The sequence below is a fragment of the Oncorhynchus mykiss genome, chromosome 30, assembly GCF_057628025.1.
Source record: "Oncorhynchus mykiss isolate SJ-2025 chromosome 30, ASM5762802v1, whole genome shotgun sequence".
Taxonomy (NCBI): Eukaryota; Metazoa; Chordata; class Actinopteri; order Salmoniformes; family Salmonidae; genus Oncorhynchus; species Oncorhynchus mykiss.
Genome location: NC_143051.1, coordinates 40,073,171 through 40,217,349, shown reverse-complemented (window position 1 = coordinate 40,217,349; position 144,179 = coordinate 40,073,171). Strand labels below are relative to the sequence as shown.

Genomic DNA, 144,179 nt, shown 5'->3' with positions numbered 1-144,179 from the left:
CTTTGTAGCGCCACCTTTTGCTGCGATTACAGCTGTAAGTCGCTTGGGGTATGTCTCTATCAGTTTTGCATATCGAGAGACTGACATTTTTTCCCATTCCTCCTTGCAAAACAGCTCGAGCTCAGTGAGGTTGGATGGAGAGCATTTGTGAACAGCAGTTTTCAGTTCTTTCCACAGATTCTCGATTGGATTCAGGTCTGGACTTTGACTTGGCCATTCTAACACCTGGATATGTTTATTTTTTGAACCATTCCATTGTAGATTTTGCTTTATGTTTTGGATCATTGTCTTGTTGGAAGACAAATCTCCGTCCCAGTCTCAGGTCTTTTGCAGACTCCATCAGGTTTTCTTCCAGAATGGTCCTGTATTTGGCTCCATCCATCTTCCCATCAATTTTAACCATCTTCCCTGTCCCTGCTGAAGAAAAGCAGGCCCAAACCATGATGCTGCCACCACCATGTTTGACAGTGGGGATGGTGTGTTCAGGGTGATGAGCTGTGTTGCTTTTACGCCAAACATAACGTTTTGCATTGTTGCCAAAAAGTTCAATTTTGGTTTCATCTGTCCAAGCACCTTCTTCCACATGTTTGGTGTGTCTCCCAGGTGGCTTGTGGCAAACTTTAAACAACACTTTTTATGGATATCTTTAAGAAATGGCTTTCTTGCCACTCTTCCATAAAGGCCAGATTTGTGCAATATACGACTGATTGTTGTCCTATGGACAGAGTCTCCCACCTCAGCTGTAGATCTCTGCAGTTCATCCAGAGTGATCATGGGCCTCTTGGCTGCATCTCTGATCAGTCTTCTCCTTGTATGAGCTGAAAGTTTAGAGGGACGGCCAGGTCTTGGTAGATTTGCAGTGGTCTGATACTCCTTCCATTTCAATATTATCGCTTGCACAGTGCTCCTTGGGATGTTTAAAGCTTGGGAAATATTTTTGTATCCAAATCCGGCTTTAAACTTGTGGTGTGTTCCTTGTTCTTCATGATGCTCTCTGCGCTTTTAACGGACCTCTGAGACTATCACAGTGCAGGTGCATTTATACGGAGACTTGATTAGACACAGGTGGATTGTATTTATCATCATTAGTCATTTAGGTCAACATTGGATCATTCAGAGATCCTCACTGAACTTCTGGAGAGAGTTTGCGCCACTGAAAGTAAAGGGGCTGAATAATTTTGCACGTCCAATTTTTCAGTTTTTGATTTGTTAAAAAAGTTTGAAATATCCAATAAATGTCGTTCCACTTCATGATTGTGTCCCACTTGTTGTTGATTCTTCACAAAAAAATACAGTTTTATATCTTTATGTTTGAAGCCTGAAATGTGGCAAAAGGTCGCAAAGTTCAAGGGGGCCGAATACTTTCGCAAGGCACTGTAAATACACAGGGGAAGATGGGCGACACCTGGAGGGGGGTGGAGACAATCACAAGGACAGGTGAAACAGATCAGGGCGTGACAACTGCTGTCTCATCGGCAAACACAGCTTGGCTGTGCAGTCATGAGTAAACAAGGGAGTACAGGAGGGGACTGAGCACGCACCCCTGAGGGGCCCCCGTGTTAAGGATCAGCGTGGCGGATGTGTTGTTACCTACCCTTTCCACCTGGGGATGGCCCGTCAGGATGTCCAGGATCCATTTGCAGAGGGAGGTGTTTAGTCCTTGGGTCCTTAGCTTCAGTTAGTGCTGAACACGGCTTCTAAAATATTGACAAGAACCCCATAATTTGATCATATTTCTCCAGTGCTAGGCTCTCTACACTGGCTTCCTGTTAAGGCTAGGGCTGATTTCAAGGTTTTACTGCTAACCCACAAAGCATTACATGGGCTTGCTCCTAACTATCTTTCCGATTTGGCCATGCCATACATACAGTTGAAGTCGGAAGTTTACATACACTTAAGTTGGAGTCATTAAAACTTGTTTTTCAACCACTCCACAAATTTCTTGTTAACAAGCTATTGTTTTGGCAAGTTGGTTATGACATCTAAGTAAACAAGTATTTTTTCCAACAATTGTATGCATACAGATTATTTCACTTAACTCACTGTATCACAATTCCAGTGGGTCAGTTTACATACAGTGAGTTGACTGTGCCTTTAAACAGCTTGGAATATTACAGAAAATTATGTCATGGCTTTAGAAGCTTCTGATAGGCTAATTTACATAATTTGAGTCAATTAAAGGTTTACATCAAATCAAAATGTATTTGTCACATACACATTAGCAGATGTTAATGCGAGTGTAGCGAAATGCTTGTGCTTCTCGTTCCGACACACAAGTGTAAAGGGATAAAGAATATGTACATACAGATATATGAATGAGTGATGGTATAGAACGGCATAGGCAAGATGCAGTAGATGGTATAGAGTACAGTATATACATATGAGATGAGTAATGTAGGGTATATAAACAAAGTGGCATAGTTTAAAGTGGCTAGTGATACATGTATTACATAAAGATGGCAAGATGCAGCAAGATGCAGCAGTTTAAATGCATACAGTATATACATATGAGATGAGTAATGTAGGGTATGTAAACATTATATTAAGTGGCATTGTTTAAAGTGGCTAGTGATACATTTTTACATCAATTTCCATCAATTCCCTTGTTAAAGTGACTGGAGTTGAGTCAGTATGTTGGCAGCAGCCACTCAATTTTAGTGGTGGCTGTTTAACAGTCTGATGGCCTTGAGATAGAAGCTGTTTTTCATTCTCTCGGTCCCTGCTTTGATGCACCTGTACTAACCTCGCCTTCTGGATGATAGCGGGGTGAACAGGTAGTGGCTCTGGTGGTTGTTGTCCTTAATGATCTTTATGGGGGCGGCAGGGTAGCCTAGTGGTTAGAGCGTTGGACTAGTAACCGGAAGGTTGCAAGTTCAAACCCCCGAGCTGACAAGGTACAAATCTGTCGTTCTGCCCCTGAACTGGCACTGTTCCTAGGCCGTCATTGAAAATAAGAATTTGTTCTTAACTGACTTGCCTGGTTAAATAAATAAAAAATAAAAATATGGCCTTCCTGTGACATCGGGTAGTGTAGGTGTCCTGGAGTGCCGGTAGTTTGCCCCCGGTGATTTGATTTTGATGTATTTCAAGGCCTACCTTCAAACTCAGTGCCTCTTTGATTGACATCATGAGAAAATCAAAAGAAATCAGCCATGACCTCAGAAAATAAATTGTCCGGTTCATCCTTGGGATTAATCTCCAAACGACTGAAGGTACAATGTCCATCTGTACAAACAATAGTGCGCAAGTATATGGGACCCATGGGACCACACAGCCGTCATACCGCTCAGGAAGGAGACGCATTCTGTCTCCTAGAGATGAACGTACTTTGGTGCGAAAAGTGCAAATCAATCCCAGAACATCAGCAAAGGACCTTGTGAAGATGCTGGAGGAAACAGGTACAAAAGTATCTATATCCACAGTAAAACAAGTTCTATATCAAAATAACCTGAAAGGCCACTCAGCAAGGAAGAAGCCACTGCTCCAAAACCGCCATTAAAAAAAGTAAGTTGGTGGTTGAAGATATCCCTCTAGTGGTGTGGGGGCTGTGCTTTGGTAAAGTGGGTGGGGTTATATCCTGCCTGTTGGGCCCTGTCCAGGGGTATCGTCGGACGGGGCCACAGTCTCGACCCCTACTATCTCAGCCTCCAGGATTTATGCTGCAGTAGTTTGTGTCGGGGGGCTATGGTCAGTCTGTTACATCTGGAGTTTTTCTCTTATCCAGTGTCCTGTGTGAATTTAAGCTCTCTCTCTCTCAGGACCTGAGCCAGAGGGCCATGCCTCAGGACTACCTGGCCTGATGACTCCTTACTGTCCTCAGTCCACTTGGTTGTGCTGCTGCTCCAGTTTCTGCCTGCGGTTATGGAACCCTGACCTGTTCACCGGACGTGGTACCTTGTCCCAGACCTACTGTTTTCAACTCTCTAGAGACAGAAGGTATGGTAGAGATACTCTGAATAATTGGCTATGAAAAGCCAACTGACATTTACTCCTGAGGTGCTGACCTGTTGCACCCTATACAACCCCTGTGATTATTATTATCTGACCCTGCTGGTCATCTATGAACTAGGTTTTGGCCTTTCTAGGGAGTTTTTCCTAGCCACCGTGCTTCTACACCTGCATACTTGCTGTTTGGGGTTTTAGGCTGGGTTTCTGTACAGCACTTTGTGACATCAGCTGACGTAAGAAGGGCTTTAAAACATACATTTGATTAATTGATTGATAGTGATGAGCTTTGAAAGCAGCAGCTCTACCCTTTAGCTCAGTGCGCATGTTGCCTGTAATCCATGACTTCTGGTTGGGGTGTGTACGTATAGTCACTGTGGGGACAATGTCATCGATGCACTTATTGATGAAGCTAGTGACTGATGTTTAAAAAAAAAAAATATATATATATATATATATATATATATATATATATATATATATATATATATATATATATATATATATATATATATATATATATATATATATATATATATATATATATATATATATATATATATCACCTTTTTTAACCAGGTAGGCTAGTTGAGAACAAGTTCTCATTTGCAACTGCGACCTGGCCAAGATAAAGCATAGCAATTTGACACATACAAGAACACAGAGTTACACATGGAATAAACAAAACAGTCAATAATAATAGTAGAAAAAAGAAAACAAGATCTCTATACAGTGAGTGCAAATGTGGTAAGATAAGGGAGTTATGGCAATAAATAGGCCATGGTGGCGAAGTAATTACAATTAAACACTGGAATGGTAGATGTGCAGAAGATGAATGTGCAAGTAGAGATACTGGGGTGCAAAGGAGCAAAATAAATAAATACAGTATGGGGATGAGGTAGTTGGATGGGCTGTTTACAGATGGGCTATGTACAGGTGCAGTGATCTGTGAGCTGCTCTTACAGCTGGTGCTTAAAGCTAGTCAGGGAGATATGAGTCTCCAGCTTCAGTGATTTTTGCAGTTCGTTCCAGTCATTGGCAGCCGAGAACTGGAAGGAAAGGCGACCAAAGGAGGTGGTGTACTCGGAAGAATCGGAAGAATCCTGGAACATATTCCAGTCTGTGCTTGCAAAACAGTCCTGTAGTTTAGCATCTGCCTCATCTGACCACTTTTTTTATTGATCTAGTCACGGGTGCATGTAAGCAGGAATCCGGAGGATAGAATTATGGTCAGATTTGCCAAATGGAGGGCGAGGGAGAGCTTTGTATGCATCTCTGTTACAAAGTAAAGGTTGTCCAGAGTTTATTTTCCTCTGGTTGTACATTTAACATGTTGATAGAGAGAGAGAGAGAGAATACATTCCTGATCAGGTCACTTGGTTAGGAAAAGCCCCTGACCCGATACACTGGGTCCCGACACACTGGGCTCCAACCCTCTGGATCCAATCTCCATCTCTTCATTACTTGTTTATGAAACCCCCCTGGCCCCAACCCCCTGGCCCCAACCCCCTGGTCCCAACCCCCTGGCCAAACCTCCATCTCTTCATTACTTAAAAGGAAATCATTCTCCACCACACTAGAGCTCTGTCTTTTCGTGGAGTTGTAATTGAACAGTGACTACACAGTTGAATGCGGGAGGTGTGTGTATAAATTCCACCCCAAGGTCCAGGAGTTACTTAACCACGCTGATCATGCCACTGGAGGCTGCAGAGTGTAGAGGGGTGTAGGCCTTCTTGTCTTTACAGGACACCTCTGATCCATGAGAGGCCAGCAGTTTCACCACCTCAATGGCGGGGAAGAGAGAGACAGAGAGAGAAACAGAGATGGGGAGAGAGAGAGAGAGACAGAGATGGGGAGAGAGAGAGAGAGAGAGAGAGAGAGAGAGAGAGAGAGAGAGAGATGGAGAGAGATGCAGAGTTATTGAGGGAAAGAGAGGTTAGTTTACAGTGGTACACAGCACCATAAGCAATACCTACATCAAGTTAGTACAATTGAAAACCTACATCTTGTCAATATACTTAGTCCATTATTCTGACACTAGATGTCACGTTCGTCATACGAATGAGACCAAGGTGTAGCGTGGTATGCGTACATTCTTCTTTATTTAAAGAATGAAACTCTGAACAAACTAACAAAACAACAAAAACGAACCGTGATATGAATAGTGTAGACAGGCAACTAAACATAGAACAAGATCCCACAAACACCAAAGGGAAATGGCTACCTAAATATGATCCCCAATCAGAGACAACGATAAACAGCTGTCTCTGATTGGGAACCATATCATGCCACCATAAACATACAAATACCTAGACCTACAAATACCTAGACCTACAAATACCTAGACCTACAAATACCTAGACCTACAAATACCTAGACCTACAAAACCCTAGACCTACAAAACCCTAGACATACAAAACCCCTAGACAATATAAAACCCCTAGACAATACAAAAACTAGCGTATCCACCCTAGTCACACCCTGACCTAACCAAAATATAAAGAAAACAGAGATATCTCAGGTCAGGGCGTGACACTAGAGGTGGACCATACAGCTGAGCTGTGAGGCTAACACACAGCCAATTCATTCACTCACTGGGATAAGGACATTAGTCAGAATGTAAATGATGTGGTCAACTCATTACCCATGTAAGCAGCCCAGTGGATTGCTCGGCGGTCCTTCTTGTCAAAAGCATTAATGTTGGCTCCTCTGGAGAGAAGCAGCCTCACCATCTAACAGGAAAAGGAGAGAGAAACCAAACACAGGCTGAGGAAAAGTAAAGCAAAATCTGATCAAATCTGGTGTCAAAGCCTCTCTTGAACAAACTCAACTCATACAGCTAGGGCTGTGACGGTTATGGGACTTCCGGTGTCAGTGATTGGTGTGCCATATGTACACAGTTATCGACATAACTGACAGCCGACGGACGGACGGGGGAAACATTAGCAAAGGAAACATTTAGAGTGTTTAGGCCTAACTGTCTTGGTCATAGGTGCGCGAGTCTCAAGTTAAGGGGAAGCTAATTTTCACCATAAAAATATATATAAAGGATTTCGTGCATCATCACATTTACAGACTTATGTAAGATAGCTGACTATTGCTAATGTGATTAGTAAATTGGATAGTCATCATTTAGGCTAATAATATAACTCAATCACTGTTCGCAAAAAAACGTCTGTTCAATGCAGCGCCTGGTGGAGTAAGCCTAGGCGAGGCTATATCAGATATATTTCTCTTCACAGGAAAAAAAATTGGCCTGTTTAAAATATTTTTTATCATGCAATTCTACTACACTTTATATGACTATAGAGATTAGCAGAATCTTTTTCAATACGACTTTCAAGTGGCACTGACCCAGGGATATAGCCGATGCCAAAAATACTGTACGCTCAATTAAGTTGAGAATTTTGATTAAAAAAAGACAGATTAGTCTTTTCATTGTCTTCTCTTTGAAGCAATAGCCAATTGCTTTCCAAACTATGTTCAGTCTTTCGTGAGATGCACTGTCAGGCTCATGTAAGAAGTCATATTTACACATGGTCAGTGCTAAAAAAACGGCAGTCCTTTAGCTCTGTCCGAACCTCCCCCTTCACCTTGAAAGAGGCATCTGTTCTTAAATTGCTAGAGCACAGAAAGGATGTGTCCAAAACACATTCTACCTATCCCAATGATGAGTCAAGGCCGTTTGGCCTACCTTTCCCAATGATGAGTAAACTTGAGTATATGCATTATAGATATGGGCTTCATAGAAAGTGTTACGAAGTATTCTCTGTTCATCTTATCCATCCAGGTTTGGCCGGGGTAGGCCGTCATTGTAAATAATAATTTGTTAAATGAAGGTAAAATATATATATATATATACAGTGCCTTGCGAAAGTATTCGGCCCCCTTGAACTTTGCGACCTTTTGCCACATTTCAGGCTTCAAACATAAAGATATAAAACTGTATTTTTTTGTGAAGAATCAACAACAAGTGGGACACAATCATGAAGTGGAACGATATTTATTGGATATTTCAAACTTTTTTAACAAATCAAAAACTGAAAAATTGGGCGTGCAAAATTATTCAGCCCCTTTACTTTCAGTGCAGCAAACTCTCTCCAGAAGTTCAGTGAGGATCTCTGAATGATCCAATGTTGACCTAAATGACTAATGATGATAAATACAATCCACCTGTGTCTAATCAAGTCTCCGTATAAATGCACCTGCACTGTGATAGTCTCAGTGGTCCGTTAAAAGCGCAGAGAGCATCATGAAGAACAAGGAACACACCAGGCAGGTCCGAGATACTGTTGTGAAGAAGTTTAAAGCCGGATTTGGATACAAAAATATTTCCCAAGCTTTAAACATCCCAAGGAGCACTGTGCAAGCGATAATATTGAAATGGAAGGAGTATCAGACCACTGCAAATCTACCAAGACCTGGCCGTCCCTCTAAACTTTCAGCTCATACAAGGAGAAGACTGATCAGAGATGCAGCCAAGAGGCCCATGATCACTCTGGATGAACTGCAGAGATCTACAGCTGAGGTGGGAGACTCTGTTCATAGGACAACAATCAGTCAGTCGTATATTGCACAAATCTGGCCTTTATGGAAGAGTGGCAAGAAGAAAGCCATTTCTTAAAGATATCCATGAAAAGTGTTGTTTAAAGTTTGCCACAAGTCACCTGGGAGACACACCAAACATGTGGAAGAAGGTGCTCTGGTCAGATGAAACCAAAATTGAACTTTTTGGCAACAATGCAAAACGTTATGTTTGGCGTAAAAGCAACACAGCTCATCACCCTGAACACACCACCCCCACTGTCAAACATGGTGGTGGCAGCATCATGGTTTGGGCCTGATTTTCTTCAGCAGGGACAGGGAAGATGGTTAAAATTGATGGGAAGATGGATGGAGCCAAATACAGGACCATTCTGGAAGAAAACCTGATGGAGTCTGCAAAAGACCTGAGACTGGGACAGAGATTTGTCTTTCAACAAGACAATGATCCAAAACATAAAGCAAAATCTACAATGGAAGGGTTCAAAAATAAACATATCCAGGTGTTAGAATGGCCAAGTCAAAGTCCAGACCTGAATCCAATCGAGAATCTGTGGAAAGAACTGAAAACTGCTGTTCACAAATGCTCTCCATCCAACCTCACTGAGCTCGAGCTGTTTTGCAAGGAGGAATGGGAAAAAATTTCAGTCTCTCGATGTGCAAAACTGATAGAGACATACCCCAAGCGACTTACAGCTGTAATCGCAGCAAAAGGTGGCGCTACAGAGTATTAACTTAAGGGGGCTGAATAATTTTGCACGCCCAATTTTTCAGTTTTTGATTTGTTAAAAAAGTTTGAAATATCCAATAAATGTCGTTCCACTTCAGGATTGTGTCCCACTTGTTGTTGATTCTTCACAAAAAAATACTGTTATGCACGTGAGTGAGGACCCAAAAGCGGTTTAACAAAAACAGAGTCCTTTAATGTCAAAACACAGGGAAGACATAGATCCTCTTCGGATGTATATAATGGCAAAATAGACAACCCGCAGAGAGGGCGACAAATAAATCATGAAGTCCTTCTGATATTTACAGAAGAGTCCCCCTTCTTAGCAGCAGAGGAGAATAGCTGGGTTAGCGGCGACAGACTGCTGGTCTCTGTGGGTAGGCGCGGGTCGTAGAGGACAGAGGTACCTGATCACACGTAGCATCAGATGAACAGGCAGATTCCGACAGGACAGGACAAGGGTGAAGCAAACAAGACGATAGTTTGGTTCTGGCATGAGAAACTCAAACGAGAATCTGACAAAGACAGAAGCAGGAACAGAGAGAGAAATAGAGACCTAATCAGAGGGAAAAAAGGAACAGGTGGGAAAAGGGTGAACGAGGTAGTTAGAGAAGATAAGGAACAGCTGGGGGAAGGAGAGGAAGAGAAGGTAACCTAATACGACCAGCAGAGGGAGACGGAGTGAAGAGAAAGAACAGGAACAAGACATAATATGACAATACATGACAAATACAGTTTTATATCTTTATGTTTGAAGCCTGAAATGTGGCAAAATGTCGCAAAGTTCAAGGGGGCCGAATACTTTCGCAAGGCACTGTATATACACTGCTCAAAAAATAAAGGGAACACTTAAACAACACAATGTAAGTCCAAGTCAATCACACTTCTGTGAAATCAAACTGTCCACTTAGGAAGCAACACTGATTGACAAAAAAATTCACATGCTGTTGTGCAAATGGAATAGACAACAGGTGGAAATTATAGGCAATTAGCAAGACACCCCAATAAAGGAGTGGTTCTGCAGGTGGTGACCACAGACCACTTCTCAGTTCCTATGCTTCCTGGCTGATGTTTTGGTCACTTTTGAATGCTGGCGGTGCTTTCACTCTAGTGGTAGCATGAGACGGAGTCTACAACCCACACAAGTGGCTCAGGTAGTGCAGCTCATCCAGGATGGCACATCAATGCGAGCTGTGGCAAGAAGCTTTGCTGTGTCTGTCAGCGTTAATGTCCAGAGCATGGAGGCGCTACCAGGAGACAGGCAAGTACATCAGGAGACGTGGAAGAGGTCGTAGGAGGGCAACAACCCAGCAGCAGGACCGCTACCTCCGCCTTTGTGCAAGAAGAAGCAGGAGGAGCACTGCCAGAGCCCTGCAAAATGACCTCCAGCAGGCCACAAATGTGCATGTGTCTGCTCAAACGGTCAGAAACAGACTCCATGAGGGTGGTATGAGGGCCCAATGTCCACAGGTGGGGGTTGTGCTTACAGCCCAACACCGTGCAGGACGTTTGGCATTTGCCAGAGAACACCAAAATTGGCAAATTCGCCACTGGCGGCCTGTGCTCATCACAGATGAAAGCAGGTTCACACTGAGCACTTGACAGACGTGACAGAGTCTGGAAACGCCGTGGAGAACGTTCTGCTGCCTGCAACATCCCCCAGCATGACCGGCAATTTGCAATTTGGGGCACAGACATTGACTCTCTCCCATGTGTATTAGGATTGTATTACAGCAGCCTCACTCAACCTCCTAAAGACAATGACAACAGCATTGTTCCAATGCTGAGAGAAAATAGGGATTTTAGATCATCTCAAAACACAGAGCCCCCACAGAGCTACCTTCATCTTGATCTTTGGAATCTTGCCAATTTTGGGTAGGAAGCACCACTTCCTGTTCTTCTTAGTCTCTTCCCCTCTGGCAGAGGGAAGGCGGGCCATGCTGTCAGCCTTTACATCAGCAGGGCTTAAGGCCCCTGGCAGGGAATTCCTCAGTAGCATTAAGGTCAGCCACAGCACCATGAGTGATGTCACTTGCGGCATTGCTGGTGTCTAAGTAAGAAGAGCAAGCTGGTGTGACCGACCTGCGTACAATAACTGGGAGAAGAGGGCGCAACAATGGAAATCAGTCACTGTGTCCCAAAAGGCATTCTCTTCCCTTTATAGTGCACAACTTTTGAACAGGGCCCATAGGGTCTGGCTCTGGTCAAGTAGTGCACTAAATATGGAAGAAGGTGCCATTTTGGACGCAACCAGCAAAGTTCACATCATAAAACGCAATGTAGTGAGCATCATGTTACAATGAAGTCCTATGCAGATGAAGAGGTACTTTCACTTACCATCCTCCATTGCAGACTTGACAGATCAGTCAGGCTGTTTAAGGTTTAAGATCAGAAAAGCAGAAAAACAATATTCATGCCTTTTTTTTGTCTGTCATCAACTTGATGACCTGATCCAAAACCCTGTCAGTGGTGGGTGGCATAGGCCTACCCAAACACTGCCCCAGGAGTCTGCTAACAGAAGTCTGGGCAAAGCTGTAAACGAGCTCTTACGCATCGTCCTTTGACAGTTTCCTCAGTGCTGGTTTTGGCAGTGCTGGTTGAGAGAGGCTTCTGTGGCCTGTCATGGATTGAAGCTGGTGGCTTATGGTTATCTCCTGAATGAGACCAGGTTGCCAGGCTGACTGCCACTGTTCCATCTTGTAAAGCCACAAGAGGTTCACAACTTTCACTAAATCCACTACCATGGAGAGGCTCTCTTCAAACTGGTGTTTCTCACAACTGACATACTCCTGGTGGGCAGAGTGACATCCTCACTGCATGTGTCAATTACATGGTGGACTGTGGAAGAGCCACTCGAAGACACAAGGGCTTTAGACCTTTTAGTCAAACTGACTTCTGAAAATCGCTTCTCATTTCTCACAGACGGAGGGTGGCTCCTGTCCTTAACAAGAGCAGTGTCAGGAGACTTCGAGCATCTGAGTGTCTCCACAGGGGAGGAGTCCAGCACATCTTTGGCTGTGGTGACTGACACGGGTGGAAAATACAAAAATGCGTTCTATTCTTTACTCTGTGGTACATGGTTTGAGCAGCATCGAATAAGGTGTCAAAGACAACTCTGGGTTTGAGCTGGGACTGCAGCTTTTTCTCTCCTAGTGGGAAGGCGTCTGCGTCCTCCACTTTGTACGGGGATACACATTCAATGTCTTGCATGATCATATTCACTATATCTTCAGTTGTAGAAACCACATGGTGTGAGAAGGTGATGCTAGGCATGCTCTATGGCAAAGAACAGTTGGCTTCGAAGGCAGCTCTGATAATGGCCTCACGCACAATCTGTTTGGCTGTAGCTCGGAACTCAGCACTGTGAAAGCTCTGGATGGAAATGTTAGAGGTTCTGCTGGCTGCACTACGAGATTGCGTGAGCGTGGCAATCTCGGCTGATGTCACGTCACTCGAAATGGTGAGGTCCTCCAATTTCGAAATTATCGAAGTCCAACTTCTGGATGAAGTCAAAGGACGGATTTGACGTGCTCTCCCAACAGAAGCGAAGCAGTCTTCCTTTAAAGTCTCCTCCCTCAGCACCGAGATCACCTGTTTGATGACCCCTTTAGTGTAGGTGTTGAGGGTGAGCTGGTGGGCTGAGGCTGAGGACATTGAAGAGGTATTACTGTCTGTCTTCTGTACAGGAGATACCTCCACAGTGGTCTCAGTTACAAGTAGTCCAGTGTCATAGAGCTCGATTTGCACAAGAGTATTTTTTTCCCTCAGTGAGAAGGTGAGAGGTGAAAAGCATCCTTAGTTTGTCCAAGGTTTTGGTATAAATCTTCTGGGAAACTTAACTTACTTCCACCCAGAACATTTTGCGACCTGATTTTGTGAGCATGGGGGCCTTATTGACCTCAGATACCTCATGCAGGTCGGAAATAATTCCACCAAATAGATCAGAGGATGCCTCCTCAATATTCTCTGCGGAAAAACAGACAGACAGAATTTCCGACAGTTTCCCACAGTTTTATCCAGCACGCCAGTATATGTCACATATGCATCCTGAATGACCTGAGTGATGCATTGCTTAGCTTTGACGATATACTCCACTGGTTGACCATGGAGGATGTGAACTTTAACAGCAGGGAGCACCTTCTGAATACTCACATTCTCCTCTGATGGGCATGGGCTGTTGAAGATAATGCTCTCAGTGACCATGTTAGAGGAGACGAGAGATGAGTCGAGAAGCAGAGACCTGTATATTGTCGAGGTGGACATCTCTGGGTGCTTAATAATAGCAACCTCTTCCAAAATGGCCGACGGGCCCAGGAGGATGTCAGAGAGATCCATGTCCTCAATGTTCTCTACCAGAGACGATAGTAGGTCTCTGGCTGACAGGTTGGTAGGACTCTGGCTCTCGAGCTCTGTTTTAATTGCTTGACAGACAGTTGCTGCGGCAACAGCAGAGCTACAACACAACTGCTTCAAGGTGGAGTCAGAAATAGATGATGACTGATCTGTCATGGACATGGTGGAGAGTTGACTCTCAGAGACAAAAGGTCTGAGTCCCTTTGTCCCCAGCAAGAGCTCTCATATCTATTGCTCCACTAGATGAGTTGTAGGAGCAGGCACTCTGTTGCCTTGACGGGCTCCTGCTATCCAAAAATCCTGTTCTCAAAAACCTCAAGTACAAGATCCACAACATTGGATGACACTTCTGTCATTCTGTTGTCAGACAGAAATTTACTTGGATGAATGGTGCCTGCATTCAGAGTCCAGTCGCAAACAGAGTTGTTGGACTGACTTTGGACTAGTGGAACTAGACAGGTTTCACTTGAACCTTGGCCAAAGAGTTCTGCCATTTTGAGTAGAATTTATCTTAAGACCTTTGACTTGGAAATGTTCAGCAGTGGGTCGTTGTTGGACAGTCTGGTGGACGGTCTGCTAGCCAATCTCTGAGCAACTAGGCTTTGTATTTCTGCCGAAATGGCAGTGAGAAAATAGGTCAAGGGGCTGGTCGCTCGCCCCTTGTTTCCTTCGTTGGCTTTAGCCTTGAAGATGCTATCTATGATGATGACTATAACCTGTCCAGCCAGAGGACCCAATATGGCCTCAAGCTCCCTCTCTAACTCAAGGGGAGACTTGTGGCCGTGCGCAATATGCTCTATGGCATGGGAATACATCTTAGCAGACACCATGCTTAGCATCTCTTGGGCAAACTGCTGACTTGCTGAGATACTACCAGACAGCGGAACTAGAGTTCCCTGACTGAAACTTCGCATTAGCTCAGCCAATCTGGAGTTGAGAAGGTTCGTAACCAACTCTACAATACCCATCATAAACCTGGTGTCCGTTGGTATTTTGACAGGTCTGTAATTCTCCCGTCTACTCCGACTGGACGGCAGTACGATGTCACTCTGCGACTGGCCGCTCTGGACCATGTTGAAGACAGAGTCCTCAGAAATTCCAAACACAGATCTCAGTGGTGCTGAGTGGTGTGTCTCATCTCTCTATTGCCACTCTCAGGTGAGGAGACATATCGCTCTTCGTACTCACCCAGCAAAGAGGTCATGGACCTGCAGAATGCACAACAGAAATTAATAGCACATGGTAACAAAATACAAAATACGATCCAAGAATTTGGGAGTATCTAAGTAGTATTTTTTACTAAGTGGATCTGGAATGGATATTTGTACTTATAACAAGGGACATGGGAATAATGTATTTAGAAAGACCTACAAGAAGAGGAGGGGAAATTGGTAGGTACCTATGAGAGGAGGGGATAGGGGTAAGTACCTGTAAAGAGGAGGGGAAATTGGTAGGTACCTGTGAGAAAAGGGGATAAGGGTAAGTACCTGTAAAGAGGAGGGGATAGGTACCTGTGAGAAAAGGGGATAGGGGTAGGTACCTGTGAGAAAAGGGGATAGGGGTAGGTACCTGTGAGAAAAGGAGATAGGGGTAGGTACCTATGAGAAAAGGGGATAGGGGTACCTGTGAGAGGAGGGGATAGGGGTAGGTACCTGTGAGAAAAGGAGATAGGGGTAGGTACCTGTGAGAGGAGGGGATAGGGGTAGGTACCTGTGAGAGGAGGGGATAGGGGTAGGTACCTGTGAGAGGAGGGGATAGGGGTAGGTACCTGTGAGAAAAGGAGATAGGGGTAGGTACCTGTGAGAGGAGAGGATAGGGGTAGGTACCTGTGAGAGGAGAGGATAGGGGTAGGTACCTGTGAGAGGAGGGGATAGGGGTAGGTATCTGTGAGAGGAGGGGATAGGGGTAGGCACCTGTGAGAGGAGGGGAAAGACGTGGGAGTTTGTGTGGTGCATGCAGTTCTAGCGCTGGTGCGCCTACTGGGTCCTCCACTAAAGCTGAATCGGACTCTGCGGCCAAGAGAGGTCATTTCTCTTGCCTCATTACTTCCTGATCCAGAAGAGCTTGACGAATCAGAGAGCTCTATCTGCATGGTGAGGTCAAGGGCGGGAACGACCACAGTGGATGTAAACTCCATCACCCAATTTGTAATATCCATGCACCTGGCACTAAACTCATGTCTGCTCATCTGAAATGTTAAAAGACCATATAGAGTTAGTTTGTTAACGGAGCTGCACTGCTGCACCATGTGTTTACTCAAGCTAGTCAATTAAAGCAGTGGTTCAGGATGTTCCCCAATGCTGGAAGGGGGGCCTGAGTGAAAAAGTTTGGGAACCTCTGAATTAAAGATCCTGCACAATTTACACAAATAAGAGTTTGGAATGTTTGGTCCATCTTACCAACATTAACTACTATAACCCGGCACGCATATTCTCACTCAGCATATTCCAATGGCTGAAAAGTCAATAAATAAAGGTACAATTAAACTACATGACATTACCTCTATTCTCTTAGATTACGTTATGGATGGACCTCTAAGGAACTAGGCCACATCTAAACACATTATTTGGACAGTTGAGTCCTTGTATTTGCCCGAGACTCCTCACCTACTTCTCAAAACCCATTGGGCGAGAAGGTCAAAAGGGAGGGCTTTCTCATCCAATGGGTTTTGAGATGGAGGTGAGAAGAGAGAACGCGAGGAGTATGCAATTGAGATTGTCCCTATGGGTGCGTCCCAAATGGCCCCTATTCCTTAAATACTGAACTATTGTTGACAAAGACTCTAATAGGGAACATATCTAGGGGATGTATGGGGAAGCCAAAGAGCAACTTACCAATCCTTCATGTCCTGCACAAAGGTTTGTAGGTCTGGGTATCTTCTCTTTCCCCTGCTGAGGGTGAGGCTGGTCTGGGAGGCTGCAGCCTTGGGGGTCACAATAGCTGCCTGACGACAGAAAGCAGAGTTAGGCTGGAATTCAATCAAATTCGCCATAGGACTGTTAACGCAATGTCTGTTTACGAACTACTGTCTGCATGCACAAACAGACACAGACATGTACACACACACACACACACACACACACACACACACACTGTTATCTGGAAGCATTTACCTTTGCCACTCGTTCAGTCTCCTGGGATTGAGATGGCCACGGATGTTTCTAGATCATCATTCTCCTGCATCACACTCTCTCCTTCGACCTCCAGTGTCAGAGTTGATGTGGCTGTCTTCAGATCAACCTGATTCAACTCACTCTCTCCTTTGGCCTCCTAGATTAGAAGACCTTTACTAGCTCAAGCTTGGAAAATTCATTTGGAATTTTAATCTTCACTGAATCATTAAAACACAAAACACAATACATCATACCTTTTGTGACTGAGATGGATGACAACGGCCTCGTCCAACTCACTCTCTCCTTCAACCTTCTTTGACTGAGATGGGATGACAACAGCCTTGTCCAATTCACTCTCTCCGTCAACCTTCTTTGACTGAGATGGGATGGCAAAAGCCTCATCCAACTCACTCTCTCCTTCAACCTCATGTGACAGATGTTTCTCAGCCTCTCTGATCTTTATTGGATCTAAATACAGAAAATAAATCTCTCCAAGGTCACTATAATGTGGTATAATGTGAGTGTGAGGATGTGTTCCAATTAAAGAATTATAATCATAGAAGTAGAATGAATCTTTCTAGAATTAGAATAGAATCAGTCTAATTCTATGGTTCCAATACTCTGAGATGACTCAGCCTATCCAGAGTCATTTATTTAGAGAATTTGGCCAGCTTTTAGAAAGGACTCCATGTTAGCGCCTTTGAGCCTTTCAATGATCCTTTCACTACAAGTCAGTTATAAAATAGATGTTCTGTTACATAGCATTGTTTAAAATGTCAATATTGCCCATGGGGAGCCAGCTGTCATATGGATATCTTTGATTATACTGTGCCATGTAATGCATACATATTGATGTAAATGCAACATAATGCAGATGTTCCATCTCTCTAAATACATGGCTCTGGACCTACCCCACCATAGGCGGTGACCTTTGACCTACGACAGTATCTGTATCTGTAGATCTATGTGATCTTGTAACCAGTTACAAATGTGTCCTTAGTGTAAATCACTTACCTGACTTCCTTCATAACATCAGCATCATTGATGGGGTCATCCAGGTCTATGAGGGTGAGGTCATTCCTACTGGCCTCTGACTCCTGAAAGACAGCACAAAGTCATGTTAAGATGTCACCTGCTGTGTCGTGTTTGGCAGTGTTCAAAACAACTGGGAACTGGGAAATCTCTGACTTCCGACTTCAGTGCGTTCAAAACAACCGGGGGGGGGGGGGGGGGGGGAATATGGAAAAATAGTTTGGATAAGATATGGAAAAATAGTTTTGAACAGTCATCCAACTCGGATTTCGAAGTCAGAAGCAGCGCGGCTTGGTGCGTCCGGTTGCAGACTCCTGACTCGACCTTTACCTCTCCCGAGCCCATTGGGAAGTTGCAGGGATGAGACTAGATCGTAACAAGATCGTAACTACCAATTTGATATCACAAAAAATGACAAAAAATGTAATTAAATAAATAAAGTCGGAAACTCTGCCATCTTTCTAGAGCTCCAACATTACGACCTGAAGATCACGGAAGTAATTTGACTGAGTTCAGTTGCCTTGAAAGCACCATTAACCCAACTCTCATTGTCACATCATATGCATAGAAATAGAATGTCAGGTGTACAGTTCAGTTTGCCAGACAAATTGTCATGGTCAGAGGCTCTATCCTTTCTAGTGATTGTATTTCTATGGTCACTTCATAATGCATCATATCTATGCTTGTGTCTGAAATAGCACCCTATTTCCAATATAGTGCACTTCTTTTGGCCAGAGCCCTATAGAGTGCCACAGTAATGAGTCATAATCCCCATAAACCCAGTAGTCAAACAGGGAAATGGTTCCAATCGTTTTTCCCCATAGTGGATTTTAGAAACACTTAAAATAAGGGCTGTGTTTCAGGTAGGCTTACCCTGGTGTGACATTTTGATAACTGTGTAAATCTCTCTAGGACAAGGTGACTTTTATCAATATATTTGCCTGTATTTTCCCCCCCAAAAAATGAAATGCTAATTAGCTGCTAATGTGGCTATCATAAAGAACTACAAATGTCACGACGATCATGCCGATCGAGGCAAAGGTAAGAATCTTTTGATTAACTATCTAATGTTAGCTAAATGTAGTAATTAATAAATTGGCTGCATTTCTTTAAAATTGACAATTCTGTGAACTGTTTAGTGCAAGTTTTAAATTGACTCAATACCTGTTCGCAAAGGTGTCAACTAGAAATGACGTGTAGGAGCTTGCAGGGATTTGTAGTTTTGCATGTCTACTTTGATGCTAATTAGCATTTTCGAATCTGAGAGTAAATAGAGCCGGATATATTGCTAAAAGTCACCTTGTCTGTGAGAGATTTACATGGTTATAAAAATTTCACACCAGGGTTAGCATACAGTGCCTTGCGAAAGTATTCGGCCCCCTTGAACTTTGCGACCTTTTGCCAGATAATATTGAAATGGAAGGAGTATCAGACCACTGCAAATCTACCAAGACCTGGGCGTCCCTCTAAACTTCCAGCTCATACAAGGAGAAGACTGATCAGAGAAGCAGCCAAGAGGCCCATGATCACTCTGGATGAACTGCAGAGATCTACAGCTGAGGTGGGAGACTCTGTCCATAGGACAACAATCAGTTGTATATTGCACAAATCTGGCCTTTATGGAAGAGTGGCAAGAAGAAAGCCATTTCTTAAAGATATCCATAAAAAGTGTCATTTAAAGTTTGCCACAAGCCACCTGGGAGACACACCAAACATGTGGAAGAAGGTGCTCTGGTCAGATGAAACCAAAATTGAACTTTTTGGCAACAATGCAAAACGTTATGTTTGGCGTAAAAGCAACACAGCTCATCACCCTGAACACACCATCCCCACTGTCAAACATGGTGGTGGCAGCATCATGGTTTGGGCCTGCTTTTCTTCAGCAGGGACAGGGAAGATGGTTAAAATTGATGGGAAGATGGATGGAGCCAAATACAGGACCATTCTGGAAGAAAACCTGATGGAGTCTGCAAAAGACCTGAGACTGGGATGGAGATTTGTCTTCCAACAAGACAATGATCCAAAACATAAAGCAAAATCTACAATGGAATGGTTCAAAAATAAACATATCCAGGTGTTAGAATGGCCAAGTCAAAGTCCAGACCTGAATCCAATATATATTATATATATATTATATTATAATATAGATATTACAGAATGAATAGCACATTATTTACTTTGTTAAACAATATTCAATCCACAGTAATTAATATAATTGAGGATTTAAAAATAATTATAAATTGGGTGGTTTGAGAACTGAATGCTGATTGGCTGAAAGCTGTGGTATATCAGACCATATACCATGGGTATGACAACATTTATTATTTAGTGCTCTAATTATGTTGGTAACCAGTTTATAATAGCAATAAAGCACCTCGGAGATTTTTGATATATGGCCAATATACCATGGCGAAGGGCTGTGTCCTAGCACTCCATGTTGCGTCGTGCGTAAGAACATCCCTTAGCCGTGGCATATTGACCATATACCACAACCCTTTGGGCCTTATTGCTTAAATAACATGCCTACCTCAAACTCTTTCTTCTCCATGTCCTTGCAAAATCAGCACATTTCCTTGCCAAAATGAATGCTCCTCCAGCACTAGCGAGAATCAGACTGAACTACTCCCGTGGTTTCTGATCAGTTTCAACATTTATCAGTGATGACGTAACAATGCTGTACAGATTTGACGCACTTCCAATCTCGTGCTGATGCAACGGTTGAAAGCTCAAGCATGGAAATCCTGCAAGTTGTAAACAAAGGTAGGCTATTATTGCCCTTAAAAATGTAATGTTGAGAAATTGTTATCTGTCTGTTGGCCGGACACTTTCTACCATTTTGGACCTTTGTGGGTAAAGATAAAGGTGGGGTATAGCAGCAGCAATTCCTCTGAAGCCCGGTATCTGTTGGAAAGACACCTGGTGGTACAAGAGGATGAGTGTGGGCCAGCCAGCCTGTTGTGCCCCCTCTCTCTCCCTCCTTTTTTTCTCTCTCAGTCTGCAGGACTCTTAAGGCTCCTGTGCGGACTGTCTCAGCTCGTGCCCTCCCGAAGCTGGCTGTGGTGATTTAAGACATGCTATGCTTATGTGTGTATTTGTTTGTGGCCTCTGGCTCACTTTGCTGTCCCTTCTCCCTGGCTCCCCTCCTGGGCAGCGACCACCACCACCCTCATAATCTCTGAGTTTGAGTTGTTGAGTTCCTCATCCTTGTAGAAGCCTTCGTCGTGGCCGCAGTGGCCAATGTTGTTGAAGCTGCAGTGTATGGGCTGTGCTCGCTGCGCAGCACGGGCAGGCTGTCGAAGGTAACACTCTTGGAGGGGCTAGTTGTGTAGTGGTTAATGGCATTGAAAGACAGGCTGGGTGCCGAGGTGCAGGGGGACACGGGCATAATCAGCGCCAGGCAATTTGTTGGGGGCGCAGGCCAAGGCAGGTGTGTAACCTGAGGGGTACAAACAGAACAGCAGAGGATAACTTCAGGAACATCACCGTTTACGCTTTTGGTGAAAAACATGAAATAACAGCAGGCTAGGAGAGGTTAAGAATAGTTCGTTTCTACAATCCCTCATCCAACCCCAGGTAATTTTCACGTTGTCATTGATCACAGCACAGTGAAGGGGGCTGAAGGAGTTGCCCTCGGTCTTGTGGAAAACCTCCTGTTCCATCAGCACCTCTACACACGTGTCATGGCCTAGTGGAAGATTGATTAATTTAATATAATTAAAAGTAATACGTTGCTCCAGCGGGAAACATTACATACAGGAAACAGATGACGTCACTGCAGACCACAACAATACCCTCAGAGAAAGCCAAGGATCTGACAATGGTGAAGTCACAAAAAATGCTTTAGCTACAACATATGCTATGTCAATCCCTGACAAACTCCTGTTTCAGTGTAAGCTCCTCCACTGAGAGTCATAACCCTACTTCTCCCACAGTGTTGTAGTCTTGTTCATTCTCCCACATTGCTCCATCCAGACCAATCTAATGCTTTTTAATCCACAAGAGGGAGTGAATGAGTGCATACTTCATGGAGGAGAAAAAGAGCTCCAGTCCAGTTAGTCCAGTACGTACCATTGTAAGACCTGCCTAATTCAGGGACATGTTTACAGTGTGGGAGAGTGAATCAGAAAAGATCTTCAGTCCAGTCAGTCCTGTACGTACCGTTGTAACAGGCCCAGTGTAGTGGCGTGTAGCCCTGGTTGTCTGTGATGACAGGGAGGGTCCACACTGACTGGGTGGCGTGTAGGAGCCACCCCAGCACCCCGATGTGACCGGATGCCGCCGCCAGGGGAACAGGGATCCGCCCCTTACTTTCCCGAACCAGGAAGCTGGCGCTGTGTTGCAGCAGGTCCTCCACACACTCCTCCTGACCCGTCACCGCCTGGTTAGGAAGGGAGGGGAGACAAGAATGGATTTGAATAATTCATAATCAATTAAATAATAAGGAAACATAATAGGCATATTTGGGCATAATTTATATTCAATGCTAGATCCCTCACCAAAGCCATCCCTAGTAGTTCAATTACCCCATCCCTAGATCAGAATAAGCCTCCCTCTCTCTCTCTGTGTGTGAGCGCGTACAGCCAGCTCTACTCACTACCCTTCTGTGTAGAGCAGTTCTGTGCCACTTGTCTTTGGCTTCTACACTGGCTCCCTTGTTGAGCAGTGATTACACACAGTCTGTGTGTCCCCAAAGCACCGACTGCATCAGACGGGTTCTGATACACAAGACAACAGGTCATATTACAAATTGGTAATAACCAACCTGAGTCCCAAATGGCAACCTATTCCCTATATCGTACACTACTTTTGACATGAGCCCATAGGGCTTTGGTTTAAAGTAATGCACCAAGTAGGGTATGGGTTGCCATTTGGGATGCATACCTAGTGTCAAAATCTCTTTATTTCAGGAATTGTATCCAAAACCCAATTCACTTACTGTCAATTCCCGTCTTGAACGTGTACTGCACTATCGAGGTCAGCATTCCAATCAGCAAATGCAAACACTCTGAATGACCGTTGGTAGCTAGAGGTAGATAAACAGAGAGGATATAAGAATGTGAGATGATTGACCTTCAATAGCTAGAGGAGGTTAAACGGAGAAGATATAAGAATGTGATATGATTGACCGTCGGTAGCTAGAGGAAGATAAACAGAGAGGATATAAGAATGTGAGATGATCGACATTCAGTAGCTAGAGGAGGAAAAACGGAGAAGATAAAAGAACGTCAGATTATTGACCATTGGTAGCTAGAGGAGGATAAACAGAGAGGATATAACAATGTCAGATGATTGACCGTTGGTTTAAAGTAGTGCACCAAGTAGGGTATAGGTTGCCATTTGGGATGCATACCTAGTGTCAAAATCTCTTTATTTCAGGAATTGTATCCAAAACCCAATTCACTTACTGTCCATTTCCGTCTTGAACGTGCACTGCACTATCGAGGTCATCATTTCCAATCAGCAAACGCAAACAATCCGAATGACCGTTGATAGCTAGAGGAAGATTCTAGTTTGTTGGTGATGTGGACACCAAGGAACTTGAAGCTCTCAACCTGCTCCACTATAGCCCCGTCGATGAGAATGGGGGTGTGCTCGGTCCTCCTTTTCCTGTAGTCCACAATCATCTCGTTCCAGTGTTGGATCAGAAGTGTTGCTACCTACCCTCACCACCTGGGGGCGGCCTGTCAGGAAGCCCAGGATCCAGTTGCAGATGGAGGTGTTTAGTCCCAGGATCCTTAGCTTAATGATGAGCTTTGAGGGTACTATGGTGTTGAACGCTGAGCTGTAGTCAATGAATAGCATTCTCACATATGTGTTCCTTTTGTCCAGGTGGGAAAGGGCAGTGTGGAGTGCAATAGAGATTGCATCATCTGTGGATCTGTTTGGGCAGTATGCAAATTGGAGTGGGTCTAGGGTTTCTGTGATAATGGTGTTGATGTGAGCCATTACCAGCCTTTCAAAGCACTTCATGGCTACAGACGTGAGTGCTACGGGTCTGTAGTCATTTAGGCAGGTTGCCTTCTATTTGGGTGGAATGCAAAATGGAGTGGGTCTAGGATTTCTGGGATAATGGTGTTGATGTGAGCCCTTACCAGCCTTTCAAAACACTTCATGGCTACGGATGTGAGTGCTAGTGGTCTGTAGTCAGTTAGGCAGGTTGACTTTGTGTTCTTGGGAACAGGGACTATGGTGGTCTGCTTGAAACATGTTAGTATTACAGACTCAATCAGGGACAAGTTGAAAATGTCAGTGAAGACACCTGTAAGTTGGTCAGCACATGTCCGGGGCACACGTCCTGATAATCCGTCGGGCTCCGCAGCCTTGTGAATGTTGACCTGTTTAAAGGTCTTACTCATGTCACCTCCATGCCCTTCCCACATACCTAAATTCATGCCGATCGTAAACACAGATCAGATACTGCGGCCGCACCCAAACGGCCCACAAATCTGTAGGCTCAGATTTTTGAACGAGTCACACAGGACAAGTTTGGATCAGGATAGAAAAAAACTACCATCAATCAATGGACCATTCTCTAAGTAAAAGAAAACAGCATACTATGTCTAATTAAACAGCATAGCATGTCTAATTAACTAATTTCCTCCACACTGTTCAAACAATGAACCCCAAATAAAATTGTAGCCTTATAGAGTCTCCCCAAAATGTATTTGTTTCGAAGTGATAATGTTAATCTAAGCTAAAACATACAGCCATGTCCTTTATTATACAATTGTATTTTTAACTGATATGGGAGCTAATATGGTGAAGCAGAATATCAAATTAGGATAATGTTGAAGTTTACACTGGCAAGTATAAGAATATTTGCCAGGGCATATAATTTAATTCAAAATCTGATGATTTCACATGAAGATGTGGCCCAAAGGCTAGCTATGAAGCCTAGCTAGCTTGCAGTGTTTAGGCAAATTGCAAGAGAAGACAAGAGACTCTTCTTTTGTTTTCACCACACATGTGAAGACAACAAGAAAATCTAAGAATCCACCCAAAAATCTATTGTTTAGAAGTAATAACTACTGATTACAGGTTATTGTTAAATGGTAGAACCTGCTTTAGCCAACTAGCTAGCCCTGTGGCATTTCCCAAAGTGAAAATGTACCATTTGTGGGGACATTTAAGGAGGCATTGCCCTGTGTGTTGATGGCATGGCAGTGGACAATCTCTGGGAGTGGACAATCTCTGGGATGCCTGGTTAGCTCTGTAGTGTCACCATGGTAACTGACCTAAACCTCTCCACCCTGGTACTGGGAAGAGGTTCGACTGGATGAGACCATTCCACCATGCCTGGACACTGATGAGAACAGTTTGAAGAGAACTGTCTTAATATTATATACACAGCAGTAGCTGTGGGCAGATGTGTGGACTCGAGTCACATGACGTGGAATCGAGTCAGTCACAAATATGATGACTTGCAACTCGACTTTGACTTTAACACCAATGACTCGTGACTCGACCTGACTTGATACCCTCCCCAAGCCCAAATATGAAAAATTATGCTATAAAAAAAGTGTGCAGCGCATCAACTCTTCATTTAACGGACTAACTTCTCTGGGATAGGTGGACATAATTTTCACGTCCGGATGAAAAGCGTGTCCAAAGTAAACTGCCTGCTACTCAGGCCCAGAAGCTAAGATATGCATATTATTAGTAGATTTGGATAAAAAACACTCTGACGTTTCTATGTCTGTGAGTATAACAGAACGTTTATGGCAGGCGAAACCCCGAGGACAAACCAGTCAGAATGATTTTCTTTGGAGGTCTCTCTCTTTTGAATGTGTTTTCATTGGGAATCCAGATTTCTAAGGGACCTTCTTGCAGTTCCTATCGCTTCCACTGGATGTCAACAGTCTTTAGAAATTATGTAACTTTTGTAGTCATGTTGCGCGAGTTGGAACCAGTGTTTTTCTGGATCAAACGCGCCCAAAAAATTGACATTTTGGAAAAAATATAGACGGAATTAATCGAACAAAAGGACCACTTGTGATGTTTATGGGACATATTGGAGTGCCAACAGAAGAAGCTTGTCAAAGGTAAGGCATGAATTATATCTTTATTTCTGCGTTTTGTGTTGTGCCTGGAGGGTTGAAATATGATTGTCTGTGTTTGTTTACTGGGGTGCTATCCTCAGATAATAGCATTGTTTGCTGTCGCCGAAAAGCCTTTTTGAAATCTTAGACGTTGGTTGGATTCACAACAAGTGTAGTTTTAATTTGGTGTCTTGCATGTGTGATTTCATGAAAGTTACATTTTTATAGTAATTTATTTGAATGATTTGAAAATCCATTTTCACTGGATTTTGGCCAGGTGGGACGCTCCCACATATCCCAGAGAGGTTAAAGTTTGAATCGGACAGCAGCCAATCAAATTGTGCCAGCGGAGACAAAGTTGCGCGTGGCAATGCAGAGGAACGTCGGCGGGTGAATTAAGATTGAGCCATTGGAAAGATGATACAAAATTATTATTTTCAGATACACAGACTACGCTGTAGTAAAAAAAAAAACAGATTGCAACTTGCAAAACATGCGGGAAGAAAATGAGTTGCAACAATGTTATGGGTGTAAGATGGCACAGTGATGCCATCTGTTGGTAAATGTTCATTACTGCAACTCTTGTGTTTTACCGGGGTGCTTGAGATACCCGGATGTGTTGTGATGTACTGAACAAGACTGGTTACTCGCATCAATGCCTCTGTCTCGTCATTTAGCATTCAAACAAACAACTTCCACATTTTTTTGACATTTGAAGCTGCACAAAGAACGGTAAGTCGTGGCTAATATAGCCGACAGCTATATATAACTTTGTTAGTATAGCATGTAGGCTAACATAACATTAAATCAATGAGCCTCCACACAGTCAGACAGTGCGGGAACGTGATCATTGCACCGAAGATTGAGACCAGGCAAGATTGTGCTACTGCCCCACTCAATTTTTTTTTTTTATATGCTTTCAGATTTGAACAATACCAGATGAACAAAAGTGTCACAAGTGAACCACAACAGTCTCCAATCTCACAGTTCATGGAGAACCGTGTAGGGCAGTACAGCATGAATCATTCACAGCTAACTTCCGGCGCCGACAGAGATGGCCGCCTCGCTTCGCGTTCCTAGGAAACTATGCAGTTTTTAGTTTTTTACGTGTTATTTCTTACATTGGTACCCCAGGTCATCTTAGGTTTCATTACATACAGTTGAGAAGAACTACTGAACATAAGAGCAGCGTCAACTCACCATCAGTACGACCAAGAATATGACTTTCGCGAAGCGGATCCTGTGTTCTGCCTTTCACCCAGGACAACGGAATGGATCCCAGCCAGCGACCCAAAAAAACGACTTCGTAAAAGGGGGAAACGGAGCGGTCTTCTGGTCAGACTCCGGAGACGGGCACATCGTGCACCACTCCCTAGCATTCTTCTCGCCAATGTCCAGTCTCTTGACAACAAGGTTGATGAAATCCGAGCAAGGGTAGCATTCCAGAGGGACATCAGAGACTGTCACGTTCTTTGCTTCACGGAAACATGGCTCACTGGAGAGACGCTATCGGAGTCGGTGCAGCCAACTGGTTTCTCCACGCATCGCGCAGACAGAAACAAACATCTTTCTGGTAAGAAGAGGGGCGGGGGCGTATGCTTCATGGTTAACGTGACGTGGTGTGATCATAACAACATACAGGTACTCAAGTCCTTCTGTTCACCTGATTTAGAATTCCTCACAATAAAATATTGATCGCATTATCTACCAAGGGAATTCTCTTCGATTATAATCACAGCCATATATATTCCCCCCCAAGCAGACACATCGATGGCTCTGAACAAACTTTATTTGACTGTTTGCAAACTGGAATCCATACATCCTGAGGCTGCATTCATTGTAGCTGGGGATTTTAACAAGGCTAATCTGAAAACAAGACTCCCTAAATTTCATCAGCATATCGATTGCGCAACCAGGGCTGGAAAAACCTTGGATCACTGCTATTCTAACTTCCGCGACGCATATAAGGCCCTGCCCCGCCCTCCTTTCGGAAAAGCTGACCACGACTCCATTTTGTTGATCCCTGCCTACAGACAGAAACTAAAACAAGAAGCTCCCACGCTGAGGTCTGTTCAACGCTGGTCCGACCAATCTGATTCCACACTCCAAGACTGCTTCCATCACGTGGACTGGGATATGTTTCGTATTGCGTCAGACAACAACATTGACAAATACGCTGATTCGGTGTGCGAGTTCATTAGAACGTGCGTTGAAGATGTCATTCCCATAGCAAAGATTAAAACATTCCCAAACCAGAAACCGTGGATTGATGGCAGCATTCGCGTGAAACTGAAAGCCCGAACCACTGCTTTTAATCAGGGCAAGGTGACCGGAAACATGACCGAATACAAACAGTGTAACTATTCCATCCGCAAGGCAATCAAACAAGCTAAGCGTCAGTATAGAGACAAAGTAGAATCTCAATTCAACGGCTCAGACATAAGAGGTATGTGGCAGGGTCTACAGTCAATCACGGATTACAAAAAGAAAACCAGCCCTGTCACGGACCAGGATGTCTTGCTCCCAGGCAGACTAAATTACTTTTTTGCCCGCTTTGAGGACAATACAGTGCCACTGACACGGCCCGCAACTAAAACATGCGGACTCTCCTTCACTGCAGCCGACGTGAGGAAAACACTTAAACGTGTCAACCCTCGCAAGGCTGCAGGCCCAGACGGCATCCCCAGCCGCGCCCTCAGAGCATGCGCAGACCAGCTGGCTGGTGTGTTTACAGACATATTCAATCAATCCCTATCCCAGTCTGTTGTTCCCACATGCTTCAAGAGGGCCACCATTGTTCCTGTTCCCAAGAAAGCTAAGGTAACTGAGCTAAACGACTACCACTTCCGTCATCATGAAGTGCTTTGAGAGACTAGTCAAGGACCATATCACCTCCACCCTACCTGACACCCTAGACCCACTCCAATTTGCTTACCGCCCAAATAGGTCCACAGACGATGCAATCTCAACCACACTGCACACTGCCCTAACCCCTCTGGACAAGAGGAATACCTATGTGAGAATGCTGTTCATCGACTACAGCTCGGCATTTAACACCATAGTGCCCTCCAAGCTCGTCATCAAGCTCGAGACCCTGGGTCTCGACCCCGCCCTGTGCAACTGGGTACTGGACTTCCTGACGGGCCGCCCCCAGGTGGTGAGGGTAGGCAACAACATTTCCACCCCGCTGATCCACAACACTGGGGCCCCACAAGGGTGCGTTCTGAGCCCTCTCCTGTACTCCCTGTTCACCCACGACTGCGTGGCCACGCACGCCTCCAACTCAATCATCAAGTTTGCGGACGACACAACAGTGGTAGGAGCAGCGCCTCTTCAACCTCAGGAGGCTGAAGAAATTCGGCTTGTCACCAAAAGCACTCACAAACTTCTACAGATGCAAATAAATAAAAACAGTATGGGGATGAGGTAGGTAAATTGGGGGGCTATTTACTGATGGACTATGTACAGCTGCAGCGATCGGTCAGCTGCTCAGATAGCAGATGTTTAAAGTTGGTGAGGGCGATAAAAGTCTCCAACGATTTTTGCAATTCGTTCCAGTCACGGGCAGCAGAGAACTGGAAGGAAAGGCGGCCAAGTGAGGTGTAGGCTTTAGGGATGATCAGTGAGATACACCTGCTGGAGCGAGTGCTACGGGTGGGTGTTGCCATCGTGACCAGTGAACTGAGATAAGGCGGAGCTTTACATAGCATGAACTTGTAGATGACCTGGAGCCAGTGGGTCTGGCGACGAATATGTAGCGAGGGCCAGCCGACTAGAGCATACAGGTCGCAGTGGTGGGTGGTATAAGGTGCTTTAGTAACAAAATGGATGGCACTGTGATAAACTGCATCCAGTTTTCTGAGTAGAGTATTGGAAGCTATTTTGTAGATGACGTCGCCAAAGTCGAGGATCGGTAGGATAGTCAGTTTTACTAGGCTAAGTTTGGCGGCGTGAGTGAAGGAGGCTTTGTTGCAGAATAGAAAGCCGACTCTAGATTTGATTTTAGATTTGAGATGTTTGATATGAGTCTGGAAGGAGAGTTTACAGTCTAGCCAGACACCTAGGTACTTATAGATGTCCACATATTCTAGGTCGGAACCATCCAGGGTGGTGATGCTAGTCGGCCGTGCGGGTGCAGGCAGCGAACGGTTGAAAAGCATGCATTTGGTTTCACTAGCGTTTAAGAGCAGTTGGAGGCCACGGAAGGAGTGTTGTATGACATTGAAGCTCGTTTGGAGGTTAGATAGCACAGTGTCCAAGGAAGGGCCAGAAGTATACAGAATGGTGTCGTCTGCGTAGAGGTGGATCAGGGAATCGCCCGCAGCAAGAGCAACATCATTGATATATACAGAGAAAAGAGTCTGACCGAGAATTGAACCCTGTGGCACTCCCATAGAGACTGCCAGAGGACCGGACAACATGCCCTCCGATTTGACACACTGAACACTGTCTGCAAAGTAGTTGATGAACCAGGCAAGGCAGTCATTAGAAAAACCGAGGCTACTGAGTCTGCCGATAAGAATATGGTGATTGACAGAGTCGCAAGCCTTGACCAGGTCGATGAAGACGGCTGCACAGTACTGTCTTTTATCGATGGCGGTTATGATATCGGTTAGTACCTTGAGCGTGGCGAAGGTGCACCCGTGACCGGCTCGGAAACCAGATTGCACAGCGGAGAAGGTACGGTGGGATTTGAGATGGTCAGTGATCTGTTTGTTGACTTGGCTTTCGAAGACCTTAGATAGGCAGGGCAGGATGGATATAGGTCTGTAACAGTTTGGGTCCAGGATGTCTCCCCCTTTGAAGAGCAAGGCCAAAAAGATCATCAAGGACAACAACCACCGAGCCACTACCTGTTCAACCCGCTATCATCTAGAAGGCGTGGTCATTACAGGTGCATTAAAGCTGGGACCGAGCTCCTATCTCAAGGCCAGAAGCCTGTTAAAACGTCTTACGCCTAGGCGTCCTGCTAGCGGGACAACTTCCTGTGAAACTGGAGGGCACACAATTCAAATAAATTATTATAAAAATGATGGATATTAAACATTTATGAACATACATATCTTAAATTGGTTAAAAGCTTAAATTCTTGTTAATCTAACTGCATTGTCCGATTTATGTCTTTGTGCTTGTCTCCACCCCCTCCAGGTGTCGACAATCTTCCCCATTATGCCAAGTGTATTTATACCTGTCTTCTCTCTTTGCCAGTTGCCAGTTGTTTCGTGAAACCTACCAGCGTTTTCCCTCTTGCTCCTGTCTCTTCTAGTTCCTGTTTTCTAGTTTTGACCATTCTACTTGCCCAGACTCTGAGCCTGCTTGCCGTTCTGAACCTAGCCACACAACACTGGATTATTGACCCCTGTCTGCTCTGACCCTGAGACTGCCTGCTGTTCTGGACCTTTTGAACCCTATCTGGATTACTGACCTCTGCCTGCCCTTGACCTGTCGGTTTGCCTGACCCTGTACTAGTAATACACTTTTGTTACTTTGACACTGTCTGCATCTGGGTCTTACCTGAAACGTGATAGTACGAACTGGCCATGACGGACCAATCAGATCTCAAGCATCTCCGCAATGCCATTTCCTCCCAAGGAGCCACCATTGGAAGGCATGAAGAGTTGCTTCATGTTCTTATGGAAGGGTTCGAGACCTTGGCCGAATGCCGTGATCAAGCGTTGAACACATTGCTGGAGCAATTCCGCAGGTTGTCTGATAGGCAGCCTATCATGACTCTCAGTAACCCGGCTGTTAGCAGCGCCGCCTCCCCGGTCACCCCGGTTTCACAGGAACCCTGCTTACCTCTTCTGTGTTCCAGGATCTGGTTAATGATGTTTTTTGCAACATGTTGTGCCGGTTCATTTTTGTCTAGCTCGATGACATCATCGTCATCGCCCGTTCCGCCCATGAACACATGCTCCATGTCCTACAGGTTCTCCAACGCCTCCTGGAGAACCATCTTTTGTAATAGCAGATAAATGTGAATTCCATTGCTCCATCATTGCTGCAGGGAGTGTACAGGTGAGAGCGGTGGTGGATTGGCCCCAGCCTACGTCCAGGGTGCAGCTGCAATGTTTCCTGGGATTTGCCAACTTTTATCGCTGCTTTAGCCGGGGTTACTGCACCCTTGCTTACCCCCATCTGCACTCACCTCTCCCAAGGTTCCGTTCACGTGGAACCCCAGCTGCTGACCCTGCATTCTGGGATCTCAAACATTGCTTCACCACAGCTCCCATCTTGGTTCATCCTGACCTGTCCTGACAGTTTGTGGTGGAGTCCGATGCTCTGGGTGTCGGAGTGGGCGCTCTCCTGTCCCAACGTTCTGCCCTGAACCTCAAGTTACATCCCTGCGCCTTCTCCCACCGCCTCAATGCCATGGAGAGGATCTACGATGTGGGTAATTGTGAGCTTCTTGCGGTGAAGATGGCGTTGGAGGAGTGGAGGCACTGGCTGGAGGGGGCGGAACATCCGTTCATTATGTGGACCGACCAAAAGAACCTGGAATATCTCCAAGTGCCTTAATTCCAGGCAAGCTTGGTGGGCCCTGCTGTTCACCCAGTTAAATTTCTCCATCTCATACCGGCCGTCAATGTATGGCCAGATGGGCTGTCACGCCACAATAGCCCCAAAGCTCCATCCCCAGAGCCCGTATAACCAAATGTTCATTCCTAAAGCATTCTGCTCCTCGGACCTGCAGTGGGCCTAGTCCTGAAGGCTTTCCTGCCACCCAGGCTCCGGTTGGACCCTGGCCTTTGTGCGACAACTCTTTTGGTGGCCTACCATGGTTTCTGACGTCTCCGTATTCGTCACTGCGTGCACGATCTGTGCACTGAACAACGCTCCTCAGCAAGCTCCGGCTGGTTTCCTTCAACCTCTGCCTATCCCTCACCATCCCTGGTCTCACATATCCCTGGTTCTCCACCCGGCCGATGACAACACCACCATCCTGACCATAGTGGATCGGTTTTCCAAAGCCAACAACTTCATTCCTCTCCCTAAGCTACCCTATGCCAAAGAGATGACCCAGCTCATGGTGCAGCACGTCTTCTGTATCCATGGACTGCCAGTCGTCATGGTCTCTGACCAGGGTCCTCATTTCTCGTCCCTGTTCTGGAAGGCATACTGCACACTCATTGAGTCATCGGCCAGCTTGTCCTCTGGGTTCCACCCCAAGTTTAACGACTAGTCGGAACAATCCAACCAAGACCCGTAGACGACTCTGCGCTGCCTGGTCTCTTCCAACCTCACCACCTGGAGCCCGCAACTAGTGTGGGTCGAATACGCCTGCAACACCCTTCCTTGCTCTGCCACGGGCCTATTGCCCTTTGAGTTTTCCCTGGGGTATCAGCTCCCACTCTTCCCAGAGGAAGAGGTCGGCATACCTTTGGCCCAGATGTTTGTCTGCCGCTGTCGTACCTGGAAGAGAGCCCGGTTGGCCCTCCAGGTATCGACGACAAACGTCTCGTTCAGAAGGTGTGGCTATCCATCCGGGATATGCCCCTCTGGGTGGAATCCCCCAAACTGTCCCCCTGCTTTATCGGCTCTTTCCCCATCTCCAAGGTCATTAGCCCCTCTACTGTTCAGCTTCTGTTGCCCCGAACCCTCCAAATACAGTGGGGCAAAAAAGTATTTAGTCAGCCACCAATTGTGCAAGTTCTCCCACTTAAAAAGATGAGAGAGGCCTGTAATTTTCATTATAGGTACACCTCAACTATGACAGACAAAATGAGAAAAAAAATCCAGAAAATCACATTGTAGGACTTTTCATGAATTTATTTACAAATGATGGTGGAAAATAAGTATTTGGTCACCTACAAACAAGCAAGATTTCTGGCTGTCACAGACCTGTAACTTCTTCTTTAAGAGGCTCCTTTGTCCTCTACTCATTACCTGTATTAATGGCAACTCTTTGAACTTGTTATCAGTATAAAAGACACCTGCCCACAACCTCAAACAGTCACACTCCAAACTCCACTATGGCCAAGACCAAAGAGCTGTCAAAGGACACCAGAAACAAAATTGACCTGCACCAGGCTGGGAAGACTGAATCTGCAATAGGTAAGCAGCTTGGTTTGAAGAAATCAACTATGGGAGCAGTTATTAGGAAATGGAAGACATACAAGACCACTGATAATCTCCCTCCATCTGAGGCTCCACGCAAGATCTCACCCCGTGGGGTCAAAATGATCACAAGAACGGTGAGCAAAAATCCCAGAACCACACAGGGGGACCTAGTGAATGACCTGCAGAGAGCTGGGACCAAAGTAACAAAGCCTACCATCAGTAACACACTACGCCGCCAGGGACTCAAATCCTGCAGTGCCAGACGTGTCCCCCTGCTTAAGCCAGTACATGTCCAGGCCCGTCTGAAGTTTGCTAGAGAGCATTTGGATGATCCAGAAGAAGATTGGGAGAATGTCATATGGTCAGATGAAACCAAAATAGAACATTTTGGTAAAAACTCAACTCGTCGTGTTTGGAGGACAAAGAATGCTGAGTTGCATCCAAAGAACACCATACCTACTGTGAAGCATGGGGGTGGAAACATCATGCTTTGGGGCTGTTTTTCTGCAAAGGGACCAGGACGACTGATCCGTGTAAAGGAAAGAATGAATGGGGCCATGTATCGTGAGATTTTGAGTGAAAACCTCCTTCCATCAGCAAGGGCATTGAAGATGAAACGTGGCTGGGTCTTTCAGCATGACAATGATCCCAAACACACCGCCCGGGCAAAGAAGAAGTGGCTTCGTAAGAAGCATTTCAAGGTCCTGGAGTGGCCTAGCCAGTCTCCAGATCTCAACCCCATAGAAAATCTTTGGAGGGAGTTGAAAGTCCGTGTTGCCCAGCAACAGCCCCAAAACATCACCGCTCTAGAGGAGATCTGCATGGAGGAATAGGCCAAAATACCAGCAAGAGTGTGAAAACCTTGTGAAGACTTACATAAAACATTTGACCCCTGTCATTGCCAACAAAGGGTATATAACAAAGTATTGAGATAAACTTTTGTTATTGACCAAAAACTTATTTTCCACCATAATTTGCAAATAAATTAATGAAAAATCCTACAATGTGATTTTCTGGATTTTTTTTCCATTTTGTCTGTCATAGTTGAGGTGTACCTATAATGAACAGGCCTCTCTCATCTTTTTAAGTGGGAGAACTTGCACAATTGGTGGCTGACTAAATACTTTTTTGCCCCACTGTATACTCTATGCAGACACAGAATAAAATGAAAACACAAGAGCCAAGACATGTTGACATAAAAGTGACATAAAAAGGTTACCACTCCTGAAATCAATCACACACAATGCCTTTCCTGGCCTTAAACACTGGTACTGCTTGAACCTATTGAAAGATGCACAATAGCATAGAGATAGTGGGAGCCCATTAATCAAAAGACTTTAATCAGGAATGACACGTTGGTCTTTTTCTTGTGGGTGGTGGCCACAATGTAACAATTGATGTCAACAATGTAATCACGATTAAGAAGGGAGGTCAGCCATAGAGCCTTTCATATGGAGACTGAAGTGGAGGCAGGTACACTTGGTTAAGAATCACAGACCTAGTCTCACGCAATGTTCAGTATCAATATGAAAGAGCTACTGGTAAGTCACACGTCACAAAGGCTCTGAAAGGACTTTCATATGATTAGGAGACGACAGATGAGTGCTGCCCTGCCGCTCAATATAATTGACTGTTATCTGCTGCTTTTTATCATTCTTCCCCTCTAATCAGGGACTGATTTAAGACTTGTGACACCAAGTGGGTGCAATTAATGATCAGGTAAAACAGAAAAACAGCAATACTCCTTGTAGGGTCAGATTTGAATACCTCTGCTCTATACTGGGGTGGCAGGTAGCCTAGTGGTTAGAGTGCGGGGCCAATAACTGAAAGGTTGATGGATAAAATCCCTGAGCAGACAAGGTAAAAAGCTGTTCTGCCCCTGAACAAGGCAGTTAAACAACTGTAGACTTTCATTGTAAACAAGAATTTGTTCTTAATAACTGACTTGCCTAGTTAAATTTAAAAAACACTATACAGGTGTAGGATGCCAACCTGCTTTATGAAGGCTTCACCAGGTGTGGGTGTGGGTGTGCTGATTGTATTGTACTGATGATCAGAGAGCCTCATTGGCTCTTGGGCGGAAGCCGAATAGAATTTAAGGCTGAGCTACAAAGACCCCATCACACCAGTTTTCCAGCTCAGGTAAGAGAATACTGAATTCCAGATAATTGGCATATATTGTTTTTTTATGACACAACCATACCTCGGATGATAATTTAAGAATATCCCTTTCATTGACATTATTCAATGTCCCCATTTCAACACAATTATTACTAATAGCAATGTATTTATTTATTATGATTAAATGTTGCTTTTCTACGTTGTGAAATGGGCATTAGTCTCATTTGACTCATCATTGTAGACACAGGCATTGCTGATGAGAGTGTATAGTTGTCCTTTGGGGTGTAAACTGTATTCTCTGATTTCAGCTATGTGGATGTTACTGTCTAGCTTTGTGGTGCTACTCCTGAGTGGTGAGTCCTGAAAGTCTGGGTTTTGTTTTCCTATTGTTTTCTTTTTTTACCAACGATAATCCTGAAGAACGTTGGTGTTTACCCATTAATTGTGGGTGGTTTCCCATTAAATGACTGGGAGCATACAGTGTTTAGAGTGTGTGACCATCTTTATTTTGTCCCCCAAAAATATTTTTCCAAATGTTAAGAGTAATAAAAACACAGAGAAAGGATAGTCTACAAAGAAATGGAAACCATTGATAAATGTGCAACCGTGAGGTTAATACAAAGGAGGTGCCATGCACACAAGATGCATTTAAATCAGTACTACAATAAAATATTGCATATCAAACCACTGTAAAAGGTTATTCCTACAGTGAGACTGATTCAGAAATTATAAATGGTTGCTGAGTACACGTTAGACTGTGTAAAATTGCAATTCTAAACTATATCCATATAATATTCATTATTATCTCTCTTACAGTTCTTATTTGAACAGCGGAAAATGAAAACACAGCAATATTGTGCTGTGGGTGACTATTAAATTGCAATCTGATAAGACCTGTGGAATATGGAAAGGCTATGGGCTCTATTTGAACAAACCTAACGCAATGGTAAATTTAAGCGCAGGCGGTAGATTTATGCTATTTTTCACTATCACAATTATCAGCGCACTTGCTGGCGTTGGTGCGAAAGGGCTGGGTTTGGATAAATAAACAAGTTGTAGGTGTGTCGAGGCTTGACCCCCCCTCACTGACCAATCTGAACATGCACCATGGCTAAATATGTGGTTGCTTCAAGTTGTGTATTTAAGGTCTTTTTTTGTATTGACTTGGAATCAACTGTAATTCCAAAGTTGGTCTGTTATAGTTTGTTAAATGGCTTACAGAAACAAAATAACAAAATGTAGACCTATCTTTACTAAATACCTTAACTTGAACCCATTTGCAGTCCACATTGTTCTACTGTAAGTAATTGCATGGCTTCAATAGCATTCACACGGATATAGGGGTAAGGCATACTGTAAATTGCATTATGGCTGAGCATGAACATTGTCAAAAAGCAATATTAAATTAATTATTGATAAGGCCTAACAAGAGAACAAATATTTTAAATCAAAACAACAACCTGTTTTAAATAGGCTGTCACACTTACAGGCACCATCATTTCTCTCCGTGGGCATATAATATTAAAACAACAACACCTAACCAACAATGCAGTTAAAAAAATACGGATAAGAATAAGATAAGAAAAGTAACAAGCAATTAAAGAGCAGCAGTAAAATAACAATAGCGAGATTATATAGTCTCTAAGAGACTAAATTAGTCGATGTAATTAAGGTAATATGTACATGCAGGTAGAGTTTTAAAGTGACAATGCGTATATAATAACAGAGAGTAGCAGGGGCATAAAAGAGAGGGTGTGGGGAGTGGACAATGCAAATAGTCTGGGTAGCCATTTGATGAGGTGTTCAGGAGTCTTATATCTTGGGGGTAGAAGCTGTTTAGAAGCCTCTTGGACCTAGACTTGGCAGTCTGGTACTGCTTGCCGTGCGGTAGCAGAGAGAACAGTCTATGACTAGGGTGGCTGGAGTAGTTGACAATTTTTAGGGCCTTCCTCTGACACCGCCTGGTATAGTGCTCGATCCTCTTTTATCTGTAGTCCACAATCATCTCCTTGGTCTTGATCACGTTGAGGGAGAGGTTGTTGTCCTGGCACCACATAGCCAGGTCTCTGACCTCCTCCCTATAGGCTGTTTCGTCATTGTCGGTGATCAGGCCAACCACTGTTGTGTCATCTGCAAACTTAATGATGGTGTTGGAGTCGTGACTGGCCGTGCAGTCATGAGTGAACAGGGAGTACAGGAGGGGCTGAGCATGCACCCCTGAGGTGCTCTTGTGTTGAGGATCAGCGTGGTGGATGTGTTGCTACCTACCCTCACCACCTGGGGGCGGCCCGTCAGGAAGTCCAGGATCCAGTTGCGGAGGGAGGTGTCTTGTCCCAGTGTCTTTAGCTTATTGATGAGCTTTGAGGGCACTATGGTGTTGAACTCTGAACTGTAGTCAATGAATAACATTCTCACATAGGTGTTCCTCTTGTCCAGGTGGGGAAGGGCAGTGTGTAGTGCACACATCTGTGGATGTGTTGGGTTGGTTTGCAAATCGGAGCAGGTCTAGGGTTTCTGGGATAATGGTGTTGATGTGAGCCATGACCAGCCTTTCAAAGCACTTCATGGCTACAGATGTGAGTGCTACGGGTCGGTAGTCATTTAGGTAGGTTACCTTAGTGTTCTTGGGCACAGGCCACTATGGTGGTCTTATTAATACATGTAATATATATAATATAATATATTAATACATGTTGGTATTACAGACTCAGACAGGGGAGAGGTTGAAAATATCAGTGAAGACACGTCCTGGCAATCCGTCTGGCCCTGCGGCCTTGTGAATGTTAACCTGTTTAAAGGTCTTACTCACATTGGCTGCAGAGAGCTTGATCACACAGTCTTCCGGAACAGCTGGTGCTCTAATGCATGTTTCAGTGAGCATAGAAATAGTTTAGCTCGTCTGGTAGGCTCGTGTCACTGGGCAGCTCATGGCTGTGCTTCCCTTTCAATCAAGTGTATTTATAAAGCCCTTCTTACGTCAGCTGATGTCACAAAGTGCTGTACAGAAACCCAGCCTAAAACCCCAAAAGCAAGCAATGCAGGTGTAGAAGCACGGTGGCTAAGAAAAACTCCCTAGAAAGGCCAGAACCTAGGAAGAAACCTAGAGAGGAACCAGGCTATGACGGGTGGCCAGTCCTCTTCTGGCTGTGCCGGGTGGAGATTATAACATAACATGGCCAAGATGTCCAAATGTTCATAGATGACCAGCAGGTTCAAATAAAAATAATCACAGTGGTTGTAGAGGGTGCAACAGGTCAGCACCTCAGGAGTAAATGTCAGTTGGCTTTTCATAGCTGATCATTCAGAGTATCTCTACCGCTCCTACTGTCTCTAGAGAGTTGAGAACAGCAGGTCTGGGACAAAGTAGCACGTCCAGTGAACAGGTCAGCGTTCCATAGCCGCAGGCAGAACAGTTGAAACTGGAGCTGCAGCACGACCAGGTGGACTGGGGACAGCAAGGAATCATCAGGAAAGGTAGTCCTGAGGAATGGTCCTAGGGCTCAGGTCATTCACACAGGACACCGGATAAGACAGAATAAATACTCCAGATATAACAGACTGACCCTAGCCCCCCAACACATAAACTATTGCAGCATAAATACTGAAGAATGAGACAGGAGGGGTCGGGAGACACTGTGGACCCATTCGACGGTACCCCCGGACAGGGCGAAACAGGCAGGATATAACCCCACCCACTTTGCCAAAGCACAGCCCCCACACCACTGGAGGGATATCTTCAACCACCAACTTACTGTCCTGAGACAAGGCTGAGAATGGCCCACAAAGATCTCCCCCACGGCACGAACCCAAGGGGGGGCATCAACCCAGACAGGTAGGTCACATCAGTGACTCAACCCACTCAAGTGACGCACCCCTCCTAGAGACGGCATGGAAGAGCACCAGTAAGCCTGTGACTCAGCCCCCGTAATAGGCTTTGAGGCAGAGAATCCCAGTGGAGTCAGGGGAACCGGCCAAGCAGAGACAGCAAGGGCGGTTCGTTGTTCCAGTGCCTTGCCGTTCACTTTCACACCCCTGGGCCAGATTACACTCAATCATAGGACCTACTGAAGAGATACGTCTTCAATAAAGACTTAAAGGTTGAGGCCGAGTCTGCGTCTCTCACATGGATAGGCAGACCGTTCCATAAAAATTGAGCTCTAGAAGAGAAAGCCCTGCCTCCAGCTGTTTGCTTAGAAATTGTATGGACAGTAAGGAGGCCTGCGTCTTGTGACCGTAGCGTACGTGTAGGTATGTACGACAGGACCAAATCGGAAAGATAGGTAGGAGCAAGCCCATGTAATTCTTTGTAGGTTAGCAGTAAAACTTGGAAATCAGCCCTAGCCTTAACAGGAAGTCAGTGTAGAGGGGCTAGCACTGGAGAAATATGATCACATTTTTTGGTTCTAGTCATGATTCCAGCAGCTGTGTTTAGCACTAACTGAAGTTTATTTAGTGCTTTATCCGGGTAGACGGAAAGTAAAGCATTGCAGTAGTCTAACCTAGAAGTGACAAAAGCATGGATAAATTATTCTGCATCATTTTTGGACATAAAGTTTCAGATTTTTGCAATTTTACGTAGATGGAAAAAGCTGTCCTTGAAACAGTCATGATATGTTCGTCAAAAGAGAGATCAGGGTCCAGAGTAACGCCAAGGCCCTTCACAGTTTTATTTGAGACGACTGTACAACCATCAAGATTAATTGTCAGATCCAACAGAAGATCTCTCTGTTTCTTGGGACCTAGAACTAGCATGTCTGTATTGTCCGAGTTTGAAAGTAGAACATTTGCAGCCATCCACTTCCTTATGTCTGAAACACAGGGAGGGCAATTTTGGGGCTTCACCCTGTTTCATCAAAATGTACAGCTGTGTGTCATCCGAATAGCAGTGTAAGTTAACATTGTTTCCCGAATGACATCACCAAGAGGTAAAATAAATAGTGTAGACAATAGTGGTCCTAAATCTGAGCCTTGAGGAACACCGAAATTTACAGTTGATTTGTCAGATGACAAACCATCTACAGAGACAAACTGATATCTTTCCGACAGATAAGATCTAAACTAGGCCAGAACTTGTCCGTGTAGACTAATTTGGGTTTCCAATCTCTCCAAAAGAATGTGGTGATTGATGGTATCAAAAGCAGCACTAAGGCCTAGGAAAGCGAGGACAGGTGCAGAGCCTTGGTCTGACGCCATTAAAAGGTAATTTACCACCTTTACAAGTGCAGTCTCAGTGCTATGATGTGGTCTAAAACCAGACTGAAGCGTTTCGTACATTGTTTGTCTTCAGGAAGGCAGTGAGTATTGTATATATTGTATACATTGTTGCTTTGGCAATATTGACACAATGTTTTTCATGCCAATAAAGCAGCTTGAATTTGAATTTGAATTTGAATTTGAGTTGCCGTGCAACATTTATTTATTTTTTTGAGAGTAATGGGATTTTCAATATTTTTTTATTTCACTTTATTTAACTAGGTAGGCTAGTTGAGAACAAGTTCTCATTTACAACTGCGACCTGGCCAAGATAAAGCATAGCAGTGTGAACAGACAACACAGAGTTACACATGGAGAAAACAATTAACAAGTCAATAACACAGTAGAAAAAAAAGGCCGATTAGTTATTTTATATTTTCTGGGTCAAGGTTTGGCTTTTTCAAGAGAGGCTTTATTACTTCCACTTTTAGTGAGTTTGGTCCACATCCGGTGGATAGAGAGCCGTTTATTATGTTCAACATAGGAGGGCCAAGCACAGGAAGCAGCTCTTTCAGTAGTTTAGTTGGAATAGGGTCCAGCATGCAGCTTAAAGATTTAGAGGCCATGATTATTTTCATCAATGTGTCAAGAGATATAGTATTAAAAAACCTGAGTGTCTCCCTTGATCCTAGGTCCTGCCAGTTTTGTGCATACTCAGGACATGTGAGCTTTGGAGGAATACACAGATTTAAAGAGGAGCCCGTGATTTGCTTTGTAATGATCATGATCTTTTCGTCAAATTTATCACTGCTGAAGTGAAAGCCTTCCTCTCTTGGGGAATGTTGTTTTTTAGTTAGCTTTGCGACAGTATCAAAAATACATTTTGAATTGTTCTTATTTTCCTCAATTAAGAAAAATACATGTAGTATGATCGAGCAGCAATGAGGGCTCTTCGATACTGCACGTTACGGTCTTTCCAAGCTAGGCGGAAGACTTCTAGTTAGGTGTAGCTCCATTTCCGTTCCAATTTTCCGGAAGCTTGCTTCAGAGCTCGGGTATATTCTGTATACCAGGGAGCTAGTTTCTTATGACAAATGTTTTTTGTTTTTAGGGGTGAGACTGCATCTAGAGTATTACGCAAGGTTAAATTGAGTTCCTCTAGGTGGTTAACTGATTTTTGTACTCTGACGTCCTTGGGTAGATGGAGGGAGTCTGGAAGGGCATCTAGGAATCTTTGGGTTGTCTGAGAATTTATAGCACGGCTTTTGATGATCCTTGGTTGGGGTCTGAGCAGATTATTTGTTGCGATTGCAAATGTAATAAAATGGTGGTCCGATAGTCCAGGATTATGAGGAAAAACAATAAGATCCACAACATTTATTCCACGGGACAAAACTAGGTCCAGAGTATGACTGTGGCAGTGAGTAGGTCCGGAGACATATTGGACAAAATCCACAGAGTCGATGATGGCTCCGAAAGGCTTTTGGACTGGGTCTGTGGACTTTTCCATGGGAATATTAAAATCACCAAAGATTTGAACATTATCTGCCATGACTACAAAGTCTGATAGGAATTCAGGGAACTCAGAGAGGATTGCTGTATATGGCCCAGGAGGCCTGTAAACAGTAACTATACAAAGTGATTGAGTAGGCTGCATAAATTTCATGACTAGAAGCTCAAAAGACGAAAATGCAGTCGTTTATTTTTTGCAAATTGAAATTTGCTATCGTAAATGTTAGCAACCCCTCCCCCTTTGCCGGATGCGCGGAGAATATGGTCACTATTGTAACCAGGAGGTGTGGCCTCATTTAACACAGTAAATTCATCAGGCTTAAGCCATGTTTCAGTCAGGCCAATCACATCAAGATTATGATCAGTGATTAGTTCATTGACTATTACTGCCTTGGAAGTGAGGGATCTAACATTAAATAGCCCTATATTGAGATAACACAATCTCTTTCAATAATGACAGGAATGGAGGAGGTCTTTATTCCACTGAGATTGCTAAGGCAAACACCACCGTGTTTAGTTTTGCCCAACCTAGATCGAGACACAGACACGGTCTCAATGTGTCCAGCTGAGCTGACTACACTGACTGTGCTAGTGGCAGACTCCACTAAGCTGGTAGGCTGGCTAACAGCCTACTGCCTGGCTTGCACCCTATCTCATTGTGGAGCTAGAGGAGTTAGAGCCCTGTCTATGTTTGTAGATAAGATGTGAGCACCTCTCCAGCTAGGATGGAGTCCGTCACTCCTCAGCAGGCCAGGCTTGGTCCTGTTTGTGAGTGAGTCACAGAAAGAGGGCCAATTATCTACAAATTCTCATGATTCATTTTAAGTCTAATACTGCGGGTAATGGAGTCGCCAATGACTAGGGTTATCAATCTGTCAGAGCTAATGGTGGGAGGCTTTGGCGTCTCAGACCCCGTAACGGTAGTAGGAGAGACCAAATAAGGCTCGGCCTCTGACTCCGACCAATTGCTTAATGGGGAGAACTGGTTGAAAGTTTCTGTCGTCTGAATGAGCGACACCAGTTGAATATTCCTACAGCATTTCCTTCCAGAAGCAATGAGAAAATTATCCAGCTGCAGGGACTGTGCGAGGAGATTCATACTACTATCTGTACTTATTGGTGGCACAGACGCTGTTTCATCCTTTCTTACACTTAAATTACCCTTGCCTAACGATTGCGTCTGAAGCTGGGCTTGCAGCACAGCTATCCTCGCCATAAGGTGATCTTTCTTCAGTATATTATGAGTACGGTGACTTTAATTAGAAGGCATAATGTTAATGTTACTGCTTAGCTTTGGCTGGTGGAGGTCCTGACAAACCACGTCCAGATAAATCCTCCGGGGTGAAAAAGTTGAATGAAAAAAGTCGAGCGAGGGCAAAAATAATAATATAAAAGGTAATTAAAAAGTAAAAACCGTAAATTTGGCAGGTAGCAAAGTAAGGTTAACAACAAACCGCACAGCAGCACGTAAACAAGTCTACAAGTTGTGACCGGAAATAGTCTGTAATGGTAGTCTGTAGTGATTTGCAAGCCCTGCCACATCTGACTCGCATCAGAACCGGTGTAGTACAACTCGATCTTAGTCCTGTATTGAAGCTTTGCCTGTTTGATGGTTCATCACAGGGCATAGCGGGATTTCTTATAAGCTTCCGGGTTAGAGTCCCACTCTTTGAAAGCGGCAGCTCTAGCTTTTAGCTCAGTGCGGATGTTGCCTGTGATCCATGGCTTCTGGTTGGGGTATGTTCGTACGGTCACTGTGGGGATGACATTATCGATGCGCTTATTGATGAAGCCAATAACTGATGCGGTGTACTCCTCAATGCAATCGGAGGAATCCCGGAACATATTCCAGTCTGTGCTAGCAAAACAGTCCTGTGGCTTAGCATCTGCTTCATCTGACCACTTTGTTATTGATCTAGTCACTGGTGCTTCCTGCTTTAATTTTAGCTTGTAACCAAGAATCAGGAGGATATAATTGTGGTCAGATTTGCTGAATGGAGGACGAGGAAGAGCTTTGTATTCATCTCTGTGTGTGGAGTAAAGGTGGTCTTGAGTTTTTTTCCCTCTGGTTGCACATTTAACATGTTGATAGAAATTTGGTAAACCTGATTTAAGTTTCCCTGCGTTAAAGACCCCGGCTTCTAGGAGCGCCGCCTCCGGGTGAGAGCGTTTTCTTGTGTATAGCTCATTCAATGCTGTCTTAGTGCCAGCCTCTGACTGTGGTGGTATGTAAACTTCAATAAAATATAACAAAATGGAAAAAAACACATTAGTTTTTCATGTTTCTAAATATGAAGTATACAGGAACCAATAGCACATTAGGCTACTCTTGTTCTGTGCACAAAAGGGCAGTGTGCGTCACGGCAGGATAAGCTGCGTTTCCACAGTTAAAATTCATACCATAGCCAATTGCGTTACCACTAAAACCAGCTTTTCGTTGGTCTTAAATATCCCTATCAGCGCTGCCTGAAATTAGCACTTGGATCATGTTTTTAAGGACACACCTCAAATATTTCAACACAGCCACTCTGAGCTTAAGTGAGCTGATACAGTGCATTCGGAAAGTATTCAGACCCCCAATCAAGCTGTAGAAACATCTCAAGGATGATCAATGGAAACAGGATGCGCCTGAGTTCAATTTTGGGTCTCATAGCAAAGGGTCTGAATACATATGTTTTTTATTTTTAATAAATATGCAATATTTCTAAAAACCTGTTTTTGCTTGGCCATTATGGGGTATTTTGTATAGAAAATAATATGGCTGTAACATAACAAAATGTGGAAAAATCAAGCGGTCTGAATACTTTCGGAATGCAATGTATAAGACAGTCAAACCTGGCGTTAGGGCTGGAAAATGCCAGTGAGCCTGTTTTTACATGATGAAATTGCAAACCAATGTGCGTTTGACACTAGCGCTGCCTTAACGCCACCCCAGAACAAAGCCCTCTAGATAAAACAAAGGGTATTTGCTATGCTGACACTGATAACTTACAATATAAAATGTGTGTGTTAGGTACATATTAGCCCTGCAAATCCACAATGACAGAGATTGTGTTCTATTGACTATCACAAAAAGTGTTCAGCTGACCAAATCTGTGCCAATGGCATAGTATAAAAGTTGCATAATTGCTACAGCTGAACAAAGGACATACAATTATGTTATCTAGACAGATCAAATCAATTATAGGGATTTTCTGTCCACTTTGAGGAACATAACATTTACCATTAGAGCACTTTGTAGGACTCTGCTCTGCAGGACCAGCTACTGTCCCACCAAAGATAGGCACCTGCTGGGCAATGGGCGACCCCCACTACCGCACGTTCGACGGCCACTACTACAGCTTCATGGGCAACTGCACCTACATCATGACTAAGAACTGCCATGTTGACAAGGACCACCCAGCCTTTGAGGTGCAGACCAAGAATGTGGAGGATCGTGCAAACTCGCAGCTTACCTCAGTGGGAATGGTCACCGTCAAGGTTTACGGAGTCAACATTGACATTGTCAACTCTGAATTTGGTCTTGTCCGGGTGAGTGGAGTCACAAGTTTTCCATCTGTGTTATCTGTTCAACAATCCTTGTCTTAGTTTGGTGTATATGGGTGTACTGTATCTGCATGTACCGTGTGTAAATTATTTTTCTAATGTGGTTTGATTTCCTTGCAGATTAACTTCCAGTTGTGGAATCTTCCCATCAGCTTAGACAATGGCAAATTGAAACTCTCCCAGAGTGGATTTTCAGTTGTCCTGGAGACAGACTTTGGTCTGATGGTGCAGTATGATTGGCTGAAGTACCTGGTGGTGACTATGCCCGGGAGCCTGGCAGGCAAGGTGTGTGGCATGTGCGGCAACTTTAATGGCAAACAGGATGACGAACTCACCACTCCCAGTGGCTCCCTTGCCAGTAATGTTGTGACCCTAGGCAAGAGCTGGAGGGTATCAGACAAGGGAGGTGATGCCTACTGCATTGATGAGTGCACAGGCCAATGTGAGAACTGTGAGAGCGGCTTGGTTAAGCACTTAGAAAGGGAGATCTTTTGCACCTTTCTCACAGAGATAATGAATGGACCCTTCAAAAACTGCAATGCCGCCATTGACTACAAGATCTTCCAGGAGAACTGCTTGTATGACCTTTGTCGGGGCGAGATCATGAAGACGTACATGTGTGACACCCTGCAGGTGTACACCGATGCCTGCCAGAGGGCTGGGATCAGAGTGTACAACTGGAGGGGCATTGCCCATTGCCGTGAGTGACTTGCAAAGACAACTGATCATTTTCAGGAGGATTCGAGCATAAAGGACTGCAAATACTTTATTTCCCATTTCAAATGTTGTAAAACTGAGTGTGTTTTGTGATCTTTTCCCCCAGCCAAGCCTGAATGCCCAGAGCACAGTCACTATGAGTTCTGTGGAAGCGCCTGCCCTGCCACCTGTGAAGACCCAAATTCTCCCTCAAAATGCAAAGCCAGCTGTGTGGAGGCCTGTATCTGTGACGAGGGCCACCTGCGCAGTGGGAACAAGTGTGTGCCGAAGTCCCAATGTGGCTGCCAGTACAAAGGCCACTATGTCGAAGCCGGAACATCTTTCTGGGGGGATGATAGCTGTACCAAACGCTGTAACTGCAGCTCCACTGGTGGGAGTGTTGAGAGCCAGGTGGCCAGTTGTCCACTTGGACAGCAGTGCAAGGTGGTTGATGGCATAAGAGGCTGCTACCCTACAACCGTTTCCTCATGCATGGTGTCTGGTGATCCACATTACCACACCTTCGATGGACAACTCTACAACTTCCAGGGCACCTGTGTGTATCAGATGGCTAGTGTCTGCTCCAATGACACCAGCCTGGAGCACTTTAGTGTTGCCATACAGAACGATGGGCGAGATAAAAAGGTGGGGTCCATCACCAAGCTGGTAGAGGTCAAGGTCTATGGGTACACGATTGTCATCAGTAAAGAGCACCCAGGATTTGTGATGGTAAGAAATTACTTGTAATAAAAATCGCACAGTTTTGATTACAATGCCGTCAGAAAATACTCATACCCTTTCATTTATTCCACATTGATTAAATAGTGTACTCCATAATGACAAAGTGAAAACATGTTTTCAGAATTCATTGCAAATTTCTTAAATTAAGTACAGAAATATCTGATTTACATAAGTATTCACATGCGTGAGTCAATACATGTTAGAATTACCATTGGGAGCGATTACAGCCGTGAGTATTTCTGGGTAAGTCTCTAAGAGCTTTGCACACCTGATTGTACAATAATTGCAATAATATTTTTGAAATTCTTCATGCTCTGTCAAATTGGATGTTGAGCATTGCTAGACAGCCATTTTCAAGTCTTGCTGTAGATTTTGAAGTCGATATAAGTCCAAACTGAAGCCACTCAGGAACATTCAATGTTGCCTTGGTAAGCAACTCCAATATAAATTCAGCAAAAAAAGAAACGCCCCTTTTTCAGGACCCTGTCTTTCAAAGATAATTCGTAAAAATCCAAATAACTTCACAGATCTTCATTGCAAAGGGTTTAAACACTGTTTCACATGCTTGTTCAATGAACCATAAACAATGAATGAACATGCACCTGTGGAAAGGTCGTTAAGACACTAACAGCTTACAGATGGTAGGAAATTAAGGTCACAGTTGTGAAAGCTTAGGACACTAAAGAGGCCTTTCTAATGACTCTGAAAAACACCAAAAGAAAGATGCCCAGGGTCCCTGCTCATCTGCGTGAACGTGCCTTAGGCATGCTGCAAGGAGGCATGAGGACTGCAGAAAGTTGCCAGGGCAATAAATTGCAATGTCCATACTGTGACATGCCTAAGACAGCGCTACAAGGAAACAGGACGGACAGTTGATTGTCCTCACAGTGGCAGACCACGTGTAACAACACCTACACAGGATCGGTACATCCGAACATCACACCTGCTGGACAGGTATAGGATGGCAACAACAACTGCCCGAGTTACACTAGAAATGCACAATCCCTCCATCAGTGCTCAGACTGTCCGCAATAGGAGAGAGGCTGGACTGAGGGTTGTAGGCCTGTTGTAAGGCAGGTGGCCAGGGCAATAACCGGCAATAACATTGCCTATGGGCACACCGTTGCTGGACCAGACAGGACTGGCAAAAGTGCTCTTCACTGACGAGTCACAGTTTTGTCTCACCAGGGGTGATGGCGGATTCGCAATTATCGTCAAAGTAATGAGCGTTACACCTAGGCCTGTACTCTGGACCGGGATCGATTTGGAGGTGGAGGGTCCGTCATGGTCTGGGCTTGTGTGCCACAGCATCATCGGACTGAGCTTGTTGTCATTGCAGGCAATCTCAACGCTGTGCGTTACAGGGAAGACATCATCCTCCCTCATGTGGTACCCTTCCTGCAGGTTCATCCTGACATGACCCTCTAGCATGACAATGCCACCAGCCATACTGCTAGTTCTGTGCGTGATTTCCTGCAAGACAGGAATGTCAGTGTTCTGCCATGGCCAGCGAAGATCCCATTGAGCACGTCTGGGACCTGTTGGATTGGAGGGTGAGGGCTAGGGCCATTCCCCCCAGAAGTGTCTGAAAACTTGCAGGTTCCTTGGTGGAAGAGTGGGGTAACAGCTATAACTGGCAAATCTGATGCAGTCCATGAGGAAGAGATGCACTGCAGTAATTAATGCAGCTGGTGGCCACAACAGATACTGACTGTCACTTTTGATTTAGACTCCCCCTTTGTTCAGGGACACATTATTCCATTTATGTTAGTCACATGTCTGTGGAACTTGTTCAGTTTATGTCTCAGTTGTTGAATCTTGTTATGTTCATACAAATATATACACGTTAAGTTTACTGAAAATAAACGCAGTTGACAGTGAGAGGACGTTTATTTTTTTGCTGAGTTTATATTTGGCCTTGTGTTTTAGGTTATTGTCCTGCTGAAAGGTGAATTTCTCTCCCAGGGTCTATTGAAAAGCAGACTGAACCAGGTTTTCTAGGATTTTGGCCTAGCTTAGCTCTATTCTGTTTTTTTTATATAAAAACTCGCTAGTCCTTGCAGATGAAAAGCATACCCATATGATGCCGTCACCACCATGCTTGAAAATATGAAGTATCAGTATCAAATATCAATGATGTGTTGTGTTGGATTTGCCTCAAACAAAACACTTTGTTTGCAGGGCATAAAGTTAATTTCTTTGGCACGTTTTGCTGTTTTACTTTAGTGTATTATTGCAAACAGGATGCATGTTTTGCTATATTTGTATTCTGTACAGGCTTCTTTCTTTTCACTCTGTCAATTAGGTTAGTATTGTGAAGTACTGTAACTACAATGCTGTTGATCCCTCCTCAGTTGTCTCCTATCACAGCATGTTTAACCTCTACAAGGGTCCACAGGAAAAGTTCTGACACTTCATCTAAAAATAACAGTTCAATTATTATATATTATGTTAATACAAGTTTATAAGGGTTTACACTCAATTACAGAAAGGCAGGCCCTATTTGTCTGTCATTCATCCTCCCTACCGTGCCATGTTACAGATAGTTGTATGTGTGGGGTAGAGATAAGGTAGTCTTTCAAGAATCATGTTAAAACATTCCATATGTTAGCTTAGTAGAAGCCTTTTAGAGGTTAAACACTATTATTTCACTATCTGTGAAACTTAGTGGCGCAGAGGTCTAAGGCACTGCACCTCAGTGCTAGAGGTGTCACTACAGACCCTGGTTCGATTCCAGGCTGTATCACAACTGCCTGTGATTAGGAGTCCCATAGGGCGGTTCACAATTGGCCCAGTGTTGTCTGGGTATGGCCGGTGTAGGTCATTGTAAATAAGAATTTGTTCTTAACTGACTTGCCTAGTTAAATAAAAAAATATTTATTTAATCCATTTTAAATTCAGGCTGTAACACAACAAAATGTGGAAAAGTCAAGGGGTGTGAGTACTTTTTGAAGGCACTGTATATGTTAAAAAGGTCAACACTGAGGTTAACTGAACCATTCCTCTACTTTTTTGTTTCCTTCAAAGGTGAATGGTGAACTTGTGAATCTTCCTGTAAAGCTCAATAAACTGCACATATACAAGAGCGGTTGGTTTGCTGTGATCAAAACTGACTTTGGGGTGGAAGTGTCCTATGACTGGAACAGCATAGCGACAGTCACCGTCCCCAACACTTATGCAAATGCAATGTGCGGCCTGTGTGGCAACTACAACCACAATCCAAACGACGACATGCAGATGAAGGATGGAAAGCAGGCTGCCACTGCAGAGGAGTTCGGTCAGAGCTGGATATTAACAAAGATCCCTGGTTGTGTGAACGGCTGCAAAGGCCCCTGTCCTGACTGTAGCATCGCCCAGAGGGATCAGTACATGACAAACAAGTACTGTGGCCTCATCAGTGACCCAACAGGCCCCTTTCGTGACTGTCACTCCAAGGTGGAACCCATGGGTTTCGTTCAAGACTGTCTGTATGATGTCTGTCTGTACCAGGGAAACAGGAACATGCAGTGCAATACCCTAACTGCCTACACAGCTGCCTGCCAGGATAAAGGGGCCATGGTCTACTCCTGGAGGTCAGATCAATTCTGTGGTATGGATGTTTATAAGATTATTTATTTATTTTTTTTACAAATTACATGTCAGGTAATTTAGATGGTGACTACGCATTTACATTTTGCAATTGTCAATTCTCGTAGATGCCCAGTGCCCTGCGAACAGCCACTATAGGCTTTGTGCCCCGGGCTGTTCAGCCACATGTCAGAGCCTGTCAGCACCCACTGGCTGTGAAGCTCTGTGCAAAGAGGGATGTGCTTGTGATACTGGCTTCCTTCTCAGCGGAGACCAATGTGTTAATCTCTCCCAGTGTGGTTGTCTTCACGAAGGAAGATACTACAAAAATGGACAAGTCTTCTACCCCAATGGACTCTGTCAGCAAGAATGCACATGCAATGGCACGGTAGGGATGATGAATGACAGAAAAATAGGACCTACCTTTCTGCAATTGAGTGTAATCCCTTATAAACTTGTATTAACATCTTGTGTACAAAATAATGGAACTGTTATTTTTAGATGAAGTGTCAGAGCTTTTCCTGTGGACCCAATGAGAAGTGTGAGGTGAAGAACGGCGTCAGGGCTTGCCAGCCTGTTGGAAAAGGAGTTTGTTCCATCTCAGGCGACCCACATTACAACACCTTTGACAACAGCACCTATGACTTCCAAGGCACCTGCACCTACACTGCAGCTCAAGGCTGCCTTCTGGAAGGCACACACCTCAACCCCTTCTCTGTGGTGGTGGAGAACGAGAAGTGGTATGCTATGTCATCAGCTCCAAAAGTGTCCGTTGCCAAGCTTTTAGCTGTAGAAGTCTATGGTAACATTCTAATTCTACGCAGGAACCAAATCGGAATGATCATGGTATGTATATGATTTTTTAAAATAATGTGTCTGTGTTCCGTTAATGATCTTAAAAAAAAAAAAAAAAAAAAATTGTCATTCATATTGATGACTGAAACATCCACACAAAAAAAATCATTCGGATTGAGTTTAATTGCAGCCCAGAAGTGAGTGAGAATCAAACACAACATGTCTTCCACAGGTGAACGGCATCCTGACTAACCTCCCATTGAGCCTACACAACGGTGCAGTGCAGATTTATCAGGATGGCTCAAATGATGTCATATTGACAGACTTTGGCCTAAGAGTTACCTATGACCTTGTGTACCACGTCACCGTCACTGTCCCTGGCAACTACAGAGGCAAGACCTGTGGTCTGTGTGGCAATTTCAATGGTAACAAGAATGATGAGTTCCTGCTACCTGGTGGACAGATGGCCAAAGACGTCAACTCTTTTGGGGCGGCCTGGAAGGTCAGCATGCCTGGGGTGGTGTGTGAGGACGGTTGCAGCGGAGACTTCTGTCCGAAGTGTAACTCTAAGAAGAAAGCCGTGTTTGGTGCTGACTGTGGTATCATTACGGATCCTAAAGGACCCTTTGCCGCCTGCCACCATGAGATAGACCCAGCCTCTTACTTCAGAGACTGCCTCTTTGATGTCTGTATGGCTGAGGGAGATCAAAAAATGCTTTGCCGCAGTGTTGCTGCTTACATGTTAGACTGTCAGGACTTTGGTGTAAAGATCGAAAGCTGGAGATCACCAACATTTTGCCGTGAGTAGTTTAGGGTTTTTTCTGACACTAGACCAATTTTTCTATAACTCTTTCAGGCTGGTCTCATAGAGTAGATGTAACGTAGTAAAGGAAAATCCAGGACACTCAAATTTTTATGATTTTTATGAAGAAAAAAAACTTTATTTAACTAGGCAAGTCAGTTAAGAGCAAATTCTTATTTTCAATGACAGCCTAGGAACAGTGGGTTAAATGTCTTCTTCAGGGGCAGAACGACAGACTTTTACCTTGTCAGCTCAGGGATTCGATCTTGCAGCTTTTCAGTTACTAGTGCAACACTCTAACCACTAGGCTACCTGCCGCCCCAACCATACAAAACAAAAGGACGGTGGTTGGTTGGGTTAGATGGGTGGGCGTATAACGCTAACGTCCAGCATGCATGTTCTTGTTGGAGTTCGTTCCTTGTCAATCATTGGCTCATTGGTGAAATTAGCATTCTGACAATATCTTTAATTAAATCATTCAAAAACCTTTATTAATGCAATTGCAGACAGAAGTTAACAGGAACATAGCACGCATGTTTCCGAGTAAGTTCTGCAAAATAGAAAAGTTCCAAAGTTGCTTTTATCATGCTTGTAGTCAACCCCCTGTGATGTAACTGCCTACGTCATTAACTTCTACTCATGAGACCAAAACCATGCCTACACATAAACAAGAGTTTTAGTGTTATCTAAAAGCTTAGCAGTAAATGTCCAAGTTGATTTATAGTGGAATGTCTGACTAGTCTCTTATCGCTTACACTCCCCTGCAGAGTTCTGTCTTCACAGTCACACATTTCTCAGACAGTTTCTTTATAAGAGGCAGAGATTAGAAAAGACTGTGGAACAATATTAAACCTTTATAATGAATATATATATATATTGTTAATCTGTAGTCTAGGTCCCTATAAATGTAAGGAGGGAGGGGTATTATAACCCCTCCCCTTCTATAAATACAACATAAGCATATTAAATTATTATAATACATCAAACATTTGGTCCAGCCCCTATCAGGACCCCAAGGTGAACCCCTGACATTCTCATCACAGAAAACTTTTGCATTTTAGCTAATTAGCAACTTTGCAATTACTTACTACTTTTGAGCTACTTTGCAACTACTTAGCATGTTAGCTAACCCTTCCCCTAACCTTAACCCTTTAACCTAACTCCTAGCCCTAACTTTAACCCCTATCCCTAACCCCTAGCTAAGCTAACATTAGCCACCTAGCTAACCTTAGCCATGACAAATTGGAATTTGTAACATATCATATGTATTGCAAATTCTTAACATAATGTATGAATTGCAGTTCGCAAAATATCATGCGAATTGTCATTCGTAACATATCATACGAAATGGGTGGTGGACATCCACAAATTAATTACATACCATACCAAACGTACTAAATTTGAGTGTCCCTTATTTTCGTTTACTATGTTACGGCTACCCGAGTCCAGATTGACTCTGCAAATCAGTCCAACATAACTTTCTTTTGGGTTTCACATTCGGATAACCTAATATTTAAAGTCATAACTAAAAGTAATGTTCATGCAAAAGGACTAAACAATAGTTATTTTCTCATATGTCCACAGCATTCTCCTGTCCTGCCAACAGCCACTACCAAACCTGTGCTGAAACCTGTGCAACTCCATGTCCCGGCCTATCTGACACCATCAACTGTCCCACCACCTGTGTTGAGGGATGTGCCTGCGACAAAGACTTCTACTTCAATGGTACTGGCTGTGTTAGCTGGGACCAGTGCAGCTGCTATACTAGTGGACACACCCTTAAGGTAGGGGCACTGCAAGCTGGATACTAAAAGCATACTTTAAGCATTATTTGAAATATGTGAAAAATTATTTTACATTTTCAGCTGAAACTGAACCTGGCCATGAAATTAAGAGCTATGTATTTTGGAGCGCTGTCTGTGATTCAAATTTGGATGTGTAAAAGTCTCACTATTATGTGTCTGGGATGTTTTTAGATAGGGGAATCCCTGATTTCAGACAACTGCTTTGCAGTCCACATCTGCCAAAAATCTGGAGTTGTTCTGTCACAGTCTATGGTGTGCCAGAGTGAAGAGAGCTGTCAGGTCAAGGATGGTCTACGGGGATGTTATCCTATCCCGTCACTTAATGCAGGGGTACATGACTGAGTAAGTAGCCTCTGACTTCCCCCATTGGTGAGCCACTTCACCATAATGTCATATGATTGTGAACCTAACCATCAATATATGAGACTGTGTGTCAAATAATGGTGTTTGTAGGGTATTGGACTTGAAACTTGTGATTTTAACTTAATGAGGATTTGAAAGTTAAAGTCCACAGTGTCTTTTGAAAACATAACAGCAGGTGTTAGCATTCATTCTTACATGATAGGTTCCAGTGGAGAAGGAAATTATATTCACTCAAAACATCTCTCCCCTTCTCTTTTACAGTGATATGTGAGACAACAGAAGGACATTCTGCTATTGGAGAATCCCAGAAAAAATACATATTCCTTAAATGCCTTTGATCATTCGTCAATGATTTGTAACAAACAGTAATTAAAATAATTTAGAGGGAATGCCATCAATACATTTAGAAGGAATGCCATTTTCTGCCAAACCCTAGCCTCATATTTTTAAAACAAGTGATTTGGAATGGTCAAATAATTTCAATTGTAATCAAGTCAACCAAATGCTTATCTCATTATAGGTTAGAAATTAGATGTTAAATATTTACTATGTAATAGAAAGGGCTCCCGAGTGGCGCAGTCACCACAGACCCTGGTTCAATTCCAGGCTGTATCACTACCGGCCGTAATTGGGAGTCCCATAGGGTGGTGCACAATTGGCCCAGCTTCGTCCGGGTTAGGGTTTGGCCGGGATAGGCCATCATTGTAAATAAGAAATTGTTTTTAACTGACTTGCCTAGTTAAATAAAGGTAAAAAATATATATATATATATTATCTCCATGTAATTTGCTATCTAAATTATACTGAAAAGTATCGTTCCGAATATGCATTCTTGTTAATAAAAAATACAATGAAATATCCATTCATAAACGTGTACAGTGCATTCAGAAAGTATTCAGACCCCTTCCCCTTTTCCACATTTTGTTACGTTACAGCCTTATTCTAAAATTGATTAAATATTTTCTCATCAATCAACACACAATGCCCCATAACGACAAAGAAAAAAGGTTTTTAGAAATGTTTGCAAATTTATAAATTATACACTACCATTCAAAAGTTTGGGGTCATATATAAATGTTGTTGTTTTTTTGTCCAAACACTAGTCTCAACCTCAACAGCAAAGAGGCAACTCTGGGATGCTGGCCTTCCAGGCAGAGTTGCAAAGAAAAAAGCCATATCTCAGACTGGCCAATAAAAAGAAAAGATTAAGATGGGCAATAGAACACAGACACAGGACAGAGGAACTCTGCCTAGAAGGCCAGCATCCCGGAGTCGCCTCTTCACTGTTGACGTTGAGACTAGTGTTTTGCAGGTACTATTTAATGAAGCTGCCAGTTGAGGACTTGTCAGGCATCTGTTTCTCAAACTAGACACTAATGTACTTGTCCTCTTGCTCAGTTGTGCAGCGGGGCCTCCCACTCCTCTTTCTATTCTGGTTAGAGACAGATTGCGCTCTTCTGTGAAGGGAGTAGTACACAGCGTTGTACGAGATCTTCAGTTTCTTGGCAATTTCCCGCATGGAATAGCATTCATTTCTCAGAACAAAAATAGACTAACAAGTTTCAGAAGAAAGTTCTTTGTTTCTGGCTATTTTGAGCCTGTATTCAAACCCACAAATGTTGATGCTCCAGATACTCAACTAGCCTAAAGAAGGCCAGTTGTATTGCTTCTTTAATAAGCACAACAGTTTTCAGCTGTGCTAACATGATTGCAAAAGGGTTTTCTAATGATCAAATAGTGTTTTAAAATGATAAACTTGGATTAGCTAACACAACATGTCATTGGAATACAGGAGTGATGGTTGCTGAGAATGGGCCTCTGTACGCCTATGTAGATATTCCATTAAAATAAAATCTGCCGTTTCCAGCTACAATAGTCATTTACACCATTAACAATGTCTACACTGTATTTCTGATCAATTTGATGTTATTTTCATGCACAGAAAATGTGCTTTTCTTTAAAAAAACAAGGAAATGTCTAAGTGACCCCAAACTTTTGAAAGGTAGTATATATATATATAATCCCCGCCATGACCGTGAGTTCCATAGGGCGGCGCACAATTGGCCCAGCGCTGTCTGGGTTAGGGGAGGGTTTGGCCGAGGAGGCTTGACTTGGCTCATCGTGCTCTAGCGACTCCTTGGGGCGGGTGCCTGCAGGCTGACTTCGATCATCAGTTGAACGGTGTTTCCTCCGACACATTAGTGCAGCTGGCTTCCGGGTTAAGCGAGTGGGTGTTAAGAAGCGCGTTTTGGAGGACGCATGACTTGACCTTTGCATCTTCCGAGCCTGTTGGGGAGTTGCAGCGATGAGCGATTTTACGGACACAGTATATTTTACATTCGTTTTCTTGTCATTTTTAGTCCCAACCTTCAGCTCCACTCAACTATCGTTGAACACCGTCCAGTTTTCATTTCTATTTGCCATTTATTTTTCAACTGTGCTGTATCACAAAAGTTCAACCTGTATATTCTCTTGTATCTAAAGATTGTAAATTAAAAATAAACATTTTTGCAAAAAGTATTATGATATTATTGATCGATTTAAGTATGACTTTTCAAATCACCCAGCAGGCTCCAGGCAAATGTTGCAATTTTTTCCTGAACCTGCAACCAAAAACAAGCCACAAATGGACAGTACAAAAACAGATTATCCAAATGATTCTGTCTGTTCGCAGCAAAATCTGCAGAGCTGGGATGGTTGTAAACCCCATAAATATATATATATATATAACATTCAATTGGTTGCAAGAATTTTGTATAATAATTTAAATTTAATAACTCAAAGTTTTGAATCCAGCATTGTTTTGTGTATCAGTTACCATGTGCCATGGAATCGGTACATCGAAAATCTCTTCACAACTATTTTGCAATCTATTTGGACCAGCTGTCATTTTTTGGTACACATGTGGGCACCTAAAACCGCGAGCAACTGCGGCCCCTCACGAGGAGTTCAGATTTTTTGTGGCCCCCACCCCCATCCAAGTTCCTCATCCCTGGTGTACAGTGAATTCGGAAAGTATTCAGGCCCCTTGACTTTTTCCACATTTGGTTACGTAAAAATTAAATCAAATTTTATTTGTCACATACACATGTTTAGCAGATGCTACTGCGGTTGTAGCAAAATGCTTGTGTTTCTAGCTCAAAAAGTGCAGTAATCTCTAACAATTTCACAACAATACACACAAATTTAAAGGAATGGAATTAAGAATATCTAAATATTTGGGTGAGCAATGTCAGAGCGGCATAGACTAAGTTACAGCAGAATAGGATAGCATACAGTATTTACATATGAGATGAATAACGCAAAATATTTAAACATTATTAAAGTTACTAGTGTTCCATTATTAAAGTGGCCAGTGACAATTTCAAGTCTATGTATATAGGCAGCAGCCTTGAATATGCTAGTGATGGCTGTTTAACAGTCTGATGGCCTTGAGAGAGAAGCTGTTTTTCAGTCTCTAGGTCCAAGCTTTAATGCACCTGTACTGACCTCGCCTTCTGGATGGTAGTGAGGTGAACAGGCAGTGGCTTTGGTGGTTGTTATCCTTGATCTTTTTGGCCTCCTTTGACATCGGGTGCTGTAGGTGTCCTGGAGGGCATGTTTGCTCCCGGTGATGCATTGTGCAGACCGTACCACCCTCTGGAAAGCCCTGCAATTGCGGGTGGTGCTGTTGCCGTACCAGGCGGTGATACAGCCCGACAGGATGCTCTCAATTGTGCATCTGTAAAAGTTTGAGGGTTTTAGGTGCCAAGACAAATTTCTTTAGCCTCCTCCTCCTCCTTCTTCACCACACTGTGTGGATGGGCCATATCAGTTTGTCAGTGATGTGTACCCCATGGAACTTGAAGCTTTCCACTTTCTCCACTGCAGTCCTGTTGATGTGGATAGAGGGGTGCTGTTTCCTGGCGTCCATTAACAGCTCCTTTGTTTTGTTGACTTTGGGTGAGAGGTTGTTTTCCTGGCACCACACTCCCAGGGTCCTCACCTTCTCCCTGTAGGCAGTCTCGTGACTGTTGGTAATCAGGCCTACTACTGTTGTGCCGTCTATAAACTTGATGATTGAGTTGGAGGCGTACATGAGGGGCTGAGCAAGCATCCTTGTGGGGCACCAGTGCTGAGGATCAGCAAAGTGGAGGTGTTGTTTCCTACCTTCACCACCTGGGTAACAGCCTTATTCTAAAATGGATTACATCATTTTTCCCTCATCAAGCTACCCATAATGGCAAAGCAAAAACAGGTTTAAGAAATGTTAACAAATGTATAAAAAATAAAAAATAAACTGATATCACATTTATATAAGTATTCAGACCCTATAATCACTACTTTGGTGAAGCACCTATGGCAGCTATTATAAAACAGATTTTTTGAATTTTTGAAAATGTATAAAAATAAAAAACCTGAAATATCACATTTACATAAGTATTCAGACCCTTTGACAGCGATTACAGCCTTGAGTCTTCTTGGGTATGGCGCTACAAGCTTAGCACAGCTGTATTTGGAGAGTTTCTCCCATTCTTCTCTGCAGATCCTCTCAAACTCTGTCAGGTTGGATGGGGAGCTTCGCTGCACAGATATTTTCAGGTCTTCCTGACCAAGGCCCTTCTCCCCCAATTTCTCAGTTTGGCTGGGCGGCCAGCTCTAGGAAGAGTCCTGGTGGTTCCAAACTTCTTCCATTTAAAAATAATGGAGAGAGGGGGACCTTCAATGCTGCAGAAATATTTTGGTACCCTTCCCCAGATCTGTGCTTCAACCCAATTCTGTCTCGGAGCTCTACGGACAATTCCTTTGACCACATGGCTTGGTTTTTGCTCTGACATGCACTGTCAACTGTGGGACCTTATAAAGACAGGTTTGTGCCTTTCCAAATCATGTTCAATCAATTGAATTTACCGAAGGTAGACTCCAATCAAGTTGTAGATACATCTCAAGGATGATGAATGGAAAAAAGATGCACTTGAGCTCAATTTCAAGTCTGAATATGTAAATAAGGTATTTCTGTTTTTCCACCAAAATTCTAAAAACCTGTTTTTGCTTTGTCATTATGGGGTATTATGTGTAGATTGATGAGGATTTTTATAAATATTTATAAATCAATTTTAGAATAGGCCTGTAACATACAAAATGTGGAAAAAGGGAAGGGGTCTGAATACTTTCCTAATGCACTGTACATAATCAACTATTTTCTATAACCTGTCTCTAATGTAATCCCCTATGCAGAACATATTAAAAGACCATGGAGTGAATTATCATCTGGAAAAGTACAATAGAGAGGCTATATTAATTTGATGCTTTTCTTGTAGACATTTTAATGTTTGTTTTTTTACAGAATAATTTCACAAAAAAAGTAATTGTTTGGTAAGAATATAATTAAAGACTGATTCTCTATCAGATGCAGATTAATATGTTTTAGTTAAAGTGGAACTGACAGCGTTAACTACTTTGTAGATAAGAAACAAACAGACAATCATAATATCAGTAAAACATATCAAATTCACAGTTTATGCTACAAAAAAAACAACCTTATTATTAGGTTTTAAAGATTCTATTTGACTCAACTTTCCATGACATACACGAGGGCACTGTTGGCAGAATAGATGGATAGAGTTCAATGCATGATTCATCAATACATTTCCTGGTACATTGTTTGCTGCCTCCATTCAGAATGCACTGTTTCAGTTTCAATAACTCAATATTTTGGACAAAAACAAAATAATGTAGCTCAGGCTGGGAATGTCAATACAATCAAACTAGCAAGGGCAATGATCACAAGTCAGTCATAACGTGGCTAATAGGCTAGCGTATCTTTTTATGTAGCAAGCAAAAAACACGGAGCCTAACGTTAGCTAGCTAGCTGCTAGAATGATGTCATGTCATTGGAGGAGTGGGTGAGTGACTGACTTTTCCCCTCATATCATTTTTCGGTGGCTATACACAGCTAGAGAGGTAGGTGTCATTTGGTTAGCTAGCAACGACTTATCTTGTTAGTGTATCTCTTAAGTTCGCAAATTCATTCTGGCTATCTACTCCGATTTCAGAGCACTCTCATCTGAATGTTCCAGAGTGTAGAATAACTGATGAATTTACGAACGCGCAACACCTGCTGAATATTACTGGTATCAGTAAATGTAGGCAAAAAAGTAAGTCATGGACGCTCTAGATAACATGCAAACAGCCTAGCTAACCAGCTCTGCTAGGGCGAATAAAATGGTCAGAGTGAGGTGTTCTCTCATTTGTGTCTGGGAGTAGCAAGCTGTGCTTGGTTGCAGGCAAGCTGCAGAAGGATGAGTAGGCTACAATTCCCCATCAGCAATTTTGACGGCCAACTAGTTGAAAGGGTTTAAGAGGATTTATCTAATGTTCTTCGTTAGATTTTAGTTGATCTTGCTTTGGCTAGCATTAGTTGTTGATGTGCATAACTGAGGGAGAGAGAGCCTACCTTTTCATGGTTGTTAGATCAATAGGACTGTAAGAGGACTCCCACGATATTGACATGTTTGCAGAAATCTATTCAAGTTTATTTTGTGGCTTTTGGCAAATGCAATCTAATAATCTGAAGTTGCGCTGTTGCAACTGCCTGTAAACACACAGTCCAGTTCAAAGTGAATGATGGCAGGCCTGTGTGGCAAATGGCTTGTTTGCATAAAGCCCCCTATTGTAGCCCAGGTTGGCTATGGTGCACCGGTCAGAGTAGAAGCAGATGTTTTATTTACTGCCATGTTTATTAATTGTCCTAACTCACAGCCGCTTTCCCACTCTTTATTACTATAGAATTTTCACAAATGTTTTTGTATACGTAATTCTCAAACATTCTAAGAATTTATGAAAACGTGGAAATGACCATATCTACAGTGGCAAGAAAAAGTATGTGAACCTTTTGGAATTACCTGGATTTCTGCATAAATTGGTCATAAAATTTGATCTGATCTTCATCTTAGTCACAAAAATAGACAAACAGTCTGCTCAAACTAATAACACACAAACAATTATAAATGTTAATGTCTTTATTGAACACACCGTGTAAACATTCACAGTATAGGGTGGGAAAAGTATGTGAACCCTTGGATTTAATAACTGGTTGACCCTCCTTTGGCAGCAATAACCTCAACCAAAAGTTTTCTGTAGCTGCGGATCAGACCTGCACAACGGTCAGGGGGACTTTTGGACCATTCGTCTTTAAAACTGTTTCAGTTCAGCAATATTCTTAGGATGTCTGGTGTGAACCGCTCTCAAGGTCATGCCACAGCATCTCATTCGGGTTGAGGTCAGGACTCTAGAAGATGTATTTTCTTCTGTTGAAGCCATTCTGTTGTTGATTTACTTCTGTTTTGGGTCGTTGTCCTGTTAAATCACCCAACTTCTTTTGAGCTTCAATTGGCGGACAGATAGCCTTGCATTCTCCTGCAAAATGTCTTGATAAACTTGGGAATTCATTTTTCGGCAATGACAGCAAGCTGTCCAGGCCCTGAGGCAGCAAAGCAGCCCCAAACCATTAGGCTCCCTCCACCATTCTTTACAGTTGGCATGAGGTTTTGATGTTGGTGTGCTGTACCTTTTTTCTCTCCACACATAGTGTTGTTTGTGTTCCTTCCAAACAAGTCAACTTTAGTTTAATCTGTCCACAGAATATTTTGCCAGAAGCGCTGTGGAACAACCAGGTGCTCTTTTGCAAACTTCAGACGTGCAGCAATATTTTTTTTGGACAGCAGTGGCTTCGTGTTTTACGTATCGCAGACTCATCAACAGAGATGTTAGCATGTTCCAGAGATTTCTGTAAGTCTTTAGTTGACGCTTTAGGATTCTTCTTAACCTCATTGAGCATTCTGCACTGTGCTCTTGCAGTCATCTTTGCAGGACGTCCACTCCTAGGGAGTGTAGCAACAGTGCTGAACTTTCTCCATTTATAGGTAATTTGTAGGTAATTATAGGTAATTTGACTGATGAACATCAAGGCTTTTAGAGATACTTTTGTAACCCTTTCCAGTCAACAATTCTTAATATTAGATCTTCTGAGATCTCTTTCATTAGAGGCATGGTTCACATCAGACAATGCTTCTTGTGAATAGCAAACTCACAATTTGTGAGTATTTTTTTTACAGTGCAGGGAAGCTCTAACCAACACCTCCAATCTCGTCTCATTGATTGGACTCCAGGTTAGCTGACGCCAATTCGCTTTTGGAAAAGTCATTAGCCTAGGGGTTCACATACCTTTTCCAACCTACACTGTGGATGTTTAAATTATGTTTTCAATATGGACAAGAAAAATACAATTATTTGTGTGTTATTAGTTTAAGCACACTGTGTTTGTCTATTGGTGTGACTAAGATGAAGATCAGAACAAATTTGATGACTAATTTATGCAGAAATCCAGGTAATTCCAAAGAGTTTACATACTTTTTCTTGCCACTGTACGTGCTAGGGGTGTATGTGAATAGATTTCAGGTTGCTAAAATGCTGTCAGTTCCCCTTTAAATTGTCTTGTGGATGAAAGAACGGTCCAAGGTGTTCACAGGCCACCACTGAAACAAGATACACAATTTATTAAGATGAGAACTGAGAGCACTGCATTTATCACTTTGTCACCACACGCAGCGCACAGAATGAAATTGAGGAGCACAGCGAGGAAGTAAAATGTTAAATCACAACGCTTGGAGAGAGAATTTTTCACATACTGTAGCTTTACGGAAAAACATACATTTCAAGTGATTTTCCACATGAAATTATGGGATTTTTCTGTAAAGGGTCAGAGAGCATAAATGGAGGTAGCTTTACCCCAAATTAAGCATACATTTTCACAACTTCAATGTTATTGATTGCTTTTCAGATTTGAATCCGTTTCAGATTGATAACCCACCTGCAGGTGGAAAGGCCGGTGCGATAATGCCGTACATATATTCCTGCATAGTCAGGTGGAGACTATTGTCTCCTGAAGAATCCAGTCTTCCACAAGCTCCACACACCTTGTCAGCCATGTGGGCACTCACTGTCACTGTGACCTCCTGAGAGAGGCTGCATGACACCTGAAGGCCTGACATCCTCTCAATCATCACTGTCTTGTCAGAGACCTTCACTGAGACCTCATTACTCAGCAGGCGGGGAACTCACCTTATTCCCGTTGATCTGTGAACAACATTGAAAAAGTATGGATGGAATAGTATACAATCTCACAATCCTAGATACCGAAGGGAACTGGTGTCATCCATAAACAATCTTTAATAATCTATAAATAAATATACAGCATCTATGAACTCTCCCAAGTGTCATGCTTGCTGTTGACAGTGATGATCAGGTCAAGTAGATGTACACAGCAGCAACGCTCTTGAGGCCAGTCTTCCCACAGGCCTGCAACTTCCCCACCACTCTGAACCACTCTTCCGCCAGAGAATTTTCATCATCTATTAGGTCCCATGGCTGTGATTTCACCACCACTTCCATTGAACAGGGTGAAGGCGCCATCAGTCTCCATCAAACACTTTTTGAGATAGCAGCCCCGGTGACCATTCGTGACCTGGCATCTCTCGTCAGCATTGCACTTGGTCACTTCACATCACCAGAGGCAGTACAGGTACAGAGCTCCTGGCAAATCCTCTGACAACACAGACTCACCAATCTGAGGGAGAGAAATAGGTACAGTACATTGTTATTGTGGCAGCGTTATAATGAGGAAGTTCTTATAATATAGGGACATACAGTATATCTATGAATTTACATTGGATAGTAACTTCTTGGACTAAACATTTACAATAAAATACTGTACATTACAGTATACAAGTATTTTCTGAATTATATACCTGACAATAATGTGTATTGGTGGTACATATTCTTCTTTGGGTAATGTAAACACAACACATTGTTTGTGTATGTTCTAGGGAAACCCCACCTTGTAGGTGTGTTCTTTGTGGTAACAGCTGCACAAGTCCCACTTAAGCCTGTCCCATTGAAGTAGTAGTCTGCATTGCATGCACAACCCTCGGCACCGGTGGTGGGGGAGGTGATCATGTCAGAGAGGCTGGACCATGGGGTGGCGCAGCTCTGGTAGTGGCTGTTGGCAGGACAGTCCAGGGCTGCAAAGGAATAGATTAAGTGATTAGACATGCGATATTGTGTACAGCCTTAACACTCAATACTCCAGACTGCAGGAATCAAAATCACCTTTATTCACCAAGTACATTTGTATGTACCAGGAATTTGACCTGATGAAAAAGTCCTGACAACAATAGTCAGAATATACAGACAGAATATATAGAAAAAAGAAAGCCGAAGAAAGAAATCGGTCCCAATCCACAGATTACTGAATAATTATGACAGAAGGTTGGTGTTCTCCAGTTATAGATGTTCACCCCAAAGTCCTGGCAGTCGATCATGTATGCTGATATGCTTTCACAGAGAACCTTACAGTTCAGACAAGCAGACATCATAGACACAATCTCTGAAGTAAGAGGCGGGGTCTATCACATTGTGGCAGGAGGCGAAAGGACCTTTAGGGTTTGTGATGAGACTACACTCAGCCTCAAATATATATTTTTTCTTAGCGTCACACTTGGGGCAGACTGATCTTCCAGGCTGCCCCAAAGGTCATGAGGTCCATGGTTATTTTCCCATTAGTCAGTTAGAACTCATTTTTTTGGGGGGGAGTTCAAATTGCCACACAGACCACAGGTCTTGTCCCGGTAGTTGCCAGGACAAGACAGTGACGTGGTACACAAGGTCATAGGTGACTCTCAGGCTGAAGTCTGTTGTGATGACATCATAGGTGCCCTCTTGGTAGGCCTTCACTGCTCTGTTGTTTAGATTCACAGGGAGGCTCATCATAATTCCATTTACCTGGATGAATGACATATTAAGTATGACAATGACAACGGGTCAGTATCAAGCCTTACCTAATTATATGCAATAGGTTAGTTAGAAAGTAAAGTTTTACTTTTATTATCCTAAAATTACGATGGAATTGTCTCATTCATTCATCAAAAACAAAAATGGTATGCATACATTTGTCATACCAGTTAAATGGAATTACTAGCCATTTTCATTTCCACTTGATTTTTCCTTAGAACCATGTTCTAAGCCACAAGCTTGGCCACGGATGCCTTTGGATTATTTTACGTGTCGTACCACCACCACAGAGAAGGGCTTGAGGTGTGTGCCCTCTTGATGGCAGCCTTGAGCTGCAGTGTAGGTGCAGCTGCCTTGGAAGTCATAGGTGCTGTTGTCAAAGGTGAAGTAATGTGGGTCGCCTGATATGGAACAAACTCCTTTTCCAACAGGCTGGCAAGCCCTGACGCCCTTCTTCACCTCACACTTCTCATTGGGTCCACAGATGAACTTCACACACTTCACCTGATAAATAACATAAATATTTAATTAAGCTATGAAAATAGCCTTCACATAAAAACATGTATTGTTTGGATGTATGGATTAACACTTGATTTGATCAATATTTTAGTAATTTAGCAGACACTCTTATCCAGAGCAAAGTGCCTTGCTCAAGGATCAGCAGATTTTCCACCTATTCTGCTCAGGGATTTGAAGCAGCAAACCTTTGGTTACTGCTCTTAACGGCTAGGCTACCTGCCGCCCAAGGTCCAAAAAATGTGTTCCTTTGCTAAAACATTTGAATTGACAAACTAAATCATGCATCCATCGATCCAAAATGTTAATACACATACAATTTGAAGTATTTACTGAATGCATGGACATGCTTTACTAATACCAATGCAAACCTACCTTGCCATTGCATGTGCGCTCCTCCTGGCAAGAGTCCATTGGGATGGAAGACTTCTCCATTTTTGTAGTATCTATCGTTGTAAAGACAACCACATTGGGAGAGGGGCACACATTGGTCTCCACTGAGAATTAAACCAAAATCACAAGCCCATCCTTCCTGACACAGAGCCGTTGGGGGCAAACAGGCAAGTAGCAGGGCAACAAATCGCATAGTGACTGGGAGTTTGCAGGGAGTTTGAACTCTGGAGTCAAATAGAATTGATGAAAGCTTGATTAATGAATGTTGGGGGACTCTGAAAAATAATATTGATCAATATGAAATGTCTGACATACAGCAGAAGTCTTTTTTTCTTTTTTTTTCTCCCCCCAATTTCGTGGTATCCAATTGTTGTAGTAGCTACTATCTTGTCTCATTGCTACAACTCCCGTACGGGCTCGGGAGAGACGAAGGCTGAATGTCATGCGTCCTCCGATACACAGCGTGCATCCAACCCAGAAGCCACACCGTGCACCTGGCAACCTTGGCTAGCGTGCACTGCGCCCGGCCCGCCACAGGAGTCGCTGGTGCGCGATGAGACAAGGAGATCCAGCCGTACTGCTTCTTAACACAGCGCGCATCCAACCCAGAAGCCACACCGTGCACCTGGCAACCTTGGCTAGCGCGCACTGCGCCCGGCCCGCCACAGGAGTCGCTGGTGCGCGATGAGACAAGGAGATCCCTACCGACCAATCCCTCCCTAACCCGGACGACGCTAGGCCAATTGTGCGTCTCCCCACGGACCTCCCGGTCGCGGCCGGTTACGACAGAGCCTGGGCGCGAACCCAGGGACTCTGATGGCACAGCTGGCGCTGCAGTACAGCGCCCTTAACCACTGCGCCACCCGGGAGGCCCACAGCAGAAGTCTTTGGGCCTCCATGCAAAGACCACAGCTCTTTTCTGCTGGCATGCTGCAGTGTACGTTTGGAGGCTACTGCATAGTGTGTTCTTGTTACCATCGTATACACAGTCATCAAAGAAGCTGTTGGGATCCACCTTGGCGTGGCAGTTACGGAAGTGATTTTACCACAGAACTCATTGGTCTCAAAGTTATATTTCTGAGTGACAGTTAGGACAATGGTTATTGTCTTTACAGCCATGGACACAACCAGGGATCTCTGCAACTCTCCAGCTCTGACCAAGTTCCCCTGGTGTGGCGACCTGCTTTCCATTCTTCATCTGCATTTCAATGTTGAGTTTGAGGTTGTAGTTTCCACACATGCCACACATTACACCAGCGTAAGTGTGGGGGATGGTGACAAATGACATGGAGTGCCAGTCGTAAAGATACTTTCACTCCAAAGTCAGTGTGAACCACTGCAAAGCCACTACTCAGGTACACTTACACCTTACCTTTGAGCAGTTTCACTGGGAGGTTGGTAATCTCTTCATCTACCTGTAGAAAAAATTTAGAATGTTTTAATATGGGGTGGAATGGATGAATAAATAAGAAATATAGATTTATCTATTTACAACAAACAGTGAATAAAAGTGATTATAAACTGGTGGTTCGAACCCTGAATGCTGATTGGCTCGGGTACGACAAAACATAAATTTTTACTGCTCTAATTACATTGGTAACCAGTTTATAAAAGCAATAAGGCACCTCTGAGGGTTGTGGTATATGGCGTTGCGTCGTGCATAAGAACAGGCCAACGCCGTGGTATATTGGTCATATACCACACCCCCTTGTGCATTGTTGCTTAAATATATCCCAGCATACCTCACCAGAACTAAACCTTTGTTTTCTTTGCTGAGGATAATGGTGTGTCCATAAACAACGACCTCCACCAACTTAGTGCTGTAGCCCCTGGGTCTCAACCTCGCCCTGTGCAATTGGGTCCTCGAATTTCTGACTGGCCACCCCAAGATGGTGAAAGTAGGAAACAACATATCCACTTCATTGATCCTCAACAGTGGGACCCCACAAGGGTGCGTGCTCAGACCTCTACTGTACTCCCTGTTCACCCAAAATTGCGTGGCCATGCACGCCTCAAACTCAATCGTCAAGTTTGCAGATGACACAACAGTAGTAGGCTTGATCACCAACAACAACGAAACAGCCTACAGGGAGCAGGAGAAGGCACTCGTAGTGTGGTGTCAGGAAAACAACCTCTCGCTCAACATCAACATAACAAAGGAGATCATGGAGGACTTCAGGAAACAGCATAGGGAGCACCTCCCTATACACATCGAAGGGAAAGCAGTGGAGAAGGTGTAAAGTTAAGTTCCTCGGCGTACACATCATGGACAAACTGAAATGGTCAACCCACACAGACGATGCAACAGCGCCTGTTCAACCTCGGGAGGCTGAAGAAATTCAGCTTGTCACCTAAAACCCACACAAACGTTTACAGATGCACAATTGAGCGCATCCTGTCGGGTTGTATCACCACCTGGTATATGGCAACTGCACCACCCACAACCACAGGGCTCTCCAGAGGGTGGTGCGTTCTGCACAACGCATCACGGGGGGCAAACTACCTGCCCTCCAGGACACCTACAGCACCCATTGTCACAGGAAGGCCAAAAAGATAATCAAGGACAACAACCACCCGAGCCAAATAGCTTCTATCTCAAGGCCACCAGACTGTTAAACAGCCTTCACTAACACAGAGAGGCTGCTGCCTACATACAGACTGTAGCTGCTGCCTACATACAGAAATCATTGGCCACTTTAATAAATAAATCATTAGTCACTTTAATAATGCCACTTTAATAATGTTTTCATATCTTGCATTACCCATCTCATATGTAGTGGGGCAAAAAAAGTATTTAGCCACCAACTGTGCAAGTTCTCCCACTTAAAAAGATGAGAGAGGCCTGTAATTTATCATAGGTACACTTCAACTATGACAGACAAAATGAGAAAAAAAATCCCAGAACCACACGGGGGACCTAGTGAATTACCTGCAGAGAGCTGGGACCAAAGTAACAAAGCCTACCATCAGTAACACACTACGCCGCCAGGGACTCAAATCCTGCAGTGCCAGACGTGTCCCCCTGCTTAAGCCAGTACATGTCCAGGCCCGTCTGAAGTTTGCTAGAGAGCATTTGGATGATCCAGAAGAAGTTTTGTGAGAATGTCATATGGTCAGATGAAACCAAAATATAACTTTTTGGTAAAAACTCAACTCGTCGTGTTTGGAGGACAAAGAATGCTGAGTTGCATCCAAAGAACACCATACCTACTGTGAAGCATGGGGGTGGAAACATCATGCTTTGGGGCTGTTTTTCTGCAAAGGGACCAGGACGACTGATCCGTGTAAAGGAAAGAATGAATGGGGCCATGTATCGTGAGATTTTGAGTGAAAACCTCCTTCCATCAGCAAGGGCATTGAAGATGAAACATGGCTGGGTCTTTCAGCATGACAATGATCCCAAACACACCGCCCGGGCAACGAAGGAGTGGCTTTGTAAGAAGCATTTCAAGGTCCTGGAGTGGCCTAGCCAGTCTCCAGATCTCAACCCCATAGAAAATCTTTGGAGGGAGTTGAAAGTCTGTGTTGCCCAGCAACAGCCCCAAAACATCACTGCTCTAGAGGAGATCTGCATGGAATGGGCCAAAACACCAGCAACAGTGTGTGAAAACCTTGTGAAGACTTACAGAAAACGTTTGACCTCTGTCATTGCCAACAAAGGGTATATAACAAAGTATTGAGATAAACTTTTGTTATTGACCAAATACTTATTTTCCACCATAATTTGCAAATAAATTCATAAAAAATCCTACAATGTGATTTCCTGGATTTTTTTCCCTAATTTTGTCTGTCATAGTTGAAGTGTATCTATGATGAAAATTACAGGCCTCTCATCTTTTTAAGTGGGAGAACTTGCACAATTGGCGGCTGACTAAATACTTTTTTGCCCCACTGTATATACTGTATTTTTATAACCTGCCCAGGGACTGCGGTTGAAAATTAGCCGGCTGGCTAAAACCGGCACTTTTACTGAAACGTTGGTTAATGTGCACTGTCCCTGTAAAAATAAAATAAACTAAACTCCAACAAACTATTGCATCTTGCCTATACCGCTCGGTCATCGCTCATCCATATATGTATATATTCTTATTCCATCCCCTTACTTAGATTTTTGTGTATTAGGTAGTTGTTGTGGAATTGTTAGACTACTTTTTAGATGTTACTGTACTGTCAGAACTAGCCCAAGCACTTCGCTACACTAGCAATAACATCTGCTAACCATTTGTATATGACCAATACAATTTGGTTTAATTTGAATGTTCAATAGTCACCCTTGGGAGAATCGCTGTTGCTTGATACACAATATGACACATTTGATTGACATACCTGGGTTAGGAGAAGCAGGGGATCTGTAGCCATTGGCATAAGCTCCAACAATGTTGTAGATAGCCCACGCTATCCCCCATTCGCTATCTTTATGTAGTGTTGTGTTTCAAAAGGCCTTTTGCCTTTCGGTAGGCTGTCATTGTCAATAAGAATGTGTTCTTAACTGACTTGCCTAGTTAAATAAATGAAATAAATAAAGATCTCAGCCCATGAGTACTCGGTTACGTCCACTTTTTGCCACTCGATGTTAATGGGGATTGGAAACTTGTCCACCGTGAACCCACCAAGGTCCTTAGTGCAAGCCATCATTACGAGTATGTTGTTGAAGCCAGCTTGCCCCTCTAGAAAGCATGAAGTGCTGAATTGATCAGTTGGTAGAATGGTGAACAGAAAAGGGTCGTAGTATTGCTCCTTTCCTACCTCACCTCCGTTGAACTCATACAGGATCTGAATGCCTTTGTTAGCGCTCAAGTAATAGGAATTTGGCCAGGTGACAAACGTTTGTCCTGGGAACATTGGTAGCATAATGGAATCTAGACCAGTTTGACTCAATTTAACTTGAGCGAACTGAGATGTTTGGATGTTAAGGCTATAATATCTGTTGATGTCTTTATGGAAAAGTAGGGGTCCAACAATGACTTAATTCCCCCAACTGTTAATGAGCTGGAGCTGCTCATAGACGGGGTTGCATCCAGTATATTTCTCAGTACAGCTGTGTCCTGATACAACTCCTACTGGGAGCTTAGAGATCACGTTGGAGCCACTCCGATCAAACTGGCTCTGAATCTGTACACTCTCAAAGGGCTTAAGGTCGATTGTCAGCTTGCTGCCTGCATGATACTTTTGCCTTGGAATGTCACCAGGGCAGTCAGATAAACCTCAACCCCAAAGTTATTCTCTTTGTAGTTGGTGATGGAAAACTCTTTGGAGAATGTATCACCAGTGATGTCCTTCACAGGGTAAACGTCCGTGGTGTTAGCTGTTTCCTTCTTGTAGTTGAAGGACAACACTGTGACCTCCTGGGAAGCTTCGATCAGGACAGTGGGGAGGTTCTTCTTGCTGCCAATCAATGTCCACACATTCGGATAGGTCAAAGATCACGCCTTTACCATGGTCAACTGTCTTCTCATAGACCTTCCCAAGGGCAGTTATCTTGACCTTAGTGGGGTGGAGGGAGGTGGGGGGAGCTACCACTTCAATATTAAAGCTTGAGCCTTTATGGTCTTCCAAATAATTTTGCATGAAAGCTGTGGCAAACTCTTTCCCTGCTGGCCCATCAGAGCAGACTCCCAAAATCTTTTTTTTCTTCAAAAATCCTATCTATGGAAAACATGTCTAGTTGACTTAGGATAAGAACCAAGCAAGCCACCAACATAAAACAATATCTATTTCTAATGCAACATAAATTCTGAAGGTAAACTTGATAGTGCATTTAAGGTACTGCTAGATAATGACAATATTATGATTTGGTGAGGGAGAAAAACATTTATCTGCCTTAGTTTAGTCTGTAGACAAAGACGAACCTTGGTAAATTTCATGGAAAAAACACTCCACATGAAAAAATACTACAGTTTACTACAGTACTGTATACTATAGAATTGTAAAGCATTCTGTAGTAAAGTGTAGTATAATGTAGAATACTATAATACACTCTTGTATCCCTCAATCATGTAGTGCTTACTATATCATGTTGTTGAATACTGTAGAATACTTTACTAAATACTGTACTATCCCTCGATCATGTGTAGTACTTAGAATTTAGTATACTACAATATTATTCACAAAAAACACTGTAGTAAATACTATAGTAATGTCCACAAAAACACTAGTGTCTGCAAAAACTCTACAGTTTTTTTAAAACTATAGTAATACTACAGTATTTAATTTACATATACCCCACCCATTCCCCTCCGCCATATCTCAATTTGTGCCACCCATGAGTGAGAAAGCTACATGCCAAGTATCCGTTCAGATGCCAGTCCTATGCCAGGTTATGGAAAATGTGCTCTTTTAGTGAGTTTCCTCAAGGAGAAAGCCTCCACTTCTATGTCAAAGATAATAAAACAAAAACACTATAGTATTTACCACAGTCATGCCTGCAAAAACACTACAGTAAATACTAGTGTAGTACTACTGCCAAGTCGGCAAAATCACCACAGTAAATACTACAATATACTGTATAAATATAATAATATTTATACTATATTATACTATATTATGTTATATTATGTTTTCAAACTCTCACTCAGTGCAATTAATTGTTATTCCTGACAATAACAGGACCTGACCTTACTCTCCTCCAGTTTTGTCTACACAAAATAGTTTGGTCGCAATAAGATTTTTTTTTTGCTTGCTCACTATCTAGTACTTTCCACCAAGCAGGAGAACTGTGAATCATTGCAGTGACCCCTTCATCCTTATGGCAAAAAAAGTATGATTATCCCCGACACCATACAACAGCCTCTCTTTGAAAAGAACAGGAACTAATAAGCACTAAAACACATCTAAAAGCCATGCCAAATGGATTCTAATTTCAGACCTACAGGACTAGACCTACTAGTCAACAAACATACAAAAACTCTGAAATCGCTTACTTGAATGACTGGCTACTGGCACCATTGTCAGGTGCCACCTGCCAGGACAGGTGTCACCTCTGTACATGGCAAACCCTTCTGTCCAGATGTTATCACATCTCATATCGACTGGGTGGGGTTCGGGGAATACATCAACACAATCCAGATGCTTGGTTGCTGTTTATGTGTATTCTGTTCCATAGTAACTCAAAACCATTTGCTATATCCACACCAATGCAGAGGTTAAAGGTCCAATGCAGCAGTTTTTACCTCAATATCAAATAATTTCTGGGCAACAATTAAGTACCTTACTGTGATTGTTTTCAATTAAAACAAAAATACAAACAAAAATAGCTTGTTAGCAAAGAATTTTGCCTGGATTATGTGGGAGTGGTTCAAGTGGGGAAGGGAAAACTAGCCATTATTGGCAGAGAGATTTGGAACTCTTTCCTATTGGTCTAATAACCCCATCCCATCAAAACAGACTGTAATTTCAGGCGGTCTTTTCAAACAGCTCTTACACTAAAATAGCATTATAATAATTTTCACAGTTTTATTCCAATCTCATTGTGTGGAAATCTACACTAAGTGTACAAAACATTAGGAACACCTGCTCTTTCCATGCCATATAGACTTACCAGACGAATCCAGGTGATAGCTATGATCCCTTATTGACGGCACTTGTTAAATCCACTATAATCAGTGTAGATGAAGGGGATGAGACCAGTTAAAGGATTTTTAAGCTTTGAGACAGTTGAGACATGGATTGTGTATGTGTGCCATTCAGAAGGTGAATGGGAAAGACAAAAGATTTAAGTGCCTTTGAACGAGGTATGGTAGTAAATGCCAGGCGCACCGGTTTGAGTGTGTCAAGAACTGCAATGCTGCTGGGTTTTTCACCCTCAACAGTTTCCTGTGTGTATCAAGAATGATCCACCACTCAAAGAACATCCAGCCAACTGTGGAACGCTTTCGACGCCTTTTAGAGTCCATTCACTGACGAAGTGAGGCTGTTCTGAGGACAAAGGAGTGTTCCTAATGTTTTGTACACTCAGTATATATAAAAACACAAGAATATCACATTTTTGACTGCACCTGGCCTTTAAGAAAAGCATACTGATGCATATGAAAAATAGATACACTGATTACATTTGGTAGCTTCAGAAAATGTGTATTGTAATATTCAGTAGATGTTATATCTAATGGCATACAATCCCTAACAAATATATTGCAGTTAAGTTGGTCTTTCAAAGCACAACAAAATGCGAGTGTCCAATAGCTAAATGTCCAGCAGCTAAAATGGTGAGGAAACTCCTCTCTGTGCAAAAGGTAAATTTCAGAATATTGGATGTTGTGTATTCCTGGAAATAATCAGAAATCTTGCCTTGCCAAATGTCACAATTAATTAATTAATGGAACGACATCAAACATATGGAAACCAGTTGTTTGACTCCATTCCATTAATACCATTCCATCCATTACAATGAGCCCATCCTCCCATAGCTCCTCCCACCAGCCACCTCTGCTTTTGTGCTAGGTTTAGGACATCATATTGTAGCTTATAGAGATCCCAACTAATGAATAAAACAGTCTTAAAACTATGTACTTTGGTTGAGATACAAAACCTCTAACACAATACAATAATTTGACTAGGTTAAATCAGTTTTTTGGACCTAACAATGCTTACAACATTTTCCATGTGGTTTCTGCCTTTACAGACTCAATGCAAATATGGTGACATTATTCATTTTGTGTATGGTTTCCTAGAAACAAGGGGTGGCTCAACTAACCTTTTTCACCTCTAACCTATTGGTTTACAGAGCTGGTGAGTCATGGTTTTTAGCTGATTCGCTGCTGAGGAAATTGTATGCAATGCTATTGAATAACAGTATTTATGTTCAGGGTGGTGAATAAAAACATTGCTTTAGTCATACCCTACAGGAACTTTAAACCCAACACACTCAAGACATTGTTTGACATCTTCTGCTTCACAGAGTCGTGGCTGAACGACGACAATAACAACATACAGCTGGCTGAGTATACGATGTACCGGCAGGATAGAACAGCGGCATCTGGTAAGACGAGGGGTGGCGGTCTATGCATTTTTGTAAACAACAGATGGTGCACAATATCTAAGGAAGTCTCGAGCCATTGCTCACCTGAGGTAGAGTTTCTCATGATAAGCTGCAGACCACATTATCTACTGAGACAGTTCTCATTTATATTCTTTGTAGCTGTTTACATACCACCACAGTCAGAGGCTGGCACCAAGATAACATTTAATGAGCTGTATTCTGCCATAAGCAAACAAGAAAATGTTCACCCAGAGGCAACGCTCCTAGTAGCCAGGGACTTTAATGCAGGCGAACTTAAATCAGTTTTACCTAATTTCTATCAACATATTAAACGTGCAACCAGAGGGAAAAGAACTCTGGACCACCTATACCCCACACACAGAGATGCATACAAAGCTCTCCCTCGCCCTCCACAAATTAGCACAAATTAAAGCAGGAAGCACGGTGGCTAGGAAAAACTCCCTAGAAAGGCCAAAACCTAGGAAGAAACCTAGAGAGGAACCAGGCTATGAGGGGTGGCCAGTCCTCTTCTGGCTGTATCGGGTGGAGATTATAACAGAACATGGCCAAGATGTTCAAATGTTCATAAATGACCAGCATGGTCAAATAATAATAATCACAGGCAGAACAGTTGAAACTGGAGCAGCAGCACAGCCCAGGTGGACTGGAGACAGCAAGGAGTCATCATGCCAGGTAGTCCTGAGGCATGGTCCTAGGGCTCAGGTCCTCCGAGAGAGAGAAAGAAAGAGAGAGTTAGAGAGAGCATACTTAAATTCCCACAGGACACCGGATAAGACAGGAGAAGTACTCCAGATATAACAAACTGACCCTAGCCCCTCGACACAAACTACTGCAGCATAAATACTGGAGGCTGAGACAGGAGGGGTAAGGAGACACTGTGGCCCCATCCGATGATACCCCCGGACAGGGCCAAACAGGAAGGATATAACCCCACCCACTTTGACAAAGCACAGCCCCCACACCACTAGAGGGATATCTTCAACCACCAACTTACCATCCTGAGACAAGGCCGAGTATAGCCCACAAAGATCTCCGCCACGGCACAACCCAACAAGTGTCTTCACTGACATTTTCAACCTCCCCCTACAAGAGTCTGTAATACCAACATGTTTTAAGCAGATAGTGCCTGTGCCCAAGAACACTAAGGTAACCTGCCTAAATGTCTACCTACCCGTAGCACTCACATATGTAGCCATGAAGTGCTTTGAAAGGCTTGTCATGGCTCACATCAACACCATCATCCCAGAAACCCTAGACCCACTCCATTTTGCATACCGCCTGTCATGTATTGTCATGTTGTGTCTTGTTCCTGTTCTTTCTCTTCACCCTGTCTCCCTCTGCTGGTTGTATTGGGTTGCCTTCTCTTCCCCTCCTTCCCCCAGCTGTTCCTTGTCTTCTCTAACTACCTCGTTCACCCTTTTCCCACCTGTTCCCTTTTTCCCTCTGATTGGGTCTCTATTTCTCTCTCTGTTCCTGCTTCTGTCTTTGTCAGATTCTCGTTTGAGTTTCTCATGCCAGAACCAAACTATCGTCTTGTTTGCTTCAACCTTGTCCTGTCCTGTCGGAATCTGCCTGTTCATCTGAGTCTACGTGTGATCAGGTACCTCTGTCCTCTACAACCCAGCTAATCCCCTCTGCTGCTAGAATAGGACTCTAACCCAGCTATTCTCCTCTGCTGCTAGAAGGGGAACTCTTCTGTGATATTCAGAAGGACTTTATGTTTCATTTGTCGCCCTCTCTGCGGGTTGTTTATTTTGCCATCATATCCATTTGAAGAGGATCTATGTCTTACCTGTGTTTCGACATTAAAGAACTCTGTTTTTGTTAAACCGCTTTTGGGTCCTCTATCACGTGCATGACAGAAGAATCTGACCAAGAATGGACCCAGCGACTTCGGATCCTCTCCACTCAGCCGTCGAGATCCAGGGAGCGATGCTAGGCAGACACGAGCAGGAATTGCCTGCTGCTCGACATACCGTTGAGACCCTGGCCGCCCAAGTCTCCAACCTCACAGAACAGATTCACCATCTCTGCCTCGATCCACCGGCCACTTCCAGGGCTTTCGAATCTACGGAGCCCAGAATCAATAACCCGCCGTGTTACTCTGGGGAGCCCACTGAATGTCGCTCGTTCCTCACCCAGTGTGATATTGTGTTTTCTCTCCAGCCCAACACTTACTCCAGGAGCACATCTCGTATCGCCTACGTCATATCTCTCCTTACTGGACGGGCTCGTGAGTGGGGCACGGCAATCTGGGAGGCAAGGGCTGAGTGTACTAACCAGTATCAGGACTTTAAGGAGGAGATGATACGGGTTTTTGATCGTTCTGTTTTTGGGGAGGAAGCTTCCAGGGCCCTGTCTTCCCTATGTCAAGGTAATCGATCCATAACAGACTACTCTATTGAGTTTCGCACTCTTGCTGCCTCCAGTGACTGGAACGAGCCGGCTTTGCTCGCTCGTTTTCTGGAGGGTCTCCGCGCGGAGGTAAAGGATGAGATTCTCTCCCGGGAGGTTCCTTCCAGCGTGGATTCCTTGATTGAACTCGCTATTCGCATAGAGCGACGGGTTGATCTTCGTCACCGAGCTCGTGGAAAGGAGCTTGCGTTCTCCGTTGCCCCCCTCTCCGCATCACTACCATCTTCCTCTGCCGGCTCGGGTGCTGAGCCTATGCAGCTGGGAGGTATCCGCATCTCGACTAAGGAGAGGGAACGGAGAATCACCAACCGCCTCTGTCTCTATTGCGGTTCTGCTGGTCATTTTGTCACTTCATGTCCAGTAAAAGCCAGAGCTCATCAGTAAGCGGAGGGCTACTGGTGAGCGCTACTACTCCTGTCTCTCCTTCAAGATCCTGCACTACCTTGTCGGTCCATCTACGCTGAACCGGTTCGTCAGCTTCCTGCAGTGCCTTGATAGACTCTGGGGCGGAGGGCTGTTTTATGGACGAGACCTGGGCTCGGGAACATGACATTCCTCTCAGACAGTTAAGGGAGCCCACGGCCTTGTTCGCTTTGGATGGTAGTCCTCTCCCCAGGATTCAGCGTGAGACGCTACCTTTAACCCTCACTGTCTCTGGTAATCATAGCGAAACCCTTTCTTTTTTAATTTTTCGTTCACCTTTTACACCTGTTGTTTTGGGCCATCCCTGGCTAGTTTGTCATAATCCTTCTATTAATTGGTCTAGTAATTCTATCCTCTCCTGGAACGTCTCTTGTCATGTGAAATGTTTAATGTCTGCTATCCCTCCTGTTTCCTCTGTCTCTTCTTCACAGGAGGAGCCTGGTGATTTGACAGGGGTGCCGGAGGAATATCACGATCTGCGCACGGTGTTCAGTCGGTCCAGGGCCACCTCTCTTCCTCCACACCGGTCGTATGATAGTAGTATTGATCTCCTTCCGGGAACCACTCCCCCCCGGGGTAGACTATACTCTCTGTCGGCTCCCGAACGTAAGGCTCTCGAAGATTATTTGTCTGTAGCTCTTGACGCCGGTACCATAGTCCCCTCCTCCTCTCCCGCCGGAGCGGGGGTTTTTTTTGTCAAAAAGAAGGACGGGTCTCTGCGCCCCTGCATAGATTATCGAGGGCTGAATGACATAACAGTGAAGAATCGTTATCCACTTCCTCTTATGTCTTCAGCCTTCGAGATCCTGCAGGGAGCCAGATTTTTCACTAAGTTGGACCTTCGTAACGCTTACCATCTCGTGCGCATCAGGGAAGGGGACGAGTGGAAGACGGCGTTTAACACTCCGTTAGGGCACTTTGAATACCGGGTTCTTCCTTTCGGCCTCGCTAACGCTCCAGCTGTCTTTCAGGCATTAGTCAATGACGTCCTGAGAGACATGCTGAACATCTTTGTTTTCGTTTACCTTGACGATATCCTGATTTTTTCACCGTCACTCCAGATTCATGTTCAGCACGTTCGACGTGTCCTCCAGCGCCTTTTAGAGAATTGTCTTATTGTGAAGGCTGAGAAGTGCACTTTTCATGCCTCCTCCGTCACATTTCTCGGTTCTGTTATTTCCGCTGAAGGCATTAAGATGGATCCCGCTAAGGTCCAAGCTGTCATTGATTGGCCCGTCCCTAAGTCACGCGTCGAGCTGCAGCGCTTTCTCGGCTTCGCGAACTTCTATCGTTGTTTCATCCGTAATTTCGGTCAGGTGGCAGCTCCTCTCACAGCCCTTACTTCTGTCAAGACGTGCTTTAAGTGGTCCGTTTCCGCCCAGGGAGCTTTTGATCTCGTCAAGAATCGTTTTACATCCGCACCTATCCTTGTTACACCTGACGTCTCTAGACAGTTCGTTGTCGAGGTTGACGCGTCAGAGGTGGGCGTGGGAGCCATTCTTTCTCAGCGCTCCCTCTCTGACGACAAGGTCCACCCTTGCGCGTATTTTTCTCATCGCCTGTCGCCGTCGGAACGTAACTATGATGTGGGAAACCGCGAACTGCTCGCCATCCGCTTAGCCCTAGGCGAATGGCGACAGTGGTTGGAGGGGGCGACCGTTCCTTTTGTCGTTTGGACTGACCATAGGAACCTTGAGTACATCCGTTCTGCCAAACGACTTAATGCGCGTCAGGCTCGTTGGGCGCTGTTTTTCGCTCGTTTCGAGTTCGTGATTTCTTATCGTCCGGGCTCTAAGAACACCAAGCCTGATGCTTTATCTCGTCTCTTCAGTTCTTCAGTAGCCTCCACTGACCCCGAGGGGATTCTCCCTGAGGGGCGTGTTGTCGGGTTGACTGTCTGGGGAATTGAGAGGCAGGTAAAGCAAGCACTCACTCACACTCCGTCGCCGCGCGCTTGTCCTAGGAACCTTCTTTTCGTTCCCGTTCCTACTCGTCTGGCCGTTCTTCAGTGGGCTCACTCTGCCAAGTTAGTCGGCCACCCTGGCGTTCGGGGTACGCTTGCTTCCATTCGCCAGCGTTTTTGGTGGCCCACCCGGGAGCATGACACGCGTCGTTTCGTGGCTGCTTGTTCGGTCTGCGCGCAGACTATGTCCGGTAACTCCCCTCCTGCCGGCCGTCTCAGGCCGCTTCCCATTCCCTCTCGACCGTGGTCTCACATCGCCTTAGATTTTATCACCGGACTGCCATCGTCAGCGGGGAAGACTGTTATTCTTACGGTTGTCGATAGGTTCTCTAAGGCGGCTCATTTTATTCCCCTTGCTAAGCTCCCTTCTGCTAAAGAAACGGCACAAATCATCATCGAGAATGTTTTCAGAATTCATGGCCTTCCGTCAGACGTCGTTTCGGACAGGGGTCCGCAATTCACGTCTCAATTTTGGAGGGAGTTTTGCCGTTTGATTGGGGCTTCCGTCAGTCTCTCTTCCGGCTTTCACCCCCAGTCTAACGGTCAAGCAGAACGGGCCAATCAGACTATTGGTCGCATCTTACGCAGTCTTTCTTTTCGTAACCCTGCGTCTTGGTCAGAACAGCTCCCCTGGGCAGAATACGCCCACAACTCGCTTCCTTCGTCTGCGACCGGGCTATCTCCTTTTCAGAGTAGCCTCGGGTACCAGCCTCCGCTGTTCTCGTCTCAGTTCGCCGAGTCCAGCGTCCCCTCCGCTCAGGCTTTTGTCCAACGTTGCGAGCGCACCTGGAAGAGGGTCAGGTCTGCACTTTGCCGTTATAGGGCGCAGACTGTGAGAGCCGCTAATAAGCGTAGAACTAAGAGTCCTAGATATTGTCGCGGTCAGAGAGTTTGGCTCTCCACTCAGAACCTTCCCCTTAAGACAGCTTCTCGCAAGTTGACCCCGCGGTTCATTGGTCCGTTCCGTATTTCTCAGATCATTAATCCTGTCGCAGTGCGACTTCTTCTTCCGCGATATCTTCGTCGCGTCCACCCGGTCTTCCATGTCTCCTGTGTTAAGCCCGTTCTTCGCGCCCCCGCTCGTCTTCCCCCCCCCCATCCTTGTCGAGGGCGCACCTATCTACAGGGTCCGTAAGATTTTGGACATGCGTCCTCGGGCCGTGGTCATCAGTACCTAGTGGATTGGGAGGGGTACGGTCCTGAGGAAAGGAGTTGGGTTCCCTCTCGGGACGTGCTGGACCGTTCGCTGATCGATGATTTCCTCCGTTGCCGCCAGGTTTCCTCCTCGAGTGCGCCAGGAGGCGCTCGGTGAGTGGGGGGGTACTGTCATGTATTGTCATGTTGTGTCTTGTTCCTGTTCTTTCTCTTCACCCTGTCTCCCTCTGCTGGTCGTATTGGGTTGCCTTCTCTTCCCCTCCTTCCCCCAGCTGTTCCTTGTCTTCTCTAACTACCTCGTTCACCCTTTTCCCACCTGTTCCCTTTTTCCCTCTGATTGGGTCTCTATTTCTCTCTCTGTTCCTGCTTCTGTCTTTGTCAGATTCTCGTTTGAGTTTCTCATGCCAGAACCAAACTATCGTCTTGTTTGCTTCAACCTTGTCCTGTCCTGTCGGAATCTGCCTGTTCATCTGAGTCTACGTGTGATCAGGTACCTCTGTCCTCTACAACCCAGCTAATCCCCTCTGCTGCTAGAATAGGACTCTAACCCAGCTATTCTCCTCTGCTGCTAGAAGGGGAACTCTTCTGTGATATTCAGAAGGACTTTATGTTTCATTTGTCGCCCTCTCTGCGGGTTGTTTATTTTGCCATCATATCCATTTGAAGAGGATCTATGTCTTACCTGTGTTTCGACATTAAAGAACTCTGTTTTTGTTAAACCGCTTTTGGGTCCTCTATCACGTGCATGACACCGCCACAAGAGATCCACAGATGACACAGTCTCTATTGCACTCCACACTGCTCTTTCCCACCTGAACGGAAGGAACACCTATGTGAGAATGCTATTCATTGACTACAGCTCAGCGTTCAACACCATAGTGCCCTCAAAGCTCATCAATAAGCTAAGGACTCTGCGACTAAACACCTCCCTCTGAAACTGGATCCTGGATTTCCTGACTGGCCGCCACCAGGTGGTGAGGGTAGGTAACAACACATCCACCACGCTGATCCTCAACACAGGGGCACCTCAGGGGTGCGTGCTCAGCCCCCTCCTGTACTCCCTGTTCACTCATGACTGCACAGCCAGACACGATTCCAACACCATCATTAAATTAGCAGATGACACAGCAGTCGTAGGCCTGATCACCGACAACGACGAGACAACCTACAGGGAGGAGGTCAGACACCTGGCAGAGTGGTGCCAGGACAACAACCTCTCCCTCAACGTGATCAAGACCAAGGAGATGATTGTGGACTACAGGAAAAAGAGGACCGAGCACGCCCCCATTCTCATTGGGGCGGCAGGGTAGCCTAGTGGTTAGAGCGTTGGACTAGTAACCGGAAGGTTGCGAGTTCAAACCCCCGAGCTGACAAGGTACAAATCTGTCGTTCTGCCCCTGAACAGGCAGTTAACCCACTGTTCCCAGGCCGTCATTGAAAATAAGAATTTGTTCTTAACTGACTTGCCTGGTTAAATAAAGGTAAAATAAAAATAAAAATTGACGGGGCTGCAGTGGAGCAGGTTGAGAGCTTCAAGTTCCAATGGGTTCCACATCACCAACAAACTAACATGGTCCAAGCACACCATGACAGCCGTGAAGCGGGCACGACAAAACCTTTTCCCCCTGAGACTGAAAAGATTTGGCATGGGTCCTCAGTTCCTCAAAATATTCTACAGCTGCACCATCGAGAGCATCCTGACTGATTGCATCACTGCCTGCATCACTGCTCGGCTTCCGACCGCAAGGCACTACAGAGAATAACAAATACGGCCCAGTACATCACTGGGGCCAAGATTCCTGCCATCCAGGACCTCTATACCAGGCGGTGTCAGAGGAAGGACCTGAAAATTGTCAGACTCCAGCCACCCTAGACCGTTCTCTCTGCTACCACACGGCAAGCACTACCGGAGTGCCAAGTCTAGTTCCAAGATGCTTCTACTCCCAAGCCATAAGACTCCGGTGCCCCCGCACATTGATTCTGTACCGGCACCCCCTGTATATATTGTTATTTTTTTACTGCTCTTCTTGAATTATTTGTTATTCTTATCCGTATTTTTTGAAACTGCAGGTCTACTACACCTGTTGTATTCGGCTCTTGTGACTAATACAATTTGATTTGAATTATACATTTTTAAAAGTACATATGAACATTGTGCAGAACACACATTTCATTGTTTCACAGACATTAGGTTGATAAAAGGGAAAGTTATTGCAATCAACATCCTCTTTCTCAGGTTGCAAGTTCAACATGGACAGGTAAAACATTTAAAACAACACATTTCACTGCACCTATCCTGTGTATGTGACAATAAAACATTTTTCAAGAGGCAAAACAAGAATTCTTATTTATTTAAAAAAAAATTTTGATAAGACTTATCCAGTAGGCTAAATCACAATGTGCTGTCATAATAACATTCAATATTTGGGTTTGCAAGAGCTATTTTTGTAACATGAAACATTTGTTCATGTCATCATGTGTCCTTGACAGAATGCCAGTTTCATGAATGAGGCCTGTTGGCTACTACCTGCATGGAGACCATGTGAGTGTGCTTGAGTGAACTAAAGCCTGTGTGCTTACCAAAGTTGCCATGGTGCAATAGAAAACTAGGCACTTTGGCACAAAGTGCACATTTTGTTTTGTTTTAGCGGTATGATGACTGAATGTTATTCTAATGAAGACAAGGAATGCTCGACTGACTAGCGCTATAGGTAGGCCATAGAATGCGTCATTCTGTGCTGTGCACAGCAACCTCCCCCGGTTATTTTCCTTTGTCAGCATAACAGGCTATTATTCACTCACAGCTAACTTTGCACTTAAATAATTGTTTTTGGCAGACTTTATTCTTGGTACTTCACCCTATAATTGCAGCCCTGAGTGACCACCATAACCAGTTTAATATTATTGGTGGCCCCCTAGATGAGTAAATGGTTTCACCTAATTGGGGAGGATGAGCTCCTGGTAATTTGCTGAAGGGTCTGAATACTTATGTAAATGTGATATTTCAGTTGTTGTTTTTTTTTATAAATCTGCAAAAATTCAAAAAATCTGTTTTTGCTTTGTAATTATGGGGTATTGTGTGTAGATTGATGAGGGAAAAAATCAATTTAGAATAAGGCTATAAAGTAACAAAATGTGGAAAAAGTCAAGGTGTCTGAATACTTTCCGAATGCACTGTACTAGCATGTTTGCTAACTCTTCACCTAACCCTTTTTGGTAACTCTTCACCTAACCCTAACATTAACCCTTTCAGCTAACTTTTCCCCTAACCTTAACCCTTTAACCTAACTTCTAAACTTAACCCTAACCCCTAGCCTAGCTAACGTTAGCAAGCCAGTTAACATCAGCCACCTAGCCACTTTTTTTTGCAAATTCGTAACATATAGTACATTTGCAAATTCAGAACATATCATATGAAATGGGTGATTGACACACACGAATGAATACATACCATACGAAACATCTCGGAATTACGTACAGAATCATTTGAAATGCTCTGAGACCAGGTTGACTGATGAGGAATGAGAGAAATATGTCGCTGTACGGACTACAACAATAAAAGGGACTTGATCAAGGTCAATGTTGCCAATCAGGCAATGGAGGTTGACAGGAGTGTGACATTGAAGTGGAAACAGGTAATTTTGTGACTGAGATATCAAGAGGCAGTATTCCTTGTATGTAGCAGGCATTCAATATGTAAGTGTAACGGATGTGAAATGGCTAGCTAGTTAGCGGTGTTCTCGCTAAATAGCGTTTCAATCGGTGACGTCACTTGCTCTAAGACCTTGAAGTAGTAGTTCCCCTTGCTCTGCAAGGGCCGCGGCTTTTGTGGAGCGATGGGTAACGATGCTTCGTGGGTGACTGTTGTTGATGTGTGCAGAGGGTCCCTGGTTTGCGCCCGGGTATGGGCGAGGGGACGGTCTAAAGTTATACTGTGACATAAGTAGGGCCTACAAAGATGTCCAGTGTGTAAACTCATAGAAATAAGGGTCAAGTATTGTTCCCTGGGATACAATAAGATCAAAATACACATAATGTACCTTCAGATGGACACATATAATCTCACACGGGTACTGTTCGGTACCTTTTAGGGTACATGTGCGAATAATCTAGTATAGTAGTACATTTTCGTACCCAATCATTTTTTATATAAAAAAATATACAATTATCACACTCTCAACTTACGATACATTTCTGTTTCCCAGGGTCCAAACGTATTTTGTGTACCCTCAACTCTTGATGGTACTGGTCGGTACCTTAGCTTAGCAGAAAAGCAATGTAATGAAGAAAGGTACATATGTGGATTCACCATAAGGTACAACTATGAATTTTTGCAACCTAAAATAAAATAAACGGCTTTGTCACTGGGCTGGTACCCTAAAAAGGCACATTTGAACCATAATCATTCATATTTCCCAGAATGCACTCAACATGCTTGTCACTGACACAAATGACTAAATTATTGGCTGAAAGAAAATAATAATAAGATTGTGGGAGCTGTTTTGTTAGACTTCAGTGCAGCTTTTGATATCATTGATCACAATCTGTTGCTAAAAAAACATGGATATACATTCTCTGCTTTATCATGGATTGAGAGTTAGCGATCTAATAGAACAGAGAGGGTTTTCTTTCATTTAAAGAATAACTAGGCATCCTCTACTGACAGGATGAGGTCAATATCATTCCAGGATACCCCGGCCAGGTCGATTAGCAAGGCCTGCTCTCTGAAGTGTTTTAGGGAGCGTTTGACAGTGATGAGGGGTGGTCGTTTGACCGCAGACCCATTTACGGATGCAGGCAATGAGGCAATGATCGCTGAGATCTTGGTTGAAAACAGCAAAGGTGTATTTGGAGGGCAAGTTGGTTAGGATGATACCTATGAGGGTGCCCGTGTTTACGGATTTGGGGTTGTACCTGGTAGGTTCTTTGATAATTTGTGTGAGATTGAGGGCATCAAGCTTAGATTGTAGGATGGCCGGGGTGTTAAGCATGTCCCAGTTTAGGTCACCTAGCAGCACAGGCTATGTGAATTGATTGCCCCCCCATCTATGGTGTCCAGGGCACAGCTGGGGGCAGAGGGTGATCTATAGCAAGCGGCAACGGGGAGAGACTTGTTTCTGGAAAGGTGGATTTTTAATACAATACCCCATAATGCCAAAGTGGAATTATGTTTTTGAAATTTTTATAAAAAATGAAAACCTGAAATGTCTCGTGTCAATAAGTATTCAACCCCTTTGCTATGACAAGCCTAAATAAGTTTGGGAGGAAAAATTTGCTTAACAGGTCAAATAATAAGTTACATGGAATTTTGCTCAATAAGTGTGCAATAATACAAGCTTCCAATTGGCTCATTCATCCCTCCTCCTCTCCCCTGTAACTATTCCCCAGGTCGTTGCTGTAAGAATGTGTTCTCAATCAACTTACCTGGTAAAATAAGGGTAAAATAAATAAATACAAATAGTGTTTAACGTGATTTTTGAATGACTACCACCTCATCTCTGTACCCCAAACATACAGATAATTGTAAGGTCCCTCAGTCGAGCAGTGAATTTTAAACACAGATTCAGCCAAAATCCAGGGAGGTTTTCCAATGCCTCGCAAAGGGCACCCATTGGTAGATGGATAAAAAAAAGCAGACTTTGAATATCCCTTTTAGCATGTTGAAGTTATTACACTTTGGATGGTGTATCAATACACCCAGTCACTACTAAGATACAGGTGTCCTTCCTAACTTAGTTGCCGGAGAGGAAGGAAACCGCTCATGAATTTCACCATTAAGCAAATGGTGACTCAACAGCATTGAGGTTACTCCACAATATTAACCTAATTTACAGAGAGAAACGAAGAAAGTCTGTACAGAACAAAGTCTGTGCATCCTGTTTGCAACAAGGCACTGAAGTAATACTACAAAAATTGTGACTTTTACTTTACTTTTTGTCCTGAATACAAAGTGTTATGTTTGGAGCAAATCCAATACGACGCATTACTGAGTACTACTCTCCACATTTTCCAGCATGGTGGTGGCTTCATCATGCTATGAATTCACCTTTCAGCAGGGCAATAACCTAAAACACAAGGCCAAATCTACACAGGACTTGCTTAACAAGAAGACAGTGAATGTGGCCGAGTTACAGTTTTGACTTAAATCTACATCTAGCAATGATCAACAACCAATTTGAAAAGAATAATGGGCAAATGTTCCACAATCCTGGTGTGGAAAGCTCTTAGAGACAGCTGTAATCGCTGCCAAAGGTGATCTACAAAGTATTCACACATCTGAGTCAATACTAACGTAAATTCGATATTTCTGTATTTAACTTTCAATACATTTGCAAAACTTTCTGAAAACATGCTTTCATTTTGTCATTATGGGGTATTGTGTGTAGGTGGGAGAGGAAAAAAATCGATTTTATCCATTTTGAATTCAGGCTGTAACACAACAAAATGTGGAATAAATCAAGGGGTATGAATACTTTCTGAATGCACTGTATGAGTGATACAGCATGGTCACATTTAATTTGCTCTTCTAAACCTACCCTTTGGCGTGACTTCCAGTAGCAAAAGTAAATCTATTTAGTTTTTAAGTGGAGATCTCTCAACAATCATTCTCACGATAGCACATTGGTAATAGTAAGTGACAAACATAAGTAGGGCTGGGCATGGTTAAAACCAGGTTATGCAAAAAAGAAAGATGTGAAACTTAGCCCTACATAGTATGTCACCCTAGATTTTTTGATGATGCAACACCAAATTAACATCCTGAAGTATAATCTGTGCGGCTTTCAGTTGAGCAGAAATAGGAAGGAGAAAAAGGAGACACTTTTTTAAAAGCCAAGGCAGATATTATTTTTTAACAAGAATTCTGCCTGAAAGATCTAACGTTGACCAAGTTTAAAACGTAGGCTATGAGTAAAAGGAACGTCTGTGGTGGAACTTTTATGCGTAGGGTATAAGGTCGTTATAGAAGGTGATCTTAATACTGTAACACATGGGAGTCAAACTCATTCCATGGAGGACCGAGTGTCTACGGGTTTTGGTTTTTCCTTTCAAATGAGACCAAAAAGTAATAAATAAATAACCAAACAAATATTTAAAAATGTGAAAAAGACCTAGACAACAAGGTGAGGGAAGTCCCTTACTAATTAGTGACCTTAATTCATCAATCAAGTACAAGGGTGGAGCGAAAACTCACAGACACTCGGCCCTCCGTGGAATGAGTTTGACACGTTTTGGAACAGAAGCAAACGACCGGAAGGCAAGTTCGAATCAATTCTCAATCTTTGTTGTATTATGAAATGTAAATGTGATGTGATGCATTGATGTTCATCATCGCTTTTCATCCAAAAAACAAGCTAAATATAAACAAAATAAATAATCTAAAGCCTATTGAGCATGAAATAAACACACACAAAAGCAACCAAACAAGATATGATGCAAAATGACCATCTCATGAAAGAGAAAAAGAATCAGAGCTATGGTTTTAAAGCTGATCTTGTAAAAAAAAGAAGGTTAAAATCTTGGATGGGCGATCAATGGGTAGCTGTAGATCGATCAATTCTCAGTTGGTGCTGCCCAGCCTATTATTATTTTCTCATTTGCTGTCCAGCCTACTGTTAATTTCTCTTTGTGGATATAATGTGGAAAATCTAATGTTTTAAAGGTACAAATTCAACATATTTTATACAGATTTGTTTATGTTTAAATTTGGTTACCATAATAATGACATAATCCTGTTGTTTAAATTTCGCCCTCAAAACAACAGTTTGACTTTTTTCAAATGCAATATATTTTCCACGTCACAATACGTCGACAAATTACATTGAAACAATGTTGAGTCAACCAGTTTGTGCCCAGCTGGAAGGCACTCTGAGAAATTATATTGGAGGCGTGGCTTAGTTTCAGTTAGTTATTTTTGTCCACCCGTGAGTGGAAGTGTTGTATCAGTTGAAGTGGTCTATGGTAGAGGTACACTTTTACACTTTCAAAAAACAAAAGGCTTTGTCACTGTGGTGGTTCCTATAAAGGCTAAATGTACCTTTCTAAAAGCATGATTTGTACCTGTGGCCTATATGTAAGAAAGGTACTATCTGAGGTACACACTGGGGCACAATTATGTACCTATAACTAAAGGTACAAAGGATGTAACCTTACAGTGCACCACCCCAGTGACAAGCATTTGTACCTCTTTAGGAACAAATCTTAAAGAGTGTAGTACTTAAAGTCCAACAACTATGAATGATAGGCTAACTGGCTAAATATGGCAAAAGGCCTACATGTCAAGCCCAAAGAAGTGGATATATGACTCGATGGATTTGATTTTATTAGGATCTCTTTCAGTCCTCATTTGGGCTAATCCTACAAGAGGCCTTATACATTCAAATACAATTTATAATACAATCACATTTTCACATACAACACACTGTTACAAATGGAGGAAAGGTTAACAAAGCAAACATTTGCAATGTAATCCAAGATTTTGAGGAAAGACCGAACAGTACTCATTTGATTACTGGTACTAATCTGTGACGTACTCAGTACTTGCCGTTTCCTTTTCCAGTATCTACACCCTGCTCGCATCATTTCACATTCATGAGAGTGGCACGCCCCGGGACTCACTCCCCCTACCATCTGTTGGATAAAAGCAGGTTGAAGATGAGGACAGTACAGCTTGGACAAACTTGAAGGAAAGCAGAAGACTTCTATCTCCCACGCAAAACTTCACAGTAGAGCAGAACAGAGTTTTTTTTTTCTAACAAAAACAACAACAAACAAAACATGATTTTGGCTGGATTTTTCGCACATTCTTGGTTACTTGCACTACTGACTCTTGATTGTGCCAAACTTGGAGGTATTGTATAATGTTTCTATACATTTAACATTTTGAAAGGGATTACACTCAAATGTATTATTTGTCTGCTATGAAACAGATTGTCTGAATGTATCATGTTTTTTCAAGCTCCCTCTCTTTTTATCCACACATTTTCTTCACACTTTTGCTCTGTCTCTTCTATTCACAGGTACCCAGAATTTTAGCTCTCTGCAGGAGCCTGACGTCCCTTTCCCTCCTGCACGCCCAACCCTACAGAATCTTGCTGCCATATGTCACTATGGACAGAGTCGCCCCCGGTATCCACCTAGCTTCTTTCCTCGCTCTGGTGTCAGTTTTTTCCGGCGCTGTGGAAAAGCCATCAATCGTTTGGAGTCTTGGTACAGTATGTGCTGCAGTGGAGAAGTCGCCCAGCAAAACGTCCAGATCCTGTGCTGTGCTCAGCAAGCTGTGAGTTGTGTGTGTGTGTGTGTGTGTGTGTGTGTGTGTGTATTTATTTATTTTATATGAAAATATTGCATATTGGAATTATTTATTTTAAGTTATTCTGTACTTTTCTCTATGTTTCTGTCCTTGCAGTGGCAGAATGCACTCTCCGTGTTCTGTGTCGAAGAGTTTGCCGTAATGACCAGGGCATACCCGTGCTGCAGGAAGAGCGGAGAGGCCAGGTGGAGCTGCTTTAACGATGAACTCCCAAACCCCTTTTACGAGCCCACTGCAGGCTACATGGCCCCCCAGATGCCTCATGAACCAGGGTTCACCTGGAAGCCAAACACATGTTAGAGGCCACATGACTACAATATTTTGTATCACCTGAGCTTTTGTCTAAAAAACACCTCATGTTTAATCTAATGATTGATTACTATTTCTGGACCGACTTTATTTGGATGGTATATTTAAAGGTTGGGGTTAGAGATAATAAGTGTGTTGATTAGAGATAGTAAGTGTGTTGATTAAAGTTGATCTGTACACCTTTTCTTGCCACTGAAAAATACAAATATTATGCAAAACTTTTTGCAACCCTCTTATTGTCATGATAATTAATTGCACATACCTACTACCACTGCCAAGTGTCGCTGTTGTTCCAACAAACTGACTGAATTTGATGTATTTTTGGTATAGTTACCTGCGGGCTGGATTGTATGGGTACAAATTCCTGATAGTTCTTAAGGAATTTGTAGTTTACTTTCAGACATGTTATGTAGCACTATTGTTTTATTTATCCGTTATTTTACCAGGTAAATTGACTGAGAACACGTTCTCATTTGCAGCAACGACCTGGGGAATAGTTACAGGGGAGAGGAGGAGGATTAATGAGCCAATTGTAAACTGGGGATTATTAGGTGACCGTGATGGTTTGAGGGCCAGATTGGGAATTTAGCCAGGACACCGGGGTTAACACCCCTACTCTTCTCTGTTTCTATTGGATCACTTCAATATGGTGTTCTTCCACGCGGCAGGATACATTCCGAGTAAGAATTTCAGATCAGTCCAGTGTACCGAGTAGTGCTGCAGCTGACCGACCACCTTAAATATCTGCAGCTGCACTACTTCCATCTTTTCCTTTTTTCGACTCCTTCCAGGGAGGATTCGCTTTGTAAGAGGGCTATGTTAGAGTGTATAAGCGCAGAAGTATACACGCAGCTATTCAATAGCTTGGAGCAGCTAGCTAGCCTCTCCATCAGGGTCCTTTGCTGTCACCCCACTCGGTTTGGCTTGTGCCATCTCTTATGGGTTTCGTCCTTGTAACAGTGTACCAACGTGTGTGATACTCGGTTTGGTCTACCACTATTGCGGCACTGAGGGTTTGTCTTAGTTGTGTGTGACATGTCTGTCCACCGGAAGCCTCCCGGTTATAGCCTTTGGGTTCAGGGACCGCACCTACCCCGCAAGATCGGGAGGCTGTGCAACTTTCACTCGGCAGGCCAGCAGTTCTCCCCTAACATGCTGACCACACCATTCACGTTTCGTGCGTGAGCATTGCAAACAAAAGTACACGTGTTATTCAATCATTGCACCCACAATTCTCGCGCGCCTCTGCGTGGCCAGCCGCTAAAATATAAATAAGTTCTATTTGTGACGCTCAACAAGTCCTTCCCATCGGTTTTTAGGAGCAGTTGAACTCGGAAGTTTATATACACCTTAGCCAAATACATTTAAACTCAGTTTTCACAATTCCTGACATTTACTCCTAGTAAAAATTCCTTGTCTTTTTTACTTTATCTTTATTTAACTCGGCAAGCCAGTTAAGAACAAACTCTTATTTTCAATGACGGCCTAGGAACAGTGGCCTTCTGCCTTGTTCAGGGGCAGAATGGCAGATTTGTACCTTGTCAGCTCAAGGATTTGAACTTGCAACCTTTCGGTTACTTGTCCAACACTCTAACCACTAGGCTACCTGCCCCCCTATCTTAGGTCAGTTAGGATCACCACTTTATTTTAAGAATGTGAAATGTCAGAATAATAGCAGAGGGAATGATTTCTTTCAGCTTTTATTTCTTTCATCACATTCCCAGTGGGCCAGAAGTTTACATACTCAATAGGTATTTGGTAGCATTGCCTTTTAATTGTTTAATTTGTGTCAAATGTTTTGGGTAGCCTTCCACAAGCTTCCAACAACAAGTTGGATGAATGTTGGCCCATTCCTCCTGACAGAGCTGGTGTAACTGAGTCAGGTTTGTAGGCCTCCTTGCTCGCACACGCTTTTTCAGTTCTGCCCACAAATTTTCTACAGGATTGAGGTCAGGGCTTTGTGATGGCCACTTCAATACAGTCATGTTGTGGGTGTGCAGGATGAGGATAAGAGGGAGCTCTTGCCGTGGGCCTATACCCACTTGGGATTGCTGTATCACCGTGGTCCTGAACAATGCAGTGGACATGCTTTCAAGAGACGGCCTACCGTGGGGGGGGGGGGGGGGGGGACAGGTTTGGACAGGTTTTGGAAAAGCACAGGTGGACCTGTTAGCATTTCAGGAGAACACTCATTGCCCCAGCAGGATATCCATGTTGGTCTCTATGGGTCTGGATGCCCTCGCTCACTATTGGTGGCCAACGCCGCTTTACGCATTCCCATTATGTCCCCTGATCACAGCTACGCTAGTCAGGGTCATCTTGACTGGTCACCAGCTGCTCTTGATAACTCCATGCTGGTCGAGACGGTTCAGCCTTCTGTTGTCTCTCCTCTCGGGGACCAGCTGCCATTTCTATTCACCTCTTCAATCTCACGCTCTGCTCTGCCCTCCTCCAGATTACCTTGTCTGCCCTGAACGGTGCCATCCAATTGGGCAACCACACTGTGGGTAACCTGAACCAGAAGCCTGAGAGTGATGTACTCATGCAGGACTTTGAAGTGGTGGAGAGCATCTTTTTCCCCAAGTGTGTGTGTTGTTTATAGAGAGGAAGGTATAGAGGGAGTAGGAACGAGTATGGCTTTCTGTTAAGTTATGTCCATATTGCAAGTTTAGGTAATAAGGTTTATAAAGAATATCTTGGTATTTCGAAATACTGATGGTATGACTTTCAATATTGTAAAAAAGTGCTATGCCACTGCTTATAACTTAAAGTTAAGTATAACTATAAGAAATCTAAGATGTGTCAAATGAATTATATCAAGCTCAGGGTCCCAGCTATGCATTTGGTTTGCTAACTTTCTAGCTAGGTGACTAGATGTCAAGATCAAGCTTCTTGGTTACAGCAGAGACAATCATCCCCTCCTAGATCATGATCCCTGTTGCCTAAATTGTTTTTTGCGCCCCCCCCCCCCCCCTCAAAAACATTTGTATTTTATTTTAGTATTTTTTATAAATAGTCCCCCTTGTGTGCACATTCGGTATTAGTGTATACACCGATATGGTACAGAAACGATGTGATGGTATGAAAATCTGGATACCGCCCAACATCATGTGACATTACGGAATAGATTAATTAATGTTGTTGATTAATTAGCGACTGTTGTAAAATCGATATTCTTTGAGTTCATTTGGGAAATAGAAACTCAAAGCTAAAACTTTCACATGGTGCCCCAGGTTAATGGCATAATAATTTCCTGATTCATTTAATCACGTAATTATAAACCGTTAATCATTCGACGAGCAGCAGTCGTCACATTAAATCAATTCAACATCACGACACCCTTATTAATCACACTCCTCTATTTGTCCTTAGTGAGGGCAGTAACCTGACCCAAGCCCACCACTACAGTGACTTCAGGTTCAAGACCTATGCCTCCATTGCCTTCCGCTACTTCAGGGAGATGTTTGGTATCCGACCAGTACCTGGTACTACACTCTCACAACCCACCTTGCTGTCCTGCTTCTGTTACTGGAATCTAAATGAGAGAGCAAAGGAGGGGAGATAATCCTGAAAGTAGGGCAGTTAAACAACCGATTATGTAGGAGATCAACAGGGATATCATAGATGGTAAAGTCAATACAGGAAGTGCAATAGTCTATTTAACTAACAAGTAATGAATCAGTTTCAATAACACATTAGATCTGGTAAAAGATAAAACAAACAAAGAAACATAAAAGGCCAATCTAAAATGTGCAGTTTTGTCACACAACACAATGCCACAGATGTCTCAAGTGGTGAGGGAGCATTCAACTACCATAAGCCGCCTCCAACTTTGTTTTAGAGAATTTAGCAGTACGTCCAACCGGCCTCACAACCGCAGACCACATGTAACCACACTAGCCCAGGACCTCCACATCTGGCTTAGACCAGCCACCCGGACAGCTGATGAAACCGAGGAGTATTTCTGTCTGTAATAAAGTCCTTTTGTGGGGAAAAACTATGACTGGGCCTGGCTCCCCAGTGGGTGGGCCCATGCCCAGTCATGTGAAATTCATAGATTAGGGCCTAATGAATTTATTTCAATTGTCTGCTTTCCTTATATGAACTGTAACTCAGTAAAATTGTTGAATGTTGCATTTATATTTTGGTTCAGTAGGATTTGAGGTTGATTTCCAAAAAGACGAGGGCTGTAGCTTTCAAATGAGATGTCGCTTTCTATTTTCTGACAGAAATAGGGGGGAACCCACCCCCAACTCGCCAGACAGTGTACAGCATGGCTATCAAACTCATTCCATGGTGGGCAGAGCGTCTGCAAGTTTTTGTTTTTTTCTTTCAATTAAGACCTAGGTAACCAGGTGAGGGGAGTTCCTTACTAATTAGTGACCTTAATTCATCAATCAAGTACAAGGGTGGAGAGAACCCACAGACACTTGGCCCTCCGTAGAATGAGTTTGACACATACTGTACAGGGTCCAAAACAACCACTCAGAGTTTAACAGGATAACTTCTATAGGAAAACAGCCCTAATGTTGTTAACCAATATTGTCTTCATCCAGTCACATATGATTATTTTCAAAGCTATATCTCACAATATTTGACATACAGCAGGTTTTTAAAGGACCAGACTTGTCGCTTCATGTTTTCATTTTGGCTATGGAAAAAAATATTGCGATACTGGTTTGTGGGATGAAAATGTTGCTGAGATGTGTCATATGTTTGTAATTATTATGTTAACATTTTTCTATCATGTATCATATTGCATCTCAACATTGTAGCGTGGAACTGACTTCAACTTGGTCAGAAACTGTTATATATGCTATATCAAGCTACTGCATTTTTATCAACTTCACTGAGATACTCCATCTACACTTGACTGTTTATCCAGGGGCCATGTGTATCAAGCGTCTCAGAGTAGGAGTGCAGATCTAGAATCAGGTCCCCCCCCCGTATTTCTTGTAATCTAAAAGGCTAAACTAATCCTAAATTGGTACTCGCCGTTTGTCTCCTGACTCCGTTATCCCTTCGTCCCGTGTCGTTGCTGCAGAGCTTTTTGAGATCATGCACTACAGCAAACTGTTGGGGATCCACATCCTGGAGCAGGCGGCCCGGGAGCAGGCTGGAGAAGGGGCAGTGGGGGCGGCCGACCAGAGGCCCCCACCATCACAGGGCCAGAAGTCCCTGTACTGCACCGCCATGGAGGCCATCCGAGGAGAAGCGCACAGCAAGGAGGCATTGGACACTGAGAACAAGTTTGTATTATGCATTTTCTTTTGTTTTAGGAGTTTAACCCTTGGCCTATAACGGTCGATCTCAATCCACCGGTATCGCCCTTTCACATTGGTCTTCTCACGAAAATGTCTGTAGCGTCCAAAAGGTTTGGGCTACACACTAATATGACCCCTCTGTGGAAAGTTGAGACTATGACAAATACAATGGTGTTCTCCATTTTGAATGGAAGTATTTATGAAAGTGTGCACTCCCTGACATGTATTTAAAAGGAGTATGGTGGAAACTCCTTCCAGCCATGCTTAAACCAATACAATGCTTTTAAATGCATAATGGGGTGTGAACGAGTGCACACTTCTTGAGAAGGGTACAGAATTGGAGCGCAGGGAGGCTAACACCGCCGGCTCCGGACCCTCCCCGTTCCCCCAACCCTACAGTGGCAGCTGCCTAGGAGTCCCACACTCCCAAAGCACACAGACCGAGACTGAGGGAGACAGCGGTGATCGATGTTAGGTGGGAGGGTTTAGGAAAGGGAGGGGAAGAGATGTATGTGGATGATGAGAAATGGTGTCTGGTTTGTTATTAAGCATATTGTGGTCATTGGTTGCAGTTGAGAGCACATACCAGTGGTTGACGCCTTGTACAAAACAAATTATTAATGTTCCCCCCTATACTCAGGCATGCAGTCAGGACGCCCTGACCTACTCCCCAAGATCCCCACACACAATGATGTCACCAGTAACTCTGGTGAAACAGCCCTCCAACTCATTGTTGGGAAGCTCGGGGCTCGCTACCACGGCTCCTCCCATCAGGTTTGTGTCGATGAACGAGTGTGTCTTTCGCCAAGCTGTCCTGTTATATCGAGTAATTTCCCATTGTTTCATCAATACATCACATCTGTGTCATGTTAATACAGTTGTATAATGCTTTCATTCTCCGGTCCTCTCACAGGTCAGTGGGAAAGGAGGAGCACAATGCAGCCAGCACAGAGCAGGACACTAGCACCCCCAAGAGGTGAGGAACGGAAATGCATTCTCAGACCTTTCCACTATAAGCTCTTGGTTTCACACAGACACACACAAACAACTTCTCTCTTGTCCTCAGGTGTTGAAGCACTGACATCATTGTCATCAGTCGACGAGTGTTTCTGTGGAGATAACGTCATCTCACTTAGTGGCATAGTTCCTCAGACATGCAGCTGTTATGTAAGTATTCGATACCTCAACCTCTCAATACCTCAACCTATTAGTACCTAACAATAAAAGTATTTAACACCTTAACCCAGCGGTGTCAAACTAATTCCATGGAGGGCCTAGTGTCTGCTGGATTTCGTTTTTTCCTTTCAAGTAAGCCCTAGACAACTGGATTCTACTTAATATAATGTTTACATACCCTACATTACTCATCTCATATGTATATGTATATACTGTACTCTATATCATCTACTGCATCTTTATGTAATACATGTATCACTAGCCACTTTAAACTATTCCACTTTGTTTACATACCTTACATTACTCATCTAATATGTATTTATATACTGTACTTGATACCATCTTCTGCATCTTGACAATGTCGTTCTGTACCATCACTCATTCATATATCTTTATGTACATATTCTTTATCCTTTTACACTTGTGTGTATAAGGTAGTAGTTTTGGAATTGTTAGGTTAGACTACTCGTTGGTTATTACTGCATTGTCGGAACTAGAAGCACAAGCATTTCGCTACACTCGCATTAACATCTGCTAACCATGTGTATGTGACAAATAAAATTTGATTTGGATAGTGCTGGGCGGTATACCATATTTTACTATATACCGGTATTGATGCACGGACCGGTTAGGGTTTTCACTTTACCTTCTGTAACAGTATTTCAATGTTTGGTTTGTTAAATGTGATGCGCAACTCAGTTTTAATAGTTTACTCAGTTTGCTACTTGAGTAGTCTTTCTCCCCCTCCTCCTTCTGCATGCTGCTGACCACACCAAGCCTGCCCCATCACTCAAGGAGAGTGCGGATGCTCGACCACGGAGTCACAAGCACTTTATTGCGGTTCACTCTGCATAGTCAGATAGATGCAGAAACATGTTGGTGAGAAAGATGCTGCTTTCTACAAGTGTTCTATAACTACACTATTAGTTTGTCTTACTGTCTGCAAACTACTGTCTGATAGTTTGTCTTTTCTTAGCAAGTTCTAGCTAAAATTAATTGTTAGCCACCAATTCTAAATCACCAGTTAGGTAGCTTTCTAAAATGTACTAAGAGTCAGAGCAAACAAAGCTAGCAAATACAGTACCAGTGCTGGTGTAGGCCTAGATAAGGATGTCTGTGCAGCGGTATCTTCTAAATCGGAGAGGAATAGACAACGCATGAATATGCTAGCTTGCTACATGAGGTAAGAAAACATGTAATGTAACATCTAATTAGGGTCCCCTGAAAACACTGTCCAACACTGTCAATTCCTCCCTGGCATATTCATTTGTTGACATGTCAAACAATATATTCAAGATACTGCCCACAGTAGTGTTGGAATCATGGAAATATAATGCTTCATCTAATTCTGTAGTTGGGATATAGTGATATTCCATCTACAGAATTAGATTCATTATTCTATTTCCATTATGCCAACAGTTCACCAAATAACTAGGCCTAGATTTTTTGCCCATATCATGCAGCTCTGCATGGCACAGTGTGGAAATTATAAAAGTGTAGGAAATTGAAACATTTCTTTAAAATGCAGATTTTTTGTTTGAAGTTGGATTGAACCGTCTAAAACAATCAGAATGGAGAAAGACCCACTGAACTTATCATTTGTGTTGCCACCCTAAAGGTCATGAACTACTCAAACATATTCAGAACTTAAAGATGGCGCGGAAGAACGTGTCTGACGTTGGGACATTCTCCCAACCAATTGTGCAATTTTGGTATTGTTTTTGCATAACTTATTTTTTTACTTATTGTGTACACCATGTTGCTGCTACCGTCCCTTATGACCGAAAATAACTTCTGGACATCAGAAAAGCAATTACTCACCGTGTACTGGATGAAACTTTTTCCTTTAACGAGTCCTACGAGGAGATCCTGCTTTCATTGGAATAGGCTCAGATCCACGCCTTTTGCATGAAGAAAAGACACCAGAAAAGAGGATGCAGATCGGGGATCCTTCTGAGAATCCGGAGGAGAGAGAGAAGACTCCCAATGCCTTCCATTCTCCTTGCTAATGTGCAATCGTCGGAAAATAAAATTAATGACCAACTAAACTCAGCAAAAAAATAAATGTCCTCTCACTATCAATTGCGTTCTATTTTCAGCAAGCTTAACATGTGTAAATATGTTTCAAAGATTCAACAACTGAGACAAACTGAACAAGTTCCACAGACATGTGACTAACAGAAATGGAATAATGTGTCCCTGAAAAAAGTAAGTAACATTCAGTATCTGGTGTGGCCACCAGCTGCATTAAGTACTGCAGATGAGATGTTACCCCACTCTTCCACCAAGGCACCTGCAAGTTCCCAGACATTTCTGGGGGGGAATGGCCCTAGCCCTCAACCTCCGATCCAACAGGTTCCAGACGTGCTCAATGGGATTGAGATCTGGGCTCTTCGCTGACCATGGCAGAACACTGACATTCCTGTCTTGCAGGAGATCACACACAGAACGGCTGGTGGATTGTCATGCTGGAGGGTCAGGATGAGCCTGCAGGAAGGGTACCACATGAGGGAGGAGGATGTCTTCCCTGTAACACACAGCATTGAGATTTCCTGCAATGACAACCAGCTCAGTCCGATGATGCTGTGACACACCGCCCCATACCATGACGGACCCTCCACCTCCAAATCGATCCCGCTCCAGAGTACAGGCCTCAGTGTAACGCTCATTCCTTCGACGATAAACGCAAATCCGACCATCACCCCTGGTGAGACAAAACCGTGACTCGTCAGTGAAGAGCAATTTTTGCCAGTCCTGTCTGGTCCAGCGACGGTGAGTTTGTGCCCATAGGCGAAGTTGTTGCCGGTGATGTCTGGTGAGGACCTGCCTTACAACAGGACTACAAGCCCTAAGTCCAGCCTCTCTCAGCCTATTGCGGACAGTCTGAGCACTGATAGAGGGATTGTACATCTGCAGTCCTCCTTGCAGAAGAGCAGGGACCCTGGCCATCTTTCTTTTGGTGTTTTTCAGAGTTAGTAGAAAGTCCTCTTTAGTGTCCTACGTTTTCATAACTGTGACCTTAATTGCCTATCGTCTGTAAGCTGTTAGTGTCTTAACGACCGTTCCACAGGTGCATGTTCATTAATTGTTTATGGTTCATTGAACAAGCATGGGAAACAGTGTTTAAACTCTTTACAATTAAAATCTGTGAAGATATTTGGATTTTTACTAATTACCTTTGAAAGACAAGGACATTTGCAAGGGCATTTCTTTTATTGCCGAGTTTATTAAGATTATCCTAACCGGTATTAAGATTATCCTATCGGACATTAAAATAAAACTTTAACATCTTATGTTTCACCGAGACGTGGCTAATAAAGAAACAGACAATATAGAGCTGGCGGGATTTTCCATGCACTGGCAGAACAGAGGCGCTACCTCTGGTAAGACGAGGGGTGGGGGTGTGTGTCTTTTGGTCTTTTTGTCAATAACAGCTGGTCTAATATTAAAGAAGTCTCAAGGTATTGCTCGCCTGAGGTAGAGTACCTTATGATAAGCTGTCGACCACACTATCTACCAAGAGAGTTATCATCTGTATTATTTGTAGCCGTCTATTTACCACCACAAAGTGAAGCAGGCACTAAGACCGCTCTCAACCAACTCTATAAGGCCATAAGCAAAGAAGAAAATGCTTACCCAGAAGTGTTGCTTATAGTGGCCGGGGGCTTTAATGCAGGCAAACTTAAATCAGATTTACCACATTTTTAACCGGAATGTCACATGTGCAACCAGGGTAAAAAATTTATTCTAGACCACCTTTACTCCACACACAGAGATGCATACAACGCTCTCCCTCACCCTCAATTTGGCAAATCTGTCCATAATTCTATCCTCCTGATTCCTGCTTACAAGCAAAAACTAAAGCAGGAAGTACCAGTGACTCACTCAATACGGAAGTGGTCAGATGACGCGGATGCTACACTACAGAACTATTTTGCTAGCACAGCCTGGTATATGCTCCGGGATTCATCCAATGGAATTGAGGAATACACCACCTCAGTCACCGGCTTCATCAATAATTGCATCGAAGACGTCGTCCCCACAGTGGCTGTACGTACATATCCCAACCAGAAGCCATGGATTACAGGCAACATCCACATCGTGCTAAAGGCTAGAGCTGCCACTTTCAAGGAGCGGGAGACTAATCCGGACGCTTCTAAGAAATCCCGTTATGCCCTCAGGCAAACGATCAAACAAGCAAAGCGTCAATACAGGATTAAGATTGAATCCTACTACACCGGCTCTGATGCTTGTCAGATGTGGCAGGGCTTGCAAACAATTACGGATTACAAAGGGAAACCCAGGCGTGAGCTGCCCAGTGACGCAAGCCTATCAGACGAGCTAAATGCCTTTTATGCTTGCGTCGAGGCAAGCAACACTGAAGCTTGCACGAGAGCATCAGCTGTTCTGGATGACGCAAGCATAAAAGGCTGTGATAACGTTCTCAGTAGCCGATGTGAGCTGATGACACATCAGTGGTAGGCCGTAACACCAACAACGATGAGACGGCCTATAGGGAGGTTGTCAGAGAACTGGCAGAGTGGTGCCAGGCCAACAACCTCTCCCTCAATGTGAGCAAGACAAAGGAGCTGATCGTGGACTACAGGAAAAGGTGGGCCGAACAGGCCCCCATTAACATCGACGGGGCTGCAGTGGAGCGGGTCGAGAGTTTCAAGTTCCTTGGTGTCCACATCACCAATGAACTATCACGGTCCAAACATATCAAGACAGTTGTGAAGAGGGCACGACAAAACCTTTTTCCCCTCAGGAGACTGAAAAGATTTGGCATGGGTCCCCAGATCCTCAAAAGGTTCTACAGCTGCACCATGGAGAGCATCCTGACCGGTTGCATCACCGCCTGGTATGGCAACTGCTCGGCACCTGACCGTAAGGCACTACAAAAGGTAGTGCAAACGGCCCAGTACATCACTGGGGCCAAGCTTCCTGCTATCCAGGACCTATTTAATAGGAGGGGTCAGAGGAAAGCCCATAAAATTGTCAGAGGCGCCAGTCACCCAAGTTATAGATTGTTTTCTCTGCTACCACATGGCATTTGGTACCAGAGTGCCAAGTCTAGGACTAAAAGGCTCCTCAACAGCCTATACCGCCAAGCCATTAGACTGCTGAACAATTCATAAAAATCGCCACCAGACAATTTACATTGACCCCCCCCCCTCTTGTACACTGCTGCTAACCGCTGTTTGTTTCCTATGCATAGTCACTTCGCCCCCACTTACAAGTACAGATTACCTCAACTAGCCTGTACCCCTGCACACTGACTCGGTACCGTTGTTCCCTGTATATAGCCTCGTTATTGTTATGCTTATTGTGTTACTTTTTATTATTATTTTAGCCTACTTGGTAAATATTTTCTTCTTCTTGAACTGCATAGTTGGTTTAGGGCTTATAAGTAAGCATTTCACGGTAAAGTCTAAACTTGTTCTAATCGGCGCATGTGGCAAATAATCAAATACCGTAATTTTTTGTAAAAATATTTTAATATGATATTATGGCTATATCGTCCAGCCCTACAACCAGGTAAGGGGAGTTCCTTACTAATTAGTGACATTAATTCATCAATCAAGGACATGGGAAGAGCGAAAACCCACAAACCCTCAGCCCTCCGTGGAATGAGTTAATGTGCCATTTTATTTTTTATTTAACTAGGCAAGTCAGTTAAGAACAAACTCTTATTTACAATGACAGCCTAGGAACAGTTCAGGGGCAGAACGACAGATTTTTACCTTGTCAGCTCGGGGATTCGATCTAGCAATATTTTGGTTCCTGGCCCAACGCTCTAACCACTAGGCTACCTGCCGCACCTAACCTATCAACACCTAACAATGAAAGTATAGTACTCAACACCTCAACCTCTCGTTACAAAACCTATTAACTAGCCTACTAATATTGTTTCACTCGCTAAGTCTAGGGGCCTAGTTAACCGTCTGTAACCTGATTTTAAGATGTGCATCTATACTGAACAAAAATAGAAACGCAACATGTCAAGTGTTGGTCCCATGTTCCATGAGCTGAAATAAAAAGACCACAGAAATTTTCTGCACACATTTGTTTACATCCCTATTAGTGAGCATTTCTCCTTTGCCATGATAATCCAGCCACGGAACAGGTGTGGCATATCAAGAAGCTGATTAAACAGCATGGTCATTCCATAGGGGCGCCTTGTGCTGGGGACTCTAAAATGTGCAGTTCTCACAACGCCACAGATGTCTCAAGTTGAGGGAGCGTGCAATTGGCATGCTGACTGCAGGAATATCCACCAGAGCCTTTTGCAGAAAATGTCATGTTAATTTCTCTACCATAAGTCGCTTCCAACGTCGTTTTAGAAAATGTGGCAGTACGTCCAACTGGCCTCACATCCGCAGACCTCGTGTAACCATGCCAGTCGTGGACACTCACATCCGGCTTCTTCACCTGCGGAATCATCTGTGACCAGCCACCCGGACAGCTGATGAAACTGAGGAGTATTTGTCTGTTACAAAGAAAAACGAATTCTGAATGGCTGGGCCTGGCTCCCCAGTGGGTAGGCCTGGCTCCCAAGTGGGTTGGCCTTTGCCCTCCCAAGCTCACCCATGGCTGCATCCCTGACCAGTCATGTGAAATCCATAAATTAGGGCCTAATTTATTTCAATTGACTGATTTCCTTATATGAACTGTATCTCAGTAAAATCTTTGATAATGTTGCATGTTACTTTTATATTTTTGTTCAATATATGTGAGAAATCCGCTTATGAGGAACCAGAATTTTGACGACATGTTTAGTATCACGATACTCTATACCATTATGTTACTTGATGCCAAAATGATAACACGCCAAAAAAAGAAGGCGTATTAGCCACGGTTATAGACTGGCACTTGATCCAGACAGATCTGTTGAGTTCATATGTGCATTAATGAATCAATTATACATTACATTTTACTTTGATAAAAAAAACTAACAACATCAAGGTAATCATTTATTTGAAAGGTAAATCTCTATTGAAGAACTGGGTAAACTAAGATGTAGCCTAGGCCTATTTACAATACAGGTGAATGCATATTTCAATAGGAGTTTGTGCATGCATTGAGTTATTGAGCTTGTTTTGGCTGATTTAATGAGGCTACAGATGAAAATCAATCTGTTTTACCTTCCATTTGGGACTATTGTACTTCATTGTACTGATCGAAGGTCACGTATGTAACCACGGTTATGAGAGCTATCACTCCAGTATATTGGTACCACTCCGCGGCGGAGGGATACATCCGAGGTGAGGATTTAAAATCTAATCAAAGTTTGTCACGTGCGCCGAATACAACAGGTATTAGACCTTACAGTGAAATGCTTACTTACAGGCCCTAACCAATAGTGCAAAAAAGGTATTAGGTGAACAATAGGTAAGTAAAGAAAATAAAACAACAGTAAAAAGAAAGGCTATATACAGTAATGAGGCTATAAAAGTGTCGAGGCTACATACAGACAGGTTAGTCAGGCTGATTGAGGTAGTATGTACATGTAGATATGGTTAAAGTGACTATGGATATATGATGAACAGAGAGTAGCAGTAGCGTAAAATTGGGGTTGGTGGGTGGCGGGACACAAAGCAGATAGCCCGGTTAGCCAATGTGCGGGAGCACTGGTTGGTCTGCCCAATTGAGGTAGTATGTACATGAATGTATAGTTAAAGTGACTGCATATGATAAACAGAGAGTAGCATCAGCGTAAAAGAGGGGTTGGGTCGGGGGGAGGCACAGTTGGGTCGGGGGGGGCACACAATGCAAATAGACCGGGTAGCCATTTGATTACCTGTTCAGGAGTCTTATGGCTTGGGGGTAAAAACTGTTCAGAGGCCTTTTTGTCCTAGACTTGGCACTCCGGTACCGCTTGCCATGCAGTAGTAGAGAAAAGTCTAAAACTGGGGTGGCTGGGGTCTTTGACCATTTTCAGTGCCTTACTCTGACACTGCCTGGTGTAGAGGTCCTGGATGGCAGGCAGCTTAGCCCAAGTGAAGTACTGGGCCGTACGCACTACCCTCTGTAGTGCCTTGCGGTCAGAGGCCGAGCAATTGACGTACCAGGCAGTGATGCAACCAGTCAGGATGCTCTCGATGTTGCAGCTGTAGAACCTTTTGAGGATCTCAGGACCCATGCCAAATCCTTTTAGTTTCCTGAGGGTGAATAGGCATTTTCGTGCCCTGTTTACGACTCTCTTGGTGTGTTTGGACCATTCTAGTTTGTTGTTGATGTAGACACCAAGGAACTTGAATCTTTCAACCTGCTCCACCACAGCTTCGTCGATGAGAATGGGGGCATGCTCGTTTCTCCTTTTCCTGTAGTCCACAATCATCTCCTTAGTCTTTGCATTGAGGGAGAGGTTGTTGTTCTGGCACCACATGGCCAGGTCTCTGACCTCCTCCTTATAGGCTGTCTCGTCGTTGTCGGTGATCAGGCCTACCACTTTTGTGTCGTCTGCAAACTTAATGATGGTGTTGGAGTCTTGCCTGGCCATGCAGTCATGGGTGAACAGGGAGTACAGGAGGGGACTGAGCACGCACCCCTGCGGAGCTCTAGTGTTGAGGATCAGCATGGCATATGTATTGCTACCTATCCTCACCACCTGGTGGCGGTCTGTCAGGAAGTACAGGATCCAGTTGCAGAGGGAGGTGTTTAGTCCCAGGATCCTTAGCTTAGTGATGAGCTTTGAGGGTACTATGGTGTTGAATGCTGAGCTGTAGTCAATGAATAGCATTCGCACATAAGTGTTCCTTTTGTCCAGGTGGGAAAGGGCAGTGTGGAGTGCAATAGAGATTGCATCATCTGTGGATCTGTTTGGGCAGTATGCAAATTGGAGTGGGTCTAGGGTTTCTGTGATAATGGTGTTGATGTGAGCCATTACCAGCCTTTCAAAGCACTTCATGGCTACAGACGTGAGTGCTACGGGTCTGTAGTCATTTAGGCAGGTTGCCTTTGTGTTCTTGGGCACAGGGACTATGGTGGTCTGCTTGAAACATGTTGGTATTACAGACATGCCCAGAGCACATGTCCTGGTAAACCGTCTGGCCCTGCAGCCTTGTGAATGTTGACCTGTTTAAAGGTCTTACTCATCTCGCCTTGAAGCGAGCATAGAAGTGATTTAGCTGTCCGGTAGGCTTGTGTCACTGGGCAGCTCGCGGCTGTGCTTCCCTTTGTAGTCTATAATAGTTTGCAAGCCCTGCCACATAAGACGAGCGTCTGAGCCGGTGTAGTATGATTCAATCTTAGCCCTGTATTGATGCTTTGCCTGTTTGCTGGTTCGTCGGAGGGCGTAGCAGGATTTCTTATAAGCTTCCGGGTTAGAGTCCCGCTCCTTGAAAGCGGCAGCTCTAGCCTTTAGCTCAGTGCAGATGCTGCCTCTAATCCACGGTTTCTGGTTGGGGTATGTCGGTACGGTCACTGTGGAGACAACATCATCGATGCACTTATTGATAAAGCCAGTGACTGATGTGGTGTACTCCTCAATGCAATCGGAAGAATCCCGGAACATGTTCCAGTCTGTGCGAAACAGTCCTGTAGTTTAGCATATGCTTCATCTGGCCACTTTTTTATAGGCCGAGTCACTGGTGCTTTTGCTTGTAAGGAGGAATCAGGAGGACAGAGTTGTGGTCGGATTTACCACATGGAGGGCGAGGGAGAGCATTGTATGCATCTCTGTGTGTGGAGTACAGGTGATCTGGGAAAAAAATCCCTCTGGTTGCACATTTAACATGTTGATGGAAATTTGGTAGAACTGATTCAAGTTCCCTGCATTATAGTCTACGGCCACTAGGAGTTCCGCCTCTAGGTGAGTGGTTTCCTGTTTACTTATTTCCTTATACAGCTGACTGAATGCGGTCTTAGTGCCAGCATCCGTCTCTGGTGGTAAATAAACAGCCACGAAAAGTATAGCTGAAAACAAGTAGTGTGACCTGCAATTTATCCCAATAAATCTAGGGACTTCCTTAGATTTCGTGCACCAGCTGTTGTTTACAAATATGCACAGACTGCACCCCCTCGTCTTACCGGAGTGTGCTGTTCTATCTTGCCGTAGCAGCGTATATCTTGCTAGCTGAATATCCATGCTGTCATTCAGCCACGATTCCATGAAACATAGGATATTACAGTTTTTGATGTCCCGTTGGTAGGATATATTCTTGATCGTACCTCGTCTAATTTATTGTCCAATGATTGCACGTTGGCGAGTAGTATTGACGGTAACGGCAGCTTTCCCAGTCACCTTCTCCGGGTCCTGACCAGGCATCCGGCTCGTTGACCTCTGTACCTGCGTCTCTTCCTCTTGCATATAACGGGGATGTTGGCCCTGTGGGGTGTTTGGAGAATGTTCTGTAGAAAAATATCTTTGTCTAATCCAAGGTGAGTGATTGCTGTCCTGATATCCAGAAGCTCTTTTGTTGCCGTAAGATACGGTTACAGAAACATTATGTACAACATAAGTTACAAATAACGCGAAAAACCCCACAAAATAGCACAATTGGTTGGGCGCCCCGTACAACTGCTGCCATTTCTTCCGGCGCCATTTTATTCATGTACAGATTTACTCCCGTGTACACCTGTGTCACAGCTGGGGTCCGCCCCTATATATAGACCCCATGGCCTCAACACACGTTCTCTACATCATTGAGGCGCATCTTGCACCTTAGAGGATTGGAGTGATCCAAATAGCTCACATACATAACCTTCTTTATGTTTCACTATACTGGATCACTGCAATATTTTGGTATACCCATACCAGATTAGTCGGTGCTAGAGGGACCTGGCCAACCAGTGGCGAAGACGCAGGGTCCGTCAATGTGGAAAGGGGGGTACCGGCACAGTCCCCGGAAGGGGAGGCGATGCCCAGGACCGCTGAACCAACCGCACAGGGAGGTGCCACATTTACCCAATGGTACCTAGCAAAGGTGCAAGAGGATGCCCAGCTGGCCGCAGCACAGATATCAGCGAAGGGCACTCCTCTCAGTAGAGCCCAGGACACAGCCACACCTCGTGTTGAATGTGACACTACAGATCCCAGCACTGGCCTGCCAGCCAAGTGGTATGCTGTCATAAACGCTTCCATGATCCAGTGAGAGAGTCTCTGCTGTAGAGGCTGTCAAGCCCTCATCCAAGCGAGCCTGCAGGTATTGGAGGACATACTACACCCCGCATGACTCGGGCACAACCTCAATACCAGTGCACCAAGAGCAGAACAACCCTTGCGTTCTGCATGGTGTTCATTACACCCTCCTGTAGTACTAACATGGACCGTTGGTGCCATTCAGTGGCCAAGTCCACAGACTGAGGTGGACTTGGATGCCACAGAGTTCCCCCGGCCTGAGACAGCAGGTCCAGTCTCAGGGAAAGTTGCCAAGTTGTCCCAGACAACAGCGACAGCAGAAGGCTGAACCAGGGTTGTCAGGGCCAGTATGGGGCCACCAGAAGCAGACCAGGTCTTGTCCAGCACATCCTGGATCAGGGGAAAAGCATAATGCTCCAGCCATGGCCAATTGTGAGCCAGGGCATCCAAGCCCAGAGGGCCTGGTGGCTCCAACATGGAATACCACAGAGGGCAGTGCGCATTGTCCAGGGAGGCAAACAGGTCCACGAGCACTCTCCCGAACTTGTCCCACAGGTGCTGCACCACCTGGGGATGTAGGCTCCAGTCCAAAGGTGGCGGGCCCTCCCTCGAGAGCATATCCGCTGCCACATTCAGGATGCCAGGTACGTGTGCTGTGCGTAGAGACGCTAGACCACATATGTCAGAGTCAAGGCCCGCGGGCCACATCCGGCCCGCAAGAAGGTTTTTTACGGCCCCTGGGATGATCTTGATTTATTATTAGAACCGGCCCGCAGCAAGCCGGCAGCCCGCAGATCTTTTACACGCACCAATACTACATTTCCCACAATGCAAAGGTGACGCACCGAGCAGTAGGCTGCTTCATTTCAATATTTATTGGCACAGCAGTCGTCAGCATCACAGTAAAATTAACTTTCAGATACCCATCAAAAATGGCAAAACGGAAGGTGGATACTGAGAACCGGGGGTTTCAAACAAGGTGGGAGTCGGAGTATATGTTCACGAAGGTAGCTGGAAAACCTGTGTGTCTTCTGTGTGGAGAAAGTGTGGCGGTACTGAAAGAGTATAATCTGAGACGACATTATGAAACGAAACACGCGGACAAAAACAAGAATATGGACATGGAACAAAGGCTACAAAAGGCCAGTTTTATTTTGGCAGAAGAGATCGCTAAATCAGCCCGGCCATTTACGGAGGGGGATTTCATCAAAAACTGCATGATTAAAGTTTGTGACGAAGTTTGCCCAGAAAAAAGGCAACTCTTTTTAAATGTGAGTCTGAGCAGAAACACCATTGCCGAGAGAGTAGACCAGTTGTCCATCAATCTAAAAGAGCAGCTTGTGAAAAAGGGAAAAGATTTTATTGCATATTCCTTGGCTGTGGATGAGAGCACCGACATTTCTGACATTGCCCAGTTGTCAATTTTCATCCGCGGAGTGGACTCCAACCTAAGCGTGACAGAGGAGTTTTTGGCTTTACGTCCTATGCATGGCACAACTACGGGGCATGATTTGTATGAAGAGGTGTCAAGATGTGTAAATGAGATGGAGCTGCCTTGGGAAAAACTTGTGGGTTTGACAACCGACGGAGCACCTGCGATGTGTGGACACAGGAGCGGACTGGTGGCGAAGATACGGGAAAAGATGCAAGAGGAAAACGCGACAGGTGAGCTGACAGCTTATCATTGTATCATACACCAGGAAGCGTTGTGCGGTAAAGCCTTGAAAATGGAGCATGTAATGAGCATCATCACGCGCACAGTTAACTTTATCAGAGCCAAAGGTTTGAATCACCGCCAGTTCAAGGCATTTCTGACGGAGTTAGAAACGGAGCATGGTGATTTGCCTTATCACACAGAGGTGCGATGGCTAAGCCAGGGAAAGGTGCTTCAAAGATGTTTCGAGCTTCGTGAGGAGATTTGTCTGTTCTTGGACAGCAAAGGGAAAGACACAACACAACTCCGAGACGAAATGTTTCTGTGTGAAATGGCTTTTCTGTGTGACATTACGAGTCATCTGAATGCAATAAACTTGCAGCTGCAGGGTCGGGATCGTGTCATCTCTGATATGTACAGTACAGTGAAGGCATTTAAAACCAAACTGACTCTGTGGGAGACGCAGATGCGGAAAGAAAATTTGAGCCACTTTCCCAGCTGCCAGACCATGAAAGAGAAGCTCTCTACCAGTGCGTTCCCGAGCACACAGTTGGCTGATAAAATAGGTATGCTTGCCGCTGACTTTCGACGCCGATTTGCTGACTTTGAAGCACAAAAAAGCAGGTTGGAACTGCTCGGTAACCCATTTGCTGTTGACGTGGAAAGCTCACCACCAAACCTCCAAATGGAGTTGATTGACCTCCAATGCAATGATGCACTGAGGGCAAAATATGCGGCAGTGGGTGCTGCGGAGTTCGCCCGTTTCCTCCCCGGCACAATGCCCCAGCTGCGCATCCAGGCTGCTCAAACGTTGTCTATGTTTGGCAGCACATACCTGTGTGAACAACTGTTTTCTTTGATGAACCTGAACAAAACATCACACAGAAGTCGACTTACTGCTGAACACCTCCACTCAATTCTGAGGATTTCTTCAGCTCAGAGCCTTACCCCGAACATTGATGAACTTGTGGAAAAGATGGGACACCACCAAGTATCACCCTCAACCTCAAACAAGTGAACATTACTGTGCAATCACATATTTAGAGTTTTTACTCAGTTCAAGTTTAAAAGTTAAAATTTAATATTTGTTTTCACTGCATGTTACTTCTCCTTAAACAAAGTGTTGTTTTTGATTAATAGATTTTTGCACTTTATTTTTTTGTATTTCAATCCAATTATATTTTAAAAATATTTCAGTTGAGTGGATGATAGAAAATTGCTATTATTGTTTTTTCTTTGAAGTAAATTTAGCCCACTTTTGCTAAAATAGAAAATATAGTCTACTGATGGTGCCTTGAATACCGGTTTCTTTCATTTAATGTTCATGTTATGGGGATATTTATATAAAGGAAATTTGTCTTTTGTGTCTGTTGAAAATTAAAGATTACTGACAGAGCCATAAGAAAATATTGCTTTATTTATCTGATCATATTGTAATATATTTGTTAGGTTTTCAGTAGGTTCAATTAGGTTCACTAGACTATATGCGTCATTTAAAAATTTTTCAATGAACATTCGAACAGTCCGGCCCTCGTCTTGTAGCTGATTTTTTTATTTGGCCCTCCGTCCATTTGACTTTGACACCCCTGCGCTAGACGTCCCTGAGCCCAGAGAAGGAGCTCCCGTGCCATAAGATGGAGGCGATGTGACCTCAGTCCACCATGCTGGTTGATGTAAGCCACCACTGTGGTGTTGTCCATTCTCACCAGGACATGTCTTCCCTTCAGATGTGGAAGAAAAGACTGCAGGGTCAGCAGTACAGCTCTAGTGTATTGATGTGCCTGTCGCACCAAGAAGGTAGCCAACAGCTGCTGGCCGACTTGCCCTTGGTCACACCAGCCGAACTGGGGGGCATCTGTGCTGACCAGCTCCCGGCGGCACATCCTCAGCATCTCCACCCCATCTGAGAGAATGGAGTGAGAGGCTGGGGACTGGGGACAGCATGTGGAACCTCAGTACCTTTAAGTACCCATTGAGGTTGTAGAGGTCCAGAATTGGTCGAAACCCTCCGTCTCTTTTTGGGACCACAAAATAAGGAGCAGAACCCACATAGATGTTCTGAACTCTCGATCCTGCGGATGGCACCCTTGTCCAGGAGTGAAAGAGAGCCGCAGGGGGTCGGCCACCGTGGTGTGGCCAATATGGTGGGGCCACCGTGGGGGTCGGCCACCGTGGGGACACGAAGGAGTCGGTACCCCTCGAGCATTGTGGACAACACCCATGGGGATTCAACACACTCCTCCCACTTTGCCCTTTGAGACCAGGAGAAGCGGCCGAGGCCGGGGAAGGGCGTGTTAGGGGTCCTGCCGGGGCCCACCTTTCCTCTGGCGCCCCAAGCACCTGGGTACCCCTGGCACATCCCTAAGGTGGTGACGGTTGACAGGTTGTTGTTCCACTGCACAGCTAGCATAAACAATTTTACCCCAAGAAGTATACAATTGAGTCGGCGTTTCCTTCCCTTCATTGTAACGTATAAAGAAATCCTTTATGAAACAGATATAAAGCAAACAAGATGTGTGTTATTCTTACCACACCATAGTACTTTCGAGTCCCATTTTTAAAACTTTCTGGTCGCTCTCCACCGCCGGCTTCTGATGGCCTGTCAACCTGGTAGCCCCTTCATGGTAGTGAACAGTGCCAGCATCGTCCCCCAGGAACATCCTATCACTGGCCAACAGGGAACAGCTGTCGTCTCCATCGAAGCTATCAACCTCCTGACACAGGTCATGCGTCCTCCGTTCAAGGTGGTCCCTAACCCTAACCCTGCCCCCATCCAGGACTAGCAAGCAGATGGGCTCTGCCTGTGGTGGCTCCGGGCAAGCTTCCTGGGAGGGGTACTGTGCCCAGTAGAGGGCCTAACAGATTGCTGGCGCACCACTCCTGAAGGAGGGAGCTCATCCCCAGCCTGAGCCCGAGCCTGGCTGACCCACTCGCGCATGGCCTCCAATCACGCCAGGCGCAGGCGTTCTGAGAACACCACAAAACAGGCATCCAGTAGGGCGCTCTACCGCCCTCTCCGCGTGGCTGAAACCCAGGCAGTGCATACACGAGGTATGCAGGGGGTGTGCCACAATCACACCTGTCAAAAAGGGAAGCCATAAGCTCAGCCAAGCGAGCACGGCCATGAAGCAGGGTTCTGACACCCTGGGAGAGTTCATGAGGGATAAATTACTCAGTATCTCTGCAAAAACAGGGAAGACCCGTGTGGGAAAAACAGGCAGACAAAAAACAGCAACCAGGTAATGGATTTGATTTGTGGTTCTCTTTTTTTACACCAACTGCAATATTACCTAGCTGGATTAATATCAAGCAGTAAAAACAGCACCATATGATGGAGTAATACTCTTACATTCTGCAGGGGATTCTGCAGGGGAAAGAACAAAAAAAAAACACACCATGTGAAGCAATTCACAACACACACAGAACAAGCCAGTTGGAAAGTTGTGTACCACAGTTTGTGGCAGCAAGAGGCACCAATATATTAAAGGATGCACATGGAGTCTAGTGTAACGCTAACAAAACACAAGCACGGCAACCACGGGCGGCAGATACAGATCAACCACGTGCAGCAAGTGGAGCACTCAAGAGGAGGGGCTGGCCATGTGGCCAGATGCAAACAGCCAGTGAGTATAAGTCCACTCAAGATATTACACTTCCCAGTGACTTACCAAGCGAACCATACGGACGTCCACCGAGAAAATGAAAGATAATGTGTGTCGCGGCCATGGGGTCTATATATAGGGGCGGGGCAGACCCCAGCCGTGACACAGGTGACCACGGGAGTAAATCTGTAAATTCTCACCTCGGATGTATCCATCCGCCACGGAGTGATACCAATATAATGAAACATTACAGCATTTGCCTAGAAGAAGCAATCTCTTTTATAAAAGTGTGTGCTGTCTCTAAGACCCATGACATCATTCACACATGACATCATTCAATTCAAAGCTTGAGCAAAGATGATACTGACTGGGAGAGAAGTGAGGTGGGGGAGACTAAGTGACTGGTTTTTGGTGACAATCAGCAATATTTTTGCGTTATGGTTTGTAAGTGTAACAGTGTAATTACATGTTAAATTCCTGCATAAAATGGGTATTATGCCACCTCCTGGTAGATTAGTGTGTTTACATTGTCTAATACACCCAGTGATAAAATTATGGGATTCTGGGTAATCCACCGCAGATTTATGTCCCGGGAGAGAAATTTGTAAAATCCACCTTTTACATTGTACATTACAAATGTATGTTATTAGTAACTACTGTTGTTGGTTTGGCTTCAAATAAACCACTCTGTTATTTGCCGAATCTCAGTTTTCCTTGTGGGTTTTATGCTAGCTAAAGTTCCCTCTTTGAAATTGGTAGCTAACTCGAAAATGCATCTTCTTTAGGAGTGCTATTTATATCCCATCAACTAATGATCATTCATCCATACTATGTGTGTCCCATCATTGCAGGTAATTTATGACAAATGTATATGTTTTATAAACTCATAAGCACCAGCCAGTGTATTTGCCTGGTTTTGTTAGTTGAGGCAAATATTTATCACATTCTCGGGTGTAATATATTTATTTGTAATACATTCTAGGTGTATTATATTTCTTTGCCACAAGTGGGACATTGAGTAATTTCAAGTTATTTTTTATGTATTTTGAATACTAAAATGGATGATGCTGTAAATATGAGATTACACATGGAAACAATGTATTTATTTTTATTATAGGAATTATTAGAAATGGTTAAATCCACTATATGATCACAATGACCTTGATAGACATTTTGATTGTTTTTTTTGTTAGTATATTATACAGCAGATTTATGGAGAATTGCTGTGGGAGTGCTATTTATATCCCGTTGACTAATGATCATTCATCCATACTGTGTGTGTCCCAGCATTGCAGCTTTGGAAATAAATGAACTATCCATCCATTGCTCCATCCTTTGTTGACTCACTGACTTGAGGGATGGGACCAGGAAGGTTACATAAGCTAAATATATTTTGATTTGTTTAACACTTTTTTGGTTACTACATGATTCCATGTGTCATTTCATAGTTTGATGTATTCAATATTATTCTACAATGTAGAAAGAACAACCCTTGAATTAGTAGGTGTGTCCAAACTTTTGACTGGTACTGTATATTGGAATCACAGAAATGCCTTTTCATATGCTGTCAATTGCAAATTTGTATTTCTGTTCTTGGAGAACTGGCATGTTTTCATACTGTATTGCTCCCTGAATTCCCTGAAATCTTGAAAGATGATGTAGGGAAAATATTTTTGCATAATTTACATGATGTGCTGTTTATATTATTTAACATTTTATTATGAATATGCTTGGAGGAATGATTACACATTTGGGTATCAGAGAAAAAAAGAAGCAAGGGTCTTTGATATGAGGTGCTATAGTTACCTAACAAAACCGACGTGTGCGCAACTATGGGACAAAACAGACTTGGTTTAGATTGTTGACAACATGTAAACTATATTACAGTTGTTGGTTATGTAGCTAGTTCATTTTAGCCATATGAGCATTGACATGAAATCAGTCAAAACAAGACATGGTATCAAGAACAAGAATGAAACTAACTGAAACGAATCACTTACTCATGCATGGCAGTTTCTTGTCATTGTTGCTAACGTTAGCTATTTGGCCATCCAGAATCAAAAGAACTCACTGACTTCTGCACATTTTAGCTGCACATTGTCAGCGAAAACATCTATTAGCCAATCACATGTCTTGTTTCTTCTCTCCAATAGACAGTGACGTTCTTACATTGTCAGAGAGCGACCAGAAAGTTTTCAAAATGGGACTCGAAAGTACTATGGTGTGGTAAGAATAACACACATCTGTTTCATAAAGGATTTCTTTATACGTTACAATGAAGTGAAGGAAACGCCGACGTAATTGTATACTTCTTGGGGTACAATTGTTTATGCTAGCTAAACCAGTGGAATAGGGGGATTACTGACTGACTTGAGTCATTAGCTGGCTAGCTAACGTTATCTATCGGTGTTAGGGAACATTAAGGGGCAAAATTCGTTAACGCTTTTCATTATCATATACGTTATTTGTCACTTTGAACAAATGGATAACAAACCAATGGCACCCGTTTGCCTACTAGCATATGATGTTATTAACTAGCTTTACCTGCCATTTAGCTAAACGTTAGCTTAGCTTGTATGCTAATCACAAGAGGTTGTCTAACGTTAATTGCTAGCTAGCTGGCTAGACAGACATGAACTGTAGCTAACAGTTTGTCTTTGATAGCAATTTATTCAGCCTAGTTCTTCATATTTCCGGGTGTATATCAATTGGCTTCTTTACATATGTAATATTTCTGGGTGATCTAGCAACTTGGCTAGAGTCCCCTGGCCCTGAGAATATTTATTAATGAGGCCAGCCTTCTAAAGGTGGGCTGGCGTTGCCCATTCCTATCCTACATGTTCCCATGACCAGTTTATCTTGAATGTTTCAACTGTCATCCAAACTATTCTAGTCTCCAGAGTCCAGAAAGGCATAAGAATGGCATTTGTTGATTTTTATCTAGCTGTTTACATTCTTTCATTAGCTACCCTTTTACATTTTGCAGTGTCACCATTCTGAAAGCAGGTGTTTATAGAGCTGTGCAATATGGACAAAAATCCATATCGCTATACATTGCCTGAATTGATGTGATGATAAATGGAACGATAAGTCTAAAACATTAATGTGCATTTTTTTTAAATTACCATTTAAACTGCTACTACCGATAGTTTGATTGTAGTCGCCATCAATTGGCCCATTAACGATCACCCATATTAGCACACTTGTTTAATTTCAAACTTCACATTTCTCTAGTATAGGCTACTTATCAGAATGAACGTTATCAGCAAAAGGCCTGCGATAAATGATTTGTATGATCGGTGTCAATAATTTTCAGTTTATCGTCCCAGCTCTGCATAGCAGCATTAACCATTCTGATAATCCTATTGTTCTTCAATCCGGCTCATTTATGTCCCTCTCTCATCCCCAGTGTGGACAATAGTGAGTATATGCGCAATGGAGACTTCCTGCCCACTAGACTACAAGCCCAGCAAGATGCCGTCAACATCGTCTGTCACTCCAAAACTCGGGCAAACCCCGAGAACAATGTCGGCCTAATCTCGATGGCTAAGTAAGCTTGTGTTTTTTTGTGTGTTCAAAATACGAGTTGTCTGACTGAAAACTAGGAGAACAAACAACTATTCTGAAACTAGTGTTTCATATGAACATGTGAGTCTGAAACTAATTGAACTGTGTGGCCTGTAAAATAAAATGGAGGCCTCTGATATCAAATAGTGGTGTTTAGGTGAAAAACCGATGCCTTGACTGACAGACATTCCCAGTTTTAATGCTGTTTGGTTGGATTTTTTATGTTTGACTGCAGTAACTGTGAGGTCTTGACCACACTGACCCCAGACAGTGGCCGCATCCTGTCCAAACTGCACGCTATCCAGCCCAAAGGCAAGATCTGCTTCTGCACTGGCATCCGGGTGGCCCATGTGAGTGTCATTGCTTCTGCAGAAATTGTCTTTGAAAATGTCATATAAGCCAGATAATTATTTTACACTGAGTTACAAAGGTTACAATTGAGCAGGCTAGTGTTGTGTGTGTGTGTTCATGCATAATGTGTTTTTCTCCATGTCTATATAGCTGGCCCTAAAGCACAGACAGGGGAAGAACCACAAGATGAGGATAATTGCCTTTGTTGGCAGCCCTGTGGAAGACAGTGACAAGGATGTGAGTTTGCCACCTACCAGTGTCTTATCTAAACATATATTTCTCTTACTTTGATGATATAGCAACTAGCCTAACAGAGTATTATGTAATTTTTCTCACAATGGTACTATTTTCTGGCACATACAATTTTTGTATAAAATGAATGAACATTGTAGCTGGTCCCACAGAAGGTGTGTTTTCAACAATAGACATGCAACTTGTCACCATGGTTACTGGTCTTTCTCTCCCCCTCTGCTTCCGTTCCTCCCAATCTATGGCCCCACAGCTTGTTAAAATGGCCAAGCGCTTAAAGAAAGAGAAGGTCAATGTGGATATTATAAATTTTGGGGAAGAGGTAAGAATTGTTTCCTTGTGCCAGTATTTTTAATTAGCCCTATTATTTTTATGTTTTCAGTTGAAGTCGGAAGTTTACATACACTTAGGTCGGAGTCATTAAAACTCGATTTTCAACCTCTCCACAAATTTCTTGTTAACAAACTATAGTTTTGGCAAGTTGGTTAGGACATCTACTTTGTGCATGACACAAGTAATTTTTTCAACAATTGTTTACAGATTATTTCACTTATAATTCACTGTATTACAATTCCGGTGGGTCAGAAGTTTACATACGCTAAGTTGACTGCCTTTAAATTGCTTGGAAACTTCCAGAAAAAGATGTCATGGATTTAGAAGCTTCTGGTAGGCCAGTTGACATAATTTGAATCACTTGGAGGTGTACATGTGGATTTATATCAAAGCCTACCTTCAAACTCAGTACCTCTTTGCTTGACATCATGAGAAAATCAAAAGAAATCAGCCAAGACCTCAGAACAAAATTGTAGACCTCCACAAGTCTGGTTCGTCCCTGTGAGCAATTTCCAAGCACCTGAAGGTACCACGTTCATCTGTACAAACAATAGTACACAAGTATAAACACCATGGGACAACGCAGCCATCATACCGCTCAGGAAGGAGACGCATTCTGTCTCCAAGAGATGAACGTACTTTGGTGCAAAAAGTGCAAATCAATCCCTGAACAGCAGCAAATGACCTTGTGAAGATGCTGGAGGAAACAGGTACAGGTTGACATAATCTGAAAGGCCGCTCAGCAAGGAAGAAGCCACTGCTCCAAAACCACCATAAAAAAGCCAGACTACGGTTTGCAACTGCGCATGGGGACAAAGATCGTACTTTAAAGATCGTACTTTTTGAAGAAATGTCCTCTGGTCTGATGAAACAAAAATATAACTGTTTGGCCATAATGACCATTGTTATGTTTGGAGGAAAAAGGGGGAGGCTTGCAAGCCAAAGAACACCATCCCAACCGTGAAGCACGGGGGTGGGAGCATCATGTTGTGGGGGTGTTTTGCTACAGGAGGGACTGGTGCACTTCACAAAATAGATGGCATCATGAAGCAGGAAAATTGTGGATATATTGAAGCAACATCTCAAGACATCAGTCAGGAAGTTAAAGCTTGGTTGCAAATGGGTCTTCCAAATGGATAATGACCCCAGGCATACTTCCAAAGTTGTGGCAAATGGCTTAAGGACAACAGTCAAGATATTGGAGTGGCCATCACAGAGCTCTGACCTCACTCCCATATAGGATTTGTGGGCAGAACTGAAAATGCATGTGCGAGCAAGGAGGCCTACAAACCTGACTCCATTGCACCAGCTCTGTCAGGAGGAATGGGCCAACATTCACCCAACTTATTGTGGGAAGCTTGTGGAAGGCTACCCGACACGTTTGGCCCATGTGAAACAATTTAAAGGCAATGCTACCAAATACTAATTGAGTGTATGTAAACTTCTGACCCACTGGGAATGTGATGAAAGAAATAAAAGCTGAAATAAATCATTCTCTCTACTATTATTCAGACATTTCACATTTTTAAAATAAAGTGGTGATCCTAACTGACCTAAAACAAGGAATTTTTACTAGGATTAAACATCAGGAATTGTGAAAAACTGAGTTTAAATGTATTTGACTACGGTGTATATAAACTTCCGACTTCAACTGTACATACATGCATACATACATACAGTGAGCACCATAATTCATTGGACAGTAACCTTTTTTTGTTATTTTGGTTCTGTACTCTAGCACTTTGAGTTTGAAAGGATACAATGACAATGAGGGTGAAGTGCAGACTGTTAGCTTTATTTTGAGGGTATTTTCATACATATCGGATGAACCGTTTAGAAATGACAGCACCTTTTGTACACTGTCCCCCCCATTTTAAGTTACTACAAGTATTTGTTGAATTGGCTTCACAGATGTGTGTCGTTAGGCAGGTGTATTCATTTGTGTCGTTAGTGAATGCAGGAGAGCTGTTGATGAATGTATTGATTCTAGACTGCTATTGCCTTTGGAGGTTGTTGTTGGGGTGTGACAACACGAGGAAGACGGCAGAGTCGATGCAAATGAAGCTGGCCATCATAAGGCTCAGAAATTAAAATCAATCAATCAGGAACATTGCAAAAACCCTGGGCATGCCCAAGTCAGCAGTTTGGTTCATCATTAACAAGAAAAAAACAACCGGTGAACTCAATTATGTCAAAAGACCTGGTAGACTGAGGAAGACCACTGTAGTGGATGGCCGGAGAATGCTCTCTATGGTGAAGAACCCCCCTGACAACAGCCCAGCAGATCAAAAACACTACCCTGGATGCAGGTGTAGATGTGTCAAAGTCTACCATACGTTACGTTGAAGACTACGCCAGCAGGACTACAGACGGTACGCTACAAGATGCAAACCACTGATAAGCCTGAAGAACAGAAAGGCGAGATTACAGTTTGCTAAAAAAGCACCTACAAGAGTTCTGGGGGAAAAAGTATTGTGGACAGATGAGACAAAGTTTAACATGTACCAGAGTGATGGAAAGAGAAAAGTGTGGAGGAAAAAAAGACATGCCCATGATCCAAAGCATACCACCTCATCCATGAAACATGGTGGAGGGGTGTTATGGCTTGTGCCTGTATGGCTGCCAGTGGAACAGGCTCACTTGTCTTCAAGTGTGACTGCAGACAGAAGTAGAACAATGAATTCTGAAGTCTACAGAAATATTTTATCTGCTCAGATAAAACCAAATGCCTCCAAACTCATTGGTAGGCACTTCATCATGCAACAAGACAATGACCCTAAACATACTGCTAGAGCAACGAAGGGGTTTTTGATGACCAAAAAGTGGAAAATCGTTGACCGGATCTGGATCCAATTGAACATGCATTTTACATGCTGAGGAGGAGACTGAAGTTAATACAGTGCCTTGCGAAAGTATTCGGCCCCCTTGAACTTTGTGACCTTTTGCCACATTTCAGGCTTCAAACATAAAGATATAAAACTGTATTTTTTTGTGAAGAATCAACAACAAGTGGGACACAATCATGAAGTGGAACGACATTTATTGGATATTTCAAACTTTTTTAACAAATCAAAAACTGAACAATTGGGCGTGCAAAATTATTCAGCCCCTTTACTTTCAGTGCAGCAAACTCTCTCCAGAAGTTCAGTGAGGATCTCTGAATGATCCAATGTTGACCTAAATGACTAATGATGATAAATCAAGTCTCCGTATAAATGCACCTGCACTGTGATAGTCTCAAAGGTCCGTTAAAAGCGCAGAGAGCATCATGACGAACAAGGAACACACCAGGCAGGTCCGAGATACTGTTGTGAAGAAGTTTAAAGCCGGATTTGGATACAAAAAGATTCCCAAGCTTTAAACATCCCAAGGAGCACTGTGCAAGCAATAATATTGAAATGGAAGGAGTATCAGACCACTGCAAATCTACCAAGACCTGGGCGTCCCTCTAAACTTCCAGCTCATACAAGGAGAAGACTGATCAGAGATGCAGCCAAGAGGCCCATGATCACTCTGGATGAACTGCAGAGATCTACAGCTGAGGTGGGAGACTCTGTCCATAGGACAACAATCAGTCATATATTGCACAAATCTGGCCTTTATGGAAGAGTGGCAAGAAGAAAGCCATTTCTTAAAGATATCCATAAAAAGTGTTGTTTAAAGTTTGCCACAAGCCACCTGGGAGACACACCAAACATGTGGAAGAAGGTGCTCTGGTCAGATGAAACCAAAACTGAACTTTTTGGCAACAATGCAAAACGTTATGTTTGGCGTAAAAGCAACACAGCTCATCACCCTGAACACACCATCCCCACTGTCAAACATGGTGGTGGCAGCATCATGGTTTGGGCCTGCTTTTCTTCAGCAGGGACAGGGAAGATGGTTAAAATTGATGGGAAGATGGATGGAGCCAAATACAGGACCATTCTGGAAGAAATCCTGATGGAGTCTGCAAAAGACCTGAGACTGGGACGGAGATTTGTCTTCCAACAAGACAATGATCCAAAACATAAAGCAAAATCTACAATGGAATGGTTCAAAAATAAACATATCCAGGTGTTAGAATGGCCAAGTCAAAGTCCAGACCTGAATCCAATCGAGAATCTGTGGAAAGAACTGAAAACTGCTGTTCACAAATGCTCTCCATCCAACCTCACTGAGCTCGAGCTGTTTTGCAAGGAGGAATGGTAAAAAATGTCAGTCTCTCGATGTGCAAAACTGATAGAGACATACCCCAAGCGACTTACAGCTGTAATCGCAGCAAAAGGTGGCGCTACAAAGTATTAACTTAAGGGGGCTGAATAATTTTGCACGCCCAATTTTTCAGTTTTTGATTTGTTAAAAAAGTTTGAAATATCCAATAAATGTCGTTCCACTTCATGATTGTGTCCCACTTGTTGTTGATTCTTCACAAAAAAATACAGTTTTATATCTTTATGTTTGAAGCCTGAAATGTGGCAAAAGGTCACAAAGTTCAAGGGGGCCGAATACTTTCGCAAGGCACTGTATTAACTTCAGTCTCCTCCTCAGCATGTAAAATGCATGTTCAATTGGATCCAGATCCGGTCAACGATTTTCCACTTTTTGGTCATCAAAAACCCCTTCGTTGCTCTAGCAGTATGTTTAGGGTCATTGTCTTGTTGCATGATGAAGTGCCTACCAATGAGTTTGGAGGCATTTGGTTTTATCTGAGCAGATAAAATATTTCTGTAGACTTCAGAATTCATTGTTCTACTTCTGTCTGCAGTCACACTTGAAGACAATGATGAGCTGTGTTGCTTTTACGCCAAACATAACGTTTTGCATTGTTGCCAAAAAGTTCAGTTTTGGTTTCATCTGACCAGAGCACCTTCTTCCACATGTTTGGTGTGTCTCCCAGGTGGCTTGTGGCAAACTTTAAACAACACTTTTTATGGATATCTTTAAGAAATGGCTTTCTTCTTGCCACTCTTCCATAAAGGCCAGATTTGTGCAATATATGACTGATTGTTGTCCTATGGACAGAGTCTCCCACCTCAGCTGTAGATCTCTGCAGTTCATCCAGAGTGATCATGGGCCTCTTGGCTGCATCTCTGATCAGTCTTCTCCTTGTATGAGCTGGAAGTTTAGAGGGACGCCCAGGTCTTGGTAGATTTGCAGTGGTCTGATACTCCTTCCATTTCAATATTATTGCTTGCACAGTGCTCCTTGGGATGTTTAAAGCTTGGGAATCTTTTTGTATCCAAATCCGGCTTTAAACTTCTTCACAACAGTATCTCGGACCTGCCTGGTGTGTTCCTTGTTCGTCATGATGCTCTCTGCGCTTTTAACGGACCTTTGAGACTATCACAGTGCAGGTGCATTTATACGGAGACTTGATTTATCATCATTAGTCATTTAGGTCAACATTGGATCATTCAGAGATCCTCACTGAACTTCTGGAGAGAGTTTGCTGCACTGAAAGTAAAGGGGCTGAATAATTTTGCACGCCCAATTGTTCAGTTTTTGATTTGTTAAAAAAGTTTGAAATATCCAATAAATGTCGTTCCACTTCATGATTGTGTCCCACTTGTTGTTGATTCTTCACAAAAAAATACAGTTTTATATCTTTATGTTTGAAGCCTGAAATGTGGCAAAAGGTCACAAAGTTCAAGGGGGCCGAATACTTTCGCAAGGCACGGTAAGTCCCCAAAACAAGCAGGAACTGAAGATGCTTGCAGTATAGGCCTGGCAGACTATCACCAGGGAAGATACCCAGCTTCTGGTGATGTCGATGCATCGCAGACTTCAAGCAGTCATTGCATGCAATGGATATTCAACCAAATATTAACAATGATTACTTTATTCTACATTATGTTAAACTGTCCAATGTTTTTTGATGCCCGAAAATGGGGGGACAATGTACAAAAGCTTCTATAATTTCTAAACGGTTCATCCGATATGTATGAAAATACCCTCAAATTAAAGCTGACAGTCTGCACGTTACCCTCATTGTAATTGTATCCTTTCAAACTCAAAGTGCTAGAGTACAGAACCAAAATAACAAAAAAAATGTCACTTTCCAATGAATTATGGTGCTCACTACATGCATGCATACATACACCAGTCAAAAGTTTGGACACACCTAGGGTTTTTCTTTATTTTTACTATTTTCTACATTGTAGAATAATAGAGAAGACAGCGAATGAAATATAACATGGAATCATGTGGTAACCAAAAAAGTGTTGTAGTTTATATATCTATTTTATATTGAGATTCTTCAAAGTATCCACCCTTTGCCTTGACGACAGCTTTGTACACTCTTGGCATTCTCTCAACCAGCTTCATGAGGTAGCCACCTGGAATGCATTTCAATTAACAGGTGTGCCTTGTAGAATTGATTTCCTTATTGCGTTTGAACCAATAATTTGTGTTGACAAGCTAGGGGTGGTATACAGAACATAGCCCTCTTTGGTAAAATACCAAGTCCATATTATTGACTGTAGTACTCGCGCTGCTAAAACACTTGACCACTGCTACTCTCCAGCTTCCAGGATGCCTATAAGGCCCCCCCTAGTCAAATCTGATCACGACTCCATTTTGCTTCTGCCTTCCTATAGGCAGAAACTCAAACAGGAAGTACCCGTGCTAAGGACTATTCAATGCTGGTCTAACCAATCGGAATCCACGCTTCAAGATTGTTTTCATTACGCAGTCTGGGATATGTTCCAGGTAGCCTCTGAGAATAACATTGACTAATACACTGTTACGGTGACCTAGTTTATCAGGAAGTGGATAGGAGATGTTGTACCCACGGACTATTAAAACCTACCCTAACCAGAAACCGTAGATGGCAGCAGTCGCGCAAAACAAAGTGTGAACCACTGCATTTAAGGTGACTGGTAATATGGCCGAATACAAAGTGTAGTTATTCCCTCCATAAGGCAATCAAACAGGCAAACGTCAGTATAAAGACAAAGTGGAGTCGCAATTCAACGGCTCAGACACGAGACGTATGTGGCAGGGTCTAAAGACAAAAGATCATCAAAGACAACAACCACCCATGCCACTGCTTGGTCACCCCGCTGTCATCCAGAAGGCAAAGTCAGTACAGGTGCATCAAAGCTGAGACTGAAAAACAGCTTCTATCTCAAGGCCATCAGACTGTTAAATAGCCATCACTAGCACATTAGAGGCTGCTGCCCCATATACATAGACTTGAAATCACTGGCCGCTTTAATAGTAGAACACTAGTCACTTTAATAATGTTTACATATTGCTCATCTCATATGTATATACTGTATTCTATTCTGCTGTATGTTAGTCTATGCCGCTCTGACTTTGCTCGTCCAAGTATTTTATACATTCTTAATTCCATTCCTTTGCTTTAGATTTGTGTGTATTGTTAGATATTACTTGTTAGATATTACTGCACTGTTGGAGCTAGAAACACAAGCATTTCACTACACCCGCAGTAACATCTGCTGGACACATATGTTGACAATAAAATTTGATGTGATTTGCAGAGGATAAGTTCATTAGAATTAACAGCCTCAGAAATTGCAGCCCCAAAAAATGCTTCAGAGTTCAAGTAACCGACACATCTAAACATCAACTGTTCAAAAGGGACTGCATGAATCATGCCTTCATGGACGAATTGCTGCAAAGAAACCACTACTAAAAAACACCAATACGAAGAAGAGACTTGCTTGGTTCAAGAAACCGGAACAATGGACATTAGACCGATGGACCAGAAGGACAGATTTCCAATGAGTCCAAATTTGAGATTTTTGGTTCCAACCGCCGTCTCTTTGTGAGACGCAGAGTAGGTGAACAGATGATGCGTGTGTGGTTCTCATTGTGAAGCATGGAGGAGGAGGTGTGATGGTGTGGGGGTGCTTTTCTGGTGACCCTGTCGTTCACTTATTTAGAATTCAAGGCACACTTAACCAGCATGGCTACCACAGCATTCTGCAGCGATACGCCATCCCATTTAGTTTGCGTTTAGTGGGACTATCATTTGTTTTTCAACAGGACAATGACCCACACACCTCCAGGCTGTGTAAGAGCTATTTGACCAATAAGGAGAGTGATGAAGTGATGCATCAGATTACCTGGCCTCCACAATCACCCAACCTCAACCCAATTGCAATGGTTTGGGATGAGTTGGACCGCAGAGTGATGGAAAAGCAGCCAATAAGTGCTCAGCATATGTGGGAACTCCTTTGACTGTTGGAAAAGCATTCCAGGTGAAGCTGGTTGAGAGAATGCCATGCGTGTGCAAAGCTGTCAATGCAAAGCATGCTACTTTTGAAGAATATAAAATATATTTTGATTTGTTTAACACTTTGGTTACTACATGATTCCATATGTGTTATTTCATAGTTTTGATGTCTCAACTATTATTCTACAGTGTAGAAAATAGTCAACATAAAGAAAAACCCTGGAATTAATAAGGGTGTCCAAACTTTTGACTGGTACTGTTTATATATACAGAAAGTATTCAGACCCCTTGACTTTTTCACATTTTGTTAGGTTACAGCCTTATTTTAAAAAGTTTTTTTTTTCTCACTCAAACTACACACAATACCCCAAAATGATAAAGCAAAAACAGGTTTTTAGATGTTTTTGCTCTTTTTTTTTACTCTACTTTGTTGAAGCACTTTTGGCAGCAATTACAGCCTTGAATCTTCTTGGGTGTGACGCTACAAGCTTGGCACACCAGATCCTCTCAAGCTCTGTCAGGTTGGATGGGGAGCATTGCTGCACAGCTATTTTCAGGTCTATCCACAGATGTTCGATCGGGGTCTAGGCTCTTGCTGGGCCACTCAAGGACATTCAGAGACTTGCCCCGAAGTTGTCTTGGATGTGTGCTTAGTGTCGTTGTCCTGTTGGAAGGTGAATCTTCGCCCCAGTCTGAGGTCCTGAGTGCTCTGAAGCAGGTTTTCATGAAGGGTTTCTCTGTACTTTGCTCTGTTCATCTTTGCCTCGATCCTGACTGGTCTCCCAGTCTCTGCTGCTGAAAAACATCCCCACAGCACGATGCTGCCACCACAAATGTTTCACTGTAGGGATTTTGCCCGGTTTCTTCAGATGTGACACTTGGCATTCAGGCCAAAGAGTTCAATGTTGGTTTCATCAGATCAGAGCATTTTTCTCATGGTCTGAGTGTCCTTTTAGGTGCCTTTTGTGAAACTCCAAGCAGGATGTCTTGCCTTTTTACTGAGGAGTGGCGTTTGTCCGGCCATTCTACCGTGAAGGCCTGATTGGTGGAGGACTGTAGAGATGGTTGTCCTTCTGGAAGGTTCTCCCATCTCCACAGAGGAAGTCTGGAGCTCTGTCAGATTGACCATTGGGTTCTTGGTAACCTCCCTGCCCAAGACCCTTCTCCCCCGATTGCTCAGTTTGGCCGGGCGGCCAGCTCTAGGAAGAGTCTTGGTGGTTCCAAACTTCTTCCATTTAAGAATGATGGAGGCAACTCTGTTCTTGGGAACCTTCGATGTTGCAGACATTTTTTGGTACCCTTCCTCAGATCTGTGCCTTGACACAATCCTTTTTCGGAGCTCTATGGACAATTCCCTTGACCTCATTGCTTGGTTTTTGCTCTGACATGCCTTGGGACCTTATATAGACAGGTGTGTGCCTTTCCAAATCATTTCCAATCAATTGAATTTACCACAGGTGGACTCCCATGTTGTGGAAACATCTCAAGGATGATCAATGGAAACAGGATGCACCTGAGCTCAATTTCGAGTCTCCTAGCAAAAGGTCTGAATAGTTATGTAACTAAGGTATGTTTTTAGATTATTATTTTTTTAATATTAGCAAAAATGTGTTTTTGATTTGTCATTATGGTGGTGGGTGTGTGTGTGTGGATTGAGGGTGCGGGGCGTGGATTGGGGGTGCGGGGCAATTTAATACATTTTAGAGTAAGGCAGTAACTTAACAATGTGGGAAAAGTCAAGGGATCTGAATACTTTCCAAAGGCTCTGTGTGTGTGTGTGTGATTTAACACAATTACTTGGTTTTAACTCCTGCTTGTTTCCATTCCAAGCTAAATACATTTATTTTATACATTTTCATAGATAACACAGTATTAACTCTTGAATGGTTCATTCTCACTCTCCCCTTCTCCCATATTCTCTATTGTGTGCCTCTTCCTCCATCGTCCTCCAGGAGTTTAATACGGAGAAGCTGACTGCCTTCATCAACACTCTGAATGGGAAGGAGGGTACGGGTTCCCACCTGGTGACTGTACCCCCAGGGCCTAGCCTGGCTGACGCCCTGCTCTCCTCCCCCATCCTGGCTGGGGAAGGAGGCTCCATGATGGGCCTGGGCGCCAGCGACTTTGAGTTTGGCGTGGACCCCAGCGCCGACCCCGAGCTTGCTCTGGTAAAAATGCAATAGGGTTCCTTTTAAAGTGACATTTTTGCATTTATATTTTGGTCATTTAGCAGATGCTCTTATCCAGAGTGACCTTAATCAGTGAACCAGAGTTACCTGCATACAGTTTTTCTGGCCTTTAACTAACTGTGTCCCTCTCTACTCAGGCTCTGCGCGTGTCCATGGAGGAGCAGAGACAAAGGCAGGAGGAGGAGGCTCGCCAGGTGGCTGTTGCTTCTGCAGCCGATGTCACCACAGCAGACAGTAAAGAAAGTGAGGGTAGGTATAGATATGTGTGTGTATATGTAGTGAGTAAGTTGTGTATCCCTTTTGTCTGCTGTATTATTTATGCATAACCATTCTAATATCTCACGTATGTTAGGTATAAAGGAGAATACAGATGTTTGTACTGTAATGGTTTAATTGACTCGCTCTCAGAATCCGAGGAGGCCCTGCTAAAGATGTCGGTGTCTCAGCCTGAGACGGGTGGTGCTGCAGTGCTGCCTGACTTCAGCAATATGACAGAGGAGGAGCAGATTGCATACGCCATGCGGATGTCTCTGGCCGGAGAGGGTGCGTTATAATCACCATCCACTCATGCTTTCAGAATAGCACCTACTGACACACACACACACTTTGCGGTGTGGATGATTAAAAAAAAATAAAACATTTACATTTCGTTTTAAAGCTTGGTACTTACCAATGATCTGGACTGTCATAGTTACACCGCAAACCAAAACAAAGGGACATTTCCAGATACATGGAGTTTCCATATGATATACATTTTATTTGATTTTGACTCTCTCCCTCCATTCCCTACCAACCCATCCCTGTGATTAGAGTATGGCGATGCTATGGACACTGAAACTGCCACGGTAGGTAATTCGCATGATCAATGAAATCAGAAACCTTATCATTTGTTTTTCAATACAGTCGTGTGACGTCGGTCCGCTAAAATTTCCCAGTTGCAGTTTATGGAACACGCCCTTTCTCGATTTAGTCACTGGTGTTTTGTCTCATTCGTGTGTAAGTTCTCCATCTCCCTTCCAATCAGGATCACCTCTATTTGCAAGTACATGTACCAGGAATTTGACCTGCTGAAATGGTGCTGACAACAAACAGAATACATAATCAGTGCCTTTATTAATGATGTGCCTTCCTCAGGAGAAGGATGACTATGATGTGATGCAGGACCCAGAGTTTCTCCAAAGCGTCCTGCAGAACCTGCCAGGTGTCGACCCTAACAATGAGGCCATCCGAAACGCCATGGGCTCCCTGGCCTCCCAGACAGGCCCACCCAAGCCTAACCGCAAGAAAGACGAGGATAAGAAGAAATGAGGCATGGGGACAGACAAATTGACGACACACATGGGTTGTGTCCGAAATGGCACCCTAAATAGTGCACGACTTTTGACATGGCTCTGGTAGGGTAGTTGACACCAACAGAATTATGCAAGGCTACAGACAGGAAGACGGACACTAACGTGTGATATGACGGACAGTCAACAACATTCACAAGAAACCCACAAGCACACACAAACAGACCAGACAATAAGACCAAACTGGAGAATGCCACATTGGCATACAATCTAAAAATGGAATATCCATATTTTCTGGTTTCTCACTGATTTACCCCATCTTAACTGACTGACTCGCAAGACTGACTGGCATTATATGTTGTATTTAATGACAGGTCCCCAAGCTTGTAAACTAAACAATATCCTCCTTTTATTTTGTTATTTTTCTATTGCAATAAATAAGATGGATGACGCTTGTTGGTGTGTATATCTGTCTGATTGATTGAGTCCCCACTCCCCTCCACCCCATATAGCCAGAACAGCAAAGCTTAATTAGAGAGAGGTGTGTGAACTATTGTGGCAATAATTAACATATCCGTTTTTATTATGTTATCTTTTGTGTTCACATTGAATATTAACAAATTACATTTGTCCGTATGTGGCACCATTTCCACGACATTTTCTTTTTGTAGCTTCGGCAATACAAAAATTGCATTAATACAATGATCTGATAGGACCTCTTCATTGTGTGGCAGGAAGTAAAGGCACGTCATCTGGAGCGAGCGACAATAGTTGAATCACAGATCCAGGTAAACTATTTAAAAAAAATATGTGCAATTGAGAATCAAAATACCGGTCCCATCAATTGTCCACAGTGACAATGATTTATGGTTATTTCCCAGTAACTCGTTATGAATGCATGGGATGGCCTCCACTAAAGGACCCCTCGCTCTGCTTGGGCACAGCGCGGCCGGGCCATCTAGCCTGGCGGGGGAAGCCAAAATAAACTTAACAGCTGCGAGACGTTTGTGCTTTTAAATGATTGATTAGTTGTGAAGCCATTGCAGGTTAATCCATATGTCAAGTATATAACATTTAACGTCCACACTCGGTGAATTCATCTATTGAACCGATAAACAATTGGATGTATTTCTTAGCTAGTTAGCTAAATATGTTGTCGCTAGTCTGTCGTATGTTTTAGCCAGCTAGCGATAGCTATTTGTTGACAATCGTAGCGAGACGGGCTATGTGTCAAACTGCATTGTGTTCATGCTAGTTGGCTAGGTAATAGCAGCATCCCTCTCGAAATGTTTACTGTATGCAATGTTTTGCTAAGCTGGCTAACAGTCGCTACAAATGCTCGGGTCAAATACAATCCTGTTCGACTTGGATCTGTGTTAATAACTTGCTTAGCTACTAACTAGCTAGGTACCTTTACTGAACTGCAACACATAAGGACAGCCAGCTGGCTAGCAATTTCAATTAGAAATTAGAGAAACAGGATGTTTTAAACTTGGAATCATATCACTCATTTTCTGTCCTCTTGGTGTATCCTCTCTTGCAGGATTTGGTCCCGGCATGGGGGACATGAAGACCCCAGATTTCGATGACCTATTGGCAGCATTTGACATTCCTGACATCGATGCTAAAGAGGCCATCCAGTCTGCTGATGAGGCTGACGGGCCAGGCGGTGCACCTCTGGGAAAGCCAGACGGTGGGGTTGGTGTAGGGCCATCTCTGAGACCAGCTAGCCCCACGGACCCACAGGCTGACACCCCTATTGTCAGCGTTATCGTAAAGAACTGTGTACGACCTGACATTGATGGAGGGGATGAGGACACAGACCAGAACACTATGGACAGCATTGCCGGGGTCGCTATGGGTCCACGGCTCTGTGTCTGTGCCCCAGACATAGCGGAATCTGAACCACTCAATCACAATGGGTTTGGGGCTGCTGGTATAACTACGCCCCTAACCCAGGCTCAGGCCCAATCAAATGGGGAGCCGTGGTCAGTGTCTACCCCCAAAACGGAGGGTGGAGGAGGTGGTGCTGGATCAACTAAATCGGTCAAGCAGGTTGGCAATATATTCAACAGACTGAAGCCTCTCATGGTGCAAGGGTCGGGAGACCCTGTAGGGAGGGCGAGGAAGATGCAGCTCCTACAGCAGCAGCACACACGGCAAGAGGCAGGCAAAGACGCTTCGTTATCCTCCTCTTCATCTGTTGTGTCTGCGTCTCTTGTCTCAGGAGTGTCAGTAGGACTGTCCTCTTCTTTCTTCCCGCCTTCCAAGCCTCTGCTCCCGTCTCCGCCATCCGCCCTCTCCTCACACCCGTTGCACTCATCTCAGCCGTTTAACGGGGCACCTAAAGCCGGCCCGACATTGTGTCCCAGAGAATCAGAGGGGGTTGATTCCGATCTGGACCTAGGGCCCCCGCTGCTGATCCAGGAACCCCCTGGCTCCCCCTCCCGCACCCCTCCCAAACTGACCCGTCGTTTTAGGTCCTCTGCTGGCAGCTCTGACTCCACCCATCCCATGGCCTCATCGGCAGCTCACCCCAAACCAGGGGACACTCCCTCGGGCTGTAGAGTGACCTCAACCGCCCAGTCAGGCTCCACCAAGAGTCTACCACAGGAAGACAAACACCCAGAGCATGTTATAGTAGAGCGAGACTCACCTGAAAGTCCTGAGCCAGAAATAGCCATATCGGCTGCACCAGTAACCGCCAAGAGGTGCTCCAGCCCTGCAGTAGCCTCCACACCACCCCCCTCAGACCTTCAGGAGCCTAAGGAGGAGGAGGAGGAGATGGAGGTGGGAAATGGAATAGAGAAGGTTATGGATGGAAAGGCAGATTTTGGAGAGGAAGAGGGTGCAAGAACAGGAGAGGAGAAAATGGAAGTGGATGATGGCAAGTCTACACCTCCAACCACTGAAAGTTGCACCTCAACTCCAGGAGGGCCTGCTGCTCCTGCCCGGCCCCTCAAAGTGCGGATAAAGACCATCAAAACCTCCACTGGTGGAATCACCAGAACTGTTACCAGAGTCGCACCCAAAGCAGGTGCTGCTGGAGCCAAGGGTTTGGAGCCTAGCAAAGCTCCACCAGGGGTGCGGAAGACCCCAGTCAACAGGGCCTGGAAACCTGACACTCCCTCTGGTCGTATGGCACCCTCCCAGTCACAGAAAGCAAAGAGTCTCAACACACTACCCGTGTCTACACTAGCAGCCAGTAGTGCTATGCTAGCCGCTGCAACCAAGGCTCAGAACAAGATGGCTGCCTCCTCGGACTCGGACAAGGCCAAGGTATCTGCCACTGCTGTTAGCATCACTAAATCTGCCGCCCTGCCTGCCACTCCCTCGGTTGCTTCCTCTCCGAAGTTCTCAGTAGCCATGGGTGGGATGAGTGTACGTCCTGTTGGTGCTAAAACGTCTAACGGGGGCAGCGCCAGCGTCCTAGCCGGTACTCACCAGCCAAACAAGCCTGCCTCCATTGTGAACAGCACGGGCGCCGTCATTTCCCGCAGCCAGTCTAGCCTGGTGGAGGCCTTCAACAAGATCCTCAACAGCAAGAACCTGCTGCCCAGTTATAAGCCTGACCTCTCGGCGGCTCCGCCCCCAGAGTGGGGGCTCCCTCTGCCTGCCATGGGCTACCGCTGTCTAGAATGTGGCGATGCCTTCGCCTTGGAGCGCAGCCTGGCTCGCCACTATGACAGGCGCTCGCTGCGCATCGAGGTGACCTGCAACCACTGTGCCAAGCGGCTGGCCTTTTTCAACAAGTGCAGCCTGCTGCTCCACGCCAGGGAGCATAAGGAACGAGGGCTGGTAATGCAGTGCTCTCACCTCGTCATGAGGCCCGTCACCGTGGAGCAGATGATTGGCCAGCAGGACACCACACCCATCAGTAAGGCGGCACTTTCGGGAGAGTTTAGTGAAAATGGCTTCGTCCCATAGGACGCAGCAAAAAAGTTTAAGCAATTTAAGACGCATACAATGTGGCTATATAAACAAAGCTTTATTTCTGTCAGGATGTGGTCCATTTTATTATATGAAATACAAGAGAGAGATACCATCATGCAATTGACTTCCAACTTCTTTGTATTCTTGCTTTGCTTTCTTGCTTTGTTGACCAGGCTTGTGTTCCCCTTCTTCAATCTCCTCTCCTCCTCCAGTCTCCTCCCCCTCCACCACATCCGGAGCCCCCGCAGTGTCATCCAGTTCCAGCCCACTGAAGGACGCACAGTCTCCCTCTGCAGCCCAGCTGAGACCGGTCCGCCGTGCGCCCCAGATCCCCCAGGTGCTGATGCCCCTCCCCAGCAAGAAGGGAGAGGTGCTGCAGTACCACAACTTTAAGTGTCCCGAGTGCCAGGCCCAGTTCTCTGGCAAGGCCGAGCTGGTCGCCCACTTCCAGCAGATCAGAGCTACCCCCAACTCGGTGAGCCCTTTGATACAGAGCCTGAAGTATGGGTGTGCATTATTCACAGGCTAATGACGAACTACTAGTGTCAAGCTTAGTCATACATAATGACTGAATAAGGCAGTTTCCCAGACACAGATTGTGGACTGCTTTACTTTATGTATTAGTCAATACTATTACGCAATATTAGTGTTTTACTATGAAAACAAGGCATTTGTAAGGCCTCAATTAACTTTAAAACATGTTCTCTCTCTTCCTTGGCCAGACACCTGTGGGTGTGCATTGATGACTGGCTTATTACACAGTACTAGTATTAGAAATAGTAGTGTATTCATAGTGTTATGCCTTAGTCAACTTTTAAACATTTTCTCCCTCCTCCCTACCCAAACCTGTATGCTGTACTCCCCTCCCATGATGCTGCTAATGTTTACTATGAAAACGAGTTCTGATTAATTCCTCAATGTGTGTGCTGTATGTCAATCGTTAAACCTCTCATCTTCCTGCCCAGACCTGTATGCTGTGCTCCCCTCCCATGATGCTGCCTAACTGGTGCAGTGTGTCGGCTCACCAGAGGATTCATAAGCACCGGGCACCCCACGTCTGTCCAGAGTGTGGGGGCATCGCCCGGCAGGCCAGCTTCCAGACCCACCTGGAGGAGGCCTGTCTGCACTTCGCCCGCCGCATTGGATACAGGTGAAGAGATAGTGTCTGAAACAAATGTAATAAGTCCGCACACAAAAGGAAGTCGCAGAAGTATTTTCACTAGCTTATCACTAGCTTAAACAGATGTTTCGGCTTAGCAGCCTTATTCAGTGTGTCGTGTCGGTCATCTGCACTGATAGACAATTGTGCTACAAATACATGCACGTGTACATACCACAAACTACTGCGTAGATGCAGCGTTATGTATTATTATGACACTCCATTGTCAGGTGGATGTATGAGGGATACATACAGTAATCAAATGCAAATACACTCCCTCTATCTCAAAGATATGTGAAAAGATGTGGTTGAAGATTCCTTTCCTTAGTTGCATCACAATCAAGCCACCCAATATTAGCATCAGTGACTAAACCTATGTGTTTAACATTTTGTTGTTGTTCATATCTGTTCCCCAGGTGCTCCAGTTGCCAGGTGGTCTTCGGGGGTCTGAACTCCATCAAGTCCCACATCCAGACGGCCCACTGCGAGGTGTTCCACAAGTGCCCCAGCTGCCCTATGGCCTTTAAGTCTGCCCCTAGTGCACAGGGACACATCAGCACCCAGCACCCTACCCTCGCCGGGGGACAGGCCAAGTAAATACCCCACAGTCACTGAACCATGTTATGTCTCTAGGTTTAGAGCAGTGTTTTGCAATCCTGGTCCAGAGGACCCAGAGGTGTGTACGTTTTTGTCCTAGTGCTCTAGCACTAACACACTTAATTCAACTGTGTTCATGTGTGTTAGAACAAAAATGTACACCTCTTTGGGTCCCCAGAATTGGGAAACACTGGTTTTTAGTTGATTGTAAAGCATGTCTCTTGTCTGTTTTTGTCACAATTTGAGCCCTGAAAAAAAGTTTAATTCACTCCTAAATACCCTCTTTCTCTGTATTTGCAGATTGATCTACAAGTGTGTGATGTGTGATACAGTTTTTACCCAGAAACCCTTACTGTACATGCATTTCGACACCCACCTGGCCAAGCAGAAAGTGCATGTGTTCAAGTGTCCTGACTGCACCAAACTCTACGCACAGAAAGGTTCCATGATGGAACACATAAAGGTTTGTTTAGTGAAATTCCAACTCATAGGTAAACATACGATTGTAGTAAAGGAAAGTGACATGTTAGTTGATCAATCCCCTGGATGGTAAATAGTAATTTATAGGAGCTAATTTGTCAATATTGTCTTCCCTTTTCTCTTGTCTGATTGGTTATCCCTTTCTTACTTCCTCTTATCCAGACTGCTCACAGAAGGCAGTCAGTCAAACAGGAGGGCCAATCCAATGCCTCTGCCCCTGCCCCCACCAACCCCTCAGCCCCCTCCCTCCCAAAATCCAAGCCCTCTGCAAAAAAGGACAACTCAGATGGGGAGGACTGGGGCCGAGACCAAGAGGAGGAGGAAGGAGAGGAAGAGGGGGGTGAGGACTATGAGGAACCTGAGAATCAGTCTAGTTCTATGGAGGTAGGCAGCCATCGTGGGACCATCTCAGAATGGAGCTGCCAGCAATGTCAGAAGACCTTCACACAGAGCGACGACTACATCTCTCACATGAAGACAGAGCACGGAAAGGTAATTATCTGTATAACCTATGACCCACTTCACATAAAAAAAATAAAGATGTGAATCGATTATTTTTAAATTGTAGTATTTGGGATTCGGTTAGATCGCGGTGAATTGAATCAAATAATAATTTGTGAATTGCAAAACATAAAAATTTGTAGCCTTCCGTTGGGATTATGTTGCTGTGAAACTTGTTTTGGGCATTGCAACACAATAGATGCCAGTCAACTTGCAGAGAAACCTTCTAAGGAAAAATAAATCTGACTAACCTAGAAAATACAGTGCATTTGGAAAGTATTGAGACCAAATGACTTTTTGCACATTTTGTTACGTTAGACTGATTCTAAAATTGATTAAATATATATTTTCTCATCACACTACCCCAGAATGACAAAGCCAAAACAGATTTTTGGACATTTTTGCAACTATTAAATATAAAAAAACACCTTATTTACATAATTATTTAGACCCGTTGCTATGAGATTCAAAATTAGGCTCTGGTGGATCCTGTTTACATTGAAATATGGCAGAACCATGCCTCTGGAAAAATGTACTAATTTGGCTGGGACATGCTTGCTGTAGCTAGATTTCCATACAATTTGCGTCTGATTTTCATGTGAATATTCGAAAATCTGCATAAATGCACATTTTCCCACGAGATATGTTGCCATCAAACTGACTTATTGCGGATAAAAGTCTGTGCGTGCTGATGGAAATAGGATATGCCGGTTATAAATGCAGACAAAAATATGTAAAATTAATTCTGCGAGAAATTGATATAATAACCATTACGAAGTAAACTTGGAGTTGCGCGATATGTTGTGTGGTCCTCCCACAACGACTTGGGAAACCATGCAGTTTATTAGGCTACAGATTAAATAAATGATGAACTTCACAGGGTGGTGAAAGTGCACATGATGAGCTTAATGCCTCTGTTCCAATAAATATCCAGGGTCTTATTTTTGTGACGCAATGATCGATGCTTGGCTGCCTTTTGACAAATAAAAATACAGTTCTTATCCATAATAATTATCTTAATGTAGGTTGCTTACATCATCGGCAAGCTGTTGGCTAGAGCACATGTGCCAAGACCAGACTAGGCACATTTTCTATATAACGCAACTGTTTTTGTGACAAACCCATCAGTAGAGTTCAATGCAATGGAAACCCATTTTACTTGTATTTTTCCATTCGGTACATGGGAATTTAACCAACTTTTTTATGTGCACGATGTGGTGTTGTACCAAGGTTGTTTAGTATTTGTATGACCTTAGTGTAATGGGGGTGTGTGCACAGAGGACTCACCCTCTTTTCTCCTCGAAACTTCCCCTGTAGACTATGAAGAAGTTCCCGTGTTGTGTGTGTGAGAGCTCCTTCTCCACCTCTTCCAGCCTGCGGCGTCATGTACGCGTCATCCACGAGGGCAACAAAAGAGTCTTCAACTGCCAGTGAGGGAACCCCATACTCATCTAAACATCCACAAAAGCACCATATTTTGTCCCCTGTAGCTCAATTGGTAGAACACGGATAGTGGGCTTTGATTCCCAGGGCCACTCGTACATAAAAACAGGCTGTATGCATGACTAACTCACTTTGGGGTAAAAAGCGTCTGCTAAGTAGGATATATATTATACTTGAAAATGTCTGTAGAGTTGATATGACAAGACAATTGGCAGGGATATTTAGAATGTTAAGTTCAGTCGAATATCAGCCCACCTAGGGAAAGTGTGCAGCATCCTCAGTGCCTATGTGTATACTTGTGTGTTTGCAGATATTGCACAGAGGGCAAGCGGACCTTCAGCAGTCGGCTCATACTGGAGAAGCATATCCAGGTCCATCATCACAGGGTCAGAGCCACTGACGGACAGGTCAGTTCGAATCCATTCTTCTTTCCATCACTTGGTGGGGGTACATTTCAGTAATGTTACCCATGGTGTGGTGACATGGATCTGAGTATGTTAAACCAAAAATCAATACTGCTTTTTGACGTTCTCTCTTTTTTACCCCCCCCCCCCCCCCCCCATCACCCCTCTGTCCCCATGCATGGATCTCCACAGACCAGGAAGCGTTCAGTCCCGGGTAAGGGCCCAGGCAGCTCATCTGAACTTGACGGAGAGGGGGGGCCACCAGGGGACGAGGAAGGGGGTGGCACGGACAGCAGAGAGGCCACAGAGGGGGGCAGCATTCCTGTGAAGAAAACGCGAGCGTCGGCGCTTCCCGAGCCCGAGGAGGACGACAACGTGTTCCGCTGCGTGCCGTGCGGCTTCGCCACGGAGGACGGTGCCGAATTCCAGCGCCACATCCCGCAGCATCGCGCTGATGTCGCCTCCTTCCAGTGCCTGCAGTGTGGCGTGTGCTTCGCCTCGGCTGGCTCCCTGGGACGCCACCGTTTCATCGCCCACCGCGTGAGAGATCCCCAGGGGGAGTCACACCACAGGCCACCCCGCACCCCCTCCTCCCCGGACGGCTTACCCTCGTCCCCACAGGACGGAGAGGATGGTAAGGGGAAAATGAGCTGCAGGGTGTGCAGCCGGCGCTTCGACAGGGCCTCCGACCTTAACACCCACTTGAGGACCCACGGCATGGCCTTCATTACCGCCCACAAGACGGACAAGCCCCAGTAGGGTGAAGTTGCCCCTCGATGCTGATCCTGGGTCAGTTTTGCATTTCCCTCACTAATGGTTAGGATTGGGGGAGAAGAAGCAGATCCTAGATCTGTAACTCGGGGAAACTTCACTCCAGAGCCGGACAAGCCCCAGTATGGAAAGGAGGGGTGAGGCCTCGGAGTAACCGACAGGCCTGGGAGATGAGGGGTTTTGACTTGGAATAATTTTAGGGGAACTGAATGTGGATAGATGAGAGCTGACCCAGATGTACTTCTGACCACCTGATCATAGCATCGATATCAGACATACGTGTCCAACTTTTCCATGATTGTGTACGTTTTTCTGCCATTAATATGAACCATGCTATCATTTCTACATGCATTTCCTTCCTTTTCCGAGCTGTGTGTCTCGAAAGGTATTCTGTCTCGCGTTGTATCTATACGGACCCACTGTACAAAGAAAGCACTCTTGTTGGTCATAGATCAGTTTCTATGGGTCCACCTCTTTAGTGAGGGTTCGATAACTGTTCTCAAATCAGTATCTGAAGTAAAAAATTGTATTGAGAGTAACACTGATTTTAAGTACTAATGACATTGTTCTATTTATTTATATGAAACACATTGTTGTCGTTGTTTGTGAGACATTGCAGCCAATCTTATGGTAAAGGGAACTTGAAATGTATGACACAGACAGGTGAGATTTATTTCTCTGTTTTGATACGCTGAACAAAAATATGAACGCAATATATAAAGTGTTGGTCCCATGTTTCATGAACTGAAATAAAATATCCCAGAAATGTTCCAGACGCACAAATAGCTTCTTTGAAATTTTGTGCACAAATGTGCTTTTAGTGAGCATTGCTCCTTTGCCACAAGATATGACACACCTGTTTGGTGGATTATCAAGAAGCTAATTATACAGGTGCAATTCAGTCACACACAATGCCAGATATTTTGAGGGAGTGTGCAATTGGCATGCTGACTGCAGGAATGTCCAGCAGAGTTGTTGCCAGAGAATTGAATGTTAATTTCTCTACCATAAACTGCCTCCGTGGTTTTTGAGAATTTGGCAAGTACTGTTATGGGTGTAAGATGGCACAGTGATGCCATCTGTTGGTAAATGTTCATTACTGCAACTCTTGTGTTTTACCGGGGTGCTTGAGATACCCGGATGTGTTGTGATGTACTGAACAAGACTGGTTACTCGCATCAATGCCTCTGTCTCGTCATTTAGCATTCAAACATGGTGTCAGAAGTGGGATAACTAACCATGCTTTCCGCAAATTAGAGTCACCTGCTCTGGTTTACAAACAAATGCTTATTTGTGTAAAATTTCGCCCGGAATTGGCCTTAAGCTAGAGTGAGTTTGCTAGTTAGCTTCAGTGTTGTTAGCACCGGTTAGACATGGCAGCGAACATTCCCCCTCCCGCCGTTATGAAGTTCAGTGGGGATTGGAGCACGAACTGGGATACGTTTAGAGGTGAATGGGAGGACTATGCGCTAGCAACGGGACTTCTGGAAAAGGAAGATGAGGTAGTGGCTGCCACTTTGAGGACTATAATGGGAACTGAATGCCGACACGTATACAAACACAACCTGAACCTAACAGCAGCACAGCAAGGTAACGCTATAGCTATTCTTGATGCTCTTGAACATTACTTTACGCCAGCAAAGAACGTCATCTACGAGCGTTATGTTTTCGGTCGTTGCAAACAGGAGGACGGGGAGTCCATTGACAGCTTTGTCACTAGGTTAAGGGAAAAGGCAGCTACATGTGACTATGGTGCTTTAAGAGATGAACTGATCAGAGATAAGATTGTGCTTGGCATAACGGATGAGGGCACCCGCAGACGTTTGCTGAGAGAACGTGACCTGACGCTGGCCTTGGCAGTGGAGACATGCCGTGCAGCAGAGCTTACTGATATACGGATGAGGTCCATGGAGCTAGAAAGGCAACATACGGACAATGTAAATGCAACATTCAGGCAGCCAGTAAAGAAATTCCCCTTTGCCACAGCTAATGCTAATACTACAGCCAACTCTGCAGTAGACAACCCCAATACATGCCGATATTGTGGCATTTCTCATGGACGAGGAAAAGAACACTGCCCAGCCTATGGAAAAATATGCAAATCCTGTGGTACAGCTAATCACTTCGCAAGGGTCTGCATGAAAAGCAAGAGAAAGGAGGGTAAAGTGCACTCCATGGAAACAAACACAGATGAAGGGAACGACAGCACAGAGGATGTATATGCTAGCGAGTGCATAGGGGCAGTGAGGGCAAAAGGACAAAAGTGGTTTGTCACTCTGCTACTTAATAATAAACCGCAGCAATGCCAGCTAGATTCAGGGGCCACATGCAACGTTATGAGCCTTAAAGACAAAAGGAGGCTCGCGCCCAGAGACAAACTCACACAGAGTAGCACCAAGCTGAAACTGTATTCAGGCCAGTTCATGACCTCTTTAGGCCTGTTTGTGACAGAGTGTGTTTTACGTGGCCAGAAATACACCCTTGAGTTTGAAATAGTTGAGGCTAGTCAACAGCCATTACTGTCAGGTTCTACATGCGAGCGCCTTGGACTTATTAACTTCACCATCCCAGTTGATCTTAACATTATAGACAAAGTCCAGGCTGGGCCCCTGAGCAAGGAGACACTCCTAAGCAAGTACCATGATGTCTTCAACGCACCGGTCGAGTCAGTTCCTGGGGAAGTCCACTTTGAGTTGGACGCAGAAATCCAGCCTGTCCAGTGTGCACCCCGCAATGTACCAGTGGCCATGAAAGCAGCTACGAAGGCTCAGCTTGACAAATACGAAGCAGATGGCCACATCATATCCGTCACCGAGCCTACGGACTGGATAAGTAATATGGTTATCGTCAAGAAACCAGACAAGCTACGGATATGCATTGATCCTAAACACCTCAACCGGGCTCTGCGACGTTCACATTACATTATGCCCACGTTGGAGGATGTTCTTTACAAGCTCCCAAAGGCCAGAGTCTTCACGCTCGTGGATGCCAGAGATGCCTTTCTGCAGTGCAAGCTCGACGAGCCCAGCAGCTACATGACCACCTTTTGGACACCCTGGGGCAGGAAGAGGTGGTTGAAGCTTCCGTTTGGTGTCTCCGTGGCTCCAGAGGTGTATCAGCGGAAACAGCATGAGCTGTTGATGGGACTTAGTGGCGTGGAACCCATAGCAGATGACATTCTCGTAGTGGGCTGTGGGGACAGTGATGAGGAGGCAGAATGTGACCATGACGCCAAGCTGCTGGCCCTGATGGTCAGATGCAGACAGGTCAAGCTAAGGCTAAGCATAAAAAAGCTTCAGTTTAAAGTGCCAGAGGTCCGCTTTCATGGGCACATCTTGTCCTCCACCGGATTGAAGGCGGATCCTGAAAAAGTGAAGGCTGTCTTGGAAATGCCCCACCCATCTGACGTGAAGGGAGTGCAGCGCTTCGTCGGATTCGTCACCTACCTGGCCAAATTCCTACCGCGGCTCTCTGAAGTGTGTGAGCCACTGAGGAGGCTCATGGACAAGGACACCATCTGGCATTGGCTCCCAAAACATGACGCAGCGGTGAGGGAAATAAAACAACTGGTCACCCAGACACCTGTACTGCGATACTACAATGTGTCAAAACCTGTCACGATTCAGAGTGACTCAAGCCAGTATGGACTTGGCTGTTGCCTCATGCAGGAGGGCCAGCCTGTGGCATTCGCCTCTAGGGCACTCACCCCAACAGAGCAGAACTATGCCCAGATAGAGAAGGAGTGCCTCAGCATTGTGTTTGCATGCCAACGCTTCCACCACTACCTGTACGGGCGCGACAATATTACCGCAGAGACCGATCACAAGCCCCTTATTGCTATATTCAGCAAGCCTCTCCTGAATGCCCCAAAACGACTGCAGAGCATGCTACTGGCCCTACAAAACTACAACCTCAAGGTGGTGTATAAGCCAGGGCCAGAGATGTATGTGAGTGACACGTCTGCAGGGCTACTGCATCAGGCACTCACACACGCTCCATGCATGAACAACACGCAGTGTGCAGCTTGCAAACAGAGCAAGTGGATGTTGAACACATCAACCAGGCTGACTACCTTAATGTTACGGACCAGCGCTTTATACAAATCAGACAGCACACAGACAGGGACGGGCAACTCCAGGCATTGAGGTCTGTGATTCTGATGGGCTGGCCCGACTGCAGGGAAGAAACTGCTTTAGCCGTCAGAGAATATTGGCCAATCAAAGAGGAGCTCAGTGTTCAAAACGGAGTGATATTCAAGAGTCAGAGAGTCGTTATTCCCCGGTCTCTGCGCCCTGAGATGTTGGCACGCGTGCACTCAAGTCACATAGGAGGTGAGGCCTGTTACAGACAAGCACGTGACACACTGTATTGGCCAGGAATGCAGAGTGAAATTAAAGACTATGTCAGTAAATGCACAATCTGCAATGAATATGCCATTGAGCAACAGAGAGAGACGATGATGTCCCACGAGCTACCGATGCGCCCCTGGCAGATAGTAAGTCTAGATCTCTTCCAGCACAGTGGCAAAGACTTTCTGCTGGTAGTCGATCATTACTCAGACTTTTGGGAGATCGACCTCCTCCCCGACCTCTCAGCAGAGACAACGATCAAACGCTGCAAGGCTCAGTTTGCCCGCTATGGCCAGCCAGATAGGGTAATTTCAGACAATGGACCCCAATTCTCAGGAGTT

General features: G+C 44.1%; 4 protein-coding genes and 3 pseudogenes across 10 annotated transcripts; 4 read left to right on the top strand and 3 right to left on the bottom strand.

Annotated features, from left to right (window-relative positions):
• Positions 1 to 11,725: 11,725 nt before the first annotated feature.
• LOC149970309 (uncharacterized) lies at positions 11,726 to 14,406 on the bottom strand (annotated as a pseudogene).
• A 6,416-nt stretch (positions 14,407 to 20,822) lies between these two features.
• Positions 20,823 to 22,417, bottom strand: LOC110511529 (ankyrin repeat domain-containing protein 16-like; annotated as a pseudogene).
• Positions 22,418 to 35,329: 12,912 nt separating this feature from the next.
• Positions 35,330 to 55,823, top strand: LOC110511528 (IgGFc-binding protein). Of its 2 annotated transcripts, XM_090228311.1 has the most exons (13): positions 35,330 to 35,672; positions 35,790 to 35,954; positions 36,242 to 36,286; positions 45,880 to 46,169; positions 46,305 to 46,884; positions 47,008 to 47,609; positions 50,649 to 51,210; positions 51,317 to 51,576; positions 51,690 to 52,034; positions 52,216 to 52,783; positions 54,370 to 54,569; positions 54,762 to 54,932; positions 55,215 to 55,823. In XM_090228311.1, exons 3-12 carry the CDS (start codon positions 36,244 to 36,246, stop codon positions 54,930 to 54,932), a joined length of 3,621 nt encoding a protein of 1,206 aa, XP_090084437.1. In that variant the 5' UTR covers positions 35,330 to 35,672; positions 35,790 to 35,954; positions 36,242 to 36,243; the 3' UTR covers positions 55,215 to 55,823. The 2 variants fall into 2 exon arrangements, with proteins under 2 accessions (XP_090084437.1, XP_036827370.1); XM_036971475.2 differs by having other exon boundaries at positions 35,330 to 35,954.
• A 7,584-nt stretch (positions 55,824 to 63,407) lies between these two features.
• Positions 63,408 to 72,556, bottom strand: LOC149970308 (IgGFc-binding protein-like; annotated as a pseudogene).
• Positions 72,557 to 75,585: 3,029 nt separating this feature from the next.
• ecm1a (extracellular matrix protein 1a) lies at positions 75,586 to 91,480 on the top strand. The gene is made up of 4 exons (XM_036971662.2): positions 75,586 to 75,666; positions 90,201 to 90,491; positions 90,661 to 90,920; positions 91,050 to 91,480. The coding sequence occupies exons 2-4, from the start codon at positions 90,419 to 90,421 to the stop codon at positions 91,251 to 91,253; spliced, it is 537 nt and encodes a 178-aa protein (XP_036827557.1). The 5' UTR covers positions 75,586 to 75,666; positions 90,201 to 90,418; the 3' UTR covers positions 91,254 to 91,480.
• Positions 91,481 to 97,485: 6,005 nt separating this feature from the next.
• Positions 97,486 to 130,656, top strand: LOC110488394 (26S proteasome non-ATPase regulatory subunit 4). Its single transcript, XM_036971750.2, has 12 exons — positions 97,486 to 97,502; positions 97,593 to 97,693; positions 116,195 to 116,267; positions 117,451 to 117,591; positions 117,844 to 117,958; positions 118,110 to 118,196; positions 118,462 to 118,530; positions 128,676 to 128,891; positions 129,050 to 129,161; positions 129,321 to 129,455; positions 129,723 to 129,757; positions 130,047 to 130,656. The coding sequence occupies exons 2-12, from the start codon at positions 97,681 to 97,683 to the stop codon at positions 130,218 to 130,220; spliced, it is 1,170 nt and encodes a 389-aa protein (XP_036827645.2). The 5' UTR covers positions 97,486 to 97,502; positions 97,593 to 97,680; the 3' UTR covers positions 130,221 to 130,656.
• On the top strand, positions 130,047 to 140,272 carry LOC110516488 (zinc finger protein 687b). Of its 6 annotated transcripts, none has more exons than XM_036971745.2 (10): positions 130,047 to 130,989; positions 131,745 to 134,078; positions 134,308 to 134,609; positions 135,100 to 135,284; positions 135,710 to 135,886; positions 136,191 to 136,353; positions 136,533 to 136,862; positions 138,189 to 138,301; positions 138,625 to 138,721; positions 138,911 to 140,272. In XM_036971745.2, the coding sequence occupies exons 2-10, from the start codon at positions 131,759 to 131,761 to the stop codon at positions 139,475 to 139,477; spliced, it is 4,254 nt and encodes a 1,417-aa protein (XP_036827640.2). In that variant the 5' UTR covers positions 130,047 to 130,989; positions 131,745 to 131,758; the 3' UTR covers positions 139,478 to 140,272. The 6 variants fall into 6 exon arrangements, with proteins under 6 accessions (XP_036827640.2, XP_036827643.2, XP_090084430.1 ...); XM_036971748.2 differs by having other exon boundaries at positions 130,755 to 130,989; positions 134,347 to 134,609; XM_090228304.1 differs by lacking the exon at positions 130,047 to 130,989 and adding an exon at positions 130,999 to 131,464 and having other exon boundaries at positions 134,347 to 134,609.
• Positions 140,273 to 144,179: the final 3,907 nt, after the last annotated feature.

Bases quoted from the DNA above. Each gene is read 5' to 3' on its own strand.
- LOC110516488 (XM_036971745.2), top strand. From the start codon at position 131,759: ATGGGGGACATGAAGACCCCAGATTTCGATGACCTATTGGCAGCATTT. The intron at 134,610-135,099 runs GTGAGCCCTTTG...CTTCCTGCCCAG, and splicing joins TCAGAGCTACCCCCAACTCG to ACCTGTATGCTGTGCTCCCC. The intron at 138,722-138,910 runs GTCAGTTCGAAT...GGATCTCCACAG, and splicing joins TCAGAGCCACTGACGGACAG to ACCAGGAAGCGTTCAGTCCC.
- ecm1a (XM_036971662.2), top strand. From the start codon at position 90,419: ATGATTTTGGCTGGATTTTTCGCACATTCTTGGTTACTTGCACTACTG. The intron at 90,492-90,660 runs GTATTGTATAAT...TTCTATTCACAG, and splicing joins TGATTGTGCCAAACTTGGAG to GTACCCAGAATTTTAGCTCT. The intron at 90,921-91,049 runs GTGAGTTGTGTG...CTGTCCTTGCAG, and splicing joins TGTGCTGTGCTCAGCAAGCT to TGGCAGAATGCACTCTCCGT.
- LOC110488394 (XM_036971750.2), top strand. The intron at 118,531-128,675 runs GTAAGAATTGTT...ATCGTCCTCCAG, and splicing joins TTATAAATTTTGGGGAAGAG to GAGTTTAATACGGAGAAGCT. The intron at 129,758-130,046 runs GTAGGTAATTCG...TGCCTTCCTCAG, and splicing joins TGGACACTGAAACTGCCACG to GAGAAGGATGACTATGATGT.
- LOC110511528 (XM_090228311.1), top strand. From the start codon at position 36,244: ATGTGGATGTTACTGTCTAGCTTTGTGGTGCTACTCCTGAGTG. The intron at 46,170-46,304 runs GTGAGTGGAGTC...ATTTCCTTGCAG, and splicing joins CTGAATTTGGTCTTGTCCGG to ATTAACTTCCAGTTGTGGAA. The intron at 51,211-51,316 runs GTATGGATGTTT...CAATTCTCGTAG, and splicing joins GAGGTCAGATCAATTCTGTG to ATGCCCAGTGCCCTGCGAAC.